The 118078-nt window shown below is 38.2% G+C and overlaps 2 protein-coding genes and 1 long non-coding RNA gene across 5 annotated transcripts; 1 reads left to right on the forward strand and 2 right to left on the reverse strand.

The window, feature by feature from the left end:
• Positions 1-5500: 5500 nt before the first annotated feature.
• On the reverse strand, positions 5501-22102 carry PLA2G12A (phospholipase A2 group XIIA). The gene is made up of 4 exons (XM_036920888.2): positions 21514-22102; positions 8922-8998; positions 7751-7916; positions 5501-6028 (listed from the first exon to the last, which is right to left on the reverse strand). Exons 1-4 carry the CDS (start codon positions 21722-21724, stop codon positions 5910-5912), a joined length of 573 nt encoding a protein of 190 aa, XP_036776783.2. The 5' UTR covers positions 21725-22102; the 3' UTR covers positions 5501-5909.
• Positions 21115-28383, forward strand: LOC130683821 (uncharacterized). The gene is made up of 2 exons (XR_008997820.1): positions 21115-21577; positions 27486-28383. It is a non-coding gene; the product is annotated as an uncharacterized LOC130683821 (long non-coding RNA).
• Positions 28384-29507: 1124 nt separating this feature from the next.
• CFI (complement factor I) lies at positions 29508-110094 on the reverse strand. Of its 3 annotated transcripts, XM_036920881.2 has the most exons (16): positions 109981-110093; positions 108105-108243; positions 100150-100194; positions 88710-88989; positions 87143-87296; positions 76994-77175; positions 76014-76130; positions 75737-75859; positions 63632-63655; positions 63444-63464; positions 60802-60837; positions 58825-58928; positions 58553-58656; positions 34565-34842; positions 31187-31291; positions 29508-29833 (listed from the first exon to the last, which is right to left on the reverse strand). In XM_036920881.2, exons 2-16 carry the CDS (start codon positions 108159-108161, stop codon positions 29616-29618), a joined length of 1848 nt encoding a protein of 615 aa, XP_036776776.2. In that variant the 5' UTR covers positions 108162-108243; positions 109981-110093; the 3' UTR covers positions 29508-29615. The 3 variants fall into 3 exon arrangements, with proteins under 3 accessions (XP_036776776.2, XP_057358508.1, XP_036776774.2); XM_057502525.1 differs by lacking the exon at positions 100150-100194 and having other exon boundaries at positions 109981-110094; XM_036920879.2 differs by lacking the exon at positions 109981-110093 and having other exon boundaries at positions 108105-108301.
• Positions 110095-118078: the final 7984 nt, after the last annotated feature.

Below are 118078 nucleotides of genomic sequence, written 5' to 3' on the forward strand. Positions count from 1 at the left end.
AATTAACACACAGAAGTCTGTAGCTTTCCTATACACTAACAATGAACCAATAAAAAGAGAAATCAGGAAAACAATTCCATTCACAATTGCATCAAAAAGAATAAAATACCTAGGAATAAATCTAACCAAAGAAGTGAAAGACCTATACTCTGAAAACTACAAGTCACTCTTAAGAGAAATTAAAGGGGACACTAACAGATGGAAACTCATCCACGCTCAAGGCTAGGAAGAATTAATATCATCAAAATGGCCATCCTGCCCAAAGTGACATACAGATTTGATGCAATCCCTATCAAATTACCAGCAACATTCTTCAATGAACTGGAACAAATAATTCAAAAATTCATATGGAAACACCAAAGAACCCGAAGAGCCAAAGCAATCCTGAGAAAGAAGAATAAAGTAGGGGGGATCTCATTCCCCAACTTCAAGCTCTACTATAAAGCCATAGTAATCAAGACAATTTGGTACTGGCACAAGAACAGACCCACAGACCAGTGGAACAGACTAGAGACTCCAGACATTAACCCAAACATATATGGCCAATTAATATTTGATAAAGGAGCCATGGACATATAGTGGCGAAATGACAGTCTCTTCAACAGATGGTGCTGGCAAAACTGGACAGCTACATGTAGAATGAAACTGGACCATTGTCTAACCCCATATACAAAAGTAAATTCAAAATGGATCAAAGACCTGAATGTAAGTCACGAAACCATTAAACTCTTGGAAAAAAACATAGGCAAAAACCTCTTAGACATAAACATGAGTGACCTCTTCTTGAACATATCTCCCTGGGCAAGGAAAACAACAGCAAAAATGAAAAAGTGGAACTATATTAAGGTGAAAAGCTTCTGTACAGCAAAAGATACCATCAATAGAACAAAAAAGGAACCCTACAGTATGGGAGAATATATTTGTAAATGGCAGATCCGATAAAGGCTTGACATCCAAAATATATAAAGAGCTCACATGTCTCAACAAACAAAAAACAAATAATCCAATTAAAAAATGGGCAGAGGAACTGAACAGTTCTCCAAATAAGAAATACAGATGGCCAACAGACACATGAAAAGATGCTCCACATCACTAATTATCAGAGAAATGCAAATTAAAACTACAATGAGGTATCACCTCACACCAGTAAGGATGGCTGCCATCCAAAAGACAAACAACAACAAATGTTGGCGAGGCTGTGGAGAAAGGGGAACCCTCCTACACTGCTGGTGGGAATGTAAACTAGTTCAACCATTGTGGAAAGCAGTATGGAGGTTCATCAAAATGCTCAAAACAGACTTACCATTTGACCCAGGAATTCCACTCCTAGGAATTTACCCTAAGAACGCAGCAATCAAGTTTGAGAAAGACAGATGCACCCCTATGTTTATCACAGCACTATTTACAATAGCCAAGAATTGGAAGCAACCTAAATGTCCATCGGTAAATGAATGGATAAAGAAGATGTGGTACATATACACAATGGAATACTACTCAGCCATAAGAAGAGGGCAAATCCTATCATTTGCAGCAACATGGATGGAGCTGGAGGGTATTATGCTCAGTGAAATAAGCCAAGCAGAGAAAGAAAAATACCAAATGATTTCGCTCATCTGTGGAGTATAAGAACAAAGGAAAAACTGAAGGAACAAAACAGCAGCGGAATCACAGAACCCAAGAATGGACTAACAGGTACCAAAGGGAAAGGGACTGGGGAGGATGGGTGGGTCGGGAGGGTTAACGGGTGGGGAAGAAGAAGGGGGGTATTAAGATTAGCATGCATGGGGGGGTGGCAGAAAGGGGAGGGCTGTACAACACAGAGAAGGCAAGTAGTGATTCTACAACATTTAGCTATGCTGATGGACAGTGACTGTAAAGGGGTTTATAGGGGGGACCTGGTATAGGGGAGAGCCTAGTAAACATAATATTCTTCATGTAAGTGTAGATTAATGATAAAAAAAAAAGAAAGAAAGAAAGAAAGAAAAGCGGGATTACTCCAATAGGATAAAACTAAGTGTAAATCGACAATTAATGCATGCTTTAAATATCCTTAGTTTTGATCACTTAAAGGGTGTCAGATGATCAGCTATGGAGGTACATTTTTCTGATATTCCTTTCTCTTAAAAAAAAAAGCAGTTCCTGTGTGGTGACCTTCAATGATTTCTACACAATGGTATAAAGGGCATATCAATGTGTGGGCAAAGGGTCTGTTTGTGTTTATACAGAGGATCAAAGCCTAATTTGGCTACCCAGAAAATGAACTAAGATACGATATGAAGAATAACTTCCAACATCAGCACTGTCTGGAACAGTCATACCAGAAGATGATCATCAAAAAACCTCAACAAAGATCCACGCCCTGCTACAGCTGTAGATGCATTCATCCCACCGGTTCCTGGACTTGCCATTGGAATGAAGAAGGAGATATCTAAGCTGGCCTGTGCATACAGTAAAACAACAAATTTGGCTGAATCTATACTGTTGGAACTCAACCAAGAATTAGGAGAAGTGCAAGTTGAAGCGCTCCAAATCTTACGACTACAGACTATCTACTGTTAAAAGAGCATATGGATGTGAACAGTCCCCAGGAATGGGTTGTTTTAATTTGTCTGATTTTTCTCAGACTGTTCAAGTTCAGTTGGACAATACCCACAATATCATAGATAAGTTTTCACAAATGCCTAGGGTGCCTAACTGGTTTTCTTGGTTTCACTGGAGATGGCTGGTAATTATAGGTCTGCTTTGGTTATGTAACTGTATTCCTATTATGTTAATGTGTGTATGCAATTTAATTAGTAGTTTAAAACCTATACATGCTTAAGTTACTCTACAAGAAGATATGCAAAGAAATAATCAATCTTACCATGTTTCTTCCGTCTGCTACTCCTATAGCTTTTCTTCTTCCTCCCTAATTACAACCCTTAAATAGAATTCGTGCCTCAAATCGAATTTACCGAGTATCATAATTCTTCCAAGTGATAAAGATACCTCAAGACAAATATTGGGCATAAAAGCCACAGGGCATAAATCTGCAAAGAAGTAAAAATCTAACCTTTTCAAACAATATTGCCTCTCTCTCACTTACCAACTTTACATTTCCCTGTATGGCCCCGGAAGATGACTGGTTAGCCAGAGACGGGTAAGATTCCTCAAGGGAGGAACAAACTAAGACAGGCACAGTTGCAGGGGGGCCATCAGGTGAGAAATTGGGGATCAACAGAGGTGAGGCTTAGAACCTCACCCCCCGTTTTGAGAGAAATCTGCATCCGTGGATGTTTTATTGCCCTTGTCTAGCTTGGATTAACACTTAGTCTACAGACACACACCTGATCATCTACATTTGCCCTCTTACAGCACTAAACTATGTTTTCTACCTTTATCTTGCATCTACCTACCACTTCAGCATTTAAAAAAATAATAATAATAATAAGGGAGAAATGTGGGATTCACATATAAATCAAGTATAAAAATCAAACAAATATTCACATTTGACCTGATTGTTTATAGTTCATAATGTGTGATCAAAACCGAAAGTTTCTGTGATGACTGCCCTTGTACTGTTCACCACGTAAGAACTTACTCACTATGTAAGAATTTGTTCACCATGTAAGAACTTGTTCGTTATGCTTCAGAAGATTGGAGACTGACGAGAATTAGGCTTGGGGTGGATTAATGATTGTGCATTGAGCATTGAGTCCCCTGTACAGAATTTTATTGTTGTTAACAACCATTTGATCAATAAATATGAGAGATGGCCTCTCAAAAAAAAAAAAAAAGTAATACAGTGGAAAAAGGGAGGAAGGAGAGTGGGAGGTAATTGATGAAATTGGTCATGAGTTGATAATTGCTAAAAAGAAAAAAAATTTTACAGTGGAGAAACCTAACAGACACTACCTCAATTAAGCATCCAGAGTTAACACAACATCCAGTTCATAGCTTTCAACTAGCGATAAGACTATGAGAAGAATCCTTTACCTCTCTTGCTTTATGCCTAAAAATCCAATAATGAAGAAAACATCAGACAAACCAAAACTGAGGGTCATTCTATTAAACACCTGACCAGTATTCTTCAAAACTGTCAAGGTTATGAAAAATAAGGAAAGACTGAAGAACTGTCATAGACCAAAGGCTAACTAGACATGATGACTAAAAGCAATGTGGCATCTTAGACTGGATCCTGGAAAAGACAAATGACATAGTGGAAAAACCAGTGCAATACAAATAAAGTCTGGAGTTTAGTTAACAGTAATTTATGTTGGTTTCTAGACAAATGTTTCATGGTTCTGTAAAGTTTTAATTTAGGGATAAGGAGTATACATAAGTCTCTATATTATCATTGCACCTTTCCTGTAAATCTAAAATTACTCCAAGGTAACAAGTTTTTTTAAAAAGTATCGGAACATATAAAAACAGCTTCTACGCATTTCTATATATAAAATATTTTACAAAGATAAGCTGAGTGTCTTCTTGAGACAGTCAATGTTGCCAAGAAAACCCCTAGTTTGCTCACTTAGCCAAAAGGGGTACACCTGCCTTGTCTAATAAAGGGACCCATCTCAGATTGGGAAGGTATTAGGTTCTCAGCAATGACATATATTCAGAACTAGGAATGTGGCCCTTTCTCCAGACCGTATTTTTCTTTCTGCCCAGTTCTGTCTATAATAACTTAAAAAGAACCACTTCACCTGGTGCTTTCTTTGACTTTCCCAGCAGTTTATCTTAATAACTTTGGCCATAAGTACCAAAAAGATATTATGACTTGGGATCCTTGGCTAGGGAAAGTCAATAGCTAGTGGTAAGCAAAGAGCAATAGAGGAACACAGCTGAGTTTCTAAGGGTCTGAAAAGCTTTCAATACTCAAGACATTTTCAGAAGCAGTCAAGATTCTGGGATTTGCTCTTAAATATCTGTTGAAATTTTTTCAGTGTAAATGAGGAATCTATATAAGATAGTTCTTTGTATCCTCCTTTTCCATCCATTTTGACTCCACAGTTAATGACTTAAAAAAAAAAAACCAATATTATCAAGAACAATTTTTATTAAGACCACTATTAGTAAAAGTTTATAGTCTTTTTAAATATCCCAGAATCTACTCTGAGGAGCAAGTGCATGGGAATTAACACCAAAGCGTAACAGTATATAGTGCTCTGGTAAGTCTGTGGAACAAATTTTCGTTTGTCTCATTAAATGCATCTTTTCTCTAATTTAGGCAACAGTTAGAGCAAAATATAATGTTTGCCTTATGAGTGGTTCATAAAATGGGAATGGCTGTGCTCCCAAATTTTGTTCATGTCACCTTCTACACACACTCCGTAATACTTACGTATCCTGGTTTTATTTCCAAAGAAGTCACCAGCTAATGGTTCCAATTTTGTAAGAAATAGATACAGAAACCTTGTCCTTATAACTAGTCCTGCATGACTTATTCCAACACTTGATGGGCTACAGAAAAATAGCATATTATGAGTTAATTAAAACAGAGAAAAGTAAAGTCAGATCCTTCCAAGCATAAACATATATTTTAAATTTTATAGTAAACAAATACACTAAGTGAATAATTCCCCATGTTTCTAAATAAGATAATGCTGAACATACCTTATAAATGAATTTTACATACGATCTCTTTTGCAAACATGATTGTGAAAATTTAGTTACAGACCCTTAAAAACTCCCCCTTTAATATGCACCTCCTTGTGACACTGGTCAAGACAATTTGGTGCACTAAGACAGCAGTCTAGGAAGTTAACCTCTCCCACTTTCTTCCTTAGTTTGAAGTTTTAGTGTCAAAATGAGGTCTTAAAATAATCCTCTCACAAAAAGAAGGCAGCTTCCTGCTAAAAACATCAGTTCTCGGTCCAAAGTTAAGTTCTTCTGTTCTCATCTGCTGTTACCACCTAGCAGCATCTTCTTTAAAGATCCATTTTTTCTTCATAGCGACACCGACATGCAGCTCGTTGGCTGTCCAGGTATGGTTTACAGCCTAAATGTATAACACTGTCAAATAAGAGCTCCACTGTTGTTTCACATGCTGCAAAGTAAGAAAGTGCTATTACTCTCCAGCAATCACAAAGCATCACTCTCTCTTCACAAATACTCTGTGTTATAGCACAGTAACAAGCACCTTGTGGGCAAAGTGGGCGCTCTAGTGTGTTAAGTGAAAATCCTGGAAACCCTTGCAAACCAGAAGCATGTATTTACAAGGCCTCTCTGTTTCAGCCTCTTTACTGTTTATCTACTTTTGTTTGAGTGCAACTGTTCAACCCGATTTTTTTTATTAGACAAAGGAATTTCTCTATCACTGCTGATAACACTCTTAAGTTTGCACTTCAAGGCAAGATTTTTTAGGTATGGAAGAAATGAAGATAAGAAGTAGAAAAACCTCGAAATATTTAATTATGGCCAATGGCTTCAAAAAACTGATCACACACCATTTAAGATGCTTAAAATACATTGACCCCAGGTCTCTTTCTTTGACCAACATCTAAATTTGGTTTGAAGGGAGACATAGGAATCAAAGGTATTTTTCCTCAAACAGGGTTTTTAAATTTTTTTTAAGACTATAAAAAAGATACTGCATTTGTTTTTCTTACTCTGAGAAACCTGGAATACCCAGGTGAGATTATCTAATAGAGTACACTTACAGAGACAGCACAGCGTGGCTTTTAGTTTTCCAAATACTTCCAGTTTGATACTCATTTTAAGAAAGAAATTTTTCATTACAAATCTTGACATTTTCAAAGTTCTCCAAAAGGCTGTGCCATTAAAGAGCACAACCAACCATTTAAGTATAAAGGCTATGATTATTAAACAGGACACTTCAAGGAAATCAGTTTCGTCATTTAGCCACATTAGTATGTCCCTAGATCCGAAAACAGAAAATACATCCATCTGTAGTATCTTTTTGTATTAGACATAAATACAACTCTGTGACATGGGTATTACTGTTCTCATCTTAAGAAGGGGCACACTGAAGTGCCTTTTCCATTTGTTCACTTTGCTTTGCATCCCTTCACTGTAATAATCATCACTGTGAGTACAACTATATGCTGAGCCCTGTGAGTCCTCCTAGCACATTTACTCAACTTGGTGGTGGCTGTGGGGACCCTCCTGATGCAGATACATATGAAGAGACAGAGTTAAGATTCAAATCTTCCAGAACTTCTTACTCCAAATCCAGTGTACTATATTTTTCTTTTTCCCATCACCTAAATGAAGATCTCAAACATTCTCACCACTTTTTTCTCCTTCACCTGTTTCACGCCCCTCTCCCTACCCTTCTCCCTTTGGCAACCAGTCAGTCTGTTTTCTGTGTCTATGAGTCTATTTCTGTTTGGTTTGGTTGGTTTTTTCACATTCCATATATAATGAAATCATATGGCGTTTGTCTTTCTCTGTCTATAGCTCTATATCTGTGCTATATACTCTTAAAGTCACTGCATAGAGTTTCAGACTTTAGGCTCTGGAAAATTAGAGATATATTACAGGGCATAGTATCTTGGATAAATTCTTCTTTGCCTCATGTACCCTCTTCCCAAGGTTTCCTAACACCTTTTGTTTCTGTGCTTTAAAATCATTTTAGATTACAAAACTGACTTGTCATCTCAGTTAACTGAAGGGGTTTTATCACAATTGATAAGGTAATACACAGTGCAAGATTCCTGTTGGTAAATCCTTATATTAAAACATAAGTCATTCACTAAAACTCTCTAAACTGCACTCATCCCCACCCCACTGGATCGTCCTTACTTACCCTGAACGTGCTGGGCTAGTCCTAGTGTTTTCTGCACATCTCGGCAGATCTTGGAGAGGCAATACTGGAACTCCTCGTCACAGTCGTTCTTGCTTTTGCCACATGTCTCGTAGCACCTGTCATGCTGGTTGCAGCACTTTGTCAGGGAAGGGATGCCAATGTTAAGCTGAAAGAGGCATTTGGATGGATTATTGGCTGGTGAAATTAAAAACTCCTCTGCTGAAACACTGCATTCAAATAGACTTAGAAATCAATGATAATGACTGATACATAATTTCCAAAATCCGTTGCTGCCTACGAATGTTTTCCATGTCCTCCATCTCTCCATTACTCTCATTTGCACCCACCCGTGTTACTCAGTGGTGTCCCTCTTACATGTGCCTCAAAACTCCCTATTTTGCAATGTTGGAATGTTCACAGTTATCTGCTGACAACAAACAAAACTTCCAAATGTCTAAAATATAACACATAGCTTTAAAAACAGAAAGGTAAGGCTAAGAGCATTAAAAGATTTCTCCAGGGCCTAGGCAAGTATGGTTTTTGGATATTCCAAAGTATTCTATTCTATACCTCCTCCCTCAATAAAATGTACTTTGTATGAAATGTCACTGAAAACTTTTAAGCTCCTACAGCTCAAATTTTATTTGTGTTATATTAATCTTTTATCCATTCCCTAAAGATACTGTTCCTTCAAATATATAATTTACCTTTAACTATTTTAAGTGCAAAACTGTTGTGTCTAGGAAACACTCTCATAAATATTTTTTTCTCACAATACTTGGCTCAGACCCTGCCTGCCCTATAACAATCACAGCTATCCCACTTAGCCTAGTTTTGATATAGGAAATATTAAGCTTTATTTATACTTTTTCATCCTAAGTGTAGTACTTCTATATTCCAAACTTTAAGCTGTGTTTGTGACATGAGGAAATATCATTTAAATGGTATTAACATCAATAAGATTCAAAAATAAAACCTGAAGTTTACTCCATTTAGTTTTATTAGGAGTTATTAAATGCATTTTAGCTATAAAGGAATATAACAAACCTGGTCTCTACTACAACATGCAAAATTATTTGTGAACCTGAGAACACAATGACAGTCTTACATTATCAAGAGGATTTTATAGCCTACCAATCATGAAACTTATCAAATAAAAAATAATATTTACATGAACACCAAACAGTGGAGAGCCACATCCATTCGGCGGGGAGAGTTTATAACCATAACGTGGGAAAGGCTTAGATCCTGTAATATATAAAAGGTATCACAATTAGTTTTTAACTATGACAAAAATACACATGCAAAAAAGTCTACAATGTGCTAGACTAGCCTTGGAAATGTTTAATATGTGGATGCTGATGTAAGTGAATATGTCTTTATTCTGATAAGCGGTAAGAAGGCTAACATCTAATTTTTATTTTCCTGCAGTTGAAATATGTAAAAATATATACCTATATGCATATATGGCAGTTCATAAAATGTATGGTGGCTCATAAAATGTATTATATTTGTAAACCTATACCACACAAAACATACAAAAGCTTATTCTGGACCTCTGGAGATTTCAGACGTTACATACCAGATTGAGTCCATATATATAACATATAAATCCACCTTGTTTTCCTGTACATTCTAACACTTAAAATTTTTAGGTTAAAACCTACAGGACAGGAATTTTATCTCCCAACCTTCAGTCAATGCTCCATCGCACACAAACCTCAATAACCATTAACTGGCCAGTTAACTCAGCTAGAGCCTAAAGCTAAGGAAGACAAGGTCATTAATGGTCATTTAATTACCTTAATGCCATTATAAGACGTTACAGGGCTACACATTCTAGCCTGGACTCCAGCCAACCATTTTACAAATACACTCCCTTTGCCAGCTAAGGGAAAAGGTTGGGAGTAGAGAAGGCATGGTGAACTATATCACTGCAATTATACTCTCACTAATCACACCAGTGGCTCAGTAATAAGGAGAAAGATGACATTATCATAGCAATTATAAATGTTGAAATGTACTTCAGAAATAATCTCTCCTTGTGTAATATAGAAATCACTTCAACGTACTGAACAGTCACCTACTTTCTCTTTGAATGTTTCCCACAATCCTGACACTATCAAGCAACAGCCTATCCCATTGTGGAATGGTACTGTTAAGTACTTTCTCCTGTTTTCTTGTGAATTCTACCTGTAGGCAATCTTCTGTCCCCTGGGGAACACAAAATAAGTCAGTTCCCTATTTTACATAATAATCCTTTCAAGCATTTGGGGCTACCATTTATCTTTACTTTTAAAAATAAAATATCTTCAGTTATTCCAAATACCACCCCATAGTTGGATACTTCAGAGAGATACAGAGTATTCCATCAACTTTCATTCAACTAACACTACTAGGAGATTTAAGATAAATTTGCTCTCCAAAAGTAAAGTGGGGGGAGATGACACAACCTTTCAGCCACCATCCATCAAAATAAGTAACCTACTTCACAATAATGAAATAAAAATGGTCTCAGTAAGTTGCTAACATGGCTCACCTGAGGTGAACAGTGAAGCCACAAAAAATACAAACTCACGAAGACATAAAGCTATAGCCCATTCTTCCCAGTCCGAAGAGCAATGTGTGCAAAGGGGAATGATTACAATGGATTAGAAAAGAGAAGGCCAATGACGAAGTTGGCCTTGCTCCTCCAGCACTGTCCACGAAGGAAGGTTGCTTCCAGGCTCCTGGGCGATGAAGGCAGATGCCTCAAGTCCACAGATGAGTTCACTGTGATCCTTCAGCTCCTGCTTATAGTCCTTCATTCTTAAGAAAACTGTTTAAGACTTGGCTTTCCACTTAACAGTGCCTCCTGAGGGAGGATATACTAACCACTAGGATGTCCAAAGGGCACCTCAAACTTAAGATGTACCTCCTGACATTCATCACCAAACCTCCCCCATTCACAGTGCCCTCTTCTCAGGTTATCAGCAACTCCATCCTTCCAGGTGCTCAGGGGAAAAACCCTCAGCCATTTTGGCTCTCATTTTCTGATATCCCACATCCAATTTAACAGCATGTCCTGTGACTCAACCTTCAAAATATTCAGAATCTAACCACTTCTCACCACCTCCAACACCACCATCCTGCTCCAAGCCACCATGGATTATTGCCATAACCTCCTAACAAGACTCCCTATTTTGGTTTCCCCACATCATACCACCTCCAGTTACAGTCCAATCTCAACACTGTAATATGAACAATCCTTTTATAATTAATCATTTTAAGTTAGATCAAGTCTTCCCTCTGCCAAAACCCCTTGTCTTGATAATAGGTTTCAGCCTGGGCAAGTTTGCTATGGATTCAGTGTGACCAAAGAAATTGACCGCAAAAAGCTCTTTGGGGTGAAAGGGTCTTAAAAAACTGCCGTCCGGCCCATCTCTCTCCTGCTCAAGCAGCAATCCCCGGGCCCTCTGGCCCTCTCTCACTTCTCTGGTATGGACAAGTTCTCTGTTGCCCAGGTAATTACCCATTGATATGGAGATGAAAGATGCAAATGCACTAAAGCCTACTTCTTTACACCTCTGAATGCCTGTTGATATGCAGATGTACCAAAGCCAGGCGAGATATTCTGGAAATATTACAATTTTACCCACGCCCCTCCAATGGATTCCCATGTTATTTGTAATAAAAGCCAAAATTCTTTTAGTGCCTATAAGCCCTATATAAACTGTCCCCCACCTCACACAACTTCTCTGTCTTTATCACTATTACCTCTCTTCTCTGACTTTCTTCCTCACTCCAGTCTATCGCATCTGGGCTCTGCTGTTCCAGACACTTCAGGTCTGTTCCTGCCTTAGTGTCATTGAACCTACTGTTCCTCTGTGTCAATGCTCTTTCTCTTGACACAAAGTTAGTTACTCCTTCACCTTTTCAGCAAGGCCTTCTCTGACCATACCATTCGTAGTACATACGACCTTCTAACACACCATTTCACTAACCTACTGATGCTCGGGTTCTTGTTTGAGGAGTCAAAGAATGAACTTAGCAAACAGTCAAGGTAGGAGAGCCAGGGAGACTTTTATTGAGAGATACAGTGAAAGGACAGACAGAGCTCCTGGTGTGAGACAGGAGGGGACAAGAGAGCCCACAATGGTGCGTTGTCTAGGGGTTTTATAGGCAGTTGAGGATTTTTGGGAACCAGATAAAAGGCTTAGGGGTATGGACTTATTAAGTGGTCCCTGAATATTGAAAATTAACTTAACACAAGAAATTTTACTGCTCTGATTTCTCCCTGGGATACCGGAGTCTTGGTCTAGAAGCATATCAAAAGGCTGCCTGCCCAGCCCCCAAGGCGGGCTGAGGTGTTGTCTGTTTGCTAAATAGTAAGTTAAGAATCTTATTTCTTAAACTTTCTGGGTCTTAAAATGCCATCTTATCTTTAAGGTGGAATCCTTCCTGCCTTTTATTATGCTGTTTACAGCTGGGTCTGCATGCTAAATTAGTTGCCCAGTTTGCAAAATCACCTCATCAGATCTGAAGGAGGAAAGACAGCACATGGGCCTGGGCCTTTCGCATGCTAAGGTGAATCTTACACATGATTACAAATGATTAGTGTAAGATAAATTCTAGCTGAAATAAGCAGGTGACGAGAGGCAACAGGGCCAGGCAGTTTATTTGAGTGCAATTCCTGGGTGATGTTCCTCAGTCTGAAACACAGGCCAGGGAAGTCACACTCAGCAGGGCAGGCAGCGAGTTTTTGAAGAAGGTACGGTGAGGCAGAGCTTAGATTTACAGTGGTGCGAGGATTGGCTAGCCTAAGGCACATTTTTTCAGGTTGGGAGGGGGCAGCAGCCAGGGACTTTGGCACGTCATCAGTGTCTGACATGCTCACCCCTCCCCTCCCAGTGCCTTCAACCTTACAATTAGCATAATAAAAACATGTGCTACTCTTCTTTATCTGGGGAATATTAACTGATCTCACTGAAGAATGACTCTAGAGCTTAATGTTCAACAGAGTTTTGGTAGGGGGGTTTCCTTGCATGTAGTTACATTGCTCTGACTGCAAGTATCCTGCCTTGCTTTTTCCAGAGGCCCTCAGCCTATTCTGTCTAAGCCCATGGTGCCTGTCTCACTACTGTTGCTCTAAGAGGAGGGGGTTCCCCGCCCCTAGGCAAGTCCCCTATGAATTCACTGAGACCAAATAAAGGTGTGGGCAAGAAGCTGGGGGTTTTAAAAGGGGTTCATAAAAAAGCGGGGGGCAGGGTTCATTCCACATTTATTCTCACAGCAGTCACCCGGCTAAGTACAAGTGGCTGGATCCAGCATGCTCCTTCCTGCTCCCCCACATGGGCTTAATCCTCTCCTAGCACCAGGGCTCCAAGGCTTCCCTCTGCCAGCAGCCATTCTCTCCTAGTCCTCCCTCCAGGCTTCCCTTCTCCGCTCTCCAAGCTCCCTGTTACCGTGGCTCCCAGTTTCCCCACATGGGGAAGAACTTTTGGGCCTCTATGGTGACTGGCAGATGCCAACCAATGATGTGCCAGGAACTGAGGAGAGGAGAGAATGGGTGTTTCCTCTGCCCCATCCCCATCCCCGGTACTCCCGACTGACCAGCCAGCTGCTCTGTCCCCATAAACATCCCACAGACGTGCAAACAGGCTTATATATACATACAATGTGCACTATTAAAGCCAGGCAGGAATCCTGGTCAGAAATTTCCATTTTCTCCACATCTACTTACTTCATTTATTATGTGTTTCTTCATACTAAAATACAAAGTCACTGAAGGCAGTAATTTTTGTATGTTTTCTATTCCCAATGCCTAAAACAGTGCCTGGCATATGGTTAGGTTCTCAATAAATATTTCATGAATGAATGAATGAAAAGGCAGAAGACTTAGAAGGCTAATCCCCATGGCAATTATAATACTCATTATAAACAGACAAATTGGTACTGTTTGTCTATAGTTTAACCTTCAGTCTCTTGAGTTTGGTGAGCATTCATCTGCCTTCAAGTTCTCCTCACTCCTAGTTTGTCACATCTCTTTAAAATCTGGCACCCCCAAACTGAATATGATGGCCTGATTTTGAGCTGGATAAAGTACTTACATTAAGACAGACTAAAATAGTCAGCATATGATTTGGCTATGTCTCAGTGATAAGATACATCAGACAGGATGAAAAAACCATCAGATTTTTCTAAAATGAACTTTTTAATATCTATTGCTAAATTTCTGCAATTTAATTTTTGAGCCTAAATACTAAATTGTAAAATTCTATCTTGTTAGTTTTAGTTCATCATTCAAAGCTGCTCAGCCAATTTTAAATCTAGAGCTATTCACCAACTGTTACTTACGCTCCCACTCACAAACTTGAGACACATTAACAAATGTGACACACGGATATTAACCAGGACAGTGGTTTGCAACACTCTGCTATAGATAAGCCCTCTCTATAAGCAGCCATGAAGTCATTTACTCAACCCTTTGGGTAAACCACCCAACCAATTTTAACTTCACCTAAAGCAAATTTTATCCAACCTACATTTCTCCTGGGGGTATCATGAAAAACTAGGCATTTGATCCACAGTTTCTTTGTCCTGCCACACCAGAAGCCTCTTCACTGAGAGGAAGGGAGCCTGGATCAACATTACGTTCTTGGGGAAACCATTCTAGCTCCTTGAAGCTTCATAATGAAGCTCTTTTTCTTTTAATTAAAGTATCATTGATGTATAATCTTATGATAGTTTCACATACACAAAACAGTGGTTCAACATTCACCTGTATTATCAAGCCCTCACACTCCCTCTATTTCGGTCACTGTCTATCCATGTAGTAAGATGTTAGAGAGTCATTAATTGTATTCTCCATGCTGTACTACCATCCCAGTGACCTACCTATGTTGTAACTACAAAGTATAGTGCCCCTTAATTCCCTTCTCCCTCCCCAATCCCTCCCCCCTTTGGTAACCACTAGTCCCTTCTAGGTGTTTATGAGTCTACTGCTTTTTTTGTTCATTCTGTTTCACTTTGTTTTTATACTCCACAAATGAGTGAAATCATTTGGTATTTATCTTTCTCCACCTGACTTATTTCACTGAGCATAATACCCTCTAGCTCCATCCACATTGTTGCAAATGGTAGGAATTGTTTCCTTTTTATGGTGGAATAATTTTCCATTGTGTATATGTACACATCTTCTTTATCCATTCATCTATTGATGGACATTTAGGTTGCTTCCATATCTTGGCTATTGTGAATTATGCAGCAATAAACATAGGGGTGCATCTGTCTTTTTGAATCTGGGATCTTCAGGTAAATTTCTAGGAGTGGCATGACTGGGTCAAATGGTATTTCTATTTTGTTTTTTGAGGAACCTTCATATTGCTTTTCACAGCGTTGAACCAATTTACATTCCTCTCAGCAGTTTTAACAACTGTTTAAAATGTTTAGTGGAACTCACCTAGTGATAGACATTAAGCATGGATTGAATTTTTAATTTGGAAAAAACAAACAATAAATATGCCAAACACTGTCCCAAAACTCAAAGAACAGGAAAAATAGTGTATTTATGATACATGTTTTTCAGATTAACAATTGGATGTACTGCTTTAAATTTAGAAGTATATCACTTAAAAAGGTTTCTGGAGATTGACACAACACATAGTGGTCATTTTACCTGAAAATATAACATACTATTTATCTTTTTCCAATTTTTTGGATACCCTGTACATTCCCTATCTGCCAGTCTCCAGATATGTGGCACCTAGCCCTTTTCTATGAGAATCAAAGATTACCCAGACAGTCTAGAGTTTTAAAGGCATGTGAGTTTCTAATCTCCTACTCTGAAGTGTCTACTTTTTTTTTCTTACCAGGAAGGCATTTCCCTCAATGTTATATATTCATGCATACAACAGTTAACACTTATATTTTTTTCCTTCCCTTTGTATTTTACATAAATCCATGGACTTTTCTTCCATTTTGAATCCATACAAACACTTTAGAACATTTTGATGTGTGTGATAATAGTGATAAATACATGTATGTGTATTTGTATTATTTATATAGATATTTTCTCACTTTGTAAAAGATAATTACCTTTGAATGAGACAATGATCAGAAGTAAATCAAGTCAGGGGAAAAAACAAAACAAAACATACCCACTATAGGAGGATAAAGAGGAGTAGAGATAGGACAGAGAAAATCAGTTGGAGAAAATGAAAATGAAGGCACAAGGATGGAGGAAGTGGTTATCTCAAGCAGGGCTTGTGCTTAATCTGCCCAAAGGAGAAAAGTTGATGAAATGGAGTAATAAAGAACCAAGATCTACTGAACATGAAATACTGGGTAATCACAACATGAAATAAAGCTGGTAAACCTGGCTCCCCAGTACAAGTGGCAAAAGGGGTACATGTTTGGTTTTTGCTTCTTGTGAAGGAACCTGCTAATGTCACTTCCTTGGAAATGCCTTCCCTGCTCATTCCATCTAAAACAGTGCCTCTTCCCTTCCACATCTGTTCCATACACCCTTGGTTTTATTCTTCTGACATTTATCAACCAAATTAACATAATTATAGTTTCTATGACGACAGGAATTTAATCTTCTCACCTAGAAGATGCCTGGCACATAGCAGCAACCAAGGTATTACTAGACAAAAAAAAAAATGGGAAACATTCCTCATTGAATTTAAAATATTCTTTATCCACAGCAAAAAAAAAAAAAAAAAAAAGAAAACAAAAAACTGGGAGGTTATTATTTTCCTGAAACATTTAAAAGTGTTCTGAAGTTTTAAATTTACCATGAAATTGAAATAATTATTTCTGAAAAAATTATATAGAAAATTTGTACTAGAGATCAAGTTGATGCAGACAGACATCAAAACTACAAAAGTATTATATCATTTTAAATGTTATAAATGTTAAAAGCTGAACATTAAAACAATTTAGCATTTCTACTGGTACCAGTTTTTACAGGGTGCTATGAGCTGAACTGTGTACTCCACCAAATCCCTATGCTGCAGCCCTAACCTCCAATGTATTTGGTGATGGGACCTCTGGGAGGTACTTAAGTTTAGATGTGGTCATGAGAGTAGGGCCCTCATGATGGGGTCAGTACCTTTTTAAGAAGAGACACAAGAGAACTTGCCCCTGCCATGTGAGTAAACAGCAAGAAGGTACTGTTGGCAAGCCCGGAATAGAGCCCTCACCATAAACTGTATTTGTCAAACCCTGATCTTAGATTTTCCAGCCTCCAGAACTAGAATAAATAAATTCCTGTTGTTTAAGTCACCCAGTCCATGGTATTTTGCTATGGCAGCCTTGGAAGACTAATATGCAAAGCAAGCAAAAATTGAGTAATAGAAGAAACCTTATCAGACCAAAACCAAAAACCATGATGTATCAGGGTCACTGCCCCCAGGTATGACAGCTAAATTAAAAAATGAGCTAGGAAGAATTTTAAAAACAAACCAAATCCATCATACACAACTACATAGAAATACTACTCACTGATTTCATTTTTTGACTTAAGCAACTGCTCCTCTCCTGAGGCTTTATGATTCATCATCTGTATGAACAGCTGAAATGTAAAAATTTGCCTGTACTGAGACAACAATCATTCTTTTCTATGTATTTTTCTTAATTTGATGTAAATACTTCAAACAGACCAATTTATTTAACCTAAAAGTCACTGAAGCAGATTCAGCTTAAATGGAAGGCTGTGGGTCACACAAAGATCTTCACACCTTGTTTTGTAAGAAACAGTTATAAATACTAATCTGCTTTTCCCCAATACTCAATGCTTTAAATTCATGATTGTTAATCTGCATAGGGCCCTTATGCTCTTTTATTTTTCTAGTCTTAACTTTCCTATTTTCCTCAAATTTCCAACACTTCCATTCCCATCTACTCTCTCAGCTGATGACCTTGATTCCTACTTAACAAAAAAACCAAGACATTTCAGCAGAGACCTTGAACACCTACCGTCTAACCGGCATCTATGCCCATTTCTACCTTTGTCCCTATTATCAGGGATGTTTTCTTTGCTCCTGTCCAGTCTATTTATATACTAGAACCCACTCCTCTCACTTGATTAAAGACATGACTCCAGTAACTCTCCTCCCTTTCTCCCTCATGTGTTTAACTCCCTCCTGAATCATTCCCCAAAGCACAGAAATATACTATTATTTTTCCTAATGAGTCAAAAACTTATTTCCATGGTCTTCCCCATTTCAGTTAACTGCTACTCCATCCTTCCAATTATTCTGGTCAAAAACTTTGGAATCATTTCAACTCTAAGCCATCAGTAAATCCTCTTGGTTCTTCCTTAAAAATATATCCAAACCCAACCACTTCTCACCACCTTTATTGCTACCAACCCAGACAAAACCACCATCTTTTGTCTGAACTCCCCACACCTGTCACCTGCCTCTATTCTCGCTCTCTGACTTTCACTCACTATCCTCTGTACAAGAGCCAAGGGGATCCTGTTAAAACATAAATCACTGAGGGGATTAATGACTTTTTTAGCCAATTTTGTTTTCAATCTTTCCAAGGAAATCAGTAAGTTTTCTTTTTCAAATCTTCTCTGTTGTCAGGGAGAAAAAAGAAAAAAATAGCAACCACCAAATATGATCCCCTAAATCACTTCACTTCACTCTCAAAAAAGCCTTTTTCTGCCCGAGGAAGGATGGCAAAAAGGAAGAAGCAAATCTCCATAAAATCAGTCCTTTCAGTATAGCAAGGACAACTGAATGCAACAAGTCTATGCCTTTTAATATGATCACCCTCTCCCTACCACTAAGTCTTTTTTAAAAGCTCCCTTTACCTCTTTATTGCAACTATTGAACACTTCTTATCACTGTTTTCCCTTAGCTTTGGGATTTGTCTGTTTCTGTTTGGTTCTGATTTGGTCACTTGCATTCCAAAAATACAGGAAATGTTGAAACTGTGATTCAGGATAACTTCTCAAGTAATAGTAAGAGAACAATTTTCATTATGTTGGAATTATCAACATGGTGACCTGAAATCACAGTCCTAGGAGCAGACAGTACTTATTAAAACATAAAAGAATTTTTACAAATTAGCATACCACTTCCTAAACTCTCAAGTTCATTTGGGTTTTTTATGCTAGAGACCTTGCTCTAAACTCCAGTGGTAAATTTAGTGAGGAGTGTATAAGATAAAAAGCATTAAGTAAAAGACTAAAATACAATCTTTTAAGTAGGAATAGTATCCATTCAGCATCAGAAATATTTTAAATGTAAATAAAACTCTACAACCCTTGACTCATTGTTTTTAAGTTTATGGAGACTGCTCCTTCCAAGTCTCTCCTGTATCAATAAATGGCGAACCACATCCTTCCTCTGGCTCAGGCCAAAACCTTCAGAGTCACCCTTGACTGGCCTCTCGCCTCAGGGCCTTTGTAATTGCCGTTTCACCTCAGCCTGGAGGGTTCTTTCCTCAAATCACGAGTGTCGCCTTCACCATTTTTAGACTTCTACTCAAATATTATCAATAAGGTCTTCCCTGAACAATCTATTTAAGAGTAAATGCCTCATAACTGCCAACGCTATTTTCTCTGCTTTCTTGTTCTCAAAGCACTGGCATACTTCAGACCTATATATACTGCACACTTGGTTTATTTTCCTTGCTCATTACTTTAGTGACTGTCTCTCCGCTAGAATGTAAACTGCACATGCATGAATTTTATGTTTGTTCAGTGCTGAATCTCCAACTGACAGAACAGCTGACATGTAACAGTCACTCAAATATTTGTATAATGGATGACTAAGTAAAACCATGACATCTGCCTAAAGAAAGATAACCATTAAATCTTCAAATTATTCATTTATTCCTAAGAAGCTCTACAAGGATATAAACATTCTTCCTGATTGCATACTAGTGACAATATTTAGGCATAAATTCAGGAAGGCATTTAACATTTAGTCCTTAAAGCATACAATATACTGCTCATTCTTTACCTCCATTAACAAAGAACTGGAAATTATTTTGAGAATTATAGGCAGAGGTGGCATCACAGGTTTACATGACATAGGTTCCTTTTATTCTTCTCCATTCAGTCTGGCTACATTAAAGTCCCTGAGTTTCCTATTGTTCTGAGCTGCCAGGGCCCAGACCTAATTCTTATTGGAAATGACCTTCCAATTGTCATTTTAGCATTTTGAATTTCCAGAGAGGCCTAAGTACTTTAAACTAATTACAATATGAGGCATTTAAAAAAGTCAAGTACTTCAAAAAACAAGAAGTAGGCCTGAAATAGTAAGTTTATTATTACCAACGTTAGGCAGGAAAATAGGTATGAGTGGGATGGAAAGAGAAAATAGGCCAGGAGAGTCCACTAAAAAGACAGTTAATCAATTAAAGCTCAAAAGCCAGAAACAACTTGGCCTGGAATGTTTGAATATTCCCTAATAAAGGAGGGTACCTCAGCCCATATTTTTATTATGTTAATCACACAGGACCAGCTTATTTTTTAACTTTACCTAAATGCTGTTTTTTTTTTCTTCAGGCCCAATCAAGTAGTTTGTAACCCAGGCAACTAATTTAGCATGCAGGCCCAGCCATAAAAAACATAGTGAAAGGCAGAAAGGATTCCATTTTAAAGATTGTATTTTAATACCCAGGAAGTTAAGAAGATTCTTAACTTACTCTTTAGCAAACATACAATAACTCAGCCCACCTTCGGGGAATGGGCAGGCAGCCTTGTTTGGTATGTTCCCACACCATGACTACGAGAAATTAGAGCAGGAAGTTCCTTGTGTTAATTCTAAGTATTCAAGGTCCACTTAACAGTTCTGCACCCCCAGGCCTTAGTCACATTCCTGCAGAATCCTTAAAAAGGGGGAACCCCCAACCTTTCCGGGCGCTCCTCTCTCTGAGGTCACCCACACCTTCTAAGTGTATAACCTTTTAAACTTTCTCTCTCCAAACCTTTCAGGGCACTTCTCCTTGCTGAGGTGGTCTGTACTTTTTCTCTCTTTAAGTAACTTTAAATAAAACTTTAACTCTGCTTCACTACTGTGTCTCTGCCCTTCAATTCTTTGTTGCGGCAGGGACAAGGACCGAGGAAAAAACAACGCTCTCCCAACACCAACAATGCCATCAAACAAGTTCTCAGATTCAGACAAAATTAAAGTTTAAAAATATGAAAAAGTAAATCAGAATTCATTAACCAACAATGAGCAGGCGTCGCTGATATCCAAGGAAAGAAAATTCCTGTCAAGTCTTGATAGCCTAATTTCCTAGAATAGTTACCAGAACTCTTTCCCAACAGTAGAGTACACCAAAAGTCTGTACAAAGGTCGCTATTTATTTTCTGTAGCTTTGCAGAAAAAAATCTAAAACCAACTCTTGAGAAAGTAAAAACGTCATGACTTCAAAAATTTTGGCACATTTGGCATGTTCGGCTGAACTAATTTAAAGGCACTAAGCCGTGGTCGCCATGGTGCTCCATTCCCACGAAGTGCATGTCACTACGTTCTTAAAGGCAACTCCGTGCAATTGCAAAAAAAAAAAAAAAAGTAATTCAGAAGCAATGAAAACAGAATGGAGAGTACACTCCGGCGATGTCTCACATTCTAACTAGTGGTGCGAAGTTGGAACCAGGTTGTGCAGTCACAAGAATGGCAAGATTCTAGCAGTGGCTCTTTTTCCACGGCCCGAGGACCCCATCAAGGTCTGCCCTGCATCTCACACCTCCATGACCTCCGACTCCCCAGTATCTCTGAAAGCACGGGCCTCACAGGGCCTGGCTCTCCTCTCACCGTCACTGCACTTATACTGGCAGAGCCCGTCCTCGCCCCCCAGGAGATCCAAGGCGGCGTTCAGGTACGTGTCTATCTTGTGCACGCCGTTCCGGATGGTCTTCAGGGTGGCCCTCCAGTCGGTGGTCTGCCCCTCATCCTGGCACGTGAGGGACGCGATCAGGAGGAGGAGGAGGGGTAAGGCGAGCGCGGGCTGCGGGAGGAAGGCCATCCGCGCAGAGCCGGGCTGCGCGGGGACTTACGGGTCCCTGGAGCCGCTCGACGGGCGCGCTCCCACGGAGACCCCACCCGGAGCCCTAGGCAGCGGCGCCGGTTCGGGTCTCCACGGCCGCCGCCGGCTCCATGCCCACGCCTCCTTTCCGGCTGTTGGGCGGGCCCTCGACGCCTTAGCTCATCGCTCATCGGAGGAGGCGCGGTCGCTCACCTGGGCCTGCGGCCACCCCTGCGCGCCAGCGCGGATCGCGGCGCGTCAGAAGCGCGGGGGAGGCGGGGCGCGAGCGTCGGCGCCCCTACGTCCGCGTGGTCGCCGCGGTGCGTCACGGAGGCCCGAGCCTGGGCGCCAGTTAGTACGCCCGGAAGGGGTGGTGCTAACCACATACCCAAGCCGAAGCCCCAATCCCCAGAGAGACTGACTACGTTCGTCTCGGGTGGAGGCTGGCACCGGTAGTTTGTACAGGCTGCCTAGGTGGTTGTAGGGTGCGTCCGGGCAGAGAACCGCCCTTCCCCGATCTTACGTCGGGCTTCAGCCCGGCCACCCTGAGGGACAGGCTTTTCTGGGTGTGGACAGCGCCGGAGAGGAGAGCCCAGAAGCCCTCTGCAGAGAGCGCCGCGGGGCTTGCCGCTGAGTTTCGGATTTGAAAAGGTGCTTCTGCGGGAGACGTGGGTGGAGTCTGGATCTCACCTCGGGCGCCTTCCGGTCCTGACCTGCGGTGGCCGTGGTGGAAAGAGCCGGCAGCTGGAACTTGTCAGCTCAGGCGGTGGCGGTGCCTTGAATGACTGATAAGCTAGATGGTAGTTTAGAAATTCTGAGAGAAGGAAAATGTTTGACAATAAGAATCATGTTTTCTTCCCTGGTATGGAAGAACCAGTACTCGACATCTGGTTGCAGTTTAAAAATTCTTAACGGAAATCACTTTTCTTACGATAACGTGATACCTCCACTGACGTTTCTCTGTGCTTTTTCCCAGGGCTGTACAGAATCCTAAAACTGCAGTGATTTTTTACCAGTGCTATATAAATATCTGGAAATTTCCAAGAATTTTACAGTAAGATCCAGGGCAATTATTGCAAGTGTTCGTAAAAGGTGCATCCTTTGTATAAGAATTGCCAATAAATTCTAATTTGTCGTTTGTTGCAAACGTCATGAGTTTATAATAATGTGCAGTGCAGAGTTCATAGGAATTATATTCCTCCTTATGTATAGCTTACCCCCTGCCAGGCACTTCACATACAGAGACCTCTTATATTCAGATCACCACTTAACAGGGATGTAGCTTCTGGGCAAGTTAGAAACAGAGAAAGGTGTCCCCCTTTGCAGATGGATGTAGCCCACCCTCAGGCTGGGTTAGTGAGAAGCGACCCGGCTTTAGACCGCCCTCAGACCCTCAGCCAGGTGCCCTTAGACTGTGATCAGATCACACCACAATTGGAGGAAGAGGAGGAATGTGCCGGGGAGGTTTTGGCCTCTTTTTACAGTGAAGGAGTTGAGCTGTGGAGAAGCCACGTGACAGTATCCAGCCAAACCATGGTGCCAAAGATTTTTTTTGTTAAATTTTGGACAACACATTTAAACACATTGGGAAAGTGAAAATAGAATCTTTTGTTTGTTTTATGCTTTCTGGAGCATTGTTTTTCTCATCCCTAAAGTGTGGATGGTTGGGCCAGATTACCTCTGAGTTTCCACCTAGCTCCACTACTGGAACCATTCTTCCAAGTCTTCAGAGAAATACTCTGGTATGGGAATAAGTCTTCCAAAAGCAAAGCCAGAATGTAGTAAGGTAACCTGCCCTCAAAGTCTCTCCTTTTTTCCTTTTCCCTGCACATTTACTCATTGGTGGTCTCATCTAATTTCTTATACCTTAATCACAGCCTCTGCTCTGAGGACTCAGATTTAGTCTTCTCTGTCTCGTCTCTCCTTAGGGGTTAAATTGTTAAACTCCATTTACTGTGACTTATAGAGATGTTTTTCTCTCAAGTCTTCTTTATTGAGTTCCCCATGGGAATCACCACCATCTTTCTATAAAACAAGATTCTAAGTTTTCTCTTCACTTTTTCTTCATTTTCAATCATTAGATACTTGTTCTGCTGCAGTAATGCTATGATTCATGTTTTCCTGTTAATTTCTGCTGTCAGATTTCAGGATATGGCATTGACCACATGACCAGCTACATAATTTATTTGTAGGGCTTGGTGCAAAATAAAAATATGGGGCTACTTGTTCCAAAATTTTTGAGAATTTCAAGGTTATAACAGGAGCATTAAAGCAAGTGTGGAACTCTTGAATTCAGGGCCTTGTGCATCTGCATAGATGCATGTCCATGACTGACCATATCATATAACTTCTAGGTGACCCACTCCCATCTTTTCTTCCTAATAGCACAAAATGTTTGAGAAGAGCCTTCTTTACAGGGCATTTTCATCTCATTAGCAAAACCTATTATTACTGTGACACTATTATTACTGTGACATATCACAAACCCACATATGTCTCCCAGGTCTCAACTGCTAGCAAATGGCTAGTTTGTCTGTACATACTTAGACTGTGGATGGGCAGGAGCTGAAACCAGGAAGTCAGGGCATAATAAACCAGGTAGGACATTACAGCTTGGTCCAAGAAGGGAGCAGTGGAGGTATGAAAAGTGGTCACATTCTAGATATAACTTGGTAGTAGAGCCAACCGGATTTACTGATGGATCAAATACGTCATATAAAGGAAAGAGAGGAGTCGAGGATGACGTTGAGGTTTTGGTAAGCAATTGGAATGATTGTTCTTGCTATCTGAAATGCGGAGGATTCCAGAAAGAGCAGACTGAAGGGAAAATTTAGGAAACTAATTTTAGACATACCATGTTTGGGAAGCTTATTCTGAATTTGTAGTTCAGTGGTGGGACAAGGGCTAGAAATAAATTTAGAAGTCATCAGCATAGAAATGACTTTTAAAGCCATGGAACTGGATGAGATCCTCTAAAAAGTGAGTGTGTAAAGAAAAGCAGAACAAGGTCTAAGTTGTAGGAAGATGAAGACTGGATATTGACCACTGGATTTAATAATATGGAGGTTATTGGTGAACAGAAGAGAAGTTTCAGTGGAGTACTGGGAGCAAAACAATTGTCAGAAGAAGAAAAAAAGGAAGAGGAATTGGGGAAAGCAATGGTCAATATTATCAAAACAAAATTACAAAATGTAAAATATGTTGTATCTGTGGTGATTCTTGTCTGTATGATATAAGTGCCCTGGAGAGAGATCTGGGTGGCTGAGACTAGGCTGTGTTTTCCATATAGAACTTCCCCGTGTAGGCATGATCAATCAGATACTCCTTTTAGGAGTTCCTAATGGTCTCTTCACTGTACATGGACATTCATGGAACATGATGGTATTGATGAGGTAAGAATGGAAAATTTACTGGGTTTAATGTAACATATTAACTCAGAATGCTTGGAAACTAGCATATTATGCAATCCTTTGTGTTTCTTGAAATAACACAAAATCAACAAGATACAAATGATCAAGGGCAGTTTCTGTTTTTTAGGCTTTTCCAATGTCTCATTCAATGACCTCAGCAGTGTTATTGTAATGAAAATAAGTGCCACATCATGACACAATCCCAACCATCAGGACCAATCTTTTTCCGGTGCTAAGGCTGGAAGGTTAGTTTCTAAAAGGGGCTCAAAATAAGGGGAAGTGCTAGATTCCAGCCTCTGCCTTAAAAAAAATTCAATGGCATTAGTAGCTTTCAAGGTGAGGATGAAGTGAAGGACTGGAGATGGCTACACCCGACCTGTGAGCCCGGGCTGGTCAGCCTGACTATTCAGGGAGGTCTACCATCAGGCAATTTGTCTTAGTTTATCAGGCTGTTAAAACAAAATAACCTCAGAATGGTTGGCTTATAAACAACAGAAGTTTATTTCTCACAGCTGTGGGAGCTGATGTCCGAGAGCCAGGTGGCAGCATGGTCGGGTTCTGGAGAAGGCCCTCTTCTGGATTGCAAATTGTTGACTTCTCACCGTGTTCCCACCCGGTGGAAGAGGTGCAGATCTCCGGGATCTCTTTTATAAGAATACTAATTTCACTCATGGAGGCTCCATCCTCATGGCCTAAGCACCACCCTAAGATCCCATTTTCTAATACCATCACACTGGGCATTAGGATTTCAACATAGGGATTTGGGGAAGACAGACATTCAGACCATAGCAGTCAGGGAGAAAGATTTTCAAGAGATCTTTGTGGGTAGAATGTAAGATTACTTCATACACAGAGAGGAAGCACTGGAGAAGATGGAAAGGAACTCACTTAGGTGAGATTGCAGGGTTTTAGACCATTGGGATAAATTCTAGGTAGGTGGTTTCTTTAGTTAGGGTTTCTGGCTACTTCTAAACCTCTAATTGATGCTCAGCTTCCTGTTTCCTACTCTACTCTACTATGTTGTATTCCCTGGGCTCCTATAGACAGCAACAGCTTCAAAATATCCCTAATTAATTTTACTTCATTCCTCTCTTCCCTCTTTTACTGCAGTCAGTGGCAACACCAATCACCTCATTATCCAAGAGAAGACCTGGGAATTATCCCAAATTCATATTCCCCCACTGGTGCCCTGTCTTCTATTCCCTGATGCCATCTATTCCACTCCTTAACGTATCTAGAATCAGTGCCTCCTCTTTCAAAGTGTTTCTGCTTTAGTTTCTGCCTTCATCATTTTTCCCTTGAATTACTCCAAGAGTCCCTAACTGTCTTCCCTACCCCATCTCACCTAACTCCAGTCCATCTTCCTCAGTGCCTCCCTTGCGAACTGTCCAAAGTACTTCAATGGAACCAGCCCTCTGGCCTGAGGCCTTCCCTGATCTGGCCTTTTCTCCCTCTCCAGCCCCTCAGCTGAACCCTGGGCTCCAGTCATGCTGAACTGCTCTGTCCCCTTGTGTGGCTTGTCTTCAAGGCACAGGGCCTTTGCGTTTGCATCTGCCTGGAAAGTTTGTCCATATTCAGATTAAGCTCACCTCTGGGAGAGCCTTCTTTAATACTTCAGGCTGATTTACAAGTCTCCCTTGGGTTTTCCTCACCATTGTGTCAAGCAAAGTGCAGATTTATAATTTGTTTTCCCATCTCCCTCGTAAGATGAGATGGTAAGCTCTGAGGACTGGGTTAAATACAAGGTGATGGCAGAGCTCCACATCTAGTGAGTTCTGACCATTGACCACCTTCAAGGATGACATGCTAACTCCCAGAAGCAGCAGTGTCCAGTGCCCAGCAGTGGAGTCTGAGCTGTACATGGAGCCTGGGACCTGAGCTAGTGGCAGTGGGAGGCTCTGATAAGCAATCCTATAGTGGTCTTGGAGCAGTATTTCCAGATGTCTACCTTCTAATTCTCTAGCTTTCCTGGAGATCCACTGAACTGCATAGTATCTGAATAAATATTTTTCCATTAAACCAATTAGATTGCTTCTGTGGTCTACAACCAGGAGCCCTTACACAGACCTCTAAGCGGAGAGAGGCCGAGTCAGGTCATCCCACCCCTGCTGTTTCCAGGCTATGCCACGTGGAGTCACTGTGGAGGCGCTGGTTCTTCACCCTCAGGGCCTCACCCTGGTCTTCTCTGCTGCGAGGCCTCTCGGTCCTAGGTCACGCAGACTGGTGTGGCTCTTCGAGGAGCCATGAAGCTACTTGCTCCTAGGTTAGCTGAGGTGCCCATATGCTGGGGTTCCCAGCTTGCAGCCCTTAGTACTTTTCTCTTTTTGTCTCATATGCACTTATCTTCTAAGGTGCCACATGTTCCAGGTTTGCTGGGCTGGGAGAAGATGCTGGTTTTAAAACATGCCACAAATTCCTTGACACCCTTCTATCAAAAAATGGATTGTATTTCCTCCCCTTGAAGGTCAGGTTTTTTTTGATGGAAGTGAGGCTAAATGACTGCCAGGGCTGGGCCGTCTCTGCACGGTCTTCTGGGACATTTGTCAGCTGCTGTGTAAGACGTCTGGCTGCCCTGAGTCACCATGTTGAAAAGCGACATAAAGAGAGATGTCCAGAAAGCTGTGTGAGTTCTCCTGGCCCAGGCACCAGACAACATAATAAAGAAGCCTTCAAGATGACGTCTGCCTCAGCCCTGCCTGAGGGAAACTACATGAAAGGAAGGATGTAAGAACTGGCCAGCTGAGCCTGGACAATCCCCAGATGCCTGAGCAAAGTAAAACAGCCATTATTTAAATCAGTTTTTTAGCATTCTGTCTTACACAGCCATTGATAGCCAAATACTCTCTTGCATTCAGTGAAAAAAGGAATTAAAAATATGGGCAGCCTGGGAGGGGAGGATGAGTTACTGTTTAATGAGTGCAGCCTTTCAGTTTAGGAAGGTGAAAATTTTCTGGAGATGGAGATAGTTGCGCAATAATGTGAATGTACTTAGTGCCACTGAATAGTACACTTCAAAATGGTTACATTTTTGTTACATATATTGTACAAAAATTTTTTTAAAAGGAAAAAAATCTGGGCAGTAGCTGATTTTGGAATATGTGCAGAAATGAGCATTTCTATTATTACAACAATTGGCTTCTATCTGGGAGTGGACCCCAGGTATTGAATGTAATATTTATGTGAAAAATATACCTCTGTCTTCAGGATGATAGCTGAGCTTTAAAAAAATAAATTAATGAAGATATCAAATGTTTATTCCCTCAGTACTTTCTCTGACCAAGCGCTAGGGATGCAGACAGAAGGAGCACTGACAGTCTTTCTTCTCATGCGTCTTACAGCACAGTGAGGGGGGCAGATGGCAGGTGGGTGAGTATCACAGGGGAGGGGTAGACAAAAGAACACAGAATATGTTGGGTGATGACAAGTGCTGTGCTGAGATTAAAGCAGAGCATGTGACTGAGAGAGCCTGGGTGCCTCCTGTGCACTGGGTCCACAGGGGAGCCTGGAGTGGATGGTGATGCCATTCACGAAGGAGGGAGGAGAAGGTAAAGATGGGTTGGCCATCTCTTTTTGAAATGCTATTGGATGCCCAGATGGAGATGTTCAATGCTCAGTGAGATATACTGGTCCAGGGTTCTAGGAGGGCCAGGGATGGAGATAAGGATTTGTGAGTCATTGGACTGTGGGTGGGCTATAAAGCTGAATCTAAATGAGATCACCACGGAGCACACAGAGAGGCTGGCAAGGAGTCTGAGGCCAGCAGCCAGGGTGGCAGCAGGCCAGGCAGAGAGGGATACTCTGAGACATTGGTAGTGTCCACTGCAGCAGGGAGCAGGAGGCAATGAGAACGGTTAAGTGACTGTGCAGTTTGACACCAAGAAGGTTAGTGGTGGTGTTGTATTTGTGAAGAGGTTTAAGGAAAGGCTCAAGGAGAACTTGTGAAATGAGGAACTAAAGACAAATTTTTGAGACCTTTTAATACTTATGGAAGCAGAGAAATAGACCAAGAGTTGTGAGGTCAGTTATTCACTGTGACAAGTACTATGCCTAACGATTTACTTCAGTGTGTAGTTTCATTTTTTCATAATTCCAGTTTCCATTTTAAAGGTGGAAAATGGAACACCAAGAAGATAATAAATTGCTTGAGTCCAAGGAATTAGCAGGTGGTAGAGTTGGGATTTGAATATAGGTGTATGTGACTCCAGTGCCATTCATCTAGCTAGACTTTCAGTTAAGTCAATACACCACTCCTGTATGAAAGGATAATTTAATCACATTTTCTAACAAATAAAATATATGTGCCTGACTAAAATATTTGAGAATTATTCAGCAAAATTCCAATATGGAATAAACTTTATAGAGATTTAAAAATGTCCAATAAAATTTGCTTTATTTTCTTTCCCTACAGAAGTGCTAATTATGCAGTATTTCGATTAAAATGGAATTCTTAAAAGAATAGAAAGAAGAGAGCAATCACAATTTTATACATTGTGCTGAGAAATAAGAGACCTTCCCACATGATGGCTGATCCAGTCAAAATAATTGGCCACTTTTGTATAGACACCTGGGAACTCCGGTTTTCCACAGTTTTCACCCCAACTGACAACACCCCAAACATAGGTCACATTGTTGACATCCATACAGACTAAAGGGCCTCCAGAGTCTCCTTTACAGGCATCGATGGAACCATCAACTGTACCTGAGAAAGATAAAGGAAAAGCACATGTGTGCCTCCGTGGTCAAGGCTCCCAGGCCGACTCCCTGCCTCTCCCACCAATGTGCTTAGCGACTTCGGCTTTCTAACAATCTCCTAACAGGAAATAACACGTGTCTTCCCTTACAGGCCCTGGCAGAGCCTGGACTTGAACTTAGTCAGACTTCAGAGATTATCCTCTTACTGTGATATTGCCACTTAGTAGATTTTGTGCTATTCTCCCCTTTTGTCCTTTGTGATCCTAAACTCCATTTTAAGATGGGAGCATACAGAAAATGGTCTGTTTACTTTCTTCTCACTTATATGACTTCCCAAGATTTTTAAATCACTATATCCCATTAGAGGATGTCAACAACTGCCTTTTTTGTAATACACTATAAACATTTCAAAAAGGCATCCTACATGCATGCACTGTCCTGGCTGGTACCTGGCCTCTGGGTCACCACTAGAAGCAGGAACTGCTCTAGCTGTGTTGGGTAGGGACTCTGTCATCACTATGCTATTAAAGGAGATGTGGTAGGAATCATAAGAAGTGCAATGATGTTTCCAAAAAAGGAGACTTTAGTTCCAACTGGATGCATTTGAAATGACATCATTTGAATTTTTATTTAGAAGTTTGGGTTTTGATCCTGGATATATGATTTCTTGTCCTAAGACTTTGGGTAAGACTGCTCTGCACCTTAGTTTCCTCATCTATTAAGACCCCCAGTTTTGTAGATGAGGAAACTGGCTCAAGGTCACATACAGAATAATCGGTAAAAACTGGGATAGATACCCAGGCAGTCTGGTTCCAGAGTCTGTGCTCTTAGCTATCTTGCTATATTGCTATATGATAGCTTAAGGACAATTTTTACTCTTAGCATTAAAATGAGGGAACTTGAACTGAGGGGAATGATGCAACAGCTAAAAGGCCAAATGCAAAGCGTCAGGGCCCAGAGCAAGCAGGATGATCTGGTGGAGAGGAGAGATGTTTGGTAGGTACAGTTGACTCTTGAATAACATGGGGGTTAGGGGTTCTGATCCCCCAAGTAATAAAAAATCTGAGTATAACTTTTGACTCCCCCCAACACTTAACTAATAGCCTACTGACCTTACAGATAACATAAACAGTTGATTAACATATTTTGTATGTTATATGTATTATATACTGTATTATTACAATAACATAAGCTAGAGAAAGGAAACTGTTATTCAGAAAATTATAAGAGAAAATACATTTATAGTAGTACTAAACAGTATTTATTGAAGAAATATGCCTGTAAGTGAATCTGCGTAGTTTAAACCCATGTTATTCAAAGGTCAACTGTATATATCTCAGAGAAACCACTCAGTGCTTACCTGCACATTCCATTTCTTTTTCAAAGTAGCGACCTGGGTAAAACCTAGAGCAGTTGTCTATTAGGTGAACTTCACCCCATTTAAGTGAATAGACTTTTTGGTTATCTAAACAAAATGAGAGAACAGGTAGACATTTAGAAATCACAAATAAGAAATCTAAAAAAATACATACTCTCATAATTTAGGAAATCATTAGGAATATATAAGAATATACATATTCTTTAATACATATATAAACTTTGAGGATAATTCACATTTTTAACCATTTAGTGCAAATATCCTCAGTTTCTATAATTGTCTTTCTAAAGTAGGCAAGGGCATTATTGAATATAGGTCTGAAATCCTACTTACTTAGTAAAGAGCTGGATACTCTGAGATGAATGAGATAAACTCCTTCCCTGGTGATTGCTGAGTCCAGTAGGGAAACTAGGTAGGAGTCAGTGATCAGGGTTTTCTCACATAAATAGCATCTAATTTTTTACAGTCCTTTATTTCCTTGAAAGTGGTTGTTAAAGCAAAAACAACTCTTTTAATCTAAGAAGTTAAAATGAAGAAACTACATATGAACTTTTCAGTGTGTATGTGTTTTTGCCTATCTGTGATGAACTCCATCTCCTAAGTGATTTGAAAGTGACTGAAACAGGATTTAGGATTTCCTTCCCATTTAAGTTAGAAACTTGGAACTTCAACATTTTTGGTCCAAGGAAAGAGAAAGGGTCAGGTACTGTTACTGAGGGACAGTCTAGGAAGTGGAGAAAAACCTAAGAATGCAGGCGAGATGTCTCAGGCATAAGGAGCGAATCTTTGGTCCATATCACCTCCTTCCTCTTTCCCAGCTTGCAGCAATCCTCATGCTCAAGGAGGGCAGCGGCTAGGTCTTGCTCATCCACTGCACCAGCACCCAGCCTTGTGCTAGCATGAAGTAGCTGCTTAATAAATATTTAAGTACTCGCTTAATCCATGAACTCAGTAATTCAATTATACACTAAACATCTTATGGCAAATAACTTACTTTCTCAATCTATAAACTACCATTTTTCTTCAAAAAAAGAACTTTGAAAAATTAGAAATTTATTATATCCCCTAACTCAGAAGAAAACCTTTGAAAACTGGGAGCTCCTGTACTGTGTGAGCAATTTTTAATGACTCAGGAAATTGCTCCCTACCATGAACTCCTGTTTCTATACTTCTTGAGGCACTAGTCACATTCTGCTATCTAATGGTGGCATTCATGTATGATGGCTCCTATGTACTCTGTAAGTCCCTTGAGAGCTGGCCTTTGTCTTTTAACCTGGTAGCTTCTGTACCCCTTGTTTGTTGACTGGATCCATATTTTTGATCAGTGAAATCCTAGCACTTTAGCATTACTATCTTGCATTTAAAGTAAGGGCTCAATAAAGGTGTTGAACCATACTTGTTTAATAAATAAACCAATGCTTAAGACCATATCTGTCACTTAATAGAAGATACATGGAATAGAAGAACATGCTAAATGCCACATCAAATATGATCAGCCAAATTCAAGGTGTGGAGATTCTAAAATAAGAATGACCCAGTTTCTTTAACAAATACATTTTAAATGAAAGGAAGGGCAATTGTTCTAGATTAAAAGAGATTTAAGAAAAAGAGCATCAAATACAATGTGCAAACTTTGTTTGGAAATAATCTGATTATAAAAATATTTTGTAAATAATTGAGGAATATTAAATAGCTGGTTATTGAATGATATTATGGAATCACTTTATTTTGTTGGGTATGAGTGGTGTTTTCTTTTTGTTTTTAAGTCCTTATCTTATGGGTGAAATTACATATGTGGGACTCAATTTACTATACACCAGGAAAAAATAAATGTGTGTATGGGAGGAATATGTTGAATAGTTCTTGATTGTCCTTCAGATCCATTCTCTACTGTTCAATGCCCTGCCTCTGCCCTCAGCTGCCCTAAGGGCCTGTCCTGGAGGGAAAGCCCCAGTAGGAATCCCTTAGCCTCTAGTTTCCAACTGAGGACCCCAGCAGAAGGGAGGAAGGGTAAGGAGAGGGGATAGCAAGATTGGGGCTGGCTGTAACTTTTGGCCCAAGGTCATTGCTTCTCTCAAGGCAGGCTGCTTTACCTGAGGTTCTTTCTCCTTCTGGCAACTTCTCCTTCCACTTACACCTTTACATCTAGGACAGACTGAGTTCTGGTTTGTTAGTCCTGGGTTCCTGCATAGTCCTTGTGGATTCCCAAACCTCCCACCCATATTTTTATTATTAATCCCTTTATAAATAAACCTTCCTAATTATCCTATTGAGATTGAGATTGAATTTGATCCAGGAAGCTAAAACAAGAATGGTAAAATGTTGATAACTGAGGCAACTGGGTGATTAATAAGTAGGTTATTATATTTTTTTGTTTGTTTTTGTTTTGTATGTTTGTAAATATACATAATAAAAGTTTTTTTTAAACAGAACAAATATAAAAAAATAATGCCTTCTGGATGAATTGGCTACTAATAAAATTTAGTATTTGTTAAGTCTTGGGTATTCAAACATAGCAAAAATCATGGTTAATTTATACCTATTTTATAATTTTCAATGAGCAATTATAAAGAGTGTGTTAGATTATGTAATTTAATTGTAATCTATAAAGAACTGCAAATTATAAATTACAAAAAATTATAATTAAAAATAATGTGTTGGATTATGTAATTTAATTGTAATCTAACCTCCAATTAAGAAGGTCTTCCTAATAATTTGTACCTAAATGTCTACATCTCTTATTCATATGAATGTTCAGCTCAAGTCTTCTTAGAAGCTCAAGGAATGAAGTGTTTATGCTCTCTCTCTGTGAGATGGGGGCTGTGGGGCACAGAGGAAGCAGGAGGGAAGGAGAAAGCTGGGTTGTAAGGTCACTGACTCAGCAGATACTGTGCCAATCACTTTGAAAACCATTTTATCCTCCAACCATATCTCTCCAATAAACCCAAAATGTCTATTATAGATTTCCCCTGCCGCTATTTTTTTCTCGATGAATGGTTACCCCTCAATGTAAGCTTCAGGAGTACAGAGAGAGTGTAGGTGTCCTTTGAAACTGGATCAGGACCGGCTACATAAGTTGAAAAGCCCAGTGAAAAATTAAAATGTCAGGTGGGATCCCTGCAAAAATTACTGTCATGATGGTGATAGCAGAGCAGAACACCAATTGTGGATCTTTTCAGAGCCTGGGGTGCTGGGCAACTGTACAGGTCCCACACACTTGAAGCCAGCCCTGGCCAGACGCTCACTCCTCTGGATTTGATGCTGTTTCTCTCTGAGCATTAGGAGGGTAGCTCCTATGTATTTGTGTTCCCATTCATTTTCAGCTCCTGGATTCTGATTAACAAATTATAAAATATATACCTTTTTCTCGACCCCATCCAGAAACGATACATTTATCATTAGGTCCAAATAGATATGGAGACCAGGGCACACAGGCAGGGATGGAGTGAGGCAGTGAGCATCGTCTTTGGTTTGTGCGTGCTCTTAGTTCAATCAAAGCTATGTCATTTTGGTATGTGGATCCATCATAGTTTTCATGGATAATAATTTGTTTTGCTGACTGAATGACTAACTCAGAGTTAGGTCTTAACCAGTCTAGCAGTGATGTCCATATTTGGTAGCGGTGCATTTTACTGGTTCTGTAACAGAAAGGAAAAGAGAAATAAAATATGTTGAGGAAAAAAACAGTTATAAACATGGACTTCTGAAGCTTCATCTTTATATTTTCCCTTTTAGAGAGGACCTTTTCCATTTTCCCAGATTTTTTTAACCTTGTGATGAAACAGTATTATTAAATTTAGAGAAGAATTAAAGTCAATGGGTAAGTGAAGAGAGGAATAATCCATCTAACTGCTCAACATCAGGCACATAAAGAACTAGCTAATAACCAGAGATGCCCAGAAGTGGAATGAGTTGGCTGCCTCTGGAGTGACAGCAGCACCACTGAAGGTGTTTATGCAGAGAGCATATAACATCCAGCCAGAAATGTGGTTGAGGAAATGGGGAGTCAGAGCACATACTCTCATTACTCTGCTGACCCCAAAGACTCTTAGGGCAAAGACCACAGCAGTCTTTACCTTGACCTTTAAGAGTGCCTTCATCCTAACATTGCATTGTATTTATTTGCTCACAAGTCTTTCTTCCTGTTAGACTATGTGACTTCAAGTCAAAGATGGGGTTTTATTCATTTATGGATAGATGCCTAAGCCTCATCTTGTACCTGGAAGATAGTAGCTGTTTTAAAACCTGATTGAAATGGGGAATGAGCTAAACATTGCCTGTTCTTATGCTTCACTCAATTTTTATACCAATTTTCACCTTATGGTTTTCAGTAAATTGGACCTCTTAAATCATCATTTTCTCAGATAATCACCTTACAGTTAAGTAGTGATGTACTAGGAGCTAAGAGGCTGTCAGGATGCTTTTCAGAATGTCAGAGTGGATGAAGCAGGAAGCAGGAGGCAAAGCTGTAGTACAAGATGATATTGGCAAAGGTAAGTAGGGCTCAGGTCATGGGGAGCCTAATGGGTCACATTAAAGCTTTTGTTTAAGTACTCTAGCAACAAAAGAGCCTGGCAAAGCAAGTGTCTGTCCTTTTCAGGCTCCCTAAGGGAGCAGTAGACCATGACTCCACCAAAATTCATGACAAGATGCACTTAGGAAGTAGAAGCAATATAGACTAGACTAATGAGAGTGGCAGTCCAAGATGGTGGCATAGGAAGACCCTGAACTCATCCCTTCCCATAGACACATGAAATCTACACCTCTATATATCTGATTCCTCCTGAAGAACAACTGAGGGCTGATTGAACAGCTTCTGCACAACAAATTATAGAAGGACCGCATAGAGAAGGGTAGGAGAGACAGAGACACAGTAATAACAAGAACCCCACCCGTTACATGATGACCTACCATAGGGAGGGATAGCACGGAGGGACCTGCTGCAGACAACACGCTCTGGGGCACAGCAAAAAATGGATTAAAAGGGCAACTAGGCTATAAGTGAGAGAGATTCATTTATTTATTTATTAACCCTAGGGTATCGACTAAATGGTGGGGGAATGTTCTACGACTGTATCTGGGATCAGAGGCACCAGTGAGCACCATTGTTTATGTTTACCCTCCACCTTGATAGCACAGATAGGATCAGGGTCCAGCTGCTCTAGCTGGCCTGCTCGGGATGCCCTAGCAAGCCCCAGTCCCTAGCCCACTCTGCTCCAGCTGTCCCACCAAGGCAGGCCCAACATGGTACACACTGGGACTCCCCTCTCCAGGACTGCACCAACCCAGTCATCTGGCCAGGACTGCCCTGGCACCACATTTATTGGGACATCTCTGGCCTGTGCCCATTTCAGGTTCAGCTGTCCTACCAGGACAACTCTGGCATAGAGCACCTCAAGGACTCCTGGCCAATGCCTACTTCTTCTTGAGTTCCAGCCATCCTATCAGGGCAACCCTGGAACAGAGCACACTCAGACCCCCTGGCCCATGCAACACTGGCCAGCAACAGCTGGCCAGCCATAGATGCCAGGCACATGCAGTCTACATAGGGGATGCTCCTACACAAGGCCACTCCTTCAAGATGGGAAGAGGTAGCTGTTTTACCTAATTCACAGAAACAAACACAGAAAGTCAAAAAAAATAAGGAGACAGAAGAATACATTTCAAACAAAAGAACAAGATAAAGCCCCAGGAAAATAAAACAGAGATAAGTAATTAACCTGATAAAGAGATCAAAGTAATGGTCATAAAGATGCTCACCAAACTTGGGAGAATGCAGGGCCACAGTGGGAACTTCAAGAAAGTGCAAACATAGGAAAGAACCAAATAGAGCAAAGAATAAAATAATGAAAGATAAACTAGAGAGAATCAACAACAGATCAGATGATACAGAAGATTTCAATTCTTCAATTATGATTCAGAATTGAAGGAGAGAGAAAGAGTGTCCCAGACAAGCAAAAACTTAAGGAGTTAATCACCATTTAAATGTGCTTTACAAGAAATCTTAAAGCGTCTTCTTCAACTGAAAAAGAAAAGGCCATAACTAGAAATAAGAAAACATATGAAAGAAAAAAATCTCACTAGAAAAGGTAAACATATAGTAAAGGCAGTAAATCAGCCACTTAAAAAATAATAGTGGAAGATTAGAAGACAGAATAGTGGAAATCAGAATGACAAAAATAAAAAAGACCAAAAAAAATAAGTTTAAGGGACCTCTGAGACAACCTCAAGTGTACTAATATTCACATCATAGGAATCCCAGAGAGAAAGGGGCAGAAAACCTATTTAAAGGAGTAATAGCTGAAAATTTCCCAAACCTCAGCAAGAAAACAGACATCCAGGTCTAGGAAGCTCATACAAATCCCAAACAAGATGAAACCGAAAAGATCCACACTAAGACATATTTTACTTAAATGGCAAAAGTTAAAGAGAAAATCCTAAAGGCAGCAACAGAAAAACAAATAGTCACATACAATGGAGACTCCATAAGACAATCAGCTGATTTTTATGCAGAAACTTAGCAGGCCAGAAGGGAATGGCAGGATACATTTAAAGTGCTGGAAGGATAAAAATCTACAACCAAGTATACTCTACCCAGCAATTATGATTCAGAATTGAAGGAGAGAGAAAGAGTGTCCAAGACAAGCAAAAACTTAAGGAGTTAATCACCACTTAAATGTGCTTTACAAGAAATGTTAAAGCATCTTCTTCAAGTGAAGAAGAAAAGGCAATAACTAGAAATAAGAAAATATATGAAAGAAAAAAATTTCACTAGAAAAGGTAAACATATAGTAAAGGCAGTAAATCAGCCACTTAAAAAATTAATATGATGGTTGATGACAAAATCAACTAAAATTATAATAAGGGGCTAAGGGAAACACAAAATAAAACAAAAAATCAGATGTCAGAAATAAAACTTGGAGTGCAGAGTAAAAATGTAGTGCTTTTAGAATACATCTGAACTTAAATAACTATCAGCTTAAAACAGACTGCTATATATAAAGGTCAATATATATGAACCTCCTGGTAACCAAAAAAACTACAACAGATATACAAAAATAAAGAGAAAGGAACCCAAATATAACACTAAAAAACCCCATCAAAACCACAAGGTCAAAGAGAACAAAAGAAGGAAACAGGAACAGAGAATAATGGCAAAAACAACCAGAAAACAACTAGCAAAATGGCAGTAAGTACACAACTGCCAATAATTATGTTAAGAATAAAAAGGCTAAATACTCCAATAAAAGGACACAGGGTGGCTAAATGGATCAAAAAAACAAGGTCCAATGGGAGGGAAGAGAGGGATAAGGGTGGGGAAGAAGAAAGGGGGTATTATGATTAGCATGTATAATGTGGGGGGAGGAATGGGGAGGGCTGTGCAACACAGAGAAGACAAGTAGGGATTCTACAACATCTTACTATGCTGATGGACAGTGACTGTAATGGGGTTTGTTGGGGGACTTGGTGAAGGAGGGACCCTAGTAAACATAATGTTCTTCATGTAATTGTAGATTAATGATAACAAAATAAAAAAAGGGGGGGGAACAAGGTCCACCTATATGTTGCCTACAAGAGACTCACTTCAAAACTTCAAACCTAAAGACATGCACAGGCTGAAAGTGAAGGGATAGAAAAAGATATTCTATGCAAATAGAAATGAAAAGAAAGCTGGTGTAGCAATATTCATATCAGACAAAATAGAGGTTAAAGGAAAAACCAACAAAAGACAAGTGCATTACATAATAATAAAGGGGTGAATCCAGAAGAGGATATAACATTGGTAAATACTTATGTACCCAACATAGGAACACCTAAATATATAAAGCAAATATTAACAGACATAAAGAGAGAGATTGACAGTAAGATAATAATAGTAGGGGACTTTAATATAATAATAATAATTAATATAATAATAGTAGGTGACCCCACTTATATCAATGGACAGATCAACCAGATAGAAAATCAATAAGCAAACAGTGACTTTGAATGACACATTAAACCAAACATACTTAATACACACACACATATACATAGAACATATTCTTCTCAAGGGCACATGGAACATTCTCCAGGATAGATCAGATGTAGGCAACAAAGTATAGATAAGACTGAAATCATATCAACCATTTTTTTTGACCACAGTGAAATGAAACCAGAGAAAATAGAAAAACGTGGAGACTAAACAGTATTTTACTAAACAACCAATAGGTCAATGAAGAAATCAAAGAGAAAATAAAAAAACTTTGAGACAAATGAGAATGGAAACACAATTTACAAAATCTATGAGATGTAGCAAAAGCAATTCTAAAGGGAATTTTATAGCAGTGAGGGCTACCTAATGAAACAAGAAAAATCCCAAGTAAACAATCTAACTTTTTGCATAAGGACCTAAAAAAAGAACAAGCAAAGCCCAAAGTTAGTAAAAGGAAGTAAATAAAGATCAGAGAGGAAATAAACAAAACAGAGACTAAAAAAAAAACCTGGAAAAAAGCAATAAAACTAAAAGCTGATTCTTTGAAAGGAAAACAAAATTGATAAACCTCTAGCCAGACTCAAGAGGAAAAAAGAAAAAGGGGGTCCCAAATAAATAAAATCAGAAATGAGAGTTGCAGCTGACACCACAGAAATACAAAGAATCATAAAAGATGACTACAATTATATATCAACAAATTGGATAATCTGGAGAATTGGATAAATTCCTAGAAACACTCAACCCTCCAAGATTGAACCACAAAGAAATAGAAACTCTGAATAGACTGATTACAAAGAATAAAATTTATGAATTAGTAATTTTAAAACTCCCAACAAAAAAGTTCAGCACCAGACAGCTTCACAGATGAATTCTACCACACATTCAAAGAATATTTAGTATCTCCCCTTCTCAAACTACTGCAAAAAATGGAAGAGGAAGGAGAGCTTCCAAATGATTTATACATCATTACCCAGATACCAAAATCAGAAAAAGACGCTACAAAAAAAAAGAAAAAAGAAAATTAAAGCTAATGTCTCTGATGAACATAGATATGAAAATGCGCAATAAAATATTAGCAAACCAAATTCAACAATACATTAAAAGCATCATTCACCATAACCAAGTGGGATTTATTCCAGTGATGCAAGGATGGTTCAGTATCTGCAAATCAATCAGTGTGATACACCACATTAACAACAATTAGAACAAAATCATGATCATCTCAAACTTCAGAAAAAGCTTTTGACAAAATTCAATATCCTTTCATGACAAATACTCTCAACAAAGTGGGTACAGAGGGAACATACTTCAACTTCATAAAGGCCACATATGACAAGCTGATAGCTAACATCACACTCAGTGGTGAAAACTGAAAGCTGTTCCTCTAAGTTCAGTAACAAGACAAGGATGCCCGCTTTTACCACCTTTATAAACATACATTGGAATTCCTAGCCACAGCATTTAGGCAAGAAAAAGAAGTAAAATACATTCAAATTGAAAAAAAAACAAGTAGTACTGTCTCTTTGTGCGGATGACATGATATTATATATAGAAAACCCTGGGAGGAGGACCCAAGATGGTGGCATGAGTAGAACAGTGGAAATCTCCTCCCAAAACCATATATATTTTTGAAAATACAACAAATACAACTATCCCTAAAAGAGAGACCAGAAGATACAGGACAACAGCCAGACCACATCCACACCTGCGAGAACCCAGTGCCTCGCGAAGGGGGTAAGATACAAGCTGTGGCCCAGCAGGACCTGAGCACCGCTCACCCCAGCTCCCAGCGGGAGGAGAGGAGTCAGAGCGGGGAGGGAGAGGGAGCCCAGGACTGCTAAACACCCAGCCGTAGCCATCCGCACCGGTGCAAACACACAGTGTGTGGGGTGCTGGATCCTAGGGAAAGGGGACAGTAAAACCTGCCAGAGGGTCCATGCAGCTGGTGCCCCTGGGACAAAGAAAAGCGAGTACTTTTTGAAAGGCTTAAAGGGACAGTGACCCCACAGCTGGATGGAAGCGTCCCGGGACACTTAGCCCAGCAGCTGGGAATCCTGGGGAACTCTGGGCCCTCTAACCCCCTGGGTGGCAGTGCAGCATAGAGGCCCCTCATGGTGATAAAAAGCCTCCCACCCGTTCCCCCTCTGGCACAGCTCTGCCAATAGTGGAGCAGCAAACAGAAGCTGACCACACCCACATTAGCAGGGCAGAGCTTCTTTCACAGTGGCCAGGCAAGAATCAGACACCCTGTCTACACGCAGCTGCCCAGCACAAGCCGGTAGGGGTTGCCATTCTAACAGAAGAGGAAGGCCACAAATCAGCAAGAAGGGACATTCTCCCAGCCAACACATGCACCAGCTCCTCACAACTACCTCTATCATCATGAAAAGGCAGAAGACTTTGATCCAGATGAAAATGACAGAGACAACCTCTGAGAAGGAGCTTGGAGAGATAGACCTAACCAATCTTCCTGAAAAAGAATTCAAAATAAAGGTCATAACCATGCTGGTGGAGCTGCAGAGAAAAATATAAGAGCTAACGGACAAAGTAGGGAGGGAGAATACTGAAATACAACAATATATGGAAGGATTTATAAGCAGAATGGAAGAGATGCAAGAGGCCATTGATGGAATAGAAACAAGAGAACACGAATGCACAGAAGCTGACACAGAGAGAGATAAAAGGATCTCCAGGAATGAAACAATATGAAGAGAACTGTGTGACCAATTTAAAAGGAACAATGTCTGCATTATAGGGGTACCAGAAGAAGAAGAGAGAGAAAAAGCGAAAGAAAATGTATTTGAAGAAATAATTGCTGAAAACTTCCCCAAACTGGGGGAAGAAATAATCACTCAGACCACGGAAGTACAGAGAACTCCCAACAGAAGGGACCCAAAGAGGACAACACCAAGACACATAATAATTAAAATGGCAAAGATCAAGGACAAGCACAGAGTTTTAAAGGCAGCTAGAAAGAGGAAAAAGGTCACCTACAAAGGAAAACCCATCAGGCTATCATCAGAGTTCTCAACAGAAACCTTACAGGCCAGAAGAGAATGGCATGATATATTTAATGCAATGAAACAGAAGGGCCTTGAACCAAGAATACTGTATCCAGCACGACTATCATTTAAATATGAAGAAGGGATTAAACAATTCCCAGACAAGCAAAAGTTGAGTGAATGTGCCTCCCACAAACCACTTCTACACGGCATTTTAAAGGGATTACTCTAGATGGGAACTCCTAAGGCTAAACAGATGTCACCAGAGAAAATAAAATCACAGCAAAGAAAGCAGACCAACCAAATAGTAACTAAAGGCAAAATATAAAATCAACTACCCACAAAAGCAGTTAAAGGAAACAAAAAAGAGCACTAAATAAAAACACCCAACATATAAATAATGGAGGAGGAGGAATAAGAAGGGAGAGAAATAAAGAATCACCAGACAACATCTATAATAGCTCAATAACCGAGTTAAGTTAGGCACTAAGATACTAAAGAAGCTAACCTTGAACCTTTGGTAACCACCAATCTAAAGCCTGCAATGGCAATAAGTACATATCTTTCAATAATCACCCTAAATGTAAATGGACTGAATGCACCAATCAAAAGACACTGAGTAATAGAATGGATAAAAAAGCAAGACCCATCTATATGCTCCTTAGAAGAAACTCACCTCAAACCCAAACACATACACAGACTAAAAGTTAAGGGATGGAAAAAGATATTTCATGCAAACAACAGAGAGAAAAAAGCAGGTGTTGCACTGCTTGTATCAGAAAAAACAAAATTTAAAACAAAGAAAGTAACAAGAGATAAAGAAGGACATTACATAATGATAAAGGGTTCAATCCAACAAGAGGATATAACCATTATAAATATATATGCACCCAACACAGGAGCACCAACATATGTGAAACAAATACTAACAGAATTAAAGGAGGAAATAGAATGCAATGCATTCATTTTAGGAGACTTCAACATGCCACTCACTCCAAAAGATAGATCCACTGGACAGAAAATAAGTAAAGACACAGAGGCACTGAACAACACACTAGAACAGATGGACCTAATAGACATCTATAGAACTCTGCGTCCAAAAGCAACAGGTTATACATTCTTCTCAAGTGCACATGGAACATTTTCCAGAATAGATCACACACTAGGCCAGAAAAAGAGCCTCAGTAAATTCTAAAAGATTGAAATTCTACCAACCAACATTTCAGACCACAAAGGTATAAAACTAGAAATGAAAACAAAAAGGCTCACAAACACATGGAGGCTTAACAACATGCTCCTAAATAACCAATGGATCAATGAACAAATTAAAATAGAAATCAAGGAATATATGGAAACAAATGACAACAACAACACAAAGCCCCAACTTCTGTGGGACGCAGTGAAAGCAGTCTTAAGAGGAGAAAGTATATAGCAATCCAGGCATACTTAAAGAAGGAAGAACAATCCCAAATGAATAGTCTAACATCACAATTATCGAAATTGGAAAAAGAAGAACAAATGAGGCCTAAAGTCAGCAGAAGGAGGGACATAATAAAGATCAGAGAAGAAATAAATAAAATTGAGAAGAAAAAAAACAATAGAAAAAATCAATGAAACCAAGGGCTGGTTCGTTGAGAAAATAAACAAAATAGATAAGCCTCTAGCCAGACTTATTAAGAGAAAAAGAGAATCAACACACATCAACAGAATCAGAAACAAGAAAGAAAACATCACGATGGACCCCACAGAAATACAAAGAATTATTAGAGAATACTATGAAAACCTATATGCTAACAAGCTGGAAAACCCAGAAGAAATGGACAACTTCCTAGAAAAATACAACCTTACAAGACTGATCAAGGAAGAAACACAAAATTTAAACAAGCCAATTATGAGCAAAGAAATTGAAGTGGTAATCAAAAAACTACTCAAGAACAAAACCCCCGGGGCCAGATGGATTTACCTCAGAATTTTTTCAGACATACAGAGAAGACATAATACCCATTCTCCTTAAAGTTTTCAAAAAGTAGAAGAGGAGGGAATACTCCGAAACTCATTCTATGAAGCCAACATCACCCTAATACCAAAACCAGGCAAAGACCCCACCAAAAAAGAAAATCACAGACCAATATCCCTGATGAACGTAGATGCAAAAATACTCAACAAAATATTAGCAAACCGAATTCAAAAATACATCAAAAGGATCACACACCATGTCCAAGTGGGATTCATCACAGGAATGCAAGGATGGTACAACATTCGAAAATCCATCAACATCATCCACCACATAAACAAAAAGAAAGTAAAAAACCACATGATCATCTCCATAGATGCTGAAAAAGCATTTGACAAAATTCAACATCCATTCATGATAAAAACTCTCAACAAAATGGGTATACAGGGCAAGTACCTCAACATAATAAAGGCAATATATGATGAGCCCACAGCCAACATCATACTGAACAGTGAAAGGCTGAAAGCTTTTCCTCTGAGATCGGGAACAAGACAGGGATGCCCACTCTCCCCACTGTTATTCAACATAGTACTGGATGTCCTAGCCACAGCAATTAGATAAAACAAAGAAATACAAGGAATCCAAATTGGTAAAAGATCTTAAACTGTCACTATTTGCAAATGACATGATATTGTACATAAAAAACCCTAAAGACTCCACTCCAAATCTAGTAGAACTGATATTGGAATACAGCAAAGAATGCAGGATGCAAAACTAACACTCAGAAATCTGTGGCTTTCCTATACACTAACAATGAACTAATACAAAGAGAAATCAGGAAAACAATTCCGTTCACAATTCCATCAAAAAGAATTAAATACCTAGGAATAAACCTAACCAAGGAAGTGAAAGACCTATACCCTTAAAACTATAAGGCACTCTTAAGAGAAATTAAAGAGGACACTAGCAAATGGAAACTCATCTCATGCTCTTTGCTAGGAAGAATTAATATCATCAAAATGACCATCATGCCCAAAGCAATATACAGATTTGATGCAATCCCTATCAAATTACCAACAACATTCTTCAACTAACTGGAACAAATACTTGAAAAATTCATGTGGAAACACCAAAGACCCGGAATAGCCAAAGCAATCCTGAGAAGGAAGAATAAAGTTGGGGGAATCTCGCTCCCCAACTTCACGCTCTACTACAAAGCCACAGTAATCAAGACAGTTTGGTACTGGCACAAGAACAGAGCCACAGACCAGTGGAACAGAATAGAGACCCCAGATATTAACCCAAACATTTTTGGTCAATTAATATAAGATAAAGGAGCCATGAACATACAATGGGGAAATGAAAGTCTCTTCAACAGATGGTGCTGGCAAAACTGGACAGCTACATGTAAGAGAATGAAACTGGATCACTGTCTAACCCCATACACAAAAGTAAATTCGAAATGGATCAAAGACCTGAATGTAAGTCATGAAACCATAAAACTCTTAGAAAAAAACATACGCAAAAATCTCTTGGACATAAACATGAGTGACTTCTTCATGAACATATCTCCCCAGGCAAGGGAAACAAAAGCAAAAATGAACAAGTGCGACTATATCAAGCTGAAAAGCCTCTGTACAGCAAAGGACACCATCAATAGAACAAAAAGGTACCCTAGAGTATGGGAGAATATATTCATAAATGACAGATCCGATAAAGGGTTGACATCCAAAATATATAAAGAGCTCATGCACCTCAACAAACAAAAAGCAAATAATCCAATTAAAAAATGGGCAGAGGAGCTGAACAGACACTTCTCTGAAGAAGAAATTCAGATGGCCAAAAGACACATGAAAAGATGCTCCACATTGCTAGTCATCAGAGAAATGCAAATTAAAATCACAATGAGATATCACCTCACACCAGTAAGGATGGCTACCATCCAAAAGACAAACAACAACAAATGTTGGCAAGGTTGCAGAGAAAGGGGAACCCTCCTACACTGCTGGTGGGAATGTAAACTAGTTCAGCCATTGTGGAAAGCAGTATGGAGGTTCCTCAAAAAGCTCAAAATAGACATACCATTTGGCCCAGGAATTCCACTCTTAGGAATTTATCCTAAGAATGCAGCAGCCCAGTTTATAAAAGACAGATGCACCCCTCTGTTTATCACAGCACTATTTACAATAGCCAAGTAATGGAAGCAACCTAAGTGTCCAATGGTGGATGAATGTATAAAGAAGATGTGGCACATATACACAATGGAATATTATTCAGCCATAAGAAGAAAACAAATCCTACCATTTGCAACAACACGGATGCAGCTAGAGGGTATTATGCTCAGTTAAAGAAGCCCCGCAGAGAATACAAGTATCAAATGATTTCACTCATCTGTGGAGTATAAGAACAAAGAAAAACTGAAGGAACAAAACAGCAGCAGACTCACAGAACCCAAGAATGGATTAACAGTTACCAAAGGGAAAGGGACTGGGGAGGATGGGTGGGAAGGGAGGGATAAGGGCGGGGAAAAAGAAAGGGGACATTACGATTAGCATGTATAATATGGGGGGGGTCATGGGGAGGGCTGTGCAACACAGAGAAGACAAGTAGTGATTCTACAGCATCTTACGCTGATGGACAGTGACTGTAATGGGGTGTGAGGCGGGGACTTGATGAAGGGGGTAGCCTAGTAAACATAATGTTATTCATGTAATTATAGATCAATGATATCAAAATAAAAAAAAGTAAAAAATGAAAACCCTAAGTACTCCACCAAGAAATCCTGTTTGGACTAATGAATGAATTCAGTAAAATCACAGGATACAAAATAATATACAGAACTCAGTTGTATTTCCGTACACTAATAACAAACTAGCAGAAAGAGAAATTTAGAAATCAATCCCATTTATAGTTGCATCAAAAAGAATAAAATGCCTAGGAGTAAATTTAACCAAAGTGGTGAAAGACCTGTACTCTGAAAACCATGAGACATTGATTAAAGAAACTGAAGATGACACAAATAAATGTAAAGATATTTCATGTTCATGGATTGGAAGAAATAATATTGTTAAAATTTCCATACTTCCCAAAGCAATCTAGAGACTCAATGAAATCCCTTTCAAAACACCAATTGCATTTTTCACAGAACTACAACAAATACAGAAATTTGTATGGGACCACAAAAGACCCTGAATAGCCAAAGCAATCTTGAGAAAGAACAAAACTGGAGGTATCACAATCCCAGACTTCAAACAATACTGCACAGCTATAGTAATCAAAATAATAAGGCACTGGCATGAAAACAGACACATAGATAAATAGAATAGAATAGAGAGCTCAGAAAAAAGCCCATCATATATGGTCAGTTAATAAATGACAAAGAAGGCAAGCATATGCAATGGAGAAGAAGTCCCTGCAATAAATGTGTTGGGAAAACTGGACAGCGATATGCAAAGAATGAAACTTGATTACTCTCTTACACCATATGCAAATAAGAATTAAAAATGGATTAGAGACTTGATTGTAAGACCTCAAACCTTAAAGTTCCTAGAAGAAAACATAGGGAGTAAGCTCTTTGACATCAGTCTTAGTAATATGTTTTTGGATCTGTCTCTTTAGACAAGGGCAACAAAAGCTAAAATAAATAAGATTACATTAAATTAAATAGATTTTTCACAGTGAAGGAAACTATCAACAAAATGAAAACGCATCCTAGTGAATGTGGGATCATATTTGCAAATCATACATCTGATAAGGAATCATTATAAAAAATATAGAGAGAACTTACAAAACTTAATATTAAAAAAAAATGGGCAGAAGAGTTGAGTGAATGTTTTTCCAAGGAAGACATGCAGATGGTCAATGGATACATGAACAGATGCTCACCATCACTGTCATTAGGGAAATGTAAATAAAAGCTGCAGTGAGGTAAAACCTCACACCTGTCAGATTGGTTACTATAAGAAAAGAGCTTATCAGGTGTTGGCAAGGATGTGGAGAAAAGGGAACTCTTATACGGTGTTGGTGGTAATGTAAATTGATATGGAGGTTCCTCAAAATATTAAAAATAGAATTACCATATGATCCAGTAATTCAACTTCTGGGTATTTATCCAGAGAAAATGATAACATCAATCTGAAGACATAGCTGCACCCCTATATTCACTGCAGCACTAGATATGGAAGCAACCTAAGTGTTCATTGAAAGATGAATGGATAAAAATACAGTATATATATATATATATATATATATACACATTGGATTATTGTTCAGCCATAAAAAGAATGAAATCTTGCCATTTGTGACAACATGAATGGACCTAGTAGGTATTATACTAAGTGAAATAAGTCAGACAAAGAAAGAGAAACAACATAAGATTTCATTTCTATGTGGAAATGAACAAAACAAAAGAGAAACAGACTCATAGATATAGGAAACAGAATTATGGATTATACCAGAGCAGGAAGAGACTGGGGATGGATAGGTGAAATAGGTGAAGGGGATTAAGAGGTATATACTTATAAAGTAAATGAGTCATAGAAATTTAAAGTACTGATCAAGGGTATCACCCCATAACGTATAAAAATATTGAATCACTATATGGCCATCTGAAACTAACAGGAGATTGTATGTCAATTATATTTCAATAAAAAATTTTAAATTTGTTTAGTTTTTTATCCTAAGAGGAAGGCAAAACCACTGAATTTTAAGTGGTAAGTGACCAAAACTAGCTATGAAAATATTACTTGTGCTGCACAGTAGAGAATGGATAGATGGGGACAGATAGATAGATAGGGCTTGGCAGACTGCATGTAGGTAAGTTGATTAGAAGGCAATTGGTATAATGCAGGTGAGAGGTGAAATCAGGGTAATAGTGGAGATGAAAATAAGTTTTGAAAATTAAATGATTAGAATTTAAAAATACCATCTAGAGTTGGCAATATATTGGCTGGGTTATGGTGTGGTGGAGGGAATGAAATGTAGCAATTCTGAGATTTTTGCCCTCATGACGACATGGATGGTGTTGTCATTTGCTGAAATAGAAGACCCCAGGACAGGACCATATTTTGAGGAGGGGCATATCCCTCCCCATGTAGGGTCACTGGTTAGAGCAGAGGTCTAGGCTGGAGATAGCATTTTGTCAGCATACACTTTTTTTTTTTTTTTAAGGCACAGATAACTTCAGGAAGGAGTAAGGTGAGAAAAGGAAGCCAGACTAAGCACAGAGCTACTCCAGTATTTCACCTGAGCAATAATGCTCACACAGGGGTGGAAACTGCAAAGAAGCCTGAGAGAAGATGTGTCCAGAGAGGATGGTAAAATGCCAGGAAAGTGTTGTGAAGCCAAGAGAAAAGGGTCACTGAGAAGGAAGAAATTAAATTTGGCCCATTGCTCCAATCCATGGATTGGATATTATTCAACATATTTAATCATTCCACATGTTTTCTATCCCTCTCAACTTTAGGTGACCTGCAGATTTGCTAAGCAGGTCTTTATCTTAGTTACCATCATATATGGTGACTTGATTTTATCCTAGATCTGCTACTGACCAGTAGTGTTCCTTTCATCAAGCCATGTCAACTCTCAGTCTCAGCTTATATATTAAATGAGAAGAATAATATTTACCTCTTTGGACTTTGAGACTATTAAAAACAAAATAGCATATATTAAGGGCCATGTATAGTATCTGGTCGGTAAGAAGTGCTCAACAGATGATGTTTCATTCATTCTAATGATCAGAACTAAGGCCTGAATCCTGAACTCTGTTCTCCTCCAAGGTGACCTTGATTCATTATCAATAACTCTTGTGTATTCCTTATCAACACCTTCAGTCACTGTTGTGGACTGAATAGTGTTCCCCTAAAATTCATATGTTAAAGCCATTACTACCAGTGTGACTATATTTGGTGACAGGGCAATTGAGGTTAAGGTTAAAGATGTAATTAAACTTAAATGAGGTCATAAGTAGAGCTCTGATTCAAAATAACTGGTCCCCTTATAAGAATAGGCAGAGGGAGAGGATTAAAGATGGCAGCGTGAGAGGAGAGACAGAGGCTTCCTCCTAAAACTGGATACAATTAGAAAATATAGTTGGTGCAACTAATCCTGAGAGAGCAACAGGAAAGAGGATGACGTCAGACTGCACACACCTGGAGAAAAGAGCAGACCTCACCGAACAGGGTAATGTACCAGAGCTGTGGCTCCATGGGAACAGAGCCTCTACCCCACCCCAGCTCACCGGCAGGAGGAAGAGAAATGGAGTAGGGAGGGAGTGGAAGGCTTGGGACTGCTGAATACCTAGCTCCGGAGATCTGCGCTGGGAGCACAAACCTACATTTCATGGTGCTTCCATGAGACGTGCATGACTAACAGGTTGGAAAGTTAATACAGGCAGAGTTCCTGGGGAGACTGGGATTCCAGCCACTTGTGGAAAGCAGGGATCCATAGCCGGCAGCTCTGAGACAAAAACTTATACCTGTGTGCCCAGCCCACTGGCTCAGGCAGTGGAGACAGGAACAGCAGCCAGGAGGCATGGAACAGCTCTTTCCTCACCCCAGACACCACTACCACTCCCCTGGAACTCCCAACATTGCTTCAGGGGCTGAGCAGCTCCAGAATAGAGCTTCTAGACACTAGAGAGCACCTTATACAAACATGAAAGGCCAAAGGAACCTTGTCCAGAGTAAAATTATTAATACAACTCCCAAGAAAGATTTAAATGATATGGACCTCGTGACTCTTCCTGAAAGGGAGTTCAAAATAAAAATCATCTGTAATGTATAGCATAAGGAATATAGTCAAAATATTGTAACAACTTGGTATGGTGATAGCTGGTACCTAGAATTATCATGTATATAAATGTTGAATCACTGTGTTGTACACCTGAAACTAATGTAATGTAATACTGTGTGTCAACTACCCTTCAATAAAAAATAATTATCTACAAAAAAAAAATGATCAACATTTTAATGGAGGTACAGAAAGACATCTAAGAACTCAGGAATGAATTCAGGTCGGAGATCCAATAATTGAAGAGCATGATGGAGGGTATTAAAGGCAGGTTGGATAAGGTGGAGGAGACAATAAATGAAATAGAAACTAGAGAAGACTAATACAAAGAAGCTGAGAAACAGAGAGAAAAAAGGATCTCTAAGAATGAAAGAATATTGAGAGAACTGTGTGACCAATCCAAGCGGAACAATATTCTCATTATAGGGATACCAGAAGAAGAGAGAAAGGGATAGAAAGTGTCTTTGAGGAATAGTTGCTGAAAACTTCCCCAATCTGGGAAAGGACATAGTCTCTCAGGCCATGGAGATCCACAGATCTTCCAACACAAGGGACCCAAGGAAGACAACACCAAGACACATAGTAATTAAAATGGGAAAGATCAAGGATAAGGACAGACTGCTAAAAGCAGCCAGAGAGAGAAATAAGACCACATACAAAGGAAAGCCCATCAGGCTAACATCAGACTTCTCAGCAGAAACCTTACAGGCCAGTAGGGAGGGGCATGATGTATTTAATGCCATGAAGCAGAAGGGCCTGGAACCAAGATTACTTTATCTGGCAAGATTATCATTTAAATTTGAAGGAGGGATTAAACAATTTCCAGATAAGCAAAATCTGAGAGAATTTACCTCCCACAAACCATCTCTACAGTCTATTTTGGAGGGACTGCTATAGATGGAAGTGTTCCTAAGGTTAAATAGCTGTCACCAGAGGTAATAAAACCACAGTAAAGAAAGTAGAACAGCTAATTATAAAGCAAATGCAAAATTAAATTAACTATCCTCAAAGTCAATCAAGGGATAGACAAAAAGTACAGAATTTGATACCTAATATATAAATAATGAAGGAGGAAGAAAAAGGAGGAGAAATAGAAAAGAACCTTTAGATTGTGTTTGTAACAGCATACTAAGTGAGTTAAGTTAGACCTCTTAGTAAGGAAAGTAACCTAGAACCTTTGGTAAACATGAATCTAAAGCCTGAAATGGCAATAAGTACATACCTATTGATAATCACCCTAAATGTAAATGGACTGAATGCACCAATCAAAAGACATAGAGTAACTAAATGGATAAAAAAACAAGACCCACCTATATGCTGCTTACAAGAGACTCACCTTAAACCCAAAGACATGCACAGACTAAAAATCAAGGGATGGAAAAAGATATTTCATGCAAACAACAGAGAGAAAAAAGCAGGTGTTGCAGTACTTGTATCAGACAAAATAGACTTCAAAACAAAGACAGTAACAAGAGATAACGAAGGACATTACATAATGATAAAGGGGTCAGTCCAACAAGAGGATATAACCATTATAAATATATATGCACCCAACACAGGAGCACCAGCATATGTGAAAAAAATACTAAGAAAACTAAAGGAGGAAATAAAATGCAATGCATTCATTTTAGGAGACTTCAACACACCATTCACTCCAAAGGACAGATCCACCAGACAGAAAATAAGTAAGGACACAGAGGCACTGAACAACACACTAGAACAGATGGACCTAATAGACATCTATAGAACTCTACACCCAAAAGCAACAGGATACACATTCTTCTCAAGTGCACATGGAACATTCTCCAGAATAGACCACATACTAGCTCACAAAAACAGCCTCAGTAAATTCTAAAAGACTGAAATTTTACCAACCAACTTTTCAGACTGCAAAGGTATAAAACTAGAAACAAATTCTACAAAGAAAGCAAAAAGGCTCACAAACACATGGAGGCTTAACAACATGCTCCTAAAAGGTGAATGGATCAACGACCAAATTAAAATGGAGATCCAGCAATATATGGAAATAAATGACAACAACACAAAGCCCCAACTTCTGTGGGATGTAGCGAAAGCAGTCTTAAGAGAAAAGTATATAGCAATCCAGGCATATTTAAAGAAGGAAGAACAAACCCAAATGAATAGTCTAATGTCACAATTATCAAAATTGGAAAAAGAAGAACAAATGGGGCCTAAAGTCAGCAGAAGGAGGGACATAATGAAGATCAGAGAAGAAATAAAATTGAGAAGAATAAAACAATAGAAAAAACCAATTAAACCAACTGCTGGTTCTTTGAGAAAATAAACAAAATAGATAAGCCTCTAGCCAAACTTATTAAGAGAAAAAGAGAATCAACACACATCAATAGAATCAGAAATGAGAAAGGAAACATCATGACAGACCCCACAGAAATACAAAGAATTATTAGAGACTACTATGAAAACCTATATGCTAACAAGCTGGAAAACCCAGAAGAAATGGACAACTTCCTAGAAAAATACATCCTTCCAAGACAGACCAAGGAAGAAACACAAAATCTAAACAAACCAATTACCAGCAAAGAAATTGGAGCGGTAATCAAAAAACTACTCAAGAACAAAACCCCTGGGCCAGACTGATTTACCTCAGAATTTTATCAGACATACAGAGAAGATATAATTCCCATTCTCCTTAAAGTTTTCCAAAAAATAGAAGAGGAGGGAATACTCCCAAACTCATTCTATGAAGCCAACATCACCCTAATACCAAAACCAGGCAAAGACCCCACCAAAAAAGAAAATCACAGACCAATATCCCTGATGAACGTAGATGCAAAAATACTCAACAAAATATTAGCAAACCGAAGTCAAAAATACATCAAAAGGATCATACACCATGACCAAGTGGGATTCATCCCAGGGATGCAAGGATGTTACAACATTCGAAGATCCATCAACATCATCCACCACATCTACAAAAAGAAAGACAAAAACCACATGATCATCTCCATAGCTGCTGAAAAAGCATTTGACAAAATTCAACATCCATTCATGAAAAAAACTCTCAACAAAATGGGCATAGAGGACAGGTACCTCAACATAATAAAGGCCATAAATGATAAACCCACAGCCAACATCATACTGAACAGTGAAAAGCTGAAAGCTTTTCCTCTGAGATAGGGAACAAGACAGGGATGCCCACTCTCCCCACTGTTATTCAACATAGTACTGGATGTCCTAGCCACAGCAATTAGATAAAACAAAGAAATACAAGGAATCCAAATTGGTAAAGAAGTCAAACTGTCACTATTTGCAGATGACATGATATTGTACATAAAAAACCCTAAAGACTCCACTCTAAAACTACTAGAACTGATATTGGAATACAGCAAAGAATGCAGGATACAAAATTAACACACAGAAATCTGTGGCTTTCCTATATACTAACAATGAATTAATAGAAAGAGAAATCAGGAAAACAATTCCATTCACAATTGCACCAAAAAAGAATAAAATACTTAGGAATAAACCTTACCAAGGAAGTGAAAGACCTATACCCTGAAAACTATAAGACACTCTTAAGAGAAATTAAAGAGGACACTAACAAATGGTTATTCATCCCATGCTCTTGGCTAGGAAGAATTAATATCGTCAAAATGACCATCCTGCCCAAAGCAATATACAGATTTGATGCAATCCCTATCAAATTACCAACAACAATCTTCAACAAACTGGAACAAATAGTTCAAAAATTCATATGGAAACACCAAAGACCCTGAATATCCAAAGCAATCCTGAGAAGGAAGAATAAAGTTGGGGGAATCTCGCTCCCCAACTTCACGCTCTACTATAAAGCCACAGTAATCAAGACAGTTTGGTACTGGCACAAGAACAGAGCCACAGACCAGTGGAACAGAATAGAGACCCCATATATTAACCCAAACATTTTTGGCCAATTAATATAAGATAAAGGAGCCATGAACATACAATGGGGAAATGAAAGTCTCTTCAACAGATGGTGCTGGCAAAACTGGACAGCTACATGTAAGAGAATGAAACTGGATCACTGTCTAACCCCATACACAAAAGTAAATTTGAAATGGATCAAAGACCTGAATGTAAGTCATGAAACCATAAAACTCTTAGAAAAAAACATATGCAAAAATCTCTTGGACATAAACACGAGTGACTTCTTCATGAACATATCTCCCCAGTCAAGGGAAACAAAAGCAAAAATGAACAAGTGCGACTATATCAAGCTGAAAAGCCTCTGTACAGCAAAGGACACCATCAATAGAACAAAAAGGTACCCTAGAGTATGGGAGAATATATTCATAAATGACAGATCCGATAAAGGGTTGACATCCAAAATATATAAAGAGCTCATGCACCTCAACAAACAAAAAGCAAATAATCGAATTAAAAAATGGGCAGAGGTGCTCAATAGACACTTCTCCAAAGAAGAAATTCAGATGGCCAACAGACACATGAAAAGATGCTTCACATCGCTTGTCATCAGAGAAATACAAATTAAAACCACAATGAGATATCACCTCACACCAGTAAGGATCACCACCATCCAAAAGACAGACAACAACAAATGTTGGCGAGGTTGTGGAGAAAGGGGAACCCTCCTACACTGCTGGTGGGTATGCAAATTAGTTCAACCATTGTGGAAAGCAGTATGGAGGTTCCTCAAAAAGCTCAAAATAGAAATACCATTTGACCCAGGAATTCCACTCCTAGGAATTTACCCTAAGAATGCAGCACTCCAGTTTGAAAAAGACAGATGCACCCCTATGTTTATTGCAGCACTGTTTACAATAGCCAAGAAATGGAAGCAACCTAAATGTACATCAGTAGATGAATGGATAAAGAAGATGTGGTACATATACACAATGGAATATTACTCAGCCCTAACAAGAAAACAGATCCTACCATTTGCAACAACATGGATGGAGCTAGAGGGTATTATGCTCAGTGAAATAAGCCAGGCAGAGAAAGACATGTACCAAATGATTTCACTCATATGTGGAGTATAAGAACAAAGAGAAACTGAAGGAACAAAACAGGAGCAGAATCACAGTACCCAAAAACAGACTCACGGTTACCAAAGGGAAAGTGACTGGGCAGGAGCGGTGGGAAGGGAGGGATAAGGGCAGGGAAAATGAAAGGGGGCCTTATGATTAGCATGTATAATGTGGGGGGTGGGGCATAGGGAGGTATGTGCAACACAGAGAAGACAAGTAGTGAGTCTACAACATCTTACTACGCTGATGGACAGTGACTGTAATGGGGTTTGTGGGGGGGGTACTTGGTGAAGGGGGGAGTCTAGTAACCATAATGTTCTTCATGTAATTGTAGATTAATGATAATAAAATGAATTTTTAAAAAAATTAAAAGGGAAAAAGAAATTCATATGGAACCACAAAAGACCCCAAATAGCCAAAGCAATCCTGAGAAGGAAGAATAAAGCTGGGGGAATTATGCTCCCCAACTTCAAGCTCTACTACAAAGCCACAGTAATTAAGACAATTTGATACTGGCACAAGAACAGAACCATAGACCAATGGAACAAACTAAAGAGCCCCAATATAAACCCAACCATATGTGGTCAATTAATATAGAATAAAGTAGCCATGGACATACAATGGGGAAATGACAGCCTGCCTCTTCAACAACTGGTGTTAGCAAAACTGGACAGCTACATGCAAGAGAATGATACTGGATTATTGTCTAACCCCATACACAAAAGTAAACTCGAAATGGATCAAAGACCTGAATGTAAGTCATGAAACCATAAAACTCTTAGAAGACAACATAGGTAAAAATCTTCTGAATATAAGCATGAGCAACTTCTTCCTGAACACATTTCCTAGAACAAGGGAAACAAAAGCAAAAATGAACACATGGGGCTACATCAGAAGTTTCTGTAAGGCACAGGACACCATCAACAAAACAAAAAGGCCTCCTACAGTATGGGAGAATATATTTTTAAATGTCATATCCGACAAGGGGTTAAAATCCAAAATATATTAAGAACTCATATGCCTCAACACCCAAAAAGCAAATAACCCAATAAAAAAATGGGCAGAGGATATGAACAGACAGTTCTCCAAAGAAGAAATTCAGATGGCCAACAGACACATGAGAAGATTCTCCACATCACTAATCATCAGGTAAATGCAAATTAAAACCACAATGAGATATCACCTCACATCAGTAAGGATGGCCAGCAATGAAAAGTCTAAGAACAACCAATGCTGGTGAGGATGTGGAGAAAGGGGAACCCTCCTATACTGCTGGAGGGAATGTAAACTAGTTCAACCATTGTGGAAAGCAATATGGAGGTTCCTCAACAAACTAAAAATAGAAATACCATTTGACCCGGGAATCTCACTCCTTGGAATTTACCCAAAGAATACAACTTCTCAGATTCAAAAAGACATATGCACCCCTATGTTTATTGCAGCACTATTTTCAATAGCCAAGATATGGAAGCAACCTAAGTGTCCATCATAGATGAATGAATAAAGAAGATGTTGTCCATATATACAATGGAATACTATTCAGACATAAGAAAGAAAAAAATCCTACCATTTGCAACAACATGGATGGAGATGGAAGACATTAGGCTCAGTGAAATAAGCCAGGCGGAGAAAGACAAGTGCAAAATGATTTCCCTCATTTGTGGAGTATAACAATGAAGCAAAACTGAAGGAACAAAATAGCAGCAGACTCACACTCCAAGAAGGAACTAGTGGTTACCAAAGGGGAGGAGTGTGGGAGGGTGGATGGGTGGCAAGGAGATGGGGATTGATGGGTATTATGCTTAGTACATGTGGTGTGGAGGGTCACAGGGAAAACAGTGCAGCACAGAGAAGGCAAACAGTGAATCTGTTGTGGCATCTTACTATACTGATTGACAGTGACTGCATTGGGGTATGGGTGGGGACTTGATAATATGGGTAAATGTAGTAACCACATTGTTTTTTCATGTGAAACCTTCATAAAAGTGTATATCAATAATACCTTAATTAAAAATTAAAAAAAAAAAGAATAGGCAGAGACATTAGGGATGCCATGTGCAGAAAGTGAGCCAGCCAGTGCTGAAGCAGTATGCGAGATAATTAGCACAGAGATTTGGATATTTCCTTCATTGCCTGGAACACATCAAATAGATTTAGGGGTACATGGATGGGAAAAATGATTTGTGTGTTTGGAGTCTTTGAATACATGTAGCTCTTCAAATGACATCCTTCCTGAGGTGAGACCAGAGAAAATTATGCAGTATTATCTCTCTATAAACATTTGTCATAAACTCTTCTCAGTGGTTTGGACCCAACACTACCTAATGTAGGTAGTACCTACTTGCTTTTCCACCAAGCAGATGAGCCTTGTGAAATAACTTGCTACCTATAGGTTTGATCTGACCTTGTTAGCTGGGACTGACAATTTGATCCGGGACAGGGGGGCACAGTAGAGTGTGGGGGATTGGCCTCTGGGGTTCTGATCATGAATATCAGAAGATATTTTAAAATTAATAGAGTGGAACTTGTCACATGTTTTTATTTATCACCTACTACCATCTCTATTATTCATATTCATTGTTTCAGGAATTCCAGAATCTACTGGAGACATTTTTTTACCTGACACAGTGTGCAGCAGTCAGAACCCAACAGGCACCAATATAAATTCCTCCACAGTTGATTTTGTCACCCTCCTTAATTGCCACCTGCCATGGGAAGTCTCCCTGTAAAAGACATCCTTGTGGTCACTTCCATTCTACCAGAAAGCAATACAAACAGGTGGCTCTAAGGTATTTCCATGACAAGACTCCTGGCCTCTTATCATTACATATCCCCTCTTCTCCCATCTTTCTTTTCAAACTTGGGCTGTTTTTGGAAAGTAACAGGTTTACCACTTGTGCTGGCTTTCCGCCGACGACTCGTTTCCTTCGAATGTGTGTGCTGTTTTTAACTCCACAGGAGAGTTTAGGGAGAAAAGACTTCATCCATTTTCTTTCTTCAAGAAAGAAAGAGATTGTGTTATTATGATTTTGAACCCATAACTTGTGGGCAGACATTTGTCCATTATCTATACTGCAAAAAGAGCACAGTCATAGCTAATACAAAAGAGGCTGAATTCATTAGTAAGTTATTTTGGATGCTAAACTGTACTATTCACCTTGTTAAAAAATTCTGGCTTAATATTAAAATTGGCTTTATTTTCCCTGAAGTTCTGCTCAAAGGTATAATAGAGGCAGCAAGAGGCCGGCTGAGTGATTAAACATTTATTGGCCTCCGGCAGATGAGACCTGTCACGCCCTGGCAACCCATGACAGCTTGGGATGAGGGTCACATTCTGAAATCATCAGAATAAGCTGACAACTGGGCAGCTGTATCTTCTCACTTTCATAGTTTTTACTTTCTAGAGGCTGCTCATAAGAAATTCTTTTTCAATATTAATATTAGCATTCATGATGCTAACATCGACTATTTTCTGTTTTTGTCTCCTTGGTATGTACTTTGTATATAGTTTTTCCTCATTTAACCATCATATTATCCTTAACAGCCATACGCTGTGACCCCTAGACAATCCAAGATCAGTAGGCTGGGGGTGGGGGTTTTATCTACTTGACATGTGATGATGTTTCCTTCTTCTGTGAGCACTGAAATGTGGCATATTTGTCCCTGGGAGAATGTGGTAGGCAGGCAAGGCTTTGGATATGAATTGCAAGAGAATTCATGAAAAAGGAAGATGGTAAAAATACAAAATGCTTTCCTTATTCTCTTTCCATATTTTACCACATCATGGAAATTTTGCAAACTTGCTTCTTAGCCCCAAATGAGAAAGGAAAATTAATTATCACTGTCATTTACTTTGGGCATATAAGAAGACAGTAGGTCCCCAAGGGAAAGAAGTTGAGAATGAATGTGGCTAGAATTTTTCTTTAGTTCCACCCATTCTAAGAACTGGGTTGGGGGAAGAGTGCGATGGTAAGCTTTAAATTTCTCCTTGGACTTTTGAAAGAAGAGAGACTTAATCTAGTGAGGATGTGGAATCAGCTTGGGTAGTACCTGAAAATGAATGGTGTCTTTAGCAGAGAATAAAGGGCCTTTGCTGAAAACCCCTTTGGACTGATAACCTGTAGCTTCAAGATCTAAATCTTTCACTCACTGCCTGATTTTTAAAAAAAGTGAATTAACTAGGGGTCTAATGATTAAAAGGGAGTCTTACATGAGTTTCAGTTTAATGGCCCCCTAAAACAGGGAACTATTTTATTCCCAGTTTGTTTTTGAGGTTAAGTTACTCACCTAAGATCACACAACTAATAAATACCTAAGGTATGATTTAATGCAAGTCTGTTTGACCCAAAAGCTCTTATCAATTACTGTCTTCCCAGAAACTTAATACTCTCATTTAATTTGGCTCTTAGTGCACAACTGGCCAGAATACAGATCTTCACAGACCTTCTGTTATCATGATTTAAATATTGCAAAAGAACAGTTAATTCAATTAAAATCTATTATTTCTCTATTTCAAAATGTATGTCATGGGTTATACTTGAAATCTGGTTTATTTGGACAAAAGTGACCTGACAAAGCTCATAGCAAATAGAAAAATGTTATGTAGGACTAAAATATTGTTTTCACTTCAAAATTTAGCCATATGAATGAACCCATTTTTAAAAGCAGTTCTGAAGAAGCTTGTTTTTCTTAAAGCAGTAAGGAGAGGAGAAGGGTAATGCTATTTTTTTCTATTTAAATTGATATGAAGGTAATTGTGGCTTGAATTAATTATATATACATCTATGCCTACATACACACATAAGTGCACACATTAGAATACAAACTTAAACCAAGAGCCACTAGTGAAACGAATAATGTTAACTTACCTGCATCCATATCAGCAGTCAAAATTTCTGTTTCTTCTATAATAAAACAAAAAGTCAAAAAGTTCCAATATTTAAGGTTATATTTATAGTAAAAATTAAATCACTTAAATAATTTAAACTTTGATAACAATTTTCTGTCTTAAAACTTGTCCTCCCTTTAAAAAGGACAGTACAAATCCCCAGAGCAGATCGCCTATTTCCTTTCTATACCCTGGAAATTGTGAAGGCTCAGGAAGAATTGTGTAGAAATTTTGCAGGCATAGATTGGAGGTGTCTGCTGGCACAAGTGAATGGTGCAAGCATGGTGCTGCAGCTTTCTACATGTAGAGTAGGCAAAAACGCCCTGGGCAAAGAAGGAAAGCTTCTTTTTCAGCTCTGCTTCACAAAGTCTTTACATAAGGTAGGGAGCAGTCACTAACCAAAAGAGTCCTGAGCACCCGTTAAAAAGGCTTCTCTCATTTTGTACATAGTAAGTTACCTCTTACAGGGGTCATACCAAGATATTTCATTAGTTTCACTGTTAAGCATTGTTAATATTAGGCATTTAGGATGCAGAAGTCAAAAGAAAAATAATTCTCCCTTCTTCCTTAGAATTTTCCTTGAAGTTAGGGAATGACGCCAACTTCATTCTGCTGCCCTAGGATGTTCCAGAGGACAGGATCATGGTTTCTTTGACCTGGGGTTTCTGAAGGTAGGTTCCCACAACATTGTGCTCTGTCTTGGATGAGGATGTGGCTATGGATGACACGGCCCAGAGTGACAGTGTTACTTTGCTGCAGCAATCATGTGTCTTGTCCCTGGACTTCCCAAGTTCTTTTTGGGAGAGATATAGATGTATCCACCTACCTAGGTTATTTTCTGGGGCAGAGAGAGACCCTACTCAGAAGCTTTCACGAAAGCACTGCCATGAGTCAAAGAGAAGACACAAATAGTTATTAAGTGTTCAACAAAGGAAGGTGGGAGAAGTTCAGGGCAGCTGAGGTGTACTGGGTACCAGGAGAGCAGCATAAAGCTCCCAAAGCACAAACAAGATCAACAATGACTTTGATTACAGAAAGATTAAGAATTTCTATTCAACAAAGCACACTATGGATAAAGCTAACAGATGGGTGACAGAAAGGAAGATGGTATTTGGCAATGCCTAACACTGAAACCAGATTAACATCTGGGATGCAAATCAGCAAGAAGCCTACAAACTCAATATGAAATTAGGCAAAAGACATGAACTGGCTTAAGCATAGAAGAAAGAAAATGAAGAGGAGCCTCAAAAAGCTAATATACATATGAAGAGAAATTCAAAAGCATTGGTTATTACAAAAATTGAAATTAATAAATAATGCTGTAGAACCTGACATAATGAGACCAGCAAAATTAGAAAGTTGCAGAATACTTCATGTTGGTAAGGTTGAGGAGAATGCTTGGGCATTGCTAGCACAGGTGAGGACCGGTGTGCTCTGCCAAAGAATACACGGGCACTAATCAAGCTAACCAGATGCACAGATGCGTACTCCACGGCCGAGCAACTCCTTGCTCAGCAAGATGGCTCAGAGAAGTCCTCCTGCACATCATCACAGAGAAAAGTTACCAAAGTGTGGCTGTGGGCTGAGCGCCCATTACTGAGAGAGTAGAGGGTAAATGTGAAAGATGAACTCCTGCAGTGTCTTATTCAGCAGCTGGAAGCAGCAAGTTAGGTGAACACAAAGCAACACAGACAGATCTTTAAAATGTAATACTTTGTGAAAAGGAAAAAGGGAAATATGAGATCTGTGACACAATACTGTATGAATGCTTACATTTATGCTTACAAATAATACACATTGGACAAGAATGTGTACAAGCAAAAAAGACATCCATGCTAACTCACATTAAGATGGTTGCCTATGGGGAAGGGGAGTAGTATAGGGATAAAGGAGAGTAAATAAAACAAGAGAGGGGCCGTGTTCTGACCAATGGCGGTCATGGACAATGAGCAGAGGACTATCATTAGTCCAAGACTAGGAAGGAAGGAAGGGAAAGAGGGAGGGAAGGGGAGAAGGAATAAAGGAGAAAAAAACACAGCAGCCTTGGAGGGCAAAAGAACAAGGGAGGGACTACAGAGAAATAACTGAGATAAAGCATTTAGAATAGGAGTGATCTTGAGCATATAAAAGTCTGCAAGGCATCCTAAGAAATCCTGAGGGGGACCACGAAATTCTGGTAGTCATTTTATGTGAATACTAAAGGAAAGGCTGGCCCTGAAGAGCTGGAGGATTTGGGGACATCTGGCTTACAAAAGTAAATAAGAAAATACTGGTCATAAAAAGATGCTATCTTTTCTTGGTGGCAATTTCTTCAGAAGCTGCCTTGATAGTGAGGAAATAGTAAAGGAAGAGGACAAAGGTACTCAGCAAAAGTGAAATGCGTAGGGAATGGTCCACTTTCAGTGATTTTTGGGTTAGCAGGCTGTAGAAGGGGAGTGTGGGAATGGAAGTTTATCACACTGTGAAATATGGCCTCTGTGCCTAAACTAACATTAAAACTGGGTTAGTGGTAACATGGTCATATTATCCTCAGTTAATAATTACATTAAAATAGAAGATGATAGCAGTACTTATGTTTTGTTTTAATTCTGAAACAGCCCAAGAGTTCAATAAAAATTTTACCTTGATTTGCACGTAAAAGGCCTGAAGAAAACAAAAACAAAAACAAAAAATTTACCACTACAAAGGACAATTTTTTATTTGAGAAAAGTGTCCACGTCAATATGCTAAACATATATCATAAAAACAAAATATCTTATTCTTGTTTTCAACTCTGTAACATAAAATTTCTACTATAAAAATAGATTTACCTTCATTTTCAGGAGGTCCAGCTCCTAAAAACAAAACAAAAAGCTCACTGTAGCAGAGATACTTTTCACTTGAATAAAATATACACAAACCATTGCAACTTCAGAAATAGCATAACAACCTAAGTTAATATTTACAAAAAGTTAAAAGGGAACCACAGTATGCCATCTTAATTTGATTTTTAATATCGCATGACAAATTTTCATCCTGCATTTAAACACATACCAATTTCACCACAGTAAGGAAATCATTTTAACTTGAGTTTTAAAAAGAAATTCATATCTTAGATATACTGAACACATACCCAATAGCAAGTGTACTATATACAGTTATACAAAATGTGTAACTCTTTTTAATTATATTAATACAAATTGGGCTTATAAAGGATAAATGAAATCATGATGTACTTCAAACCTCCCTTGGGTTAGTGATTCTGATCTGTCCACATAAAGGACACTCACTTACTCTTTCTTAGAGGGGGAATAATTAGAACCAGTGCTGAAATACAAAAAGGGGAGTTTACTCCGAAAGAGGGTGAACTGAAGTAACAAGGACAGTTGGCTGAATGTATTTTTGCTAACAATTTAAGAAATTGGTAAGAAAAGTAAGCTTTATGTTGCAGTTACTACTGGGCAATGGGATATTTTTTTCTGTTGAAAAATTGTGTTCTTTGATCTTAAACTTTAGAGTTTTAAATCAAGAGGAGAAGGAGAGAGGAGAAGGGAAAGAAGAGGAGGAGGGGAACGAAACCCAAAAAGTTATTACACTGAAGAAGTGAAATTAAGCTATTAACTTCAGAGAAAGACAAATATTGTTTACCTCACTCATATGTGGAATCTGAAAAAAACTTTAGAAAAAGATATCAGATTTGTGGTTACTAGAGGCAGGGGATTGATGGTGGGAATTTGAGTGAAGGCAATCAAAAATACAAACTTCTAGTTATAACCTAAGTATGTACTGGGGATAGTAATATACAGCATGGTGACTAGTTAACACTGCTTTATGGTGTATTTGAAACTTGCTGAAAGAGTAAATCTTAAAGTTCTTATCAAGAAGAAAACATAACTTTTGGTGACTATATGAGGTGACGGATGTTAACTACATTTACTGTGGTAATCATTTCTCAATATATGTATGTCAAGTCATTATGCTGTATACCTTAAAGTTATACAATGCTGTATGTCAGTTGTATCATAATTAAACTGAAGTGTGGGGGGGAATCTGTAAAGTTTAACTGGCAAAAGTCATAATTTATTGTCCTCCTCCCTGAAAAATCTTTTGAAAGTTATTTTCTCACTCTAAGGATTTAACTACCTTTAATGAACATAAAAGTATTTTGCTCAACTGCTTATATTATATTCCCTTCAAAAGAAATTATATGATTTGAGATCCTTAAAAGTACTTGGTGGGGAGGGATCGGAAGATGGCGGCGTGAGTAGAGCAGTGGAAATCTCCTCCCCAAACCACATTTATCTATGAAAATATAAAAAAGACAACTCTTCCTAGAATAAAGACCAGAGGACACAGGACAATATCCAGACCACATCCGCACCTAAGAGAACCCAGCGCCTCGTGAAGGGGGTAAGATACAAGCCCCGGCCCGGCGGGAGCCGAGCGCCCATCCCCCCAGCTCCCGGCGGGAGAAGAGCAGGCAGAGCGGGAGGGAGACGGAGCCCAGGACTGCCGAACACCCAGCCCCAGCCATCCGGGCCAGAGTGCAGACACAGTGCATGCGCAGGGGGCCCTGGATACTAGGGAAACAGGGCAGCAAGACCAGTGAGCAGGCACCGGAGGCTGGGCGCCGGAGGACATAAGAAAAGCGAGCGACCAATGTTTTTTTTTGCTGTTTTGTTTTGGCGAGCGCTTTTTGGAAGTCTTAAAGGGATAGGGACCCCAGTACTAGGGAAACAGGGCAGCAAGAACAGTGAGCGGGCACTGGAGGCCTGGCGTCAGAGGACACCAGAAAAGCGAGTGACCATTTTTTGTTTTTTTTTGCTGTTTTGCTTTGGCGAGCGCTTTTTGGAAGTCTTAAAGGGATAGGGACCCCAATACTAGGGAAACAGGGCAGCAAGACCGGTGAGCAGATGCCTGAGGCTGGCGCCGGAGAATAAAGAAAAACGAGCAGACACCTTTTTTTTTTTTGTGGTCGTTGTTTTGTTTTGGCGGGTGCTTTTTGGAAGTCTTAAAGGGGCAGGGCGGGACACTTAATCCAGAGGTAGGGAATCCGGGGATCTCTGGGCACCCAAACCCCTGGGCAGCAGGGAGCAGGGAGGCCCCTTACGGAGATAAATAGCCTCCCAGCCACTCCCCCTCCAACAGGACTCCACCACTTTGGAGGAGCTGCCCAAGCCAGGCCACGCCCACAGCAACAGCGGAGATAAACTCCATAGCAGCCGGGCAGGAAGCAGAAACCCTGTCTGCGTGCAGCTGCCCAGCACAAGCCACTAGAGATCGCTGTTCTCCCAGGAGACGAGGGCCACAAACCAACAAGAAGGGAAGTTCTTCCAGCCATCACTTGTTCCAGCTCTGCAAACTATTCTTATAACCATGAAAAGGCAAAGCTACAGGCAGACAAAGATCACAGAGACAACACCAGAAAAGGAGACAGACCTAACCAGTCTTCCTGAAAAAGAATTCAAAATAAGAATCATAAACATGCTGACAGAGATGCAGAGAAATATGCAAGAGATATGGGATGAAGTCCGGAGGGAGATCACAGATGCCAGAAAGGAGATCACAGAAATGAAACAAACTCTGGAAGGGTTTATAAGCAGAATGGATAGGATGCAAGAGGCCATTGATGGAATTGAAACCAGAGAACAGGAACGCATAGAAGGTGACATAGAGAGAGAGAAAAGGATCTCCAGGAATGAAACAATATTAAGAGAACTGTGTGACCAATCCAAAAGGAACAATATCCGTATTATAGGGGTTCCAGAAGAAGAAGAGAGAGGAAAAGAGATGGAAAGTATCTTAGAAGAAATAATTGCTGAAAACTTCCCCAAACTGGGGGAGGAAATAATCGAACAGACCACGGAAATGCACAGAACCCCCAACAGAAAGGATCCAAGGAGGACAACACCAAGACACATAATAATTAAAATGGCAAAGATCAAGGACAAGGAAAGAGTTTTAAAGGCAGCTAGAGAGAAAAAGGTCACCTATAAAGGAAAACCCATCAGGCTAACATCATATTTCTCGACAGAAACCCTACAGGCCAGAAGAGAATGGCATGATATATTTAATACAATGAAACAGAAGGGACTTGAACCAAGGATACTGTATCCAGCATGACTACCATTCAAATATGACGGTGGGATTAAACAATACCCAGACAAACAAAAGCTGAGGGAATTTGCTTCCCACAAACCACCTCTACAGAACATCTTACAGGGACTGCTCTAGATGGGAGCACTCCTAGAAAGAGCACAGCACAAAACACCCAACATATGAAGAATCGAGGAGGAGGAATAAGAAGGGAGAGAAGAAAAGACTCTCCAGACAGTGTATATAACAGCTCAATAAGTGAGCTAAGTTAGGCAGTAAGATACTAAAGAGGCTAACCTTGAACATTTGGTAACCACAAATTTAAAGCCTGCAATGGCAGTAAGTACATATCTTTCAATAGTCACCCTAAATGTTAATGGGCTGAATGCACCAATCAAAAGACACAGAGTAACAGAATGGATAAAAAAGCAACACCCATCTATATGCTGCTTACAAGAAACTCACCTCAAACCGAAAGACATGTACAGACTAAAAGTCAAGGGATGGAAAAACATATTTCAAGCAAACAACAGTGAGAAGAAAGCAGGGGTTGCAGTACTAATATCAGACAAAATAGACTTCAAAACAAAGAAAGTAACAAGAGATAAAGAAGGACACTACATAATGATAAAGGGCTCAGTCCAACAAGAGGATATAACCATTCTAAATATATATGCACCCAACACAGGAGCACCAGCATATGTGAAACAAATACTAACAGAACTAAAGGGGGAAATAGACTGCAATGCATTCATTCTAGGAGACTTCAACACACCACTCACCCCAAAGGATAGATCCACCGGGCAGAAAATAAGTAAGGACACAGAAGCACTGAACAACACAGTAAAGCAGATGGACCTAATAGACATCTATAGAACTCTACATCCAAAAGCAACAGGATATACATTATTCTCAAGTGCACATGGAACATTCTCCAGAATAGACCACATACTAGGCCACAAAAAGAGCCTCAGAAAATTCCAAAAGATTGAAATCCTACCAACCAACTTTTCAGACCACAAAGGCATAAAACTAGAAATAAACTGTACAAAGAAAGCAAAGAGGCTCACGAACACATGGAGGCTTAACAACACGCTCCTAAATAATCAATGGATCAATGACCAAATCAAAATGGAGATCCAGCAATATATGGAAACAAATGACAACAACAACACTAAGCCCCAACTTCTGTGGGACACAGCAAAAGCAGTCTTAAGAGGAAAGTATATAGCAATCCAAGCATATTTAAAAAAGGAAGAACAATCCCAAATGAATGGTCTAATGTCACAATTATCGAAATTGGAAAAAGAAGAACAAATGAGGCCTAAGGTCAGCAGAAGGAGGGACATAATAAAGATCAGAGAAGAAATAAATAAAAGTGAGAAGAATAAAACAATAGCAAAAATCAATGAAACCAAGAGCTGGTTCTTCGAGAAAATAAACAAAATAGATAAGCCTCTAGCCAGACTTATTAAGAAGAAAAGAGAGTCAACACAAATCAACAGTATCAGAAACGAGAAAGGAAAAATCACGACAGACCCCACAGAAATACAGAGAATTATTAGAGAATACTATGAAAACCTATATGCTAACAAGCTGGGAAACCTAGGAGAAATGGACAACTTCCTAGAAAAATACAACCTTCCAAGACTGACCGAGAAAGAAACAGAAAATCTAAAGACCTATTACCAGCAGCGAAATTGAAGCAGTAATCAAAAAACTACCAAAGAACAAAACCCTGGGGCCAGATGGATTTACCTCGGAATTTTATCAGACATACAGGGAAGACATAATACCCATTCTCCTTAGAGTTTTCCAAAAAATAGAGGAGGAGGGGATACTCCCAAACTCATTCCATGAAGCTAACATCACCCTAATACCAAAATCAGGCAAAGACACCACCAAAAAAGAAAACTACAGACCAATATCCCCGATGAACGTAGATGCAAAAATACTCAACAAAATATTAGCAAACCGAAGTCAAAAATACATCAAAAGGATCATACACCATGACCAAGTGGGATTCATCCCAGGGATGCAAGGATATTACAACATTCGAAAGTCCATCAACATCATCCACCACATCAACAAAAAGAAAGACAAAAACCACACGATCATCTCCATAGATGCTGAAAAGGCATTTGACAAAGACCAACATCCATTCATGATAAAAACTCTCAGCAAAATGGGAATAGAGGGCAAGTACCTCAACATAATAAAGGCCATCTATGATAAACCCACAGCCAACATTATATTTAACAGCGAGAAGCTGAAAGCATTTCCTCTGAGATCGGGAACTAGACAGGAATGCCCACTCTCTCCACTGTTATTTAACAGAGTACTGGAGGTCCTAGCCACAGCAATCAGACAAAACAAAGAAATACAAGGAATCCAGATTGGTAAAGAAGAAGTTAAACTGTCACTATTTGCAGATGACATGATACTGTACATAAAAAACCCTAAAGACTCCACCCCAAAACTACTAGAACTGATATCAGAATACAGCAAAGTTGCAGGATACAAAATCAACACACAGAAATCTGTAGCTTTCCTATACACTAACAATGAACCAACAGAAAGAGAAATCAGGAAAACAACTCCATTCACAATTGCAACAAAAAAAATAAAATACCTAGGAATAAACCTAACCAAAGAAGTGAAAGACTTATACTCTGAAAACTACAAGTCACTCTTAAGAGAAATTAAAGGGGACACTAACAGATGGAAACTCATCCCATGCTCATGGCTAGGAAGAATTAATATCGTCAAAATGGCCATCCTGCCCAAAGCAATATACAGATTTGATGCAATCCCTATGAAACTACCAGCAACATTCTTCAATAAACTGGAACAAATAATTCAAAAATTCATATGGAAACACCAAAGACCCAGAAGAGCCAAACCAATCCTGAGAAAGAAGAATAAAGTAGGGGGGATCTCACTCCCCAACTTCAAGCTCTACTATAAAGCCATAGCAATCAAGACAATTTGGTACTGGCACAAGAGCAGAGCCACAGACCAATGGAACAGACTAGACAATCCAGACATTAACCCAGACATATATGGTCAATTAATATTTGATAAAGGAGCCATGGACATACAAGGGCGAAATGACAGTCTCTTCAACAGGTGGTGCTGGCAAAACTGGACAGGTACATGTAGGAGAATGAAACTGGACCATTGTCTAACCCCATATACAAAAGTAAACTCAAAATGGATCAAAGACCTGAATGTAAGTCATGAAACCATTAAACTCTTGGAAGAAAACATAGGCAAAAACCTCTTAGACATAAACATGAGTGACCTCTTCTTGAACATATCTCCCCGGGCAAGGAAAACAACAGCAAAAATGAATAAGTGGGACTATATTAAGCTGAAAAGCTTCTGTACAGCAAAAGACACCATCAATAGAACAAAAAGGAACCCTACAGTATGGGAGAATATATTTGAAAATGACACATCCGATAAAGGCTTGACATCCAGAATATATAAAGAGCTCACACGCCTCAACAAACAAAAAACAAATAACCCAATTAAAAAATGGGCAGAGGAACTGCACAGACAGTTCTCCAAAAAAGAAATACAGATGGCCAAGAGACACATGAAAAGATGCTTCACATCACTAATTATCAGAGAAATGCAAATTAAAACTACAATGAGGTATCATCTCACACCAGTAAGGATGGCTGCCATCCAAAAGACAAAGAACAACAAATGTTGACGAGGCTGTGGAGAAAGGGGAACCCTCCTACACTGCTGGTGGGAATGTAAGTTAGTTCAACCATTGTGGAAAGCAGTATGGAGGTACATCAAAATGCTCAAAACAGACTTACCATTTGACCCAGGAATTCCACTCCTAGGAATTTACCCTAAGAATGCAGCAATCAAGTATGAGAAAGATCAGTGCAGCCCTATGTTTATCGCAGCACTATTTACAATAGCCAAGAATTGGAAGCAACCTAAATGTCCATCGGTAGATGAATGGATAAAGAAGATGTGGTACATATACGCAATGGAATACTACTCAGCCATAAGAAAAGGGCAAATCCTACCATTTGCAGCAACATGGATGGAGCTGGAGGGTATTATTCTCAGTGAAACAAGCCAAGCGGAGAAAGAGAAATACCAAATGATTTCACTTATCTGTGGAATATAAGAACAAAGGAAAAACTGAAGGAACAAAACAGCAGCAGAATCACAGAACTCAAGAATGGACTAACAGGTACCAAAGGGAAAGGGACTGGGGAGGATGGGTGGGAGGGAGGGATAAGGGGAGGGGGGAAGTAGGGGGGTACTAAGATTAGCATGCATGGAGGGGTAGGAGAAAAGGGCGGGCTGTACAACACAGAGAAGGCAAGTAGTGATTCTACAACATTTTTCTATGCTGATGGACAGTGACTGTAAAGGGGTTTATAGGGGGGACCTGGTATAGGGGAGAGCCTATTAAACATAATATTTGTCATGTAAGTGTAGATTAGTGATACCAAAAAAAAAAAAAAAAAGGGCAGTTCCTGTGTGGTAACCTCCAATGAGTTCTACACAAGGGTATAAAGGGCATATAAAAGTGTAGGCAAAGGGTCTGTTTGCGTTTATACAGAAGATCAAAGCCTAATTGGGCTACCCTGAAAATGAACTAAGATACGATATGAAAGAGAACTTCCAACATCAGCACTCTCTGGAAGATCATGCCAGAAGATGATCATCAAAAAGCCCCAACAAAGATCCACGCACTGCTACAGCTGTAGATGCACTCATCCCACCAGTTCCTGGACTTGCCATGGGAATGAGGAAGGAGATACCTAAGCTGGCCTGTGCATACAGTAAAACAGCAAATTTGACTGGATCTATACTGTTGGAAGTCAACCAAGAATTAGGAGAAGTGCAAATTGTAGCTCTCCAAAATCTTACAACTACAGACTATTTACTGTTAAAAGAACATATGGGATGTGAGCAGTCCCCAGGAATGGACTGTTTTAATTTGTCTGATTTCTCTCAGACTGTTCAAGTTCAGTTGGACAATATCCACCATATCATAGATAAGTTTTCACAAATGCCTAAGATGCCTAACTGGTTTTCTTGGTTTCACTGGAGATGGCTGGTAATTACAGGTATGCTTTGGTTATGTAACTATACTCTTATTATGTTAATGTGTGTGTGCAATTTAAGTAGTAGCTTAAAACCTATACATGCTGAAGTTACTCTACAAGAAGATATGTCAAAGAAATAATCAATCTTCCCATGTTTTCTTCCACCTGCTACTTCTATAACTTTTCTTCTTCCTTCCTAATTACAACCCTTAAATAGAATTCGTGCCTCATATCAAATTTACCGAGTATCATAATTCTTCCAAGTGGTAAAGATACCTCAAGACAAATGCTGGGCATAGAAGCTACAGGGCATAAATATGCAAAGAAATAAAAAGCTAACCATTTCAAACAATAAGGCTTCTCTCTCACTTACCAACTTTACATTTCCCTGTATGGCCCCGGAAGATGACTGGTTAGCCAGAGATGGGTAAGATTCCTCAAGGGAGGAACAACCTAAGACAGTCACAGTCTCAGGGGGTCATCAGGTGAGAAATTGGGGATTAACAGAGGTGAGGCTTAGAACCTCACCCCCCCTGTTCTGAGAGAAATCTTCTGCATACGTGGATGTTTTATTGCCCTTGTCTAGCCTGGATTAACACATAGTCTACAGGCACACACCTGATCATCTACATTTGCTCTCTTACAACACTAAACTGTTTTCTACCTTTATCTTGTATCTACCTACCACTTCAGCATTTTATTAAAAATAATAATAATAAAGAGAGAAATGTGGTATCCACATATAAATCAAGTATAAAAATCAAATGAGTATTCATATTTGAACTGACTGTTTATAGTTCATAATGCATGCGCAAAACCGAAAGTTTCTGTGATGACTGCCCTTGTACTGTTCACTATGTAACTTATTCACTATGTAAGAATTTGTTCTCCATGTAAGAACTTGTTTGTTATGCCTCAGAAGATTGGAGACTGATGAAAATTAGGCTTGGGGTGGATTAATGATTGTGCATTGAGCATTGACTCCCCTATACAGAATTTTATTGTTGTTAACAACCATTTGATCAATAAATATGAGAGATGCCCTCACAAACAAACAAACAAACAAACAAAAAAGTACACACTTCCAATAAATAAGTAACCGGGATGTAATGTATAGCATAAGGAATATAGTCAAAATATTGTAACAACTTGGTATGGTGATAGTTGGAACCTAGAATTATCATGTATATAATTGTTGAATCACTATGTTGTACACCTGAAACTAATGTAATGTAATACTGTGTGTCAACTACCCTTCAATAAAAAATAATTATCTACAAAAAAAAAAAAAAAAAAAAAGTACTTGGCATACTAGATAATGCCAAATGATACAGGACCAGATCCTATAGCCCATGGAGTATGTTGCTTTATTTCATTTATCTTTATTTCTCATGAAGTTTGAGCAATAATCACCTTTTTCTTTTTGTATAATTCATGATACAGAGCAATGACATTAATTATACTTTGCGTTCTGTAACATCATATCAAAGGCTTGAAATCACTCATAATGGGAGTATTTAAACCACAGAAATTAGCAAAAGCCACAAATCAGGGATACTCCTCCCTTTCCAAAGCCAATTTTAAACATTTGCGAGCACAACACTGGACAAATTCCATAAATGAGGTGGATACAAGCACTCCCACTCACCCCATAGACTTCACCATCTTTGTTGAAAGCAGCTCCTTCCTTTCAATTCTTAGGGAAAGACCCTTGAAGTCACCCTTGGTTGCTCATTTCTTCTCACATACCCATCCAATCTACCAATGAATCTTTTTGTCCCTAGCTTCATAACATTTCCAGAATCTGACTGTTTCTCATCATTTCCACTCCTACCAACTTCTGCTAGTCACTATCGTCTCATACCCAGATTACTGCAGTAGCTTCTTAATGGTCTCCCTGCCCTAGTATAGCCTATTCCTCCCCAGCAACCAGAATAAACTTAAATTGTAAGTCTGATCATGTCACTCCTCTGCTTAAAGTCCCCATTTCACTCACTAACAGGACTTGATCTGCCCTGATCCCCCACTCCAGCCACCTCTCCAATCCCTCCTACTGTTGGTCCTCTAATCTCTCATCACCACCACCTGTACACCTGCCACACTCACCCCGTGCTGCTTATTCCTCAAAGATACTGCAATTGTCTGCCTTAGGGACATTGCACGGTTGGCTGCCTGTGCAGAACACTGGCTCAATCATTTCTTTCAGCCATTTACTTAAAAGTAACATCCGTGAGTGAGCCTTCCCAGGCCACCTTATCTAAAAATTTCACAAGTTATTTTCAACATTTTATATCCTTTCCTTGCCTTATTTTTTTTCTTAGTACTAATTATTTTACTAGATATTTTACTTACTTCTCTTGTTTATTGTCTCTCTTTGTCCACTAGAATGTAAAATCTATGAAGGGGAAGGTATTTTTGAAATGTTATTTACTGTTTTAACCCCAGATTCTAGAACAGGGCCTGGCATACACAGTAAGAACTTAATAAATATGCATTGAGTACATTAATAAATGTAATAAGTTTTTCCTCCAGAAAGCATTATTGATAGGAAAGAAATCAGTCTGTGCAGCACAGAATAGGTACCTAGTAAGTATTTTTTTCACCATTGGAGGTTTTTCAATAAGCACCAAAAAGCAAAGAGCATCAATTCATTGCTTTGAAACTTGATAAGTAAAGGGAAAGAATTAGACATTATTCTGCCTTTTTACTATGAACTTCATTTCATGCAAAGAAGATAGCTGATGAAGGAAAGTTCTTCTCTATAGAATACAGTTAATAAATGCAGAAGGAATGTTGAATTAGAAACCACTATTTTATAGTTCCTATTGACAAAGTAGTTATAGGCAAAGGCTACTAGAAACCACTACACATGCTAGAAACAATTAAGGTTAAAGGCTCTGGGGGAACTTTTTATAGCAGAGATCAAGTCATCAGTCAGCATCACTAAAGAAGGGATAACCAGACACCATGACATTACATTTACTAGGAAGTACACAGCACCACCCATCAAGAATTCTTGCCCCAAATATTGAACTTCACATCTAATGAAATCTCTATAAATTCAGAATAAGGAACATCCTTATAAGGTAAATGACCCAGTTTCTCTAAAACAAACAAACAAACAGACAAACACACACACACACACACAAACAAACAAACCAATGGCATGAAAAAAATTGGAGGTGGATAGGTGAGTAACTCTTAAATAGTAAAAGAGACTTTAAAACATTAATAATCATACACAATGTCAGATTCTCTTGGATCCTGATTCCAACACATTAATTCTAACAAGACATTTTTGAGATAGTTAGGAAATTTGAACATGGTTTCTTATTAAGCAGTGTTAGGGAATCATTAGCTTTAGGTGCACTAATGATAGGATGGTTGCAGATTTAAAGTGTTTTTATCACGAGATATGTATATGGGTGAAATAACACAGTATCTGAACTTTGCTTTAAAATAAACTAACAAACTGAACAAGACTGGCAAAATACTGATAATTGCTGAGGCTGAGAAATGGATACATATGGATTCATTCTAATAGTCTGTCTATTTCTGTTATGTGGGAACTTTTCTAATAAAAAGTTCTGAAATAACAAATAAATGAAAATACAGAGAAGAGCATTCCACAGCTCTTCAAATGCCTACTCAGTGGTATTCTTACTGCTACACCTTCCTGTGACCACTTAAGATTATAATCTACCTAAAAAAGTTACAGAATCCCTGGATTGAATAATGAAAAAGAGTAATTACCTTTTAAATTATTTTCACAACCAATTTCATCTTCTCCTGTAATGCAGTCCACCTCACCGTTGCACTTATACTGGTTTGGAATGCAAACACCTGATTTGCAAAAGAAACTTTTGCCTTGGCACCCTACATAAACATAAATAGAAGTTTTTTTGTTTTTGTTTTATCACAGTTTTTAAAATTGAATGAGACAGAATTTCAAATTCAATGTAAAGTTATTTTTACTTTTTTAGTCAGAAGAATGCATTTTGGGGATTTAAAGGCTAGATTTTATCTCTACCTTTACAGCACAGCTCGTCACTTTGGTCTCCACAATCATTGATACCATCACAGGCCTTCTTTTGAGGAATGTGTTTCCCATTCACACAATGAAAGGCATCATCATTTGTTGGAGCAACTGTAAAGTAGGAATTGTCTTTTTGAAATTTATTTTTGGAGTTACACGCAACATCATTATCATGTTTTTGGAATAATGGGGACATTAAGATAAAGTCAGGCATCAAATAAAAATGATGTAATAAAATGTATCGGTAGCACAAAATAACATATATGGTTAATAAGGAAAATAAGTACCAATGCTGGTTTCTGGAGGCCCTTTCATTATCTCTGAAAACCGGTATTTATTGTGGGGGTCTCTATTTGCTGAGATTGAGGGAGGGGGCTCAGGAATCAGAAACCCTTGCTGATGCTGGCAAACACTGGTACCCATTAATTCCTTTTATGCTACTACACTAATCCTCCCTCCACCCCAGGCCCAAGACTTCGCTGCGCAGTGCCATTTACATTTTTGTGGGACTTTTTTTTAAGCACCAAAAAGGCATTGTGCATTAACACCATATATATGGCTAACATATTCCAAGGTCAGTATGGAGAAGAAAAGTGGCAGTGACTACCTTGAAATGGAAGCATGGATGTGGTTACTTAAACATTTTAAAGGAATGTATATAGTCTGAACCTCTTAAAGGACATGTGGAGGTTTCTTCTGATGTTTGACTTGTGTTTGTTATATTAAGTTTAATCCAGATGTTCAAGGAAGCAAAAGGCAGCTTTACTTCCAAAATAGGAACATGGATAGAAGTAATATTTGAATGGAAAAGTACAATAGGGGAAAAGTACCAATGTAGGCTCTAAAACCCCAAACATGATTTCTTCCTCTATGACTGGCAACTGGGTATCCATCATTTGTTTGTTTACTATAGACTTGGCATGAAATAAACAACCTTGAACGAAGGGAAAATATCAGGTAAATACTCTACCAACCTGCATTTGGCGTGTAACATACCACACCAGCTAAACCCTGGTAACTGTGAGCTGGGGCACTGGTAAAAGTACATTCAGCCAAACTGGTCTCTAATCCTCGACAATGCACATTCAGACATTCAGTGGAATTTGTACGGAGATCTCCAGGAATATTAAACCTTCCTTTAGTACCAAGAGCACCCCTACAAATAGAATAAATGAAACATTAGGGTAGAATAAATAGTACTTCTCATTTACAACCTTATTATAGGAGGTAAGATACTAGAGCAATTTCCTCTTATTTTCTATACACGAATGACAGATTGGGCAAGATGCTTAAATTCTCTGAGCCTCAAATATCTTCACCTGTAAAAGGAATTACAACTACCTCACTGAGTTTTATAAATATTAACAAAAATAATCCATTTAAACTAACTAGCTGAAACAAGGCAAGCACTCAACAAATATTGGTTTCCTCTTCTCTGTTTTTTGTTAAGGAGGAATGCTTCTCCACTACTGATGTTTTCTTCCAACCTGAGATGTGCCATTTCTGGCCTCTCTCCATCTCTTAATTTGTCTTCTATCCAGGAAAGGAAGTGTATTAATTTGTTCAGGAAACTGTGGAAATATAAACCAGGCTGTCAGTCCAGCTCTTTCACCTTCTCCTGAAAGATGCATACCCCATGCTGTAGGCCTACCATGGTTGCTTAGTATTTGGGAAATTAAGTTGGTTTAAGTCTAGCAGGTTCATTTTGCTTTTACACTAAGCTACATCCTCAATTCAGCCTTGACAGTATTAAGGTGATATTTTGGCATCTATATGCCATTGCTTGAGCTTCTCAACTTTTCCAGAGTTTGTATGGGTAGAGGGCTACCTCAATGACCCAATATCCTAGAGACGATGAGTTATGTATAGTGAACTATCTTCCAGGACATTCACTTGCCCCCTGATTCTCTTTAGAAGTAAGTGGAAGCAAGCAAACAAACAAAAAACTAAAAAAAAGAAAAAAGGAAGTGGGAAAAATGGATTAAAAATAAAAAGTTGAGAAAAGATGCATCAGGCAAATAGAAACAAAAATAAAGCAGTAATGGCAATATAAATATCAGATAAATTAGAATGAAAGGAAAAAAGAGAACAATTAAAGGGAACAAGGAGGATATTTTTAATTATTTCAGATACATAACAAGATATGGTAGTTATGAAAGTGTCCCAAACAGCATCAAAATATGAGAGCAAATGAGAGCCATTTGGGGCAATCTAAGAGGTGAGTAACCTGAAAAACCTCTCAACCTGAAACTATCCAAAAGTAAAAGATAAAATATAATAAATACCCTCAATGAACTCTTAAGGAAACTGAGAGCTTATCCTGGCTGAATCAGAAAAGTCTGTCCATGAGCTTATGCAAAATAAGATAAGAACAAAATCCTGAGAGATCAAAGACTGAGAGAGTTTATCATTAGATTAACTTGTAGGTTGTAGGTCACAAACTGTCTAAAATCAGAAATACTCTGTGCCTCAACTAAATGATAAGAGACTCTCACTAATGAAATACTAGCAGATGTAGTCTAGGAAGAAGAAAACTAAATCAAGAATGAAGGAGTGAGATGCAAGAAGCAAGAACAAACCAAGACGTTGTTTAACATGCAGTAAATCTGAGTAAGCAATGACTGAATGAGAATAATAATAATTGCTCATTACATTGATATAGTAGCTGTCTTCAGGGATATAAAAAACAAGGTGGACCTAAATACTGGAAACTTGATGGGATTATGACATTCTTTGTATTATTCCTGAAGAGAATGAAGACTTCCTAAGTCAAGGTCTCATAGCATAATGTAAAGATAACCACTAAAAAAATAGAAATAGAATGTATATAATTTCTAAATCAAGAGAGGAATAAAGGGGGGAAGATTAAAAAAACCTTATTAACATAATAGAAGTTGGAGGATTGGATTAAAGATGGTAGCATGAGAGGTTAGACAGGGACCTCCTCCTAAAACCACATATAATACAAAAATACAATTAATACAACTAATCCTCAAAGAGCAACAGGAAAGAAGGCTACACTAGACTACATAGACCTGCAGAAAAGAGCAGACTTCACGGAACTGAGTAATGTACCAAAGCTGTGACCCAGAGGGGCCTAAGCCCTTCCCCCACCCGAGCTCACTGGTGGGAGGAAGAGAAACAGAGTGGGGAGGGAGTGGAGGCCTGGGACTGCTGAACACTTAGCCCTGGAGATCTTTTCTGGGAGCATGAACCTACAATGCATGGTGCTCTGGTGATTTAGTGTGGTTGGAAAGCTAAGACAGGCAGAATACCTGGAGAGATGGAGATTCCAGCTGCTTGTGGAAAACAGGGATTCATATTCAGCTAATCTGGGTGGGCAGTCTGAGAGACTTCCTAAAAGTGAGAGGGCTGCTAAAGGGGCAAGGACTGCACAGAGCTTACTGCTCAAGAGAAAGGACAGGTAGACAAAATTGTCCTGGTGCACTCTGCCCAGCAGGTTAGGAGCTTAAACGATATTCAGGTGCTCTATCCCCCTGGCTGGCTACACAGCTCCAAGTACCCCCACCATGATATGCCTGCAGTGTCTTCCTCCCGGCTAGTCTGTACCTGGCTCAGGCTCACAAACCGGCAACCCCTGCCCAGGCATCAGGCCAGCCAGAGGGAAGCACTGCCTACAGCAACTACAAACGCAAAGCATAGAGGCTTACACCTGTGTGTTTGGCCCACTGGTTCTGGCAGTGGAGACAGGCATAGCAGCCGGGAAGCAAGAAACAGCTATTTCCTTCCCCCAAGCACCAACACCACTCCCCTGAGACCCCTGACACTACTTCAGGGGCTGAGCAGCTCCAGAGAATAGAGCTTCTGGGCACTAGAGTGCACCACAGACAAATTATGAAATGTCAAAGGAACCTGGTTCAAAGCAAAATTATGAATACACCTGAGAAAGATTCAAATGAAATCGACCTCATGAATCTTCCAGAAAGAGATTTCAAAATAAAAATCATTAACATTCTCATGGAGGTACAGAAAAATATTCAAGAACTCAGGAATGAATTTAGGAAGGAGATACAATCATTGAAGAACACAATGGAGGGTATTAAAAGCAGTTTAGATACAGTGGAGGAGACGATAAATGAAATAGAAATTAGGGAAATGGAACACAAAGAAGCTGAGGCACAGAGAAAAAAAGGATCTCTAAGAATGAAAGAATACTGAGAGAACTGTGTGACCAATACAAACAGAACAATATTCACATTATAGGGGTATCAGAAGAAGAAGAAGAGAGAAAAAGAGATAGAAAGTGTCTTTGAGGAAGTAATTGCTGAAAACTTCCCAAATCTGGGGAAGGAGATAGTCTCTCAGGCCATGGAAGTGCACAGATCTCCCAACACAAGGGACCCAAGGAAGACAACACCAAGACATATAATAATTAAAATGGCAAAGATCAAGGATAAGGACAGACTATTAAAAGCTTCCAGAGAGAGAAATAAGATCACATACAAAGGAAAGCCCACCAGGCTGTCTTCAGACATCTCAGCAGAAACCTTACAGGCCAGAAGGGAGTGGCATGATATATTTAATGCAATAAAGCAGAAGGGTCTAGGACCAAGAATACTTTATCTGGTGAGATTATCATTTAAATTTGAAGGAGGGAGTAAACAATTTTCACACAAGCTAATGCTGAGAGAATTTAGTTTCCACAAACCACCTCTACACTGTATTGTGGAGGGACTGCTCTAGATGGAAGTGTTCCTAAGGTTAAATAGTTGTCACCAGAGGTAATAAAAAGGGATAGACAAAGATTACAGAATATGATACCTAATATACAAAGATTGGAGGAGGAAGAAAAGGAGGGGGGAAAAAAAGAACCTTTAGATTGTGTTTGTAATAGCATACTAAGTGAGTTAAGTTAGACTCTAAGATAGTAAGGAAGTTACCTTTGAAGCTTTGCTAATCACAAATCTAAAGCCTGCAATGGCAATAAGTACACACCTATCAATAATCACCCTAAATGTAAATGGTCTGAATTCACCAATCAAAAGACATAGAGTCACTGAATGGATAAAAAAAACAAGACCCATCTATATGCTGCCTACAAGAGACTCACTTCAAACCAAAAGACATACACAGACTAAAAGTGAAGGAATGGAAAAAGATATTTCATGCAACTAATAGGGAGAAAAAAGCAGGTGTTGCAGTACTTGTATCAGACAAAATAGACTTCAAAACAAAGAAAGTCACAAGAGACAAAGAAAGACATTACATAATGATAAAGGGGTCAATCCAACAAGAGGATATAACCATTATAAATATCCATGCACCAACAAAGGAGCACCTTCTTATTGAAACAAATACTAACAGAATTATAAGGGGAAATAGAACGTAATGCATTCATTCTAGGAGACTTCAACTCTCCACTCACTCCAAAGATCAATCAGACAGAAAATAATTAAGGAGACAGAGGCACTGAACAACACATTAGAACAGGTGGACCTAACAGACATCTACAGAACTCTACACCCAAAAGCAGCAGGACACACATTCTTCTCAAGTGCACATGGAACATTTTCCAGAATAGACCACAAAAAGAGCTGCACTAAATTCAAAAAGATTGAAATTGTACCAACCAACTTCTCAGGTCATGAGTGTATAAAACTGGGAATAAATTGTACAAAGAAAACAAAAAGGCTCACAAACATATGGAGGCTTAAAAACATGCTTCTAAATAATCAAAAGATCAGTGACCAAATTAAAACAGAGATCAAGCAATATTTAGAGACAAATGAAAACAACAGCACAAAGCCCCAACTTCTGTGGGACACAGCAAAGGCAATTCTAAGAAGGAGGCATATAGCAGTCCAGGCCTATTTAAAGAAGGAAGAACAATCCCAAATGAATAGTCTAAATTCACAACTATTGCAACTGGAAAAAAGAAGAACAAATGAAGCCCAAAGTCAGCAGGAAGAGAGACATAGTAAAGATCAGAGAAGAAATAAATAAAATTGAGAAGAATAAAACAATCAAAAAAATTAATGAAACCAAGAGCTGCTTCTTTGAGGAAATAAACAAAATAGATAAACCCCTAGCCAGACTTATTAAGAAAAAAAAGAGGATCTACAAACATAAACAGAATCAGAAATGAGAAACAAAAAATCATGATGAACACCACAGAAATACAAAGAATTATTAGAGAATACTGTGAAAATCTATATGCTAACAAGTTGGAAACCTAGAAGAAAAGGACAACTTTCTACAAAAATACAACCTTCCAAGACTGACCAGAAAGAAACAGAAAATCTAAACAGACCAATTACTAGCAATGAAATTGAATCGGTAATCAAAAAACTACCCAAGAACAAAACCCCCAGACCACATGGATTCCCCACTGAATTTTATCAGACATTTAGAGAAGACATAACATATATTCTCCTTAAAGTTTTCCAAAAAATAGAAGAGGAGGGAATACTTTCAAACTCATTCTATGAAGCCAGCCTCTGTCCCTTTAATTATTTTTCTTTCTGGTTGATCTGTCCTTTGGAGTGAGTGGAGTGTTGAAGTTTCCTAGAATGAATGCATTACATTTTATTTCCCCTTTCAACATCCATTCACTCTAATACCAAAACCAGGCAAAGACACCACAAAAACTAAAACTACAGACAAATATCCCTGATGAACATAGATGCAAAAATACTCAACAAAATATTAGCAAACCGAATTAAAAAATACATCAAGAGGATCATACACCGTGATCAAGTCAGATTCATGTCAGGGATGCAAGGACAGTACAACATTCGAAATCCATCAACATCATCCACCACATCAACAAAAAGAAGGACAAAAAACACATGATAATCTCCATAGATGCTGAAAAAGCATTCGACAAAATTCAACACCCATTCATGATAAAAACTCTCAACAAAATGGGTATAGAGGGCAAGTACGTCAACATAATAAAGGTCATATATGACAAACCCACAGCCAACATTATACTTAACAGTGAGAAGTTCAAAGCTTTTCCCCTAAGATCAGGAACAAGACAAGGATGCCCACTCTCCCCACGTTTATTCAGCATAGTACTGGAGGTCCTAGCCATAGCAGTCAGACAACACAAAGAAATAAAAGGCATCCAGATTGGTAAGGAAGAAGTCAAACTGTCACTGCTTGCAGATGACATGAAATTGTACATAAAAAACCCTAAAGAATCAACTCCAAAAGTACTGGAACTAGTACCTGAATTCAGCAAAGTTGCAGGATAGAAAATTAATACACAGAAATCTGCTGCATTCCTATACACCGAGGAGCTAGCAGAAAGAGAGATCAGGAAAACAATTCCATCCACAATTGCATCAAAAAAGAATAAAATACCTAGGAATAAACCTAACCAAGGAAGTGAAAGACCTATACCCTGAAAACTACAAGACACTCCTAAGAGAAATTAAAGAGGACACTAATACATGGAAATTCATCCCAAGCTCTTGGGTAGGAAGAATTAATATTGCAAAATGGCCATCCTGCCTAAAGCAATATACAGGTTCAATGCAATCCCTATCAAAATACCAACAGCATTCTTCAATGAACTGGAACAAATAGTTCTAAAATACATATGGAGCCACAAAAGACCCTGAATAGCCAAAGCAATCCTGAGAAGGAAGAATAAAGTAGGGGGAATTATACTCCCTGACTTCAAGCTCTACTAAAAGCCCCAGTAATCAATACAATTTGCTACTGACACAAGAACAGACCCACAGACCAGTGAAACAGAATAGAGAGTCCAGATATTAACCCAAGCATATATGGCCAATTAATATATGATAAAGGAGCTATGGACATACAATCAGGAAATGACAGCCTCTTCAATAGCTGGTGTTGGCAAAACTGGACATCTACATGTAAGAAAATGAAACTGGATTACTGTCTAACTCCGTATACAAAAGTAAACTCAAAATGGATCAAAGACCTGAATGTAAGTCATGAAACCATAAAACTCTTCGAAGAAAATATAGGCAAAACTCTCTTGAATATAAACATGAAGAACTTCTTCATGAACATATCTCCAAGGGCAAGGGAAACAAAAGCAAAAATGAACAAGTCAGACTACATCAAACTAAAAAGCTTCTGTACAGCAAAGGACACCATCAGTAGAACAAAAAGGCATCCTACAGTATGGGAGAATATATTCCTAAATGACATATCCAATAAGGGGTTGACATCCAAAATATACAAAGAGCTCATGCACCTCAACAAACAAAAAGCAAATAACCCAATTTAAAAATGGGCAGAGGAGCTAAACAGACACTTAGCCAAAGAAGAAATTCAGATGGACAACAGACAGATGAAAAGATGCTCCACATTGCTAATCATCAGAGAAATGCAAATTAAAACCACAGTGAGAAATCACCTTACACTAGTTAGGATGGCCAGCATCCAAAAGACAAATAACAACAAATGATGGGGAGGATGTGGAGAAAGGGGAACCCTCCTACACTGCTGGTGGGAATGTAAATTAGTTCAACCTTTGTGGAAAGTAGTATGGAGATTCCTCAAAAAACTCAAAATAGAAATACCATTTGACCCAGGAATTCCACTCCTAGGAATTTACCCTAAGAATGCAGGAGCCCAGTTTGAAAAAGACATATGCACCCCTATGTTTATCACAGCACTATTTACAATAGCCAAGAAATGGAAGCAACCTAAGTGTCCATCAGTAGATGAATGGATAAAGAAGACGTGGTACATATACACAATGGAATATTATTTAGCCATAAGAAGAAAACAAACCCTACCATTTGCAACAACATGGATGGAGCTAGAGAGTATTATGCTCAGTGAAATAAGCCAGGTGGAGAAAGACAAGTATCAAATGATTTCACTCATCTGTGGAGTATAAGAACAAAGAAAAAACTGAAGGAACAAAACAGCAGCAGACTCAAAGAACCCAAGAATAGACTAATAGGAATAAGGGGGAAAGGGGGCATTATGATTAGCATACTTTATATAGTGGGGGGGCACGGGGAAGGCAGTATAGCTCAGAGAAGATAAGTAGTGATTCTATAGCATCTTACTATGCTGATGGACAGTGACTGTAATGGGGTATGTGGTTGGGACTTGATAATGGGGTATCTAGTAACCACAATGTTGTTCATGTAAGTGTCTATTAATGATATCCCTCAAAAAATGAAAAAAAAATGTAATAGAAGTTAGAAAAGTAAGAAACAAAACACAGAAAAAGCAGGGTAAACAATAGGCCCAAAATAAGATAGGAAAAATAGATTCCACAATGTAAATAATCATAATAATGAAATGGAGTAAACTCTTCACACAGTTATTGTCATACTGGGTTTTTAAAGAATATCTAGATAAATGCTGTTTATAAGGGACACTTAAAAGATAAGGACATGAAAACCTGCAAACACAAATAAATGGGAAAAGCAGTTAACAATCTTGCTTATTCTAACAGACATCATATCTACTATATAGGGCCCTGCACATGAAGCATTTCAAATATACTCAGTAGCACAACACAAGTCTCAACAAATATTTAAACAATTGTCATATAGAGATGTTCTCTGACTGCCATACAATTAGATAGGAAACCGATAACAGAAAGTTAATCAAAAAACAAACTATTCATTAGGGAAGTAAAAAAAGAAACATTTAAATTATGTATGGATCAATGAAGAAATTATATATATATATATATATATATATTTTTTATTGATATACAATCTTACATTAATTTCAACTATACAACCCAGTGGTTCAACAGTTACCCATATTGTTAAATCCATACCCCATCTAGTACAGCTACTATCTGTCAACATAGGAAGATGTTACAGAATCACTGGCTATATTCTCCATGCCATACTACTATCCTTGTGACAAACCTACAGTATGATTGAGAATTTTTCTGTCCCTTTAGCCCCCTCACTGTCCCCACCCATGCACCCCAACCTCTCTCCCATGGTAACCACAAGTCCCTTCTCTGTGTCTATGAGTCTAATGCTATTTTATTCATTCTGGTTTGCTTTGTATTTATAATCCACATATAAGTGAAATCATATGGTACTCGCCTTTCTCAGCCTGACTTACTTCACTGAGCATAATACCCTCTAGTTCCATCCATGTTGTTGCAAATGGCAGGATTTGTTTTCTTTTTATGGTTGAATAATATTCCATTATGTATATGTACCACATCTTTATACATTCATTTATTGATGGGCACATAGTTTGCTTCCATATCTTGGCTTTTGTAAATAATGCAGCAATAAATATTCGGGTACATATATCTTTTCAGATTAGGGATGTTTTTTTATTCAGGCAAATTCCTAGAAGTGGAATTGCTGGGTTGAATGGTGTTTCTATTTTTAGTTTTTTGAGGGACTTCCATACTGCTTTCTACAGTGGCTGTGGCTGAACCAATTTATATTCCCATAAACAATATAGGAGGGTTCCCTTTTCTCTACATCCTCACCAACATTTATTAAAAAAGACATTATATTGAAAATTAGAAAATACTTTGAATTGAAAAATAATTAAAACACCACTTTTATTTTATGTCACTAAGGGTATGGCATGCAGATGAAGCATTACCTAGAGGGAAATTTATATCTTAAACGCTTATATTAGAAAATAAAAAAAGTTAAATATTGATGAGTTAAGCACTTAACTCAAGAAATTAGAAAAAATACAATAAAGAAAAGAGAGAGCCAAAGAAAACAGTAAAAGTTAATGAAGTTGAAAATAAAGAACAGGAAGCAATTTACAAATATAAAAATCAAAAACTATCAGATAGACAAATCTTTGCAAGCTTGATCAGTAAAAAAAGAGAGAAGGCATAGATAAACAATATTAGGTATGAAAAAGTGGACATAATTATAGATGAGTAGAGAGATAGACAGTAATGGACATATTCGTAACTCTGAATCAGCACAGGATTCATATACACTAACAAACTTACAAGTCCTCTGTGCTCTGCAGTGTTCTCAGTGTTAGTTCGTCAAACATGAATTTATTTAATCCTCACAGCAATGCCATGAGGCAGGTAGTTAATATCCTCAGGTTACATATGAGAAAATTGAGGGAGAGAAAAACTGTGTAATCAAAAAACAAATTGTTGGAACAATAAAATCAACCCTGGGAAGATCCACTGATACACTCACTGTTGAAATCCAAGGTCAAGGCAGGCCACGTTGGCCTGAGTCATGCTCCAGCTTTTTCTACATATGAACATTTTCTTATCTTGGTCTACAAGTTTTACTTCAACAATTCCCTCAGACTCTGTATTTCCATACTTCAAGGAAACAGTAAATTGTCCTAAAATAAAAAACCAAAAAGAATGAGCAATATTTAGGTATTCTCTTTTTCTTCTCTGGATTACAAGCCTTTAAGATAGTAAAATACATAATTTCAAATTAACTTGGAATGCTAAGAAGATTTTAACAAATAGTGGTAAGCAGTTACTTTATTAGGGCTCATTATGTGTCAGTGGCTGGCTACCCAGGTATATAGATTATCATAAAATCCTCACATCAGATCCATGAAGATAGACCAATACTTATTCCCAGTTTTACACATGAGGAACCTAAATTCCTCCATTTTTATTGGGGTTAAGCTACTCACTCAGGTGGTGAGTCTGGGAATCTGAACCTGCTATACTGATCTCATTCCAAAGTCCATGCTTTTAAAAGTAACCTAAACAAATAACGAAAATGTAAGAAAGGTTTATGTATTGTCATATATTTAAGGCATTTAACACCTCAAGAGAATAAAAGTGTGACACTGACAAAACGTTCTCCCCAGCTACTTTCCTCCTCTCCTGCAGGCTGCTGAAGTGGGCACCAATAAAGAGCTTTCTTCCTCCTGTCCCACCGTACCTCAACATCTTAACGTGGCATCACAAAAAAATTTAGGATATTGTGTGCTGGCATAAGTCGTGGTGGCTTTAAAAAGAATGTTTTGATCATTCCTCTGTAAATTCATGAAGCGCTTGTGATAGCTGATATCAGAAGACACTGAGCTTGAGGTTAGCTGTAAGAGCTAAGATTTCATGAGCACTTTCTATGTGCCAAACACTGTATGAAGAGCTTTGCATTCTTAATTTTATTTAATTTTCACAAGAGTCTTAGGAGTTAGGAACTACTATTATTCACATTTTACAAATGTGGAACCTGGGATCCAGAGAGGTCACAAAGCTTGTCAACAAACAAGACGGGGCTGGGAGGGACTTGCAGTTGAATCTGTCAGTGAAAACCCTAATCTTAACCATTCCTTTCCTTCACTTATTCATCTTCTAAGGTCCCAGCCTCCTCACTACATTGGGAACCTGGATGGAGTGGAGATTAGCTCTCTGATCTGGTGTGTCAAGTTTGCTAGGTTGGAGTATGTCATAGGTCAGCAGTGGCCTGAGTTCCCCTTGGATCAGGGCCAGTGGGGTTGGGGCTAGAGAGAGGGGTAGAGGCTTGGGGAATGGATGCGGGAAGAAATTAGTGGGGCTGGAGGTCCAGAGTGGGGACCATACCAGTACCAAGCTCATGTAAATACTTTTTCCTGGGTTCTACCTAGATTCTGGTGATCCCTAATTCCTTTGGTTATTATCCCAATTACTACTGAGGGTCTATGGAGGAATTCTGAATTGTCAGCACAACATTTCATAGGAAAAATATTTTCTGAAGAAAGTATGGTATACAACTTCCTTCTTATATCGAGGAATAAACGAGGCTTTCCCACCTTCAGATGTGCATTCTCCAGAATTTAAAAACTTTGCCTCTGGACGAAGACATTCAAAACTCTTTTGCTGACAGTAAGTTGGGTAGGTTCTCCTGTTAGTTGAACACACCATGGTGCCATTCTTTGGGCACTGATAAGGGAGTTTACACATACAGATCCCATCGATGCATTTCTGCCACGGTTGGCAGAAGACTTTATTGCAGGAGAGATGTGTGTATTTTTCAGCTAAGCACTTTTTTTCCACCAGATTCTCTCCAGAGAGGTCTGATGTCAAAGTTAACTAGAAAACACAAAATAAACATTAATGTAACAACAAACTAAAATCTTTTCAAAGATGCATAAGTGAAGGAAAAGAAAAAAACAGCCTCACCTACCCCAGAGTACAGGTGAGGGTGATGTGGTCTGGTGGGTTTAGAATCAGGCAAACCTGGCTTCTAGTTCCAGCTTGGGCACTTAGAGTTAACTGCCTTGAGCAAGTTACTTACCCCAGGGAAATGTGAAGTTTCCTCATCTGTAAAGTGGGAATGATATCTTCTAGTGTGTAGGGTTATTACAAGGATTAGAAATTGTATGCATAGAAGGTTGGCAGGTACTAGGCATGAAATCAGTGGGAGTTATTGTTATCCTAAAGCAAACGTAAAATCCTGCCTTTAAAAAATCACATCAGTCACATTAGGAAGTAATAAATTTAAAGCTAAATTTAGTCTCATGAAATGAACACATGAATGAAATTGATTAACTCTATTAATAAATGCATTTTTTAAATGACTACTGTGTGCCAAACTTCTCTAAAATGAACATAGCCTTGAGGCTCTGTCTTCAAAGTTTGGATATTGAGGCAGCAGAAACACACATTAATAACTGGGTACAAAGCACACTGTGGTAAGTGATATAGTAATGGTACAAATATGACAGAATTTTCGTGGAGAACCACAGTGGAAGAGAATAAATCTTTCTAGTGGGATTTAAAAAGGCCTCATGCATGTGGTAACATTTGAGCAAGATGAGGAAGGACAGGTGCTAGCAGAGGGCTGGTATTAGCAAAACACAGGATACAGGATGTATTTAAGGAATCATGAGCAACTAATGGGCAGACAAAGTTGGTTGTGCTTCAAATGGGGTGATCACTGGTCAGGAAATGGGAGGAAGGGGCAGGGCAGCAGGAGTGGAGCATAAGAATGGTTTGGTAGCCATTCAAGCAAGCAAAAGCAATAGCACTGGATAATTTATCCATGTAGAGGCTAAGGGGGAATTCTCAGTTTTGAGGTTGAGTGATAGTAAGGCAGTGTAATGCCATTAGTCAAAATAGGTATGAACTTAAAGTAAAGCATTATGAATTTGATTTGGGATCTGTTGAATCTAAGGTGACTAAAGGACATTGTTTGGGAGATACTTTGTAGGAAAGAGAAATGTATGTGTGAATTTTGGAATACAGATCATCAGCTCATTTATCATTGAATTCAATAAATGAGTTAGCAAGCACAGCTCTGGGCTGGGGAGTGCCTAAGGATGGGACCAGAGGAATAAAAGTCCCTGTCCTAAGGAGCACACCGACCTGAAGAGAGGCAGAAAGTCTGATGGACAATTTCTCTGGTAGACATGGACAGGGCAGGCCATTAGGACAGTGTTCTAGCCACTGGCCTTAATAGGAAGTGTAGGAACATTTCTAGGAAATGCTGATATCTGGGCTGAGTTCTAAGGGTGCTGAGGTGGAGTCAGCCAGCAGAAAGAGTGGTGGATGGGCACCCCAGGCAGGACTGTGAGCAAGAGAACAGCATGTTTAAGGCTGGAGGATAGAGTTAGAGAGTAGTGGATGATAAAGAGGCAGGTCCTGAGGAAACCACTGAGGGACTTTATAAGCAGGGAAGCAAATTTGCATTTGAGGAAAATTTCTCGGGCAATTGGAACAGACAGACAGAAGGCCAATTAGACCTGCAGGAATCCAGAGGAAATACAATGCAGGCTGGGAACAGGCTAATTGGGTCAAAGTCAGTTGTGGAAAGTGAGTGATCTCTCTGTCTCCTAATCATTCCCTCTGGAGGATGGGCATCCTGTCCTCTAGTCTCCCCAGGCCCCCAGCAATGAGAGCCCCCTCTTTTCTCAGTGTGCCCCAGCTGCAGTAACAGCAAGCTAGGGCAGAAACTAATCAAACAATCTTTAAACATCATTATGAAGACAAATAAAAACCAGTCAATTAAAATCATATGAAAATTTGCAAAAGCTGTGAAAGTCATTTTATTCAGTATGCTCTTCAGCAAACTTTATTTAGCTATAGAAACAAGAAAATTTGACAAGTTGGCAATGCACTACACTGGCTTTTGCACACTGATCTAGAATTAAATCTACTAGTTACATAGATTTCATGGTTCCATGTACATAGTAGAGTTGAAATGTTTGTAATTATTTAGCTCCTAGTCCTCACTGACAAAACTGTAAGTGCCCTGTCAGTAGGGATTACCTGCTTTCTATGCGTTACTCTTATATTAAAGGAGTGATATTCCAACTGGGTGCAAGTAGAAAACAACTTGATTCTTTCCCATTTTTATCTCTGTAAATTCTTTGAGGTCTCATTTTTCTTGATCTTTGAAAACTTGGGTAAATGTCATAACTTTTCAGTCACACTTAGAGTAGAGCAAAAATTAAAAATTAAAAGACTTTTAGTCCCAGGAACAGCCATATAACAGCAATTACCATGTCCTGTCCTGTGTAATCACTGAGAAGTGGACCATCATTTGGGGTGAAACTTCTCTGAACTCAGACTCACTTTAGGGTGAGATGGGCTTAGAAGGGTGAGAAGGGGAGAAAAGAAAAGAAAGAAAGAAAGAAGGAAAGAAGGAAACAAGGAAGGAAGAAAAGAAGGAAAGAAGGAAAGAAGGAAGGAAGGAAGGAAGGAAGGAAGGAAAGAAGGAAAGAGAGAGAGAGAGAAAGAAAGAGAGAAAGAGACAAAGAAAGAGAGAAAGAAAGAAAGAGAAAGAAGGAAAGAAAGAAAGAAAGAAAGAAAGAAAGAAAGAAAGAAAAAAGAAAGAGAGAGAAGGAAAGAAAGAAAGAGAGAAAAGGAAAGAAAGAAAGAAAGAGAGAGAAGGAAAGAAAGAAAGAGAAAGAAAGAGAGAGAAAGAGAAAGAAAGAAAGAGAGAGAAAGAAAGAGAGAGAGAAAGAGAGAAAGAGAAAGAGAGAGAGAGAGAAAGAAAGAAAGGAAGAGAGAGAGAAAGAAAGGAAGAGAGAGAGAGAAAGGCAGACAGACAGAGAGAGAGAGAGAGAGAGAGAGAGAGAAAGGCAGAGAGGGAGAGAGAAAGAGAGAGAAAGAAAAGAAAGGCAGACAGAAAGAGAGAAAGAAAGAAAGAAAGAAAGAGAAAGAAAAAGAGAAAAGAAAGGAAGAAAGGAAGAAAAAGAGAGAGAAAGAAGGAAAGAAAGAAAAAAAAAGAGAGAGAGAGAGAAAAGAAAGGAAGAAAGGCAGACAGAAAGAGAGACAAAGAAGGAAGGAAGGAGGGAGGGAAGGAAGGAAAAGAAAAAAGCCCAATAAAGACAGAACATTGAGGAGAGTTGACATTTAAGGAGTTGAAGATGTGGGGTAAGCAGAAGAGTCTTTGCTTCCCAGTCAGACGGATGTTGCTATGAGTGTCTAATGGTGCAGAGAGCCTCAGAGGATGAACGCTGAAAAAAGACCACTGATTTTGATGAACAAAGGTCATGGGACCCTTCGAAGAAATAGTTTTAACTGAAGGTTAACACAAAATTGGTGAGTTGAGGCCAGAATGGGAAGTGAAGAAACAAAAGCAGAAGTATAGGCTAACCTTTTTTATTGATCTTGTGCTTAGATTTGGGAGTTTGAACACAGGCTTACAAAAAAAAATCTCTGCTTCCTTTCCAGCCCCATTAAAGTAAGAGTAAAAGAATTTTTAAAAAAGGCACAACCAGTAAGGCCAAAGAGAATGGGTAGGACTACAGACTTGAGATATTATCAAAATATTGAAAGCTGGAAAGCAGACAGCCTGGTGGTAAAACAGATTTAGCAGACCATGGAGAACTGAAACCCATGCCTGATGAGTAAGGCCATAAGAACAAAGCACGTTCATGCCACAGAACCCCAGAAAAGCTTAGGGACTGGGGCACCTAGTAGCTCTGAAGAAGATGGAGTAGCTAAAAAAACAGGAGACTAGTGAAAGAAATGGTTGTATGAAAAGGTTATTATGGAATCCATTGTAAATAGCCGAAGAAAAAGCAAAAATTTGAAAGTGGTTGTCCCTGAAACAAAAGCAAAAATAAACAAATAGGATTACATCAAACTATAAAGCTTCTGCACAGCAAGGAAACTCTCAACAACAAAAAAAGGTAACCTACTGTATGGAAGAATATATTTGCAAATGATATATCCAATAAGCAGCCAATATTCAAACTACATAAATAACTTATATACCTCAACACCAAAAAATACAAATAATTCAATTAAAAAATGGACAGAGGACCTGAACAGACATTTTTCCAAAGGAGACATACACATGAAAAGATGCTCCACATCACTAATCATCAGGGAAATGCAAGTCAAAACCACAATGAGATATTACTTCATACCAGTAAGAATGCTCACTATCCAAAACACAAGTAACTATTGGCGAGGTTGAGGAGAAAAGGGAACCCTCCTGCACTGCAGGTGTGAATGTAAATTGGTCCACAGCCACTGTGGAAAACAGTATGGAGGTTCCTCAAAAAACCAGAAATAGAAATACCATATGACCCACCAATTCCACTTCTGGGTATTTACCCAAGGAAAACAAAAAAACTAATTCAAAAATATATATGCATCCCTATGTTTATTGCTGCATTATTTATAATAGCCAAGATATGGAAGCAACCCAAGTGCCCACTGATAGATAAATAAAGAAGATACAGTACATATACACAATGGAATATTATTCTGCCATAAAAAGGAAACCTTGTCATCTGCAACAACAGGGATAGACCTAGAGGGTATTACACTAAGAGAAAAAAGCCAGGCAGAAAAAGACAAATCCCATGTGATTTCACTTATATGTGGAATCTAAAAAACAGAATAAACAAACAAAAAATGGTGAAGGGAATAAAGAGGCATAAACTACAATTTGTTAAATAAGTCATAGAATGGAAGTACAACATAGAGAATATAACCAATAATACTGTGATATGCTATGGTAATAGGTGGCAACTACACATACCATGGCAAGCATCTAGTAATATATATAATTATTGAGTCACTATGTTGTACATCTGAAATCAATACAATATTGTATGTCAACTTTATTTCAACAATAAATTCCAAACAAACAAATAAATAAAAACAACAGAAAATATCAGAAAAAAAGAAAAAGAAAGTGATTGTCACTGGACAGAGAATCAGGGTTAAGGAGGGCTGTGATAAGGGTATTTTATGTTATAAGCAAGGATAATTGATTGGTGATCTTATCTGACTGGTCAGTATCTACATCCAACCAATTATTAAACATTTTCAATTTCACCATGGTTTTACGTATAACAGGATTATTTGCCTTTGTCAACAGTATACATGAATCAATTTGATTTAAAAAAATGAAAAAGAATGCCGTGCTTTCAGTGGAGAAAAGATTGTGTTAGGCTTTGAAGGAGAAAAAAATGGATGGGATAGTAGCATAAAGTGACACAGAGTAAAGAAAGATTTTTGTTGTTAGGACAGAAAAGATTTCATCATGACTATAGGCTAAGGTTAGGAATCTAACATAATGGAAATGATTGAACCTTTCAGAGAAAGAGAATGAAAGTGTTGAAACAGGTTAAGAAGATAGGAGGAGGAATAACCAGGAGAAGACTGTCTTAGAACTTAAGTAGCTTTTTTTTCTATTCCTACAATTTCTTATTGCAAGTTGGAATCAATTTTATGATAATCTTACCATTTTTAATTTCAGGTTGATGGTAATGGCTAACACTAACACAATTGCTGTTGACAACTGCAATAATCAAAAAAGCAGAAAATTTTTGTGAGGCAATAGCTGGGGACAGTAAGAGTAAGGTTTGTTTATCAACTGTGTAAAACATCATGACATTAAGCTTCTGAAGGGATTGGGTAAGTTACATGTGTCGGCGGGTCCTCTGTCTAGAGCAGTGGGATGATGATCTTTGAGGATAATATTAAAGGGTTTGTAAATGCATTTGTACACCAGTCTTTGCCTGAAGACAGAATAGTAAACTATGTCTCATACATTTATGTATATACACTACCTTTCTGATGTATGTAGATGCACTCAAGATTAATAAGATGCAAAAATTAAAAATATTTAAATCGTCTCTGAAATTACATTGACTTTATCACTTTCTTTCCTCCCACAACAAAAGATAATAAAATGACTACTATTAATTAGATGGTATAAGATGGGGTGGCAGATTTAAGTATTATTTATTTTTTAATTTAATTTTTATTCTTTTTGGTATCATTAATATACACTTACATGAACACTGTGGTTGCTATACTGCCTTCCCCATGCCCCACCCTACATTATGTGTGCTAATCATATTGCCTCTTTTCCCCCTTATCCCTCCCTTCCCACTCATCCTCCCCAGTCCCTTTCCCTTTGGTAACTGTTAGTCCATTCTTGGGTTCTGTGATTCTGCTGCTGTTTTGTTCCTTCAGTTTTTTTCTTTGTTCTTCTACTCCACAGATGAGTGAAGTCATTTGATACTTGTCTTTCTCTGCCTGGCTTATTTCACTGAGCATAATACCCTCTAGCTCCATCAATGTTGTTGCCAATGTTAGAATTTGTTTTCTTCCTATGGCTGAATAATATTCCATTGTGTATATGTACCACGTCTTCTTTATCCATTCATCTACTGATGGACACTTAGGTTGCTTCCATTTCTTGCCTATTGTAAATAGTGCTGTGATAAACATAGGGGTGCATATGTCTTTTTTAAACTGGGCTCCTGCATTCTTAGGGTAAATTCCTAGGAGTGGAATTCCTGGGTCAAATGGTATTTCTATTTTGAGCTTTTTGAGGAACCTCCATACTGCTTTCCACAAAGGTTGAACTAATTTACATTCCCACCAGCAGTGTAGGAGGGTTCCCCTTTCTCCACAACCTCGCCAACATTTGTTGTTGTTTGTCTTTTGGATGGCAGCCATCCTAACTGGTGTGAGGTGATATCTCATTGTGGTTTTAATTTGCGTTTCTCTGATCATTAGCGATGTGGAGCATCTTTTCATGTGTCTGTTGGCCATCTGAATTTCTTCTTTGGAGAACTGTCTCTTCAGATCCTTTGCCCATTTTTTAATTGGGTTATTTGCTTTTTGTTATTGAGGTGCATGAGCTCTTTGTATATTTTGGATGTCAACCCTTTATTGGATATGTCATTTATGAATATATTCTCCCATGCTGTAGGACGCCTTTTTGTTCTACTGATGGTGTCCTTTGCTGTACAGAAGCTTTTTAGTTTGATATAGTCCTACTTGTTCATTTTTCATGTTTACATTCAAGAGAATTTTGCCTAAATTTTCTTCGAAGAGTTTTATGGTTTCATGACTTACATTCAGGTCTTTGATCCATTTTGAGTTACTTTTGTATACGGAGTTAGACAGTAATCCAGTTTCATTCTTACATGTAGCTGTCCAGTTTTGCCAACATCAGCTATTGAAGAGGCTGTCATTTCCCAATTGTATATCCATGGCTCCTTTATCATATACTAATTGGCCATATATGCTTGGGTTAATATCTGGACTCTCTATTCTGTTCCACTGGTCTATGGGTCTGTTCTTGTGTCAATACCAAATTGTCTTGATTACTGGGGCTTTGTAGTAGAGCTTGAAGTCAGGGAGTATAATTCCCCCTACTTTATTCTTCCTTCTCAGGATTGCTTTGGCTATTCGGGGTCTTTTGTGGCTCCATATGTATTTTAGAACTATTTGTTCCAGTTCGTTGAAGAATGCTGTTGGTATTTTGATAGGGATTGCATTGAACCTGTATATTGCTTTAGGCAGGATGGCCATTTTGCAATATTAATTCTTCCTACCCAAGAGCTTGGGATGAATTTCCATTTATTAGTGTCCTCTTTAATTTCTCTTAGGAGTGTCTTGTAGTTTTCAGGGTATAGGTCTTTCACTTCCTTGGTTAGGTTTATTCCTAGGTATTTTATTCTTTTTGATACAATTGTGGATGGAATTGTTTTCCTGATTTCTCTTTCTGCTAGTTCATCATTAGTGTATAGGAATGCAACAGACTTCTGTGTACTAATTTTGTATCCTGCAACTTTGCTGAATTCAGATATTAGTTCTAGTAGTTTTGGAGTTGATTCTTTAGAGTTTGTTATGTACAATATCATGTCATCTGCAAGCAGTGACAGTTTGACTTCTTCCTTACCAATCTGGATGCCTTTTATTTCTTTGTGTTGTCTGATTGCTGTGGCTAGGACCTCCAGTACTATGTTGAATAGAAGTGGGGAGGGTGGGCATCCTTGTCTTGTTCCTGATCTTAGAGGAAAAGCTTTCAGCTTCTCGCTTTAAAGTATAATGTTGGCTGTGGGTTTGTCATATATGACCTTTATTATGTTGAGGTACTTGCCCTCTATACCCATTTTGTTGGAAGTTTTTATCATGAACGGATGTTGAATTTTGTCGAATACTTTTTCGGCATCCATGGAGATGATCATGTGGTTTTTGTCCTTCTTTTTGTTGATGTGGTGGATGATGTTGATGGATTTTCAAATGTTGTACCATCCTTGCATCCCTAAGTATTTTTTAATGTTTATCTTTGTGGCAAACATTAATACTGTTTATGAAAATCTTATTTTACTCTACTTCCAGGCAAATGCAAAAACTGTACTTCCTTCTTGAGGTTGGATGTGGTGCTAACTTGCTTTGGCCAATGAAACATAAGCTGAAGCAACATGAATTGGTTTCGGGTAGCACTTAATTGTCAGTGTTCAACAACCCAACTTTCGCGTGCCCTGCCACAGTGATCATGGAAACATGAGTGCAGGGATACCATAGAATCACAGTGGCCTAGAACGATGAGCCAACATATGAGAGACAGACACCTGAGTCACCCAGACCCACAGTGGACTTTGGATAGCAAAAATTAACTTTTGTTGTATTAAACCACAGAGATCTTGGAATTGGTTTAGTGCTGTGTAGCCAATACTGTCTGGTAGGCTAGATATCTAGATATAGTCTTGATGGCCTGAATCCTTGAGAACCACTTGTCTAGGGAGTATGGGACTTAAATTATTCTGTATGTAGCTATGTGAACTGACTGAGGCACGCTAAAGAAGTTTTTCCCATTTTTATTGAGCCTGGAGTTATAAGCTGGAAAAGAAGACTACAAATACATGGATCAAGTATCCCCAGTTGTGGTCATAGCCCATCAGCATCAAAATCACCTGAGGTGCACCCACCATTTTACACATGCAGATTCTTGGCCCCAAACAACAGACATCAGGATCAAAATCTCTGGGGAAGACCATGGAATCTGTATTTTAAATGAATTCATAAGGTTTCTTATGCCTGCCAAAGACTGAGAACCACTCCTATTGATAAATAATTTTCAAAGTGGGTTACATATACCTTGAGAGTATGAAGATAATCCAGTGGGTAAGATAATAGAAATTATCTTAATTTGTATGCTTATTGAAAAGGTCAGAAGAAAGAAATTAATCGTTACTATATTTAAATATGGATTGACACTTGTGCCTGCATTCATAGCACATTCATTCAGCATTTACTGAGAGCCTACTATGTGCCAGGCACTGTGCTGGGGATACAAAACTGAATAGCACAGCATGGAGCTTACATCTCTAATAGGAGAAGATAGATGAAAATGAATAAAGAATAAATACTTAGTATGATATAAGGTGACAAATGCTATGCAAGGTAAAAAGGATGGAGATTGGGGAGAGTGAGGGGATGACTGTTATTTCATACAGGGTTGTCAGGGAACACTTTGGGGACAAATTTACCTTGGAGCAGATACCTGGAGGTGTGTGAACAAGCCATGCACATTTCTAGAGGTGAAGTGTTATAGTCAGAGGAGCAGCCAGCGTAAAAGCTGTGGGGTAAGAGCATATGTAGTGTGCTCTTGGTCCAGGAGTTCAGTGTGACTCAAGGGGGATAAGCGGCTGGAGGGAGGATAGGAGGAGGTGAGGCCAGAGAATTGGAGAGGCAGGTAACTGATCATGTAGGACCTTGTAGGCTACTTTGATGGCTTTGGCTTATTCTCTGAATGAGATATAAAGCCACTGAGGGTGTGAGCCTGCTAACATTGAGAGGTTGGGCAGATGATGAAGAATTAGTAAAAGAGATGAAAAGATGTGGCTAGCAAAGTGAAAGACAAATAAATGAAAATGGTGACACAGAGGCAAAGAGAAGGAAGGAGAGATTATCAGCTGTGTCTAATGCTTCCCCAGGTAGAGGGTGATCTTGACAAATGTAATTTTGGTGGAATGGTGGGAACCCAAGCCTGACTGTGTTCAAGAAAGAATGGAAAAAGAGAAATTGAGCTTAGCAAGTTTTTGAGAGTTTAGATATAAGGGGGCAGAGAGAAATGGGGTGATATTTGGAGGGGGATATGAGGTCAAAAGAAGGTTTTTAAGATGGAGGACCATATAAATGTGCCTGTTTAAAGAACATTTTAGATTATATGATCTATTTTAGCATACGTAATCACAAAGGGCAAGTGGCTTAGAGATTCATATAATGAAGTGAATGCTGGATTGAAAATAACACCAAAATGCAACACCAATGAATAACAGAATGGAGATTCTACACTTTTAATTCCAGTAGAAGTTGTTCATCAGTCACATCACTAAATTAAAACCAATGAAAAGCTAATCAGATATGATAAGAAATCAGCTCTGCCCCCCAATCAGTATTGTTAAAAAAATTATTTAAAATATAGATTTATATCTAATATCATTAAGGATGAGCCTCTTCTTATGTTTAATTTTTATGTTGCTCTTTGTGAGGTTTCTTTTCCAACTAATATGCTATTAAGTAAAATGAAAATTTTCAAAAATAGTGAAGTGTGTTTAATGACATTATTCCATTAAAGATGAATGGTGAAAATTATTAAAATATTATTTATGTGTTTAAAGTCGTGCTTGCTTTTCAAAGGTGCATTTATTTGTACAGCAGTGTATTTATTTTAAAATATGTATATTCACATATACTGGGGGTACATGCTCAAAAATTTTTAGCAATTACTACTATGGCCTACTCATCAACAAAGCATAGATTCAACTTTCAGCTGTTGCTGTTTTTTGTGTGTATGGGCTATTTCTAAAAATCTTTTCCATAGTATTTGTAATGATATAGCAATCATTTTGATGTGAACTTTGCTTTTTCATTCTAGGCAAGACTAGTTTAAATTATTTCAGACAGACAGTTGGTGATTAGAAAACAAATATAAAACAATCTTCTGTTTAGCCCCAGCTTACAGCTGTATGGTCCTACCTCTGTCTTCTTCTGCAGCTTCTTTTTTTGTTTTTCACCTTTATCCTTTAGGCAAAAGAAAAAGAATGATCAACCATGAACAAGGTAAGGCAAAGTCCACCACTCCCCCCGCCCCACTCTGCTTTTGTAAAAAAAAGTAGAAATTTCCCTTTCTGCTGCTAACTAGCTATGTGATCTTGGGTAAGTGACTTGACCTTTCTGATTCTGTTTCCTCTTCCATAAAATGTGGAAAATAAAAATAACATCCTCACAGAGTTGTTGTGAGGATCAAATGAAAAATGCATGGCAAAATACAAATGAACAAGTAAGATCCAATACAAATGCTAATATGATGATGCTTATGCCCCAATTCTTCTGCCCACCCTCCCTCCCAGTCCTTTGCTGAGCCCCTCACTGGGGGCAGGCCTGGAGTCTAGAGGTGGGAAAACAGCAGGCCTGGCCAGTGACTTGCTTTGGTCAATAGGAAGTCAGCAGATGTGACGTAAGAGATGCTTGCAAAGTACTTGTGTAACTGGGTTTGTCCTTTTGCTTCTCTGCCCCAGCTGACAAGCACATGGGCAGTCCAGCCAAGAGGAACCACTCCAGCTGAGCCCAGCCTAGAACCACTTTCAGCTTAGATGAGCTGATCTACAGCTAACTTGCAGATCAGAATACTAAATAAAGTTGTATGCCCTGGAGAATTTGTAATGGTTGTATTATTATTAATATTATTATTATATTAACTGACTGGTACAATCATGATTTCCCTGGAAAATATTGACAAGAAAATGGACGTTTCAAAAAGAGTAAGCAATATAAAATTTTTATGGTTTCAGGTCTTACATTTAGGTTTTTAGTCCATTTATAGTTTATTTTTTGTATATGTACAAATTTTGAGTTTATTTTATGTCTGTTTTGTAAAATAGTTGTCCAGTTTCATTCTTTTATATGCAAAAAAATTAACTTGAAATGAATTAAAAACCTAAATTCAAGACAGGAAACCCACAAAAATCCTGTAAGAAAACACAGGCAGTAAACTCTTGTACATTGGCGTTAGCAATGTCTTTCTAGATACACCTTTCCAGGCAAGGGAAACAGAAGCAAAAATAAAAAAGTGGGACTATGTCAAACTAAAAATCTTTTACATACTAAAGAAAAACATCAACAAAATGAAAAGACAACCTACTGAATGGGTGAAGATATTTGCAAATGATGCATCTGATAAAGGGTTAATATTCAAAATACGTAAAGATCTCATACAACTCAACATAAAAAAAAAATGTTTAAAAAATGGGCAGAAGACCTGAATAGACATTTCTCCAAAGAAAACATACAGGTGGCCAACAGACACATAAGAAGATGCTCAATGTCACTAATCATCAGGGAAATGTGAATCAAAACCACAATGAGATATTACCTCAGTAATATAACCAGTCAGAATAGTTATTATCAAAAAGAGAAGAAATAACAAGTGTTGGTGAGGATGTGGAGAAAAGAGAACTCTTGAGCACTGTTGGTAGGAATGTAAAATGGTGCAGCCACTATGGAAAAATAGTATGAAGTTTCCTCAAGAAATTAAAAATAGAAATCTCATATTATCCAATAATGCTACTTCTAGGTATCACACCTGAAGGAAACAAAAACTCTAACTGGAAAAGTTACATGCACCCCTATGTTTATAGCAGCATTATTTACAATAGCCAAAATATGGAAGCAACCTAAGTATCCATAGAAGAGTGAAGTGTCCACAGATAGATGAATGGGCAAAGAAGATGTGACACACACACACACACACACATACACACACACACACACACTAGAATATTACTCAGCCATAAAAAAGAATGTAATCTTGCCATTTACAACAACATGGATGGACCTACAAAGTATATTGTGCTAAGTGAAATAAGTCAAAAAGAGAAAGACAAATACCATATGATTTCAGTTTTATGTGGAATCTAAAAACAAAACAAAAAATCCAGGAACAGACTCATAAATACTGAGAATACACTGGTGGCTGCCAGAGGAGTGAGCAGGGGGAATGGGCAAAATAGGTGAAGGTGTTTAAGAGGTACAAACTTCCAGTTACATAATAAATAAGTCATGGGGATGAATATTGCAGCATAGAGAAGACAGTCAATATTGTAATAACTATATGGTGACAGATGATAACTTATCATGGTGAGCATTTCATAATGTATATAATTATTGAATCATTATGTTTTACACCCAAAACCAATATAATATTGTATATCAACTATTCTTCAATTTAAAAAATGTGTGTGCAGAAAAATGTAAATAAACATTTAATTTTGTTGAAATTCACATATATATATATATTCATGCTTATAAAAAATATTAAAGTAAAAAGTGAAATACATAGTACAATATAAGGAACAATTATTTTTAATTACATTAATGTATTCAATGAAAATGTATATATACTTGTATATAGGTCTGTTGTAGAATGAGTAATGTTATGGTTTAACAGTTATATACAGTTATATACAGTTAATAAAAAAGAATAAATTTCATTTTAAAGATATTCAAATTCAGTAAAATATTTCCTGTTTGAACCATTGTTTGCCTTCAGCAGATAAAAGATTTCACCTTTCAGTCTGCACTGTTTTACTATTTTATATTTTAAAAGTAAAAATTCCAATGGCTATTAGAATAACTAACCTGTTTGTTTCTTCATCCTTACTATTCATTGTGACATCATTGTTTATTTTTAATTGATTTGAATTTAGGAAAATGTAATAACACAGACTTTGAAAATAGGAACTATACCTGAAGTGAGATTGAAGATTCCAGCACATTGTATATATGAAAGTGTCTGTTATCAGGGCTAAACAGAGAGCTGACTGAATTAAATTCCATTTATAATATAATGTCTATTAAAGGATAAGTAAAAAAATAATTGGCTATTTGAGGTTTATGTTTGTATTTTCAAACTCAACCAGCAACCTCAGCAATTGTTAACTGTGCTACTAATATGATAGCCACTAACAAAATGTGGCTATGTAAATTAAATAAATTAAAAGGGAATTCTTCTGTTTCCAAGTTAAGATAGAGTAATAGGGACCAGATTTACCCTTCAGCCTAAAACAACCAAGAAATGGACAAAATATAGAAAACAATGATTTTCAAGACACTGGACATCAGAAATAATCCCTGTAGAATCAGTAGTAATAATAAACAGAGGTAATCCCTGAGAGTTAAAAAACAAATGAGGTTAGCCCCACATCTGTTCCATTTGATTGTCTTGAAGGAGTTTCCAAACTGTGGTGCAGAAAAAGGAACTTGAGGTGAGCCCTGTGTCGAGCAAGTCAACTGGCACCATTTTCCAACAGCATTTGCTCATTTCATGTCTCTATGTCACATTCTGGTAATTCTCACCAATATTTCAAACTTTCTCATCATTATATTTGTTATGGCAATCTGTGATCAGTGACTACAATTCACTGAAAGCTCAGATGATGGTTAGCATTTTTTACATCAAAGGATTTTTAAATTAAGGTATGTACACTTTTTTAATAACAATGCTATTGCATACTTTAATAGACAGTAGTATAGTGTAAACATAACTTATATGCAGTGGGAAACCAAAAAAATTCATTTGACTTGTTTTATTGTGATAGTTGCTTTATTGTGGTTCTGGACCAAACCTGCAACATATCTGAGGTATGTTCCCTTATGAAGGTAATTCCCTTCACTGGAGTTTTAAGACTTCTTCCTATGGCTTTGAGTTACTGTCTAGTGGCCTTTCAGTCAGCTTGAAGGATTCCCTTTCTTTAGTGCATTTCTTGTAGATAGGTCTACTAGCAACTAATCCCATAAGCTTTTGTTTATCTTAATTTCTACCTCATTTTTAAAGGATAGCTTTGCCAGATACAGAATTTTTGGCTGGCAGCTCTCTTCTTCCAGCACTTTAAAAATGTCATCCCACTCTCTTCTGGCCTCCATGGTTTCTGATTAAAAAAAGATACTGCTCATTTTATTGAGGATCCCTTGCCCATGATGAGTTGCTTTCCTCTTTCTGCTTTTAAGATTTTCTGTTTTGTTCTTTGGTTTTTAATAATTTCATTATAATGATGTAGACTTCTTTGAATTATCTTCTTGGGGCTGGTAAGCTTCTTGAATCTGCAGATTCCTATCTTTTATCAAATTTGGCTATTATTTCTTCAAATATTCTCTTGGACCCATTCTCTCTTTTAATCCTGAGAGTCCCCTTGTGTATGTATTGTTATATTTGACAGTATCCCACAGATTTCTTAGGCCCTGTTAATTTTCCTTCATTCTTTTTCCTTTCCTTTCCTCGGAATGGATAATTTAACTGGATGATCTTCATGTTCACTTACTCTTCTACTTGCTAGAATCTGCTATGAAAATGCTCTAGTGAGTTTTTCAATTCTATTATTTTTCAGCTCCAGAATTTCTGATTCCATTTTAGAATTTCTCTCTCTACTGATGCTATCTATTTGTTCATACATCATCCTCCTGTTTTCCTTCAGCTCTTTGAATGCATTTAAGATGGGCGATTTAAAGTCTTTGTCTAGTAAGCCTAGGGTCTGTTTTTCCTTAGAAACTATCTCTGTTAATTTGTCCTGTGAATGGACTGTATTTTCTTGTTTCATTGAATGCTTCATACTTTTTTGTTGACTGATAATTTTGAATATTTGAATGTAGTAACTCTTGAAGTTAATCTTTCTTCTCTTCAGCTTTTTCTTACCTGTGGTAGACTGTAACTTTGTTTAGTGACTTTCCTGAACTGTTTCTGTCAAGTTTGTCTTTTGTCATGTGTGGTCTCTGAAGCCCCTGTGCCTTTACTATTCAACTAGTGTTTAGATGAAGATTTCTTTGAACACAACAAGCCAGAGAGAATCAGAAAGGAAGGGGAGAGAGAGGAGAAAAAAAGAGAAAGAAGAGAATAAGAAAAGAAACCCTTCAAATCAACAATAAAAACCTCTTCCAGACCTTGCAGGTTAGCTCTGTGTGTTGGGACATTCCAACATTCAGCCAGGCCATTTACAATTCTGTCTTAGCCCTAATTTCATGCTTGCACTGAGCCTGAGTATACAAGGGGGCTTTAAATGCCCTAATTTCCCATGGAAACTCTCCCCTAACTTTTCTTCTAGGCTTTGGCACTGTAATATTTGTCTCAACCGTAATTTTTTGCTCCACATGACTTCAGGTTGTTTGCCTTGTCATGCTTTTGAGGAAGGCCTGTTGCCATTCCCTCTGCGTTCTCAGATGAAGCAGAGACAAGAAAATTGGATTAGTCTCTCAAGTAGCCCCCAGGCACATTAGAACAAACACAGTTTTAAAAAAATAGTCGGCTCTGCTTCTAGAGCACAGACTAGAGCTTCACACTGGGAATGTGGACTGCCATCCTCGAGCTCACCACTGAGCTAGGGGCAGGGTAGGGTAAGGGCAAGTGGAAATGCCACATTTCCCTACCATTTTTAAGTTCTTCACCTTTGCATGGATGGGTGCTGTAGGCCATTGGCGGATAACTGGAGTTCTGACAAAGTTGGTTCAGTCTGCTTGATGTTTCTGTTGGTGTGTGTGTGTGTGTGTTTGTGTGTAGGGACAAATGTTTGGATTTGCCCATGCTGCCCTTTTTGGTGAAACCTCATTTCCTGCATTGTATTTGGCCTCTTGTGCATAATCTCTTTCCAGTCTCTTGTCACTCTGCTGAACATCACCCTAGTTCTTTCTCTCCAAAGTACCATCCGTATAAACCAAGGTTTGTAGTAAACTTTTCGGGTAAAATAAAAATGTAAGGTTTTCCCACTGTGTTGTTTACATGAAACCATCATAAGATTGTGTTTATCAATGATATTTTAACAAAAACAAAACAAAACAAATCTCTAAATAAGGAAAAAAAATGTAAGGTTTCCATCAGGAATTAAGTCATAAGGCAGTACTACCACAGTAGATGACTCTATTGACTGAAACACTTGGCTTCCCTCCTAGCATCCCTTGCTTATTAATATAGCAGACACTCCCCTCTGTGTTCGGGCCTTCCCATTCTTTCTCAAGTCCCCTTACCTCTTTGTATGGGAAGTTCAATAAAACCAGAATTCTCATTTCATTATTTAAAACAACTTAAGTCTATTCCACTGCCACACTGTTGTTGACATAATCCACCTTCAAATCAGTCGATCAAAATGTTTTGATATAAAAAGGGGGTGAGACTTTTCACTCTCTAGAATGAAATCTGCTCCATGCTTTCAAAGTGACAATATCTCTTCTAGCTCTACATACTTTATTTCACTTTGAAAATGTGGATACATTTTAAAACTTCTTTGAACACATTTATGTTGTCTCTATAGCAACTTCCATTTAAAAATGGTTATTTCCTAGTATTCTTTTATAAACAAATATTTTAGGAAGTTCTGAAATTTTCACAAATATGGTAACTTCTCTCAAAATATTTCTTAAATATATGAAGACAACTTTAATGTTGGATGATTGGTCAGGAAAAGAAAGAGGCTCTTCATTTCTGTAAGTGAAATACTATTTTTAGTTTTGTTTTTTATTCTGTTTCTGTTCCAGGAATCAAAAACGTGGCTGAAATGTCTCTTCTTTCCAAAACCAATTTTTTCTTATTTTAAAGTAACACCCACTTATTTTTATTTAAAAAATAAAAACGAAGAATGAACAAAACAGAGAATTTCTGAATTCTGAAGATTAATAAATGTATGAAAGAGAAAATAAAGATCACCAGTAATCCCACTACACAGAGATACCAACTACTATCTATTTGATACATACCTTCCACGAACTTTTAAATTGCCATTTATATAAGCAGTTGTATGTGTGTAAATTTTTTTTAGCAAAAATAAGATTTTAGTAAGGCTATTTTTAAAAAATAAATATAGAATGCCTCACTTTAATGGCTACATGATAGTTCATTTATGGGGGTAAGATAATCAGTTTCTTATCAATGAATGCTTAGTTTATTTCTATTTGTTCTCTGTTACAAACACTGCATATTTATTTTAGAAGTTACAAGAAACTTCAAGCATGTAATTGTGGTTACTTAGGTAGTTTTAAAAAATATTTACTTCTATAAAGTGGCAGTAAGACAAAACAGTTTTTGGAATACTGTTTCAAAATGTTTTGATCACAAAAGTAGGCAATCTAAGCATCTAAATGTCTTAAACATTTCTAACCTCAAAAGATGAACTTCTAACCTGGCTATACAATCTGTAATTTCAATTTAACTCTCTGAGTTGCCCACAAATTCTCCACTTTGATCAAATGGATTTATTCTTCTATAGGAGCCGAGTGACTTGCTATCTTTCTGCCATAGCATTTGCTGCTTTTCCAAACTGGAAAGGCTAGAAATCACTTCCTCTTTCTCTGCACTGATCAAATCTAATCCAGAATTGTAGGTCTAGCTCAAATCCCTCCTGGTCTATAAATGCTTCCTGACCTTCTAGTAGGAAGGGATTTTTCCTCTATTAAAATCCTTTGACACATAATAATTGTTCCATTTCTAGCAATTAAATGATAATAACTTGTAACAGTTCCTTCTCTTGTGTTTTCAAATGTGATTTAAATCTTATTTCCTCATTGGCACATTCACATCATCTTTCCAAACTGTTACCAAAGGCTCCTGGAGGAGGAGCTCCATCTTGCCATTTGCCCGGCACTCTACCTCGCACATGGAAGGACCTTGGTAAATGCTTATAGGTTTAACATGAGTACTCTGTCCATTACAGATCTATATCAGTAAAATTCGTGTTCTTTCCATTTCTATGCACAGATAAGAGCATATGAAAAAAGGCAATTTCTTAAAGCTCTTTCAGGACATTAAAATCCTCTTTTATTGACTGTATACTGCCACTGTGTAACTGAACTACGTAATCTCTAAGTTAGAATATTATCTTTATGATTTTTTTCTGTATTTTTATAATATTAAAGTATCTACTTAAAATAGTTTGCACAAATATTGAATTACTTACCTTGCAAAGACTTAAGTAGAAGCACAAAAGTAACAGAATAACACGAGCAAGCTTCATGTTGTAGACATTCAGGGTCTGTGTCTCTACTGTGGACTCTTCTCTGCCCCCAGATATTCTTTTGAAATTTAATTTTTAACCTCTGAAAAAATATTTAAAAAGAGAAAGTCTCCTAAAGAGCTTTGTACTTTTGAACTTGTAGAGAATTCTGGCAAAAATCCAGAGTTTTACCGTAACTGAAACCAAAAAAGACCTCCCCAGTAAATAGCTGAGGGCGGTGACCAATAGGGACTGTGTTTCCTCCAGATGAAACTGATTTCCCCACCTTGTTACTGCACAATGCCTCAATTCAGTTTCCTAGGGAAGAAAGAAACTACACTGGGAAAACATCTTATTTGTTAAATAAAATTATAGTATTCTTCCTTAATGTTGAAGACTAGGAGATGGTAGGAAGTAGATGCACATTATAGTGAAGGCTCTTCTGAGTACATTAAAAAATCCTAAACAAAACAGTTCCTTAACCATGCATAGGCTGTGCTGTGACCAAGCTGTTTTCCCTGAGCACAGAGAACTTTGATAAACAAGTATTCTTACCACAGCATCGACTATACTGCAGGACCATTTGTATTTGTGAAATGCATTGTGATGGCAGGAATGCTCTCTTTACTTCATGGGAGTTGATCACTGAAAGTACCTCATCCTCCAAACTCTGTTTTGTGTCTGCTTCAGGAGAACCCAAACTGTGAGGAAGAGCATGATTGAGCAGAGAGAAAAACAGCCTGAGCCAGCTTATGGGGAGCTCTGGGGTGAGTGTGGCCTGTCAGTGTCCCTGTGTCAGGCAGAAATGGCTGGACCATGACACTCTGCCTTGCCCAGTCACCTGGTGTAGGGTGCTGAAGAAAGGCATGCCCTTAGGTGAAGCTGCTCTCTGTAGCTGAAGGTCTGACAAACAGTTTCTGTCAGAAGAAGTGTCTGCTGACCACTCTTTACAGGTAGGCAGCAAAACCTTCCTTGAAGGAGGAGTTGCACTGCAATTTTGAAAGAGCCTCTCCTGGACCATGCTTGGAAAGTAGATCTAGAAGGTGCCAATGGTGGACTCTGAAAGATAAGGAGGGGAGTTTCCTGATTCCCCTCTCAAGGAAGGTTTTGCTTATCTGCTCTAGGTCAAGGTAATGCCATAAATGTAATGGAACAATGTAATATTTTACAGGAAGTCCAGGTAATCAAGGTCTCTTCAGACTTTACTAGGACAGAAGATAGGAGATAAGACCTACAGAAAAACTGTGAATGCATTGCTGCTCATCCCATGTAAATGTAAACAATTTCTGATCCTCTTTTCTGCTTCAAATATTTAGAATAGTTTCAGTTGTCCTGGCCAAATTCTTATTCATATACTTCATAATATTGTTAAAACTAGAATCAAGGTTCATATCTCTAAAAGAAATTTGATTGGAACAAATATTAAACTTCAGGTAAGGGGTGGAATTTTTAAGTTTAGAAAGCAGACAACACAAAAGACTAGACATTAATATATTCAAATTATATTTTAAAATTTCATGATAAAAACACTGAAAAGAATGCATTAAGCATACAACTCAGGATACTATTACAAAACAATAAAAGGAATCAAAAGTGATAGAAAGGAAAGCAATTGTAAATAAACTAGAAAATAACAAAGTATTAGAGCTTGATAAATAGAGTCATTTTGAGAAATAAAAAAGAGAGTAAAGCAATTTTACAGGAAATCTATTGAAGTGGACATTTTTAGGGAGCTGCCAACATTCATTTTTCTTCATAATAGGTTCCCAGTTTTCTTTGTGGAATTACTTTTTTTCTATTATGGGTTGTTTTGATGGGAGAGTTAATTCCAGTCACCTACCTTCCAAAATAGAAATTGAGAAATCCATATCCAGTGTCTTTCCATTCCCTTGAGGGCCCTGGGACTAATCGCAGAGTCTCTCTCTCTCTCTCTCTGGTTTGGGTCCTGAGTTAAGTGAGAAGATGGCAGAAGGAACGGTTGGGAATCATTTCCTGCAGCAGAGTAGCAGCAGCCTACGTGTCACACTGCTCCAGCCAGAAGATAAACTTCCCTGTGATTCCTTCTTGAGCGTCCTTAGCTCTTTGGTCTAGTGCCTTCCTCCTCTCAATACTGTGAATATCCCATTACCTTCCAGATGAACTTTCTTTTACTAAAGTTAGCCACAGTCGGTTTGGTGGCTTGTCACTTAGAACCTTAAGGGATAAAAGCATGTGTAACTTATCAAATAATTTGAAGAACTGGATTTTCAAAGAAAATAGAATTATCAGAATTGACTCAAGCAGTGACAGAAAATTCAAATAATAGCTAAGAAGAAATAGAAAAGTTAAAGATTTCAACCCCTCCCCCAATAGTTTTACCAGCTCTTTTTAAAAAGACCATTTTTCTCTTATTTAAACTTTTCCAGAACGCAGAAAAAGATGGAAAGCTCTCCAGCTTATTGGCAATACTCTGACACTTTTATCCAAAACTTGGCTAGATGATGAACTTGGGAAAGTGGCAGAGTCGGAGGACACTGAGCTCTCTTGCTCCCACAGATAGAGGAAGGCAGTGATTACACATAGTGCAGCTCACTCTGAAGGCCGGCAGAAAGGCTCTGACACAACTCAAGATTTAAAGAGTCAGCCACATGAAGAAGGGTAGGAGGGGCAGAGATGTGGCCAAGGACCAAACCCACGGGCTTAAGTGACCCACAAGCAGGAGGAAGCAGAGGCCCTCTGAGGAGTGAGGGGATCCAGCTCCACACTGAGTACACCATGCAGGAGGATCTGCCTCAGAACACAACCCCTAATGTCTGGCTTTGAGAAGCAGTCGGGCTTAACTCTGGGAGCTTTGAAGATCATTCGGGCTTAATTCCAAGAGAGCTGGAGGCTATAGGAAACTGAGACTATGAGATCTAATAAGTGAATTCAGCAAAGTTGCAGGATACAAAATTAATATGCAGAAATCTGTTGCATTTCTATATACAAATAATCAATTAACAGAAACAAAAACGAATAAAACAGTGTCTTCAATAAATGGTGTTGGGAAAACTGGACAGCTACATGCAAAGAAATGAAACTGGACCATTTCTTTATACCATATACAAAAATAAACTCAAAATGGACTAAAGACAGAAATCCAAGTCTTGAAACCATAAAATTCCTATACAGAAACATAGGCAGTACACTTTGGACATCAGCATAAGCAATTTTTTTTTAAAACTGTTTTCTCAGGGAAGGAAACCAAAGCAAAAACAAATAATTGGGACTACATCACATTAAAACCTTTATTCAGCAAAGGAAACCATGAAACAAAAGGAAAAGGTAACCTACTGAATGGGAGAAGATATTTGCAAATGATATATCCAACATGGAGTTAATATTTAAAATATATGAAGAACTTATATAATTCAACACTAAAAAAAAACCACAAAAATGCAAATAAGCTGATTAAAAAATGGGCAGAGGAACTAAACAGACGTTTTTCCAAAAAATACATACAGATAGCCAACAGACACATGAAAAGATGCTCAACATCACTAATCATCAGGGAACTGCAAATCAAAGCTGCAATGAGATAGCAACTCACACCAGTCAGAATGACTATTATAAAAAAAACGAGAAATAACAAGCATTGACAAGGATGTGGAGAAAAGGGAACCCTTGTGCACTATTGGTGGGGATGTAAATTGGTGAGACCACTATGGAAAAGTACTATGGAGTCCTCAAAAAATTAAAAATGGAAATACCATATGATCCAGTACTTACTTGAAGAAAACAAAAACACTAATTTGAAAGGATATATGCAGCCCTGTTTACAGCAGCATTATTTACAATAGCCAAATATGCAAGTAACCTAAGTGTCTACAGATGAGTGAAGTGTCCTTAGAAGAATGGATAAAGATGTGGTGTGTACATATACACATGCATGTACGCACACATACACCCAGAATATTACTCAGCCATAAAAAAATGTAATCTTGCCATGTGTAACAACATGGACGGACCTAGAGAGTATATGGTGCTAAGTGAAATAAAACTCAGAAAGAGAAAGACTATACAATTTCAGTTTTATGTGGAAACTAAAAAACAAATCAAATGAACAAAAAATATCCAGTAATAGACTCACTAATACTGATAATAAACTGGCGGTTGCCAGGTTCGGGGAAAGGGGAAGAAGAAGGGGGCCAAATGGATGAAGGAGTTTAAGAGGTATAAGCTTCCAGTTAAAATATAAATAAGTCATGGAGATAAAAAGTGGGCATAGGGAACATAGTCAACAATAATATTGCAATAACTATGTATGGTGACAGATGGTAAGTACACTTACCATGGTGAGCATTTTGTAATGTATATAATTGTTGAATCTCTATGTTTTATAACCCAAACCAGTATAATATTGCGTATCAACTGTACTTCAATAAATTGTGCAGAAAAATGGAAACAGTAAATTTTATTTTATTGAAATTCATATATATATAAAATCATGCTTATAAAAATATTAAAGTAAAAAGTAAAACACATAGTACAGTATAAGAAAAAATAAATATTTTTACTTACATTAATATATTCAATGAAAAGGGAATAACTTGTATGGTGACATATGGTAACTACATTTACTGTGGTGAGCTTTTTGTAATATGTATAATTGTCAAATCACTATGTTGTATACCTGACACTAAAATAAAATATTGTATGTTCACTTCAACAAAAAACTGGATAAGATGAGCCTCAGAAAGAAATCCATAAGCTATCTTACTTTTTTACATATCCTAATGGTACCAAATAAAATATTAGGAAACCACATACCATAAACCACAGTATATTAAAAAGAACATATATGACTTGGTGAGAATCATTCCAGAAATATACAGGTGTTCAACATTAATATACCAATGTAATTTAGGATATTAAAATCTTTAATTAAAGTAATAGGTTAAAAGAACATAAGATAAGAAATGGAAAAGGTGTTTAATGAGTTTAACACCAATTCTTAATTTTTAAAAATGAACAAGCTAGGAAAAGAATAAATATCATTAACTTGATAAAGGGTAGAAACTAACAGTAAACACCTTATGCAATGGTGAAACACTATAGGCAAACCCATTAGAGTCTGCAATAAAATTAAGGATTCTATATTCCAATGGTGTTGTTATTACTGGAGGCAATAAAGATTAAGAAATTATAAATATTGAAGTGGCAGACACAAAACTGCCAGTATTTGCTGATGAAATGATTGTCTATGTAGACAAAATTAATTGAAAAATTGCTAGACCTAACGTCAAAGTTTATTAAAGCAAATGGATACAAAATCAACGTAAGAAAATTTTCCTATTTGTCAGCAATTACTAAAAGGAAATTTAATGGTTTACAATAACTGACATTCTATATAATTTATATCTCTTGCCTCTCAACATTTCTGTGAAAATATAAAAATAAAAATAATTCCATTGAACCATCAAAAAGTGAAGTGGAATTACATCAGAAGGATAAAACAGTGAAGAATTATTGGAAGATATACAATAGAGAGGAAGAGAGTAACTGCAAAACTTAAAGGAGTTTAAGAAATGTTAAACTTATAGGTGATGACAAAGTATCTGGAATTAGGGAGATCACAAAGTAAATATACACAGTGGAACCTGAGAAAAGTCATGGATTAGGTGATCATTTAAATAAAGGGCAAAAAAAATTGAGCCAGTACCTCATTCTTGGAGCAAAGTACCTCAGCATTTGCTTCAGGGTAAAGCCTATGGAAGGGTCTCTGCAGCACATGTTCTAACATGGAGCCCTTCGAGTGGACACTGGGACAGGAGAAACACAAAGCATTCCAGGTACATACAGCTTCATTGGGTTCAGAGAATCTTCTGCACTTAAAAGCAGGTGCAGCAACCTCCTGAGGCCTCACATCCCACCCCATCCCTCTCCTGCACAATCTCTCCACACAGCTCCATGATCGGAATCTACACAACGAGAATGTACAGCATAGTAAAAAGAAAAATAAAGACCAACCCCACTTATGACTATAGGTGCAACAATCATAAGTAAAATGTCAACAAACTGATAAAAACAAAATCTTAAATAGGATTCAGTAGTCTTCTAATAACATTAACACTTAACTTGACAACTATTTTATGCACACACATACTTAGACTTAATTAAATAAGTAATTATGTTAATGTCATAATTTTAAGAGAGGCCCAAGTTCAAATAAAAAGAAGCAAAAAACCTTGTAGTCTTAACTTTGAATTGGAAATATCACTACAAACTAAGATTTAAAACAAATATATGCACCTCCTTTCTCTGTCCACTGATAAGGCCTAGAAGTCATGATAATCCAGAAGCAATGATCACCCCTTAGTGCCCAGATTATGTTCTTTACACACTATTTCCCATTGAAAGAAGCAAGGGCTCCTTGAAGAGAGGGCTGGGGCAGGACATTTTTAAGGCAAGTCAGAGACATCTTCTGTCAGAAGGCACAGATGCTGTTAGAGGCTAGTGAGTGGCATTAAAAGACACAGGACCCAATTTGAGGGGCTCTCACCAGCCAAAGATGAAATAACTTAGTAAAAAGAACAACAATGACAAAGTAGTGAAATAAAAATGAGTATTAAAAAATAATGAGGGCAAGTTCTTTATTTCAGCTAATAATTGTTGGAGGAATGGTAAAACTAGCATATCATCATTTTGCAACCCCTTATGAACCAATGAACCTGGTGATGGTGCTGATCATCAATAGCTGCTGAGCCCCTCAGGTGAAAAGTTGGCAGGGAACTTTCAACTAGAGGGATCAGGCTGACGCACTGATCCCACTGATCAATCTTAACACTGCCAGAAGAGACAACCAGACTTCACATGCCTCATGTTGTTACTGACCTGCAGTCCTTGAGTTCCACGTGCTAGAAGAATCAGCATCAGACTCAAAGTTTGGCTCCAACAAGGCTTTATTGGGACTTATGCTCCAGCTCATCTATTAAGATTCTGCTTGACAACAAGACTATGGAATGATGGACAAAGAGATGGGAGAAGAAAGAGAAAGGGTATAAAGATAGCCTAATTATGAGATCTTAATGGATGGGTAGAAATTCAAAACTATAGAGGAGTTCAGTTCAGTTCAACAAAAATTTTTTTTTTCAGGCACTGTGCTAAGTGCTTAGAATACCAAAACAAGATGTAGTTCCCACTCTTTAGGAACTTAGTTTAGTGCAGATTTCTCTACTGGGGTTTTATACATGTCATTAGGTGTTCCCTTAGATGTTACTATGGATTCCAGAAGAGATTGGAGAAATAAATTTTTTTAAAGAAGTTTCCATTTCCATGCAATGCCAGCACTTGCAGTGATGAACAGTAATCAAGCAGCCTTTTTAGTAATTTTGCTAGAGGTCATTCATCTATATGGCAGTGGACATGGTTGAGTACACTCTGTTTTTGATGAAAACCAGGGGAGGCTGTTGATAACTGGTGTCTGAACAGTAATGAAAGAGGGAGGATGTGTTTATGGTATCAGCCTCTCCCTCCTCAACTGAATCTTCTAATTTCCACCAACCTCCGCTTACCACAGCCAACTGAAAGTAAACAAGTTTTCCTGATACAACAGATCAAGGAGTAAATTTAAATTCTGTTACTTTGTAATGTTGTAAGTATTGTGAAACAATGTAAGCTCAAAGTAAACTGTATTATAAAGATTTCATTTTTCTTTTGTGGTTTCCTTGTATAGTTTGCTTGCTCTACACTTAATCAGCACCTGTTTTACAAACATGACCTACAATCAAATGTAGTGATTTTTGAATATAAAGCAGGAGGTGGAATTCTAGGCCTAAGTAGTTCTGATAAAGTTAGTAATGAAAAATCATAACTTATAAATGCAGCAATGGTCTAGGATAACTGAAGACACTGAACTATGAATCTCAGCAAAGGAACAAATAATTTTAAGTGGTCTTTGGAATCCCAGAGTGAAAAACTTTTTAAAAAGTTTTTAAAAAGTCAGTTTCAATTAAAAGGCCCAGAAAACAAGTCATGAATAGCAAAACTTCTGACTACAAAAGTAAAAATCCCAGTTGGTATGAACCTCAAAATTCTAGTATGTAAATATAGAAAGTAAAATGCTAAGGTAAGACATAATATGAGAAACCAAAATGTTTCATTCTTCAAGTTTGATAAATTGATGTAATTGATGACATATCTCATGTTGTTGAAGAAACTCCGTAATAAACCAAAAAACAACTTGTCCAGATTGATGGATATTTCAATGACAAATATCATATGGAAGCACTTGTAAGATATATAAGTTGTGGTGGAATGCATTGAAGTTTCCTCTCTACTTAATTGCTATCCTTTGTGAGGAGGGGGAAATTTCATAGAGTAGACTAATAAATTAGGCAAAAATAAACAAAGTGACAGAAAATCATGATTCTCTATTCAAAAGAGCACTGAGTTGCACAACACTGTGAACCATGAACTTATACACCTAAATATGGTGAATATGGTAAAGTTTATGTCATGTGTATTTTACCAGTTAAAAAAAAAGCAATCAACTGAATGGGAGATTATCTGCAAATGATATATCCAATACAGGATTAATACCCAAAATTTATAAAGAACTCATAGAACTCAACACCAAAAAAAACAAATAATCTGATTTTAAAATGGGCAGAGTACCTGAAGAAACATTTTTTTCAAAGAAGACATCCAGATGTCCAAACGGTTTGCGTGAAAAGATGCTCAACATCACTAATCATCAAGGAAATGCAAATCAAAACCACAATGAGATGTCACCTCATACTAATCAGAATGGCCAGTATCTAAAAGATAAGAAATAACAAGCATTGGCTAGGATGTGGAGAAAAGGGAACCCTCCTACACTTTTGGTGGGAATGTAGGCTGGTACAGCCACTATGGAAAAAAAGTATGGAGGCTTCTCAAAAAATTAAAAATAGAAATATCATATGATCCAGTAATGCCCTTTCTGGGTATTTCCTTGAAGAAAACAAAAACACTAATTTGAATAGATGCCTACGTTTATGGCAGCATTATTTACAATACTTACTTATTTACATGATATACTATAGCCAAGATATGGAAGTAATGTAAGGGTCCATAAACACTTACATTAGGTGAATGGATAAAGATGTGGAGTGTGTGTGTGTGTGTGTGTGTGTAATGGAATACTACTCAGTGGAATAGTACTCAGACATAAAAAAGAATGTAATCTTGCCATCTGCAACAACTTGAATGTAACCTAGAGGGTATTATGCCAAGTGAAATATGTCATAAAGTGAAAGACAAATATTGTATGATTTCACTGATAAATGTAAAAAATAACAAAACAAAGACAGAGTGATAAATACAAAAACAAACTGGTGGTTGCCAAAGGGAAAGAGATTGGTTAGGTGAAATAGGTGAAGACAAAGAAGTACAAATTTCCAATTGCAGATAAACTGCGGGGATGAAAAATACAGCACTGGGAATACAGTCAGTAATATTCTAACAACTTTGTATGGGGACAGATGGTAACTACACTTATTGTGGTGAGCAATTTGTAACGTGTGTAACTGTCATCTCTAAGTTGTACACCTGAAACTAATATAATATTGTACGTCAATATTCTTCAATAAAACAATTAATAAAATGGGCATTACAAAGGTACACGTGTGCATTTTTTTCTTCCTTTAGTTAAATTATAGGACAAAAGACAGGCACAGTCCAGCCCACCATCATGCATACTACAAATGATCCGGAAGAAACAAGCTACTAGAAAGAAGGCGGACTAGCCTTTCCTCTAGATTCAGAAGCGACCAGATTCACCTCTGGGCACAGAGTGGCTCAAAACTCCTTTGAGATGTGGGCGGCACACTTCCAAGAGCGGGACACCCACCGACGAGCGAGGGGATCATTTTGCAGCCTCAAATGTACCACATACCGATCACTTATTACTATGACCCTATAAAGAATATTTTGAAATA

The sequence above is a fragment of the Manis pentadactyla genome, chromosome 5 (assembly GCF_030020395.1).
Source record: "Manis pentadactyla isolate mManPen7 chromosome 5, mManPen7.hap1, whole genome shotgun sequence".
Taxonomy (NCBI): domain Eukaryota; kingdom Metazoa; phylum Chordata; class Mammalia; order Pholidota; family Manidae; genus Manis; species Manis pentadactyla.

What these genes read in the sequence shown, in the direction of transcription:
- CFI (XM_036920881.2), bottom strand. Translation starts at nt 108,161, where the DNA reads ATGAAGCTTGCTCGTGTTATTCTGTTACTTTTGTGCTTCTACTTAAGT. An exon ending in ATGTTACACGCCAAATGCAG is followed by an intron (nt 76,131 to 76,993) that starts GTTGGTAGAGTA and finishes CCTACTTTACAG; the next exon opens with TTGCTCCAACAAATGATGAT. An exon ending in GACTGCTGATATGGATGCAG is followed by an intron (nt 58,929 to 60,801) that starts GTAAGTTAACAT and finishes TCTTTCTTGAAG; the next exon opens with AAAGAAAATGGATGAAGTCT.
- PLA2G12A (XM_036920888.2), bottom strand. Translation starts at nt 21,724, where the DNA reads ATGGCCTTCCTCCCGCAGCCCGCGCTCGCCTTACCCCTCCTCCTCCTC. An exon ending in CTCCACTGTTTGGTGTTCAT is followed by an intron (nt 7,917 to 8,921) that starts GTAAATATTATT and finishes TGCCTCTTTCAG; the next exon opens with CTTAACATTGGCATCCCTTC. An exon ending in ACTAGCCCAGCACGTTCAGG is followed by an intron (nt 6,029 to 7,750) that starts GTAAGTAAGGAC and finishes CTTACTTTGCAG; the next exon opens with CATGTGAAACAACAGTGGAG.